Source organism: Medicago sativa, chromosome 4, assembly GCF_051527215.1.
Source record: "Medicago sativa cultivar Bolivia chromosome 4, Bolivia_mono, whole genome shotgun sequence".
Taxonomy (NCBI): domain Eukaryota; kingdom Viridiplantae; phylum Streptophyta; class Magnoliopsida; order Fabales; family Fabaceae; genus Medicago; species Medicago sativa.
The window spans coordinates 37679173-37823351 of NC_140752.1; the positions used below are offsets into that span (position 1 = coordinate 37679173).

Below are 144179 nucleotides of genomic sequence, written 5' to 3' on the forward strand. Positions count from 1 at the left end.
AGCCCGATTTTCGCTAGATTTATTTTATTATTTATTTATGTGTGTTATATGTGCTCTTATGTGATTATTTGCCTCTGTGTGAATTTTTGGTTGGGAATTGTAGAATTCGGTGTTAGAAGGGTATTTTAGTCATTTTAGACTTAGGGGCATTTTGGTCATTTTGAGAGTAGGGGTAATTTTGTAATTTGGTTGAGGATTATTTTTAGTGCTTAGTGAGAGTTGTTATTTTACTAAGTACTAGGGAGTTGTAGTAATTTATTTATTTACCGGTAGGTGACCGTTAGTATTACATTTTACCGTTAAGTGAGTAGTAACATTTTGGGTTAGAATAGAAATGGATTAGGCCCATTAAGATGTTGTGAGTTGAGCCCAATTAAATAGTACCTATATATACTCTTGTTAGTAGAGGAAATAGGTTTCCACCAACATTTTCATTTGAGAAGAGATAGAGATAGAGAAAAATAAGGGTTTGAAGAGGAAGAACAAGATAAAGGGGTTGGAGACTAGAGCTAGAAGAGGAATTCATCATCTAGGAGTTAAATTAAAGCTTGGGTTAGAGATTCCTGGTGCTACAGGTAAGAGGGTTAGGCTTCACTCATAATTTCATAATTTTTCCCTTTACCCATTTTTATGACTCATAATTTCATAATTTTTCCCTTTACCCATTTTTATGAAATTGATGAATTGATTTTAATTTGTGTAAATTTGTGCATGATTGTTGTTGTTATGTTTGAGAACATGATTTGTATGATAATTGTGTTGTTGTTGTTGAATTTGCATGACAAAATGGGTTTATATGTATATAACATGTTCTTGAGTGAAATTGATGATGAATTCATGATTGGGTGTTGTTGTTGATGATGTGAGGTGATGTTGTTGATGAATGGAACCTTGGGTAACCATAATCTTTGAACTTATGATGATTTGTGTTGTTTATTTTTGAAGTTTTATGAAATGGGTCAAATGATGATTTTTGTTGTAAGGATGTTTTGATGCAAGTTTTTCATGATTTTGAGTGTCTTTTCATGTTTAGAAATGTTTAAACAAACCTTGGGATCAAATTTGGGCTTTGGGAAGTCAAAATTGGGGTTTTGGGGTGAAAATGGGAGTTTTCCCGAGAGCTGCCTGTCTTAACTCGCAATGGCGAGTGGATTTACTCGCTGGGCGAGTAGCCCTCTAACAGCATGCCCTGTTTCGCGTTCTTTGGTCTTTTTCGCACGTTTCAGTTTTGAATTGGTTTTCGATGTAAACATGAAAGTTGTAGATAATTTTGTTAGCTTTCCAGAGGCTTTGGTTTGACTTGAAAATGATTTTTGGTTTTTGAGTTATGATGAAAATACTCCAAGGTGGTCTTGGTGAAATTTTACAAAAATTCCGCATAACTACTCTTAAGTTGACCCAAACCTTATGGATTGGTTCCAAACTTCAAACTTATGTTTTATGAGTTCAATTAAGGTGTTTAGTAGTATTTAAACTATGATGTGAGGGATCTAACTTGTTTTGATTTGAAAATGAAAATTCTTCAAAAAAGCGATAAAGCGAGACGAACTTTGTGATTTTTATGAATTCATCGTATTTGGCCGATGAAATGCTTATGTAACCTCTACTGCACGTAAATGTGACTTGTGAGAATACATGGCATAGGCAATTGAGCTTGTTTACTTAGTTTTGACTTAAATGCTCAATTATTTTCAATGTTGTGATTTTTGGAGACGAACTTGGTAGAAAATGATTTTTGAGAGCCAATTGCTTATGAACCCCTTATGAATAGATTAATATGATTATGAGATGATGTATGAATGGTTGTTGAGTGATGAATATGATGTTTGTGATCATATGTTGTATTTGTTCCTTTATTTGGATTGTAAAGAATTATGTGGAAATGTGGCAACTATATGTTGATATGTTGATTGAATTGTGGATGTTGTTGGTGATTGTATATATGTCAAGTGGTGGTGAATTGTTGTCGATGCATATATACCAATTGAATGGAGATGAACATGTTTATGTTATGTTGTTTGTTGAACATGTTAAATGTTGATTGTTGGTGGTGAATTCATACATGCTAATATTGATGGTGATCTTGTTGGTGAATGCATGTATGCAAAATGATGGTGATGGTGAGGTGATTATTGTTTTTGTGAACATATGCATTGAGTCGAGTCATATGTTCATGCGTTCATGACTGGTGGTGGCGGATTTTATATCCAATTGAGGTGATTACGATGTTTTTGTTGCATCGAAGGTGACGACCTTGAGGTGATTTGGTACCACATGCATCTAGAAGAGTCTAGAACATTGCATGCATTTGATTAATTGATGAGTCGTGTCATAATTGAATATGTGACTTGGTGAATTTGTGTAATGGTGAAATTTGGTGAATGTTGTGATTATGTGGATTGGTGTATATGTACATTGGTGGATTTTATTGATGGTTTTGAGTAAATGAATCATACTCTAATTGCATGTCTTACTTGTTTGTGCTTATACACTTGGTGAACCTATTTGATGATAATTAATTTGATAATAATGATGAGGTGAGAATTGTATATGTATATACATAAGATGTGGTGATTTCTTTGATAATGATGATTGCTTGCTTATAACTTTGAAATGATGAATTGTACTTGTTGAGTTAAGTATGCTAAGTGAAGAATAAGGTGAGTAATCCTTCACTGATTGATAATTGATGAACTTATGTCGATGATTTGTTTAGAGATTGGATTTACTTACTATGCCATGTTAATAATGTGATAGCTTGAAATGTAAGTGATGGGGGATAATAATCATGTGAAGCTAGTATTCTAGGAGGGATAGTTATGTATATGTGATATGTATGAATCTTTGAATGCTATGTTTTCATATGTGGATAATGATGATGTAATGCTAACCCTCAATGGTTTACCACCTGCCTTTCCGTATGAACGGGTAGATGGAGTGCAGGATGCTTAGACTATTTGCTTGATGTGGCCGAGGAGCGGAGTTCCTCTTTTTATGTGCAAGTGTCTAGATTAGGGCTCTGATCTAGGATTGTACTTGCATGTTGGATTTTGTTTTGATTATGTCGTTTGGAGTTGAGACATTGATTGTATCTGAGAGATGTATTTATTGTCATGAGATTTGGAGATGTTATTCATATGATTATACATTGTTCCGCTGCTATGTTTATGAAACTTGACAATTTATACATATATATATATCTTGCTTTTGTTTGATGACGTAGCATCTATTTCTAGAATATGTTTGTATATTCGTGCATTTTACCGTTTATTAGAAATAGGGTGTTACAAGTTGGTATCAGAGCCGTGGTCGGTCTTGTCCGGACTAGTATTCGTTGAATTTCATGTTGTATGCGACATGTACGGAAGTAATGTCGGTACTTGTTTTGTTGTTCCATTCTTTTAGGTGGGTTTGAGCGTAGTGGGGGAGTAGCAGTTTGCTTCAGGTTTGTTTGGTCTGGCAAGGGAAGGTATCTTTGGCTGCAGAGGCTCAGTTGGTTGTGGTTTGTGTTAAGGTTCCCGTTGATTTTGAGTTGGATCTTGTGTGTCTTGCGTTGAAGCATATGGATGTGATTTTCGGTATGAATTGGATGTTGACTTTTGGTGTTAACATTAATTGTTTGACCAAGAGTTTAACGTTTTCTAAGCTATTAGCTGAGGAATGTGGGAAGTTCTTGACCGCGGAGCAAGTGAAGAAGTCTTTGGACGGTGAAGCTAGTGTGTTCATGATGTTTGCTTCTTTGAAGGAGAGTAGTGAGAAAGGAGTTGGTGATTTGCCGGTAGTGCAAGAGTTTCCAGAAGTTTTTCCGGACGACATTACCGAGTTACCGCCGGAGCGGGAAGTTGAGTTTGCAATTGATTTGGTACCAGGAACGAGTCCTATTTCGATTGCGCCGTATCGGATGTATGCATCAGAGTTGGGTGAGTTGAAGAAACAGTTAGAAGAGTTGCTCGAGAAACAGTTTATCAGGCCGAGTGTTTCTCCGTGGGGTGCTCCACTGTTGTTGGTTAAGAAGAAGGACGGAAGCATGAGGTTGTGTGTGGATTATCGACAGTTGAACAAGGTGACGATTAAGAATCGGTATCCGCTTCCGAGGATTGATGATTTGATGGATCAGTTGGTTGGTGCAGAAGTGTTCAGCAAGATTGATTTGAGATCAGGATATCATCATATTAGAGTGAAGGCGGAAGATATATTCAAAACCGCGTTCCGAACGAGGTATGGACACTATGAGTATTCTGTGATGCCATTTGGAGTATCTAATGCGCCAGGTGTCTTCATGGAATATATGAATAGGATATTTCATACTTTTCTGGACTGTTTTGTGGTGGAGTTTATCGATGATATTTTGGTGTATTCGAAGTCTCAGGAGGAGCATGCCGAGCATTTGAGGATTGTGTTGGGAGTCTTGAAAGAGAAGAAGTTGTTTGCTAAGTTGTCGAAGTGTGAGTTTTGGCTGCGTGAAGTGAGTTTCCTTGGTCATGTGATTTCTAAGGGTGGTATTGTGGTGGATCCGTCGAAGGTTGATGCATTGTTGCAGTGGGAATCACCTAAGTCTGTTTTTGAAGTGAGAAGCTTTCTTGGTTTGGCAGGTTATTATCGGAGGTTCATTGAGGGATTCGCTAAGTTGGCGTTGCCATTGACGCAGTTGACTCGGAAAGGGCAAGCTTATGTTTGGGATGCTAAGTGTGAGAAGAGTTTCCAAGAGTTGAAGAAGAGGTTGACTTCAGCTCCAGTGTTGATTTTGCCGAATCCGAAGGAATCATTTGTTGTGTATTGTGATGCTTCTAAGATGGGTCTTGGTGGTGTGCTTATGCAGAATCGTCAGGTTGCGGCTTATGCATCGAGGCAGTTGAAAGTGCATGAGAAGAATTATCCGACTCATGATTTGGAATTAGCGGCCGTTGTGTATATGTTGAAGATTTGGAGGCATTATCTGCATGGTTCTAAGTTTGAAGTGTTTAGTGACCACAAGAGTTTGAAGTACTTGTTTGACCAGAAAGAGTTGAATATGAGGCAGAGAAGATGGTTGGAGTATCTTAAGGATTTTGATTTTCAGTTGAGTTATCACCCTGGGAAGACGGATGTTGTTGCTGATGCTTTGAGTAGGAAGTCGTTGCATATGTCTGCTTTGATGGTTAAAGAATTGGAGTTGATTGAGCAGTTTCGAGATTTGAGTTTGGTTAGCGAGTTGACGCCGGATGGTGTGCGGTTAGGGATGTTGAAGCTGACGAGTAATATTTTGGAAGAGATTAAGAATGGCCAGAAGGAAGATTTGGAACGTGTGGATCGAGTGGTGTTGGTTAACCAAGGTAAGGGTGCAGACTTCAGATTGGGTGAGAACGGTGTCTTGATGTTTCGTGACCGTGTTTGTGTACCAGATGTTCTTAAGCTTAAGAGACAGATTTTGGACGAAGGTCACAGAAGTAGTTTGAGTATTCATCCAGGAGCGACTAAGATGTATCAGGATTTGAAAAGGTTGTTTTGGTGGCATGTAATGAAGAAAGAGATCGCGGAATTTGTGTATGCTTGTTTGATTTGTCAAAAGTCTAAGATTGAACATCAGAAACTGTCAGGTTTGATGCAACCGTTGTTCGTGCCAGAGTGGAAGTGGGATAGTATTTCTACGGACTCTGTTGGAGCGTTGCCAAAGACTGTTAAGGGTTTTGATTCAATTTGGGTGATTGTTGATCAGTTGACGAAGTCGGCACATTTTGTTCCTATCAAGATCGGTATGTCTGTGGCGAAGTTGGCTGAGATCTACATTGAGCAGATTGTTAGATTGCATGGTATTCCATCTAGTATTGTGTCGGATCAGGATCCGAGGTTTACTTCTAAGTTTTGGGAGAGTTTCCAAGTTGCTTTGGGAACCAAGTTGAGTTTGAGTTCTGCTTATCATTCCCAAACTGATGGTCAGACGGAGAGGACTATTTAGAGCTTAGAGGAGTTGTTGAGAGCTTGTGTTTTGGAGCAAGGTGTCAGTTGGGTCGAATGTCTACCGTTGATTGAGTTTACTTACAACAACAGTTTTCATTCTAGTATCGGGATGGCATCGTTTGAGGCTTTGTATGGTCGGAGGTGTAGGACGCCGTTATGTTGGTATGAGTCAGGTGAAAGTGTTTTGTTAGGACCGAAAGTTGTGCAAGAGACTACGGAAAAGGTTAAGATGATTCAAGAGAAGATGAAAGTGTCTCAGAGTAGGCAGAAGAGTTATCATGATAAGAGGAGGAAGGACATTGAGTTTCAGGTTTGTGAACATGTGTTTTTGAGAGTGAATCATGTAACCGGTGTTGGTCGTGCTTTGAAGTCTCGGAAGTTGACTCCTCGTTTTGTTGGACCATTTGAGATTGTTGAGAAGGTTAGGGTTGTAGCGTATCGGACTGCGTTACCACCGTCTTTGTCGAATCTTCATGATGTGTTTCATGTGTCTCAGTTGCGGAAGTATGTGTATGATGCGTCTCATGTGATTCAAGTGGATGATTTGGAATTAAGAGATAATTTGACAGTTGAGACTTGGCAAGTTAGGATTGAGGATCGAGAGGTGAAGCGTTTGCGTGGCAAGGAGATTGTTTTGGTTAAAGTGGTTTAGGTTGGACCAACTGGAGAGAGTGCCACGTGGGAATCGGAGAGTAGGATGAGGGTTGCGTATCCAGAGTTGTTTCCTTCAGGTAATTTTCGAGGGCAAAAATTCTTTTTAGTAGGGGAGAGTTGTAACAGCCCGATTTTCGCTAGATTTATTTTATTATTTATTTATAAGTGTTATATGTGCTCTTATGTGATTATTTTCCTCTGTGTGTATTTTTGGTTGGGAATTGTAGAAATCGGTGTTAGAAGGGTATTTTAGTCATTTTGGACTTAGGGGCATTTTGGTCATTTTGAGAGTAGGGGTAATTTTGTAATTTGGTTGGGGATTATTTTTAGTGCTTAGTGAGAGTTGTTATTTTACTAAGTGTTAGGGATTTGTAGTAATTTATTTATTTACCCGTAGGTGACCGTTAGTATTACATTTTACCGTTAAGTGAGTAGTATCATTTTGGGTTATAATAGAAATGGATTAGGTCCATTAAGATGTTGTGAGTTGAGCCCAATTAAATAGGACCTATATATACTCATGTTAGTAGAGGAAATAGGTTTCCACCAACATTTTCATTTGAGAAGAGATAGAGATAGAGAGAAATAAGGGTTTGAAGAGGAAGAACAAGAGAAAGGGGTTGGAGGCTAGAGCTAGAAGAGGAATTCATCATCTAGGAGCTAAATTGAAGCTTGGGTTAGAGATTCTTGGTGCTAGAGGTAAGAGGGTTAGGCTTCACTCATAATTTCATAACTTTTCCCTTTACCCATTTTTATGAAATTGATGAATTGATTTTAATTGGTGTAAATTCGTGCATGATTGTTGTTGTTATGTTTGAGAACATGATTTGTATGATAATTGTGTTGTTGTTGTTGAATTTGCATGACAAAATGGGTTTATATGTATATAACATGTTCTTGAGTGAAATTTATGATGAATTCATGATTGGGTGTTGTTGTTGATGTTGTGATGTGATGTTGTTGATGAATGGAACCTTGGGTAACCATAATCTATGAACTTATGATGATTTGTGTTGTTTATTTTTGAAGTTTGATGAAATGGGTCAAATGATGATTTTTGTTGTAAGGATGTTTTGATGCAAGTTTTACATGATTTTGAGTGTCTTTTCATGTTTAGAAATATTTAAACAAACCTTGGGATCAAATTTGGGCTTTGGGAAGTCAAAATTGGGGTTTTGGGGTGAAAATGGGAGTTTTCCAGAGAGCTGCCTGTCTTAACTCGCAATGGCAAGTGGATTTACTCGCTGGGCGAGTAGCCCTCTAACAGCATGCCCTGTTTCGCGTTCTTGTGTCTTTTTCGCACGTTTCTGTTTTGAATTGGTTTTCGGTGTAAACATGAAAGTTGTAGATAATTTTGTTAGCTTTCCAGAGGCTTTGGTTTGACTTGAAAATGATTTTTGGTTTTTGAGTTACGATGAAAATACTCCAAGGTGGTCTTGGTGAAATTTTACAAAAATTCCGCATAACTACTCTTAAGTCGACCCAAACCTTATGGATTGGTTCCAAACTTCCAACTTATGTTTTATGAGTTCAATTAAGGAGTTTAGTAGTATTTAAACTATGATGTGAGGGATCTAACTTGTTTTGATTTGAAAATGGAAATTCTTCAAAAAAACGATAAAGCGAGACGAACTTTGTGATTTTTATGAATTCATCGTATTTGGCCGATGAAATGCTTATGTAACCTCTACTGCACGTATATGTGACTTGTGAGAATACATGGCATAGGCAATTGAGCTTGTTTACTTGGTTTTGACTTAAATGCTCAATTATTTTCAATGTTGTGATTTTTGGAGACGAACTTGGTAGAAAATGATTTTTGAGAGCCAATTGCTTATGAACCCCTTATGAATAGATTAATATGATTATGAGATGATGTATGAATGGTTGTTGAGTGATGAATATGATGTTTGTGATAATATGTTGTATTTGTTCCTTTATTTGGGTTGTAAAGAATTATGTGGAAATGTGGCAACTATATGTTGATATGTTGATTTAATTGTGGATGTTGTTGGTGATTGTATATATGTCAAGTGGTGGTGAATTGTTGTCGATGCATATATACTAATTGAATGGAGATGAACATGTTTATGTTATGTTGTTTGTTGAACATGTTAAATGTTGATTGTTGGTGGTGAATTCATACATGCTAATATTGATGGTGATCTTGTTGGTGAATGCATGTATGCAAAATGATGGTGATGGTGAGGTGATTATTGTTTGTGTGAACATATGCATTGAGTCGTGTCATATGTTCATGCATTCATGACTGATGGTGGCGGATTTTATATCCAATTGAGGTGATTATGATGTTTTTGTTGCATCGAAGGTGACGACCATGAGGTGATTTGGTACCACATGCATCTAGAAGAGTCTAGGACATTGCATGCATTTGATTAATTGATGAGTCGTGTCATAATTGAATATGTGACTTGGTGAATTTGTGTAATGGTGAAATTTGGTGAATGTTGTGATTATGTGGATTGGTGTATATGTATATTGGTGGATTTTATTGATGGTTGTGAGTAAATGAATCATACTCTAATTGCATGTCTTGCTTGTTTGTGCTTATACACTTGGTGAACCTATTTGATGATAATTAATTTGATAATAATGATGATGTGAGAATTGTATATGTATATACATAAGATGTGGTGATTTCTTTGACAATGATGATTGCTTGCTTATAACTTTGAAATGATGAATTGTACTTGTTAAGTTAAGTATGCTAAGTGAAGAATAAGGTGAGTAATCCTTCATTGATTGATAATTGATGAACTTATGTCGATGATTTGTTTAGAGATTGGATATACTTACTATGCCATGTTAATAATGTGATAGCTTGAAATGTAAGTGATGGGGGATAATAATCATGTGATGCTAGTATTCTAGGAGGGATGGTTATGTATATGTGATATGTATGAATCTTTGAATGCTATGTTTTCATATGTGGATTATGATGATGTAATGCTAACCCTCAGTGGTTTATCACCTGCCTTTCCGTATGGACGGGTAGATGGAGTGCAGGATGCTTAGACTATTTGCTTGATGTGGCCGAGGAGCGGAGTTCCTCTTTTTATGTGCAAGTGTCTAGATTAGGGCTCTGATCTAGGATTGTACTTGCATGTTGGATTTTGTTTTGATTATGTCGTTTGGAGTTGAGACATTGATTGTATCTGAGAGATGTATTTATTGTCATGAGATTTGGAGATGTTATTCACATGATTATACATTGTTCCGCTGCTATGTTTATGAAACTTGACAATTTATACATATATGTCTTGCTTTTGTTTGATGACGTAGCATCTATTTCTAGAATATGTTTGTATATTCACGCGTTTTACCGCTTATTAGAAATAGGGTGTTACAACATGTGGGTCCCTTGCGGCTTGAACCGTTCACATCATGTGAACCCCTTACATTAAAATTTAGAAAGTTTTATATAAATTAACAACATTAAAATTTAGAAAGTTTAGCACGTGCGTTATTATTAGTACTGGATACATTAAAATTTACAAACTTCGAATGAATGTTTTATATAACAACATGCGTTCATACAATGATAATACAACTCATCTTTTCTAAAGTATAATAAATACGTCCTTGAAATCCATAACATCTTGCTGCGGGTACAAACGATGACTTGTTGAAACATCCATTCGGCTACTAGCTTGCCATCCAACCTGTTTATCTGAAACAAATAAGGATTGGGATGAGCATAATGTCTCAGTGAGTTTCACCTAATCCTAGGCTATAGGTAACCTCGGGGGAAACCTACGGTCACCACGTGTCTACAATACAACCTGACGGTTGATTATACGTGTGTGGTCATGCTTTCCTAGACGGTCGTGCATACTAGATCTGTCGTAGGTTCATCCTAACTTGTTATAGGCTTCACCTCTTATACGTGTCATGGCGGTCAAGGGAAATCTAAAACCGCATTGCCAAGAATACGCTCTACGTATCGAGGCCTAATCATAACATAATCATGGCACGATTCTAAACCGGACGATTAAGGGAAACCTAAGATCGTCATCGGTATTACATTCTTTCCTTGTTCTATACATAACTTGTACTTGTCTAATACCATCTCGTGCTCTTGTTCATTAACATAGTCGTACATGAATTCATTCATACATAATCATGATCATAGTCATATCATACATAATTGCATGCAAGTTCATTCATTCATTATGTTAGTGTTGAACAAACATTCATTATCTTGATTCATCTTACGGAGAGCCCCGGGTGGAGTAACCCCGAGTACAATTCAAACATGACCGATGAAAACCTAGCTAAAGCACATCGGACTCCCTCGGTGTCGTGCGGGTCCCTTACGACTTGAATCATTCCCCTTGGAGAACCTCTCGTATCCCCTTGACGTGGATAACAAGAGACACGAACACCTACATCTTGATTACTCAGTGACATGCAGGTCCTTTGCGGCTTGAACCGTTCACATCATGTGAACCCCTTGTATCCCCTGGCGTGGATAGCAAGAGACATGCCACCTACATTATAATAGTCATGGTCTTGTCGTTCATGAAGGTTAAACCTATTCATGTTTGCTTGTTTACCTCGGAACCTTGATCGATCTGATTAGCGGTAAACTCATACTTGTTCAATCTTGTATATACTTAATCATAGTGGAGAGATTAACTAATAAATCCACGGCTTAACATGCTTGCTATATCATTCTAGATCATATGGGAAGAGAATATACTTCGCGTCCTATTCTACACAGGATTCTTGCTTAACTTTCTAGTTCTCGACAAGCTATGTCGAGGCTCCATAATCTTCCCCTTCCTTAGTTCATTGCCACCCCAGCGTATTACTTGTCATCTTATCCTCGTATGTCATGCCTCACCAATCTATCTTAACACTTGCTTCCTAATTCCTTATATAATGGCTTTAAACATTGACACGGAACCATTGGAATGGAGGTATTTATATTTATAAGTAATCCTTGAAAAATGAAACAGAAAATTGCCGCTGTTTGCTCAAAACAATTCAATTTTCATGTCTCTAATCTGTTATTGTCGTCGTGGCGACACATTTCCCGCCGTGGCGACAAGTTGGCAGAATCTGTTTTTCAGCTTGTCGTCGTGGCGACAAATGGCGTACCCGGCAGGCCATGACAGAACAGAACGTGTAAAACAACCATTTTCTTCAAAAACCTCCAATTTCAATGACCCAATGCATATTTTAACTCTAAAAATCATATAGACACTTAAAATAACATTAAGGAGGCAAGGATTAACAAGATTAGTGGACATGGCATGAGAAAGGGGAGAAATCATAAACTAGAATCTCATGTTTTCTTTCATAAGTAATCACCAAACCAAAAGGTAGGTAATCTAATCTAAGAACTCACCTAACAAGACTCTTGTGACAGCTCCAAGTTCCTAGTTCAAGCAAACCAAACCCTAGCTCTTGGATCATCAATCCATTCTTCAAATCAACTTTCTCTTTGACTCTTTGACCATGAGACTACCAAGGTGATCACTTAATTTCCAAGCTTTCAAGCATCATCTTCTATTAACATCATTCAAACCCTAACTTCATGAACTTTTCTTGATGAGGAGAAGGAGGAATCAAACTAGAACCAAGCTTCATATGCTTATGATATCATTAGGGAACATAATATAAACTTTCCATGGAAGAAGAAGTAGTTTAGAGAGGATTGGTGGAGATGAGAAGAGGGAGAGTGGCGTGAGAGAAGAGAGAAGAGAGAGCAATTTTCCAAACTCAAACCCTAGAGAGAGAAAGAACAAAGATTATGAAGATATTTTGGCCCCAATTCATTTAAATATCTCTTTTGTATGCAAATAACATTATGCCCTTGCCTTAAACGTGTTAAATACGACACTGATTCTTAACTCGTACTCGAGTGACATTCCATAATAATATTTCCATCATACCAGTTTTCCTTAAATATTTGTTATCTGACACGTTTAACTGGTAATATTCCGATACTGGCAAGCAGGATATTACACGTTGGGCTAATTCTACAATTTTTCTGCATCAGAATCCTAACTTCAAACACATTTATCGACCTCATTATGAAATTTAACAACCGTCTAAATTTAACAACCATCTAAACTTGAGTTGTAGGATGACAATTATGACTTAAATACTACATACATGTTCATGCAAAATTCGTAAATATTTCTCTTCTTTCATGTAAACCTGCAAAACCAAGCGCATATATATATATATATATATATATATATAAGGGTGTATCAAATGAGAGGACTTGTTAATGTGAGAGGATGAGAGGGTCTTTTATCAGCCATTAGATCAAAATCAAGGGCCAAGATTAAAACTCTTACTGTAGTCACTCTTATCTCATGTTTGATTCTTTTTCCCCTAATTTCATTACTGAGACACGAGTCATGTTCATCCTCTGTACCCATTTCCAATCCAATTTGTCAAAACTTCTCACACCCACGAAACAAAGAAACTAATATTGTTTATCAATTAACAATTTTTCTCGGATGATCGAAAAAACATGAGAAAGGGAATCATAACGATTTGAATCTTGTTGGTAGATCTGACGACGTCTGAAGTGTTCGTCGTCGATGTTTCTGTTCGCCGGAGTTCTTTGGTGGTGACCCTATTCGCCGGTGTATGTCTTCGACGTTCCTGTTCATCGGCGTTCGTCATTTTTGGAAAAAGTGATTTCATGGCTTTGCTTGATTTTAGATCTGACTGAGTTTTTATGTTCTTGAATTTTTTCATTTTACTTTTTAAATTGGATTTTTTTAATGGTAATTTATGGTTATAATAAGAAAGAGAACTAGAAATACAAAAGATTTGTATTAAGGATGAACCAAGTGGAAAAATTGGAATACAGTGAAGTGAAGAAGAGAGAAGAAGAAAACTGAAATCTGGAAAAGGAGTGCCGAGAATGAGGATGGAAAATTTGAGCAAAACTAAGGCACATGAGTCACTACAATAAAAGTTTTAATTTTATCCTTTGATTTTAATCTAATGGTTGACATTTAACCCTCTCACCTCTCATTTTAAAACTCCTCTCATTTGAAACATCCCCATATATGTGTGTGTGTGTGTGTAATTTAGTAACAACCAAAAAAAAATCATTTTATGTTTATTAAATTGCTATTCTAATTTTTAATCATCTAGTGTCTTAGGGTTTGTGTTCCCCTTCATCAATTATAACATCTTTAAAATTAAATATACTAGTTTTACTACTTAAATAATCATGTATATTAACCTATATTCTTCACTAATAATTTCTTATAATTCACATTCTATCAAAAACAGATCCTCTAATATATCCTATATCAAGATCATAAATTAATTAAGGAATCGACCATAGCCAATTGTAGAGTTTGATAAAGGATGATGATTTGCCCCTTTTCCTCTAACTTCCTTGAAACCTTAATTTTATCCTTGCATAAATTCCTTGCTTCTTCCTCACCCATCGGCATTTAAAGCTTCATTTGATTCCAGAATGAATAGCCCTCTTCATATCCTCCATTGCATGTGTGAAACATTGTTTCTATTTGATGAGTTTGTAAACAAGTGAGTGATGAGAGTGGGAGAAAGAGAGAACCCACGATGTAAATGAAAGGAGAGTGAGAGAAATATGTTGAAAGTCGTATTTCTTTTCTTCGTTTAGGTATATATAAATAGATAGTAGGATAAAAGAATTTTAAACCCTTATTATACATGCTTATTCCCTATTTATCCTTTATCATGATATCCAATACCAATTATACCCTCAAAATATATTATAACTGATATAGATAATCCTAAGGAAAATAAGATAAACAAGTTTCACATATTAATTAATTTATGAGATGTTACAACGATAGATGATCCATATTGATAGAATTTTTTTAGACCTCATGTGCATACACCAAACACAGTATTGACCTAGAGAACTGAATTTTTCAATGGTGAAAGTCATGTTGTCATGATGGGCATGCCAAATTTATTGTGGAACTAGATATTTATTTGATTTATTAGATAATATTCCTTATTATTATCTTTCTTCAACTAATTGAGTTGAGGAAGGAATTGTGTGCCTCAGCTATGGCTTCCTTAACTACTCTAGTATAGTGTTAATACAATGTTTTTAAGGTTTTAGCTATTGAGTTAAGAAATGCATGTAAAACAAAGATAAAAGCATAAAGATAAATGGGAAAAATAGCGCAAATAGATTGAGTTTAATTGATTATGTGCATAATGCATTGTATAAGATGAGTAATTATATGCAAAACTATTCTTACTGGCCAAACGACATGGTTTAATGTGTTTAGCCTTGCTTGGCTATTTGCGCATGTAATGTTTAAGTTTTCCCATGTTGATGGGTGTGTGTGGCACCCCACGTTCGGCTGTCAGGTTTCCACTTCGATGTGTGATATGTTTCCAAAGTTCAATGTGTGAAGCCTCACTCCAAATTTCGGAATGTGATTGACTGCAGTCAATATAATAATACAGTCATACAGTCAAATTAACTGCAGCCATTGGATCAAAGCAATGCTTGAGATTCACTCTCACTCAAAAACCACAACACAACAAATCCAATCTGTCAATTTTCTACCTTTCTCCTCCACGGCTCCACCTCTCCAATCCAGCAAGCTGATGATCCATCTTTCCTCCCTTTGTGCCCAACGTATTTGTCGACGGAACTCCGTCCTCACCTATCGGCGAGGCTCATCTCTGATTCATCTTCTTCCACAACTGCCAACTGCGGTATTCGTTCTCAAATCTCGCCGCTAACCCTGGATTTGTGTTCATCAACCCACATCTTACTTTTGTTACTCGATTGCAGCTTTTTTTATGTTCAAATCGTCATCTGTAACTTCCTCATTTCAAAACTGATTTCATTTTTTGGTTGTGTTCATGATTAGGGATTGTATGAAAACATATTAAATGTTTAATTTTATAATTGATGGTGGGTTATGAGTTCTTCTTTTGTGTTTGATTCAGTCCAATAACTCACAAAATCAGTGTTGGTGTCGTTTGGGCTATTACTGTTTCATGAGAGCAGGAAGTAATAAGCTTGGGTAGTGGAGCAAGAAAAAGTTCCAATAGAATTTTGACTGCTCAGTCCATTTTGGGTTGCAGCGGCTCCATCTGCTGCAGTTGTTGGAGAAATCGAAGGGATGGAGGGAGAAGAGAAGGGATTTTTATTATGTGTGTGTTGTTAGAGAGGATGATAGTTAATGACAACCCTTTGATGAACTGAACGGTTTGATTTCTGCCGACTGCAGTGACTGCGTGTTTTCGCGACTGCAGTCAATCGCGGTCCCCAAATTTCATCCTTGCTCATCGCTTCGATTAATTTCACTTTAAACAATGATCATGGGTTAAGTGTCTGATTGTTCAATTATATTGATATTTGACAAAGTTTGATGACTTAAAGACCCACACACCCTTCAGTAGACTCGAGAAAGAATCAATTGAATTTTATTGGTTAAAACCTGAGGGGAACTCGTCTATCTCTAAATCGTGTAGCTGTCATTTCACCCAATATGATAATTATTTTTAAGTGTAGACAATAGTATAGATAGATATTACCTCTAAAAAATACATAGATAGGTAGAATTTTTATTATATTTTTGGCTTTGATAAAATTAATTACAAAATATAAAGAACATTTTTATATTAAAGTCAAAAGAATTTTTATGTGATTTTTTTATATGTCTGCCTAAAAAAAAGGGTCAACATGAATTGTACAATACAAGAATGTTATAAGGAAGAGTCTTTCTCTCCCGCCATTATCGGTGATGCTTGAAAGTTTCTTCACACCTTACTTGTTTTTCGTTTAATTAATAAAAATAAAAATATAACAATAATGAGAGAAAGAAGAGAGTGATTGTAAAACTTAGTGAGAGTGCATACAACACAACAATGGAGAAGTACCTGAGAGAGAACTTTCATGTTGAACCCAAGCGCCCATCAGAAGACGCTCAACGTCGATGGAGAGCCGCCGTCTCCGTTGTCAAGAACCCTCGACGCCGGTTTCGATGGGTTGCAAATCTCGCCCAACGTGCCGACGCAGAACAGAAACGCAAGAAGCTTCAGGTTTCGTTTCTTCTTCCATTATTTATTATTGTTTTGTTTATTGATGATCAAGCTTCAATTTTTTGATCTAATTTATTACATATTCCACACTTCAAACCCGTTTCTGTTTGAGATCAAAATTTGAATAGTTTTAATTCGATTCAGAGTTCAATTTTTCCATCCAATTGTTGTTTTAAATTGTTTGTGATAAGTGTGATAGAATAAGCTCGCCAAATTGGTATCGTTATGGGGGAGTTCGGAGAAATGAGATATATTTTTAGGACATATTAAATTTGATGAAGTGATAAACCCGATCTGAAAAAGTTACATATACAAATGGAAGATTTTAATCTAACCACAAAAATTATTCACTTTAACAATCTCAACATTATAACTTAAGGAGAGTTAAACTTTACTAGTAAAGTAAAAATATAAAGTAATTTTTTTAAGAAAATTATGACTTCCAAAAATTAAGAGATCCACTACTTATAAAAGATAACTAACTAATAAGTTAGCAAATAAATTAGTTGATTTTTTATTTATTATTTTCTTTGCATTGTGACTAATACATACTCAAATAAACACATGAATAGAAAAATGAATGTGGTGACCTAGTTTGAATATGAAATTACACATAATAATAATAATAATAATAATAATAATAATAATAATAATAATAATAATAATAATAATAATAAAACAACATAAATTATGGAGAAGAAAAAGTAATCACATTTTTTTATGAACAACTTTTTTTAAATAGTGTCTTGGACTAAAATTCGAGACTTTATATATAATATAGAATTGGAACACACAATGTGGATTAGTTCCTTAAACTAATACATGAGCCTACCTTTGAGACCTAACCATCATATTTCATCAACTAGGACAATTATTTTACAAGTAAACAAACATTAATAATACATTCAAGTCTGACAATGTAGCAGTAGAACGCACATTATTATTTTGGTTCATTTTACTTGCTACAGAAACATGAGTGTGAGTAGTCTCAGAGTAACTGTCTTCTAACATACTCTGTCACAAAATGTAAGAAATTTTTTTTTTACTTTCTTTGTCCAAAATGTAATAAAAAAGACAAACTTTTATCCTATTTAATCTTGTTTTTTTTTAAATCCATCTTTTCTAAGGTTTTTTTTTGCTTATTCTCGTGAAATTAAATGCAAATTACACTCAATTTTTTCTCTCTTCCATTTTCTTCTTAATCAATAGCCAATGAAAATGTTTTTACATCTTCCTATGAAACTTATTCTAAAGAAAAACACAAAAAACTATATTTCAAATTCTTATGTTTTAGTTTTCTTAATAAGTGTGATTTGATTTTTTATTTTTTTGCTTACAATTTAGGATGTAGGGAGTAGCTTATAGCTACCAAGATCATTTAACCTCACAATTTATCAACTTTAGAGCTTATGTATATAAGCACATATGGACATAGTCTTATATCATCTTATATCATGACATAAATCACATATATCACAATTTCATAATATGATATAAATCACATATATCATAGTATCATAACATACATTATTATTGATTGAATTAAAAGGAAACAACATAATATCTGTTATGAAATTAATCAAAAGTATTGGCAATAGTTGCATTGTATAGAAGAATAGAGAGAAAGAGATAAAGGGAGAATAAGAGAGTATATTGCATTACTTTACAAGTATATCTTTACACTAAAACTTAAGTAATAAGAATGTGGAAGATCAAGGATGGACACCCACTAATATTCATAACAATGTCATTGCATAGGATAATTTTATTAATAAATCATAATTATAGACTTATTGAGTAATTCTAATGTTATTAATGACTTGGATTACTTAAGTGACTCCTTATCTCATTGCTACCACTTAATGAAGTAACTTCACTAACCTACTTTGCCTAACAAAGCTAGCTAATTCCAACGTATTCTCTTGTGGTTACAACTTTCATTTCTACTTCTCTTTGCTAACTAAAACTTCTTATTAATCCATTTTCATTACTAATCGCGTATAGTATAACATTAAGCACTTAATATAGTGTGCTTGTAACATATTTCTTCCACTTGGCATAACCTAACTTTGAGGAATTGAGGTAGCCTTACTTAAACACACATTCTAACACTTAAATACTCCCAAAACTTCAGAACTTTAAACAAAAGGTTTGACGCCCCGTACATCATATGCCTCAAAAATTAGTTTGTGTGGCTCAAACACACTAAAACCCGCAGGGAAAACTCTGTAGTTTTGCTGCATCAGAATCCTAACTTTCAGTGACGAAGCCAGAAAATATTTCTGGGGTGGGCCAGCAAAATTAACTCTAATATATAAACATAAAATTTACGTTGTAATAAACGCTAAGCACAGTTGTTCAATCAAGAAGTAAATTTTATTCCTCTTGGATACAACCAGACACGATCTTAGTTCCTTGGCATGTAGTAGTTATCATTTCTTCAATTCTTGGAACTTTAATAGGTTGAGATGTATAAGTTATTCCTTGTTCATCTCTTTCGCTCCCACAAACTTTCCTCTTAAAAATGATAATTTTTTTACTCTTCATCTTTACTTTTCTATTCTTAAAAAAATCAAATAATTCCATAAGTCAATAACAATCTAAATTAAAGAAATTAAGCATTATTAAAAGTTTATAAAAGGAAGAAAAGAAAGAAACTAACAAGTATAGAGAAAAGCCTTCGTATTTAAACATAAACTACGGTATTCATAAGTTGAAAACATAAACTAAACTTAAATTGAACTGCAGTACAAAAAAGTCTTCGCAGCAAACAAAAACAATTCAATAAACCCTAACAAAGTGGCATGACATATGCATAAGTTGAAAAATACATCTTATATGGTCCTCCAATCATATAATCCTATTCAATTAAACCAATTCAATAAAGAAGATTGCAGTTTTAAAATTCAATTGCCAACAATAACAACAAACAAGAGAATGAGGGAATGAGAAGTTTAGTCATCTAACAGAGGAACGTGAAAGGTTGGGTGGGCCAGTTGGGAAAAGACAAATCAAGGTGAGGATATTTTCAAAATTTCCCTCAAGAAAAAAATTGAATTTTTTTTGGGGGTGGGCCGTGGCCCACCTTGGCCCATACTATCCTCCGCCACTACTAACTTCGAACACATTTACAGACCTCATTATGAATCAAAACCCTATGAAATTGGCACTAAAACTGAATCGAACTGATCTAGATTCTAAAAATTCAACAACTATCTAAATTTGAGTTACATGGTGAGGGTTATGACTTACATACTACATACATGTTCATGCTAATTTTACAACAATTTCTCTTCTTTCATGTAAACCTGCAAAACCAAGCACATAGATTCCAATAACAACCAAAACAAGTCCATTTTAAGTTTATTAAATTTCTATTCTACTTTTGAATCATCTAGTGTCTTAAGGTTTGTGTATTTACAACTCAAATAGTGTCTTAAGGTTTTTGTATTTACAACTCAAATAATCATGTATCTGAACCTATATTCTAAACTACTAATTTATCTTAATTCACATGCAATCAACAACAACTCCTCTAATATATCATATACCAAGACCATAACTTAATTAAGGAACCGACCTTAGCCAGTTGTAGAGTTGGATGAAGGATGATGATTTTCCTCTTTTTTCTCTAACTTCCTTGAAACCCTAATTTTATCCTTGTCAAATTGCTTGCTTCTTCCTCGCCCATCAACATTTAAAGCTTCATTTGATTCCAAACTATATAGCTCTCTTCATGTCCTCCATTGCATGTGTGAAACATAGTTTCTATTTGATGAGTTTGTAAAGAAGTGAGTGATGTGTGGGAGAAAGAGAAAATCCACAAGGTAGATGAAAGGAGAGTGAGGGGATTTTTTTTGAAAGTTTTATTTCTTTTCTTATTTTAGGTATATATAGAAAGATAGGAGGATAAAAGACCTTCAAGCCCTTGTTATACTAGCTTACCCTATTTATCCTTTATCATGATAGTCAATATCAATATTACCGTCAAAACATAATATAACGGATACTATTAATCATAAGGGAAATAAGATAAAAAAAAGTTTCGCTTCTTAATTAGTTTATGAGATGTTACAATGACAGATGATCCATATTGATACGATTATTTTCAGGTCTCAGATACATACGCCATTTTTTCGATCCAAATTTTGTTTTGAATTGTTTACGTAAAGTGTGGCACAATAAGCTCATCAAATTGGTATCATTATAACGGAGGTGGGAGAAATGAGATATATTTTTAGTTGACATATTAAATTTGAAGAAGTGATAAATCCGATCTGAAAAACATATACTTACAATGGAAGATTTTAATATAACCTTGAAAATTATTCACTTTAACAATCTCGGCATTATAACTTAAAGAGAGTTAAATTACTAGTAAGCAAAAATATACAATAATTTTTTAAGAAATTTATGACTCTCAAAAATTAAAAAATCCATTACTTATAAAAGATAGCTAATAAGTTAGCGTATGAACTAGTTGATTATTTATTTATTTATTGCTATTTTTATGGTGACTGACACATACTCAAATAATCACATATATAAAAAGATGAATGCGGCGACCCAGTTCAAATATGAGATTACACATAAAATGTTCTCACAATCAAACCACTATATTAAAACCTTGAAAGAAAAATACTTAACTTTAAAATATAAGTTATTTATTAAATAGGGAACTTTATATATATATATATATATATATATATATATATATATTGAATTATTTTTTTAAACATGTTTAGAATAATAAAAAGTTCGTTTGAAAAAATGAGCTCAAAATTTAATTTCTAAGTCGATATTTTTGGTACTTTATCTTAAAATTTTGTATTTTAAAAACTTTATATTCAATCCATCTCATGTTAAAAAAAATTAAATTTTTGCAAATAAACTTTTTATAATGTTTTAAACATGTTTGAAAAAAAATTATTCAAAAACTGAAGGATAATTAAACAATTTTTGAAAGCAGAAAAGACTAAAGCATACAAAAAGAAAATTTTAGGGACGGACACATACCACTTTTTTATGACGATGAAAAACAAAATTTGATAATTTTTTAAGAGAAAAAAAACTCATTTAACCTAAGTGTTAACTACATTAGCGTGAGTTAGAACTCCTGCAAATTAACGTCCAAAGACAGTTAAATAAAGCAAGAACTAATGTTACAGTCATTAATCTTTGTAGCAAAAATAACTATTCTTCATTAATTATAACTCAGCAAAACAAAATTTCAGGTCAACTCACTTAATAAATTGGTTATACAACCATTATCTCGGTCCAAGCCGTTCAGAATTTGATGCTAACCCAACAAAAAATAAAGAGAAAGAAATTGATTTTTTTTTATACCAAAAAGAAAGAAATTGATGATAACCAAGATAATCATTGTTAGATTCTGTAAAAAAAAAAACGATATTCATTGTTAGATAAATAATGTATTGTTTTTGAAAATTATGATCAATTTTATTTGTGTCTAACTCAAAAAAAAAAAAAAAACGTTATTTATGATCAAATTGAACAATATTGCATGTACAGTACCACATTGAAAAAAGAAACTTGAACAATGTTAAACCTCTGGCACAATAATAACGGTTAATCACTTGAAAATACAACTTATGTATCATGTATGCTTACTACAACGCGAAAAGCATACATGATTGACAACGAGGGTTGGTCCAATTTGACTCGGGACAAACGTTACGCGTGAGGGTGGGTATATATAAATTTGTATGGGAGTTCCACGCTGTCAAGATTTATGATCTCTTGGATGTATGCAAGTATTCGCTCTTTCATCTTATGAGCTAGTTTTGAGAGTGAGATTCAAGCCTATTTTGCACGACCCTAAGGAGTCCTAGAGATCTAAGTCACCTAAATAATTTTTCATATAGCTTTCTAAACGTTGCATGATAAGCATTTATTAATGTCTCCCTAACACACTATGCATATGCTTTAACTATCTTGACCAGGAAAAGATACGAGTTGCTCTTTATGTACAAAAAGCAGCATTGAATTTTATAAACGGTAATCTACATTCAATAGCTTTCATTCATCTTTTCACTCGTTTTATTCTGCTCTCTTCTGTTACACTTTTCTTTTTCTTCTTTCTCATTCAGCTGGAAGCCGAGGAACTGGTGATTACATGCTCTCTAAAGAGATTCAAGAAGCAGGTTTCGGAATCGTGCCTGATGAATTAGCATCCATTGTTAGATCTCATGACACTAAATGTTTAGAACATCATGGTGGAGTTGAAGGATTGGCAAAAGCTGTCCGCGTATCGTTTCAAGGCGGCGTTAGTTCAAGTGACGTAAAACATAGACAAGATATCTATGGTCATAACCGCCACACGGAGAAACCCTCAAGGAGTTTTTGGATGTTTGTTTGGGATGCAATGCAAGATTTGACACTAATCATCCTTATTCTATGTTCTGTAGTATCCATTGGTGTTGGAATCTTAACCGAAGGTTTTCCTAAAGGTATGTATGATGGAGTTGGAATCATACTATGTATTATTTTAGTGGTTTTTGTCACTTCAATAAGTGACTATAAACAATCTTTGCAATTTAAGGATTTGGATAAAGAGAAGAAAAATGTAAGCATTCATGTTACAAGAGATAGTAGACGACAAAAGGTTTCAATTCATGATCTAGTAGTTGGAGATATAGTTCATCTCGCAATCGGAGACATAGTTCCTGCAGATGGATTATATATATCAGGTTTTAGTTTATTGATCGATGAATCAAGTCTATCCGGTGAGAGTGAAGCCGTAAACGTTGATCAACAGAAACCATTTCTTCTATGTGGAACCACAGTTCAAGACGGTTCTGCTAAGATGCTCGTGACTTCGGTTGGTATGAAGACGGAATGGGGAAGATTGATGGAAACTTTGAATGAAGGTGGAGATGATGAGACACCTCTTCAGGTGAAACTAAATGGTGTTGCTACACTAATTGGAAAAATAGGGTTAGGTTTTGCATTGGTAACATTTTTAGTTCTTACTGGTAGGTTTTTGGTTGTGAAAATATCTCACAATAGCATTACTAAATGGGATCTAAATGATGCTTCTATGCTTCTCAATTTCTTTGCTACTGCTGTTATTATAATAGTCGTTGCGGTTCCTGAGGGTTTGCCTTTAGCAGTTACACTAAGTCTTGCGTTCGCGATGAAGAAATTAATGAATGATAAGGCACTTGTTAGACACTTATCTGCATGTGAAACAATGGGTTCTGCTGGTTGTATTTGCACTGATAAAACTGGAACTTTGACGACAAATCAAATGGTTGTTGACAAAATATGGATTTGTGAACAAACTAAGCCGATTAAAAGCGGAAATCGTGATGATGGTAATTTATTGAAGAACTCAATTTCCGAAGAGATATTTGATCTCTTTTTGCAGTCAATATTTCAGAATACTGCCTCAGAGGTTGTGAAAGGTGAAGATGGAAAGAACAAGGTGATGGGAACTCCAACAGAATCAGCATTGCTTGGTTTTGGTTTGATTTTAGGAGGTGATACTAAGTTTTACAATGACAAGTATAAGATAGTTAAGGTTGAACCATTCAATTCAACGCGTAAAAAGATGTCAGTTCTTGTTTCTCTTCCCGATAACAAAACCAAAACTAGAGCATTTTGCAAAGGAGCATCAGAAATAGTGGTGAAAATGTGTGACAAAGTTGTTAACTCAGAAGGTAAAGTTGTTGATTTGAATGAACAACAAAGAAATAGCATCAATGAAGTAATTAATGGTTTTGCTTCTGATGCACTGAGAACACTTTGCATTGCCTTCAAGGATATTGAAGTGTCTTCCGAAGATGGTAACAGCATTCCAGAGGATAAATATACTTTAATTGCTATTATTGGGATCAAGGATCCAGTGAGGCCTGGAGTTAAAGAAGCTGTTAAGACTTGTTTGGATGCTGGAATTACTGTTAGAATGGTGACTGGTGATAATATACACACTGCTAAAGCTATAGCTAGAGAATGTGGTATCTTGACCGATGGATTGGCGATAGAGGGACCAGATTTTCGGAACAAGACTCAGCGAGAAATGGAAGAGATAATACCTAAATTGCAGGTTGTGTTTCTGTTCCATTCTGCATATACTCTATTTAATTTCTAAAGTTCATTGTATTTTCTAAGGTTGAGGGGTAACCTTGGCACAACTGGTAAAGTTGTTGTCATGTGACTGAAAGGTAAGGGGTTCAAGTCTTGGAAATAGCCTCTTGCCTAAAAAACAGGGTAAGGCTGCGTACAATACACCAAATACAATACACCAAATGGTGGGACCTCTTCCCGGACCCTACGTATGCGCAAGCTTAAGTGCACCGGGTTGCCCTTGCCTTTTTATTTTATTTTCTAAGGTTATGGTACGTTTATATAGTAGCTGGTTAATGTTTGTAGGTAATGGCTCGATCTTTGCCACTTGATAAGCATACCTTGGTGAAACATTTGAGGAATGACTTTAATGAAGTTGTGGCAGTAACAGGTGATGGAACCAATGATGCACCAGCTTTGCATGAAGCTGATATTGGATTTGCTATGGGTATTGCTGGAACAGAGGTTTGTCACATGCTTAATCCATATCTCCTAGATGATTAACTATTTTATGTTGTTCCTTTTAAGAATATTGACATAATTGGACCACCCCCACCCTTTACTTTACAACACATTTAGCAATTAGCATCTGATTCTAGTGGGCTTTTTGGTTAAAAAATCGGGTCAGCAGACAATTATTAATTTTAGATAGTATCCAAAATTATAGCTAATGAAGCACATACACGGATACCAAACATACATAACGTTGACAGTTGACACATCGATATAATAATAATTTTAAGAAAATAGTTATATTTTCTTTTAAATCAAAATCAGGACAATTAATTCATCAAACTGATGGGTCCAATCCCATATATTCCGCTTGCAGGGGGTTCATTCAAAGCTAAGGTATAGATCTGTATGAACTTAACCCATCAAAATTGTCATCATGAGGGTCGAACTTAAGACCACCCTCAAAAGTTTCAAGGCAACACCACTAGACCAATCTAAATGGGTTAATTTAAGAAAATAGTTATATACGTTAGTGCCGTGTCGTTATGGTCAATGACACGTGTTGAACACAAGAGATCCTTCAATTCAAAGTACCATTTTTTTAATATTCTACGTAGCATTATTAGTTGAGCATTGTTAACCTTTATCTTGTCCAGGTTGCAAAAGAGAATGCAGATGTGATTGTAATGGATGATAACTTTACCACAATTGTGAATGTTACAAGATGGGGCCGTTCTGTTTACATTAACATACAAAAGTTTGTCCAATTCCAATTAACTGTTAATGTTGTAGCTCTCATGCTCAATTTTGTTTCAGCTTGTGTCTCAGGTACTACATAATATAATTCACCTATAGCATCAAAAACTTGCATGGACACATACACAGACATTGGACATTATATTGACAATAACACTCAATACCAGTAATAATTTAATAAAATAAAATATTTGAATGTAACTACATGCACTGGTGTCGTGTCAGTATTAGATACCAAGACGTGCGACACGCCTTTAACAGGGTCGGTCCAATAATCTTAAAAAGTAAGTGAGGCTTAAAGCAAGTTTTGATATTTGAGGCCTTTTTGGTCTGTATACATGGCCTTTTTGTTAGTAGGCCTAAAGCGAGGGCTTTAGTGACCTTACCCTCGGGCCGACCCTGACTTTAATATGAAGTGTCGGTACTACATAACTAAGTAGTTTGTTCATATTAGATTTTTTTTTTTTTTTTTAGAGACCATATTAGATGATTTTAATCACAATTGGCAATGAATCACAGGCTCAGCTCCACTTACTGCTGTTCAAATGCTTTGGGTAAACATGATTATGGACACATTAGGTGCATTGGCATTGGCTACAGAACCACCACATGATGGGTTAATGAAGAGACCACCTATTGGAAGAAATGCAAAGTTCATCACTGGGGTGATGTGGAGGAATATCATTGGTCAGAGCCTTTATCAAACAATTGTTCTTTTGGTTCTTAAATTTCGTGGGGAAAAGATTCTTAAGCTTAATGGACCTGATGCTACCTCTATTCTTAATACCGTCATATTCAACACCTTTGTCTTTTGCCAGGTATTTCATTTCTTAACTTCTGCTTTGCATTTTCTTATCCAATTGTTGAATATTGAAGTCCAGCAAAATTATGAATATTAAAAAAATAATATTAATCATGGTAAGGTGAAGTCTAATTAGTTTAGACTTTTTGGTTCATGGATTTCTAAACTTAGATCACTAATGTACAATATGAAAAAAACACTGTTCCAATTCCACCTGTGCTGAAAAATTTAACAATTGTAATAGATCATGGATATTTTTCTCAAAACATATTCATTCTTCAATAGAAAATTATTTGATTTTTTCATATTCTACTTTATCTGAAATCTGAAATTGTGTAGCTGTAAATGGGTGTTAAAAGTTTCTTAAACTTGAATTGTTGTCATGCTAAAATAAATTCTCTAGCTTGCTACTTGAATTGTTTTGGTCATCTCTAATTCTCAAGTGGGTCCTTAATTATAGAGAGAAATTCTTCTCCACTTCCATCAATTGAGCAAGCTAGTGTAAATGTCAACCGTTAGATTTGTGATTCTTTTTATGGTAAAGTCTTGGTTCACTTAGTCTTCCCCTGTGGATAAATTTGTTTTTATCATTACTAAGTATTGGAAAAAACTGAGGTCCTACATCGGATAAATAAGACTCATGATAAGAGTTTATAAAGATGAGACACTCATCAACTTATGAATCGGTATTTAAAGGATGTGTTAGGCCCCAAATTTCAACATGATATCAGAGCTTGTCGAATTCAAAGGACATCTACCTATCCACGCACCAAATGTTAGACGTGAAGGGTGTGTATTAGACAAAGTCTCTTTTTATAAAAAAAAATAAAATAAAAATAGTGCTAGACATGAGGGGTGTGTATTAAACAAAGCCTCTTTTTATTAAGTCTAACATTTGAGCAAATCAAATTCAATGGACACCTACCTATCCACGCATCAAATCCAAAAAGAGTGCTAGACGTGAGGGGTGTGTATTAGACAAAGCCTCTTTTTATTAAGGCTAACATTTGAGCAAATATTTCGTAAAAATTTCAAAAAGAAGAGTTATGAATGTCTAATATTACCATTTGCGGACCTCTCAACATTATTGTAATGTGGTAAAGTATTATGGTAACTATTTGGATCGAATGAGATGTACTAAACTTGTTGATCCAAAGGTGAAAAACAAACTTGTGCTTGTGCATCACTAATTTTCATGTGCACATTAAACATGGCCTCTTTTTATTAAGTCAAACATTTGAGCAAATTTTTTGTAAAATTTCCAAAATAAGAGAGTTAACAACCTCTAATAGTGTTACCATTTGTAAATCTCTCAATACAGTTTTGTACATGTAATCTTCATTTCATTCATATTGTTACATCAATTAATATATCTCTATCATTTAACACTGTTTTTCCAATTCCATCTTGAAAATGAATAGGTATTCAACGAGGTAAATAGCCGTGACATGGAAAAGATTAATGTTTTAAAAGGCCTATTGAATAGCTGGATTTTTCTGATGGTAATGGCCTCAACAGTATGCTTTCAAGTCATTATAGTTGAATTTCTTGGTGCTTTTGCTCAAACAGTGCCACTTAGTAGAGACTTATGGTTAACAAGTGTGATGATTGGTGCTGTAAGTTTAGTAGTAGCTGTTGTCCTAAAGTGCATTCCAGTCCCTGTCAAAAATTACGTCGCAACACATCATGATGGTTATGAGCAGCTCCCAACTGGACCAGAGTTGGCATGAATATGATACATGGTTCTCTATGCTAGCTAGCTTCTAGCTACCCTTTTTGTTTCCATTCAGAATTCAGAAAATCTCTTGTTTTTTTAGTCAACACATTAGTTTGGTAGCAAACATATACAAAGAGCCGAATCAATTAATTAGAAACTTTTTAACTGGTGTGTTTTAAGGTAGGGTCTTGTTAACGAGAGTATCTTGGTACTCTTTAAACATTTTAAATTAAGTGATTATTTTTTAAAAATGTCAAAATTTTCAATTTCCAATACACTGATTTCACAAATTAAGTAAATTTATTAACCTAAGTTTTTATTACAAACCTCAAACAAAGAAATGAAACAAACTTAAAAAATGAACAGAGCTCAAACAAGAACAAATATAGTAGTTTTAGGTCCAAAAATAGTAATGGAAAAATGTAAATGACTAGCGAGGAATTTCTCTCTTTTGGCCCTCCAAAATTGCTCAAACTATTCGGTTAATAACTAGGACCTATGAAGCCCCGATACCTGACACGATACGGCGACATGAGAAATTTTTCAAAATTCCCGATACGATACAGCCTCGATACGTTATTAAAAAATTAAATTTAAAACTAATAGTATAAGTGCACAATGTATAAACATAACTAAAAATGATAATAAACAAACATTCACAGTAATGAAAATGATCAAAACAAGTGACAATTACATATTTTTTCCGCACAAATTAGATAAAATATAGTTAGCCGTGTCGTAGTATCGGTGTCGGAGTATAAGTTAGTCGTGTCGGAGCACAAGTTAGCCGTATCCGACACGTATCGGTAATTTTTTCCAAAAAAATAAATATTGATTACCCGATACTTCTTCGATACGCGTATCGGGACGTATCGGTATCGGATGCGCGTCGGACACGATTCTTCACCATTTTTAGAGTATCGGGGTTTCGGAGACTATGACATACATTTTGTGTTGCATAACGCTTCGGTACATAACTACCGAATGTAGTTTTTTCAGTGAGTAATTAGGGGATCAAAAGAGCAACCTTCAATAATGAATAATTTAGTGTATGCCCCCAACAAGGATAGTCCCAAAAGTAAAGAAATAAGGCAACCAATTTGGGTCAATAATATTTTCTTCATCACAAGTATCTATTAACCCTTGGCTTGCTAGTTTCTTCATCACGTGCCTTAAAATTTAACTACCTTCTTACTAACACTCATATATATATATATATATATATATATATATATATATATATATATATATATATATATATATATATTTGCTTTTATGTTAAGCACGCTATACCTTCTCACTAACACTCCCAAGAGTCCCCAACATGACTACTAGTATCCCTTCATTCCATTTGTTATTTCATTTCCACAATTTCACAAGGGTGCAGGTTATGGTGGGAAGGGTTCTTAATTTTCCCATGATGGGAAAAGCTGAATTAACAGGTTATAGCCGGTACCAACCAGTTTCTTCTATTTTACAATTTTCACTCCCACAAAAGTAAATATAATTCTTTTTTGAAGGAAAAAGTAAATATAATTCTATCATCCAGTTATTGTTTTTATTATACTTTTTACACAGATCCTTATTTTATAAATATTTTCAATAAAAAAATCTTATCTTAATGCCGGTGAAATCACGCGGAATTGAACTTGTCCGATTTACACATACCGTTCTTTATCGAAATGAAGGATTTAGTGAAGGAGAAGAAGATAAAAAAAAAAATTTGTCATTTATAATTAACCGTTAAATGAAGTGTTTGTTTGAAATTATGTGAATTCAACGAAATATAATTGATATTTTTTTTTATCACCGATAATAAAGAACATTGATTAATTTTTACAATAATATATAAAAAAATTACTATGATTCTTATAAACAATGAAATGATGTTTTTTCTATAAAATTATATTTTCGAAAATATAAATGTTGACAAATACACCCTCCAGTCACTAATATAAGCAAAAATTGACAATTTGATTCATTCAATTAATGATGTATATAGTCTTTATTATAGACCACATACATCATTTAATGAATGAATCTAAAATGTTAACTTTTGCTTATATTAGTGATCGGAGGGTGTAACTTTTTAGAGGAGTGACATGGACACTCTCTTTCTGACACTCTCTAACACCCACTCTTTTATTGGGTGAAATCAAGGTGGATATCACACATTAAAAATGAATTTCACATAAAGTGACGAGACTCACATGAGTTTCACCCAATAGAAGAATGAACGTTTCTAGCATTTTTCAATTTTTTATTTCATAAAAATGATCGTTAATTTATAAATTTAAGAAACAAAGTATCGGTACACCTCAAAGTTCTTTTAAGGCAAAGTAACTCAAGTGATTGCATTTTTTACATGCGTATAAATGTGTAATAAAAATATTTATATACATGTTGTAACACATAGGTCGAATATTTGCTAAAAATATTTATATACATGTTGTAACACATAGGTCGAATATTTGCTAAAACTCAATCATAGATTTATAATTCCCTGATGTTAAAAATATTTATACACATGTGACATAAATATTTTTTACTTAGATAGGCCGCGGAAAATAAAAAAAAAGAAAGAGATAGTCCATTAGGAATTATATTTGATTAACATATATTGGACAAAAATGGAGGGGCACATTCATAAATGTATTAAAACTAACAAGGTAATTGTTACAAAAGGTACCCAATCTCACATCTAGGCCATCCAATATTTTATGAATATATCAATGGTATATTTGACCTTTTCCCATCATGGGAAAATTAAGAAGCCTTCCCATCATAAACGGCACATTTTTATGATAAGCACTCTGCTAATGCTTTAAGAAGCCTTCCCATCATAAATGACACATTTTTATGATGGGAAGACTTCTTAATTTTCCATTCAATGGTATATGTTAAGCACTCTGCTAATGCTTTAAATACCGGTACTTGAGCAGCATTCGGCGTGTGTTATGTAAAAGCTCCAAACCAAGCTTCTCTGTCAAATATTCGCTCAGTAAAATAAATATTATAGAAGTTCATTTTTTTTAGTCAAGTAGTTCAGTGACTAGAATTCACTTTTTTTTAAGATGAATAAGTGGAATGTCTGAGGTTCGAGCTCCGGCCCCTGCATATAACAATGCATGTCCCTACTAACTGAGTTATGCTCATAGAGACATTATAGAGGTTCATTTTCTCCCTCAAACATTTAATATTTCCCACCTAGCTAGGCATTGGATTATCTTATTCATGAATCAAACGATTGCAAAATATTGTCCCCCGAGGATCACCACTATTTTTTTTTTTTTGAAAGAAGGATCACCACTATTTGTGGTCAATGGTAGCTTTCGTTACATACTACTACCCCTTCCTTATACATAACACCCTTTTACGAAAATTACGAAAATTAAGACGGTGGATATTTATGTTTTCAACATTTATTTATTGTTTATTGAAGAAAAAGATGTATAAGAAATAATTAATGTAATTGAAAATAGCAAAAAACTCTTATAAAAAGGGATAATTTTTTTCAAAAGAACCTTATAATTAGGGACGGAGGTATAACATAAAACGAAATAAGTATATAGTTGTAAAAATAAAAAAAATAAAAAAAATAGTCATGTTACTATCATTGAGAAGAAAAACAAATTGATATGTCATCGAGAAAATGTTATGTAGTCATCAAACTTTGAAAGCAACTACCGTGTCAAAACCAACCAAATAGCAATTGCATGACGGCTTGTGCTTATCCACCATTGGTTTTTGAATTTCTACATTTTTCACCAACATTTTAATACTGTATTGACCTTGGCATTTTTAGATATCATCATCACAAACACCTAGGATTCTTTTTTTTTTTTTTTTTTTTGAAAGAACACCTAGGATTCTTGAAACTTGAATGAAGAAAAAAAGAGGAGAAATAACGCACAGGAGGAACAGTAACTCACACGGACTCCTAAAGATTCCAGTAACTTACGTGTGGGCAGGGTAAAGATCCTCTCCATTTAGAAAATAAATGGAAGTATGTAATTTGGAGAGAGATAGACACATAAAATAGGTAGTGGGTCCTACCATAAAGTGGGTCCCACCATGATTAATTACTTTTGACTTTTTTATGTGTCTTTATCTCTCCAAATGGTAGAAATGGAGAAGATAATAAATGGAGAGGATCTTCACCCGTGTGGGCATCTACCCTTACTTTTAGATCTGTTCATGTCCTCTCTAGTCATCATGAAAGAGAAACTAATGGCCAGAGGAAAAATTATTTATACCAAGAAAATGTTAACTTGTGCCCTTGATATATAAATTAAGAAGGTAAATAAAAAAAGTTTTTTTGAAATTTGTGCATTTAATGTCTTAAAATTGCAAAAATTATACTTTCAATATAAAATTTATTTTTAATTTCTTTTTTAAGTTTCTTAACTTGTGCCCTAAAAGTACAAGTTAACATGACCCTAAAAATAAAATATAAATATATGGTATCACTCACATGGATAGGTGCTAGTTGGTAGGACCCATGTACAAACACAACCTGGCATTATATAAATATATATGGCCCACTTGCAATGTCAGCAACCCCATGTGATGTTATGTTTTGTGGACCCCTCTTTTTTTCCCTCCAATAATGGCAAAATATAGACAAATCCCACTAAATTTTATACACAAATTGAAAGCATAGTTTTCAGACTCGGCTCGGACCGACCGGTCGGACCGTGAACCGGTGGGTCAGCCGGTTCGAGCCAACATTTGGATCGGTCATGCAGTTGACTCGGTCAAAACCGGTCAAAACCGGTGACTCGGCCGAGTCATGGGTCAGACCGGTTCTCTCTCTTTTTTTTTTTTTTTTTGCTTTTTTTTTTTTTTTTGCTTAATTGAAAGTCTGAAACGACGTCGTTTTGCTCGATCAATCTTGACTCCTTTGGAATTAAATGTTATTGATGATAATACTTGTGTTGGAATTATACTTTCTTGGGATCTTTTTGGATTTTTATAACCGGGGCAATCTCTTATTTGAATTTATGTTGGAATTGGAATCATACTTTTTTGGGATCTATTTGGATTACTACCAAGATGTATTTTGAGTTATGACTATGTTTTGAATTTGAGCAATTAGCCTATGAAATTATTATTGTTGGATAGTTTTTATCTTATTTTACAGGGGTCATTATTTTAGTTTTTAAAGTGACCGAGTCACCGATTCAATCCGAGTTTATCCGGTTAAATAACTATATAAATTTAATCTAAGGACCGAGTTATCTAACCGAGTCATCCGAGTGTTTCCGGTTCAGTCATGCGGTTCGACCAACGACTCAGTGGTTCGACCATTGACCCAGTGACCCAGTACCCCCGCCGAGTCGATGACCGAGCCGAGTCTGAAAACTATGATTGAAAGGGAAAATAATTGCAGGAACAAAGAGACAAATTCTCCTTTAAAATCAAAAAGCTCACAATAGTAGTAAGAGGCAAATAGACCAATTTTTAAGTCTGAAAATAATCACTTTTGATTCTTGTTTCTAAAATCTTTTCTGTCTGGTAATATAACTGAAACATAATATTATCAAAGGTAAAATTCTCCTCTTTTTTAACTTTAACTCAACTATTAAGATTAACAACAATTATACTCTTGAATCTCTTCATTTAACTTCTCTTCAGCTAGTCTTTGTAGTTAACTTCTCTTCATTTACTGTTTTACCACTTCATATGTGCATGCTTTTTCTCTAGGTAAATAATGCTCCAGCTGTACAAAGGACTTGAAATTATGGTACCTGTGAAAGGAGCTACTTCCTAATAATAATACCTTTGTGTGTTATTTAATTTTTTTTTTTACCTGTGGGGCAGTAACTACTGAGATATAATAGTAAGAAAAAGAAAGAAAAGAAATGGCCTGCCCCACTTCCTTCACTGAAACTGCTTTTTTACGTATGGATTTTGTATGGTAGTAAGTAGTATAGTATTGATGATTGATGGTGATGGTGTTGGCATCTTTGGTGGTGGAAGTGATTCTCTACATATTTTTGTTGTTGGATTTGTCAAGGTTTCTTTAATCATCTTTGCTTCATTTTCCTGTAATGATTGAACACAACATTACAAAACCGACTTCTAAATTTAATAAAACTATACAACAAACCGTCAATATTAACATAACAGAAAAAACCCTCAAGCCATTTCCTTCATATATGAAAATAATAAGTAGTTCTTAAAATATATAAAAATTTGTTTCATTAACTATTAAAGTATATGAAACTATGTCCATTTTGTCTCTAACATCTTAACAATGGACCATTGTTGTAACAATTTTTCATATAGAGTGTATCTTTGGTATCACAGTGCCACCGAAATACTAAGCATACGCTAAATATGAACCAAATTTATAGAAAGAGACACTAGACTGAGGGTTTATTCTTAACATAAACATCGAAAGTAAATTAATTTTACCTGAACCTCAGGAAAATTAAATGCCGATCGGTCCACCGGTGCCGGCAAACATCCCAATAGTTCCATGGGCAGAAGAAAACCTAAGTCCAAATTCCAAATCAATTAAAATTTCCAAAATTTCAACAAAAATTATAGGTGATGAAATTCATGTGAATGGTAAGATGAAATGTGATGGCAGTACCTTGGTAATTGGCAGTTATTATATGGTTTAAAAGATCCCATATCAAGAGAAGCTGAAGTTGGTAGTAATTTACTAGTGCCAAATTTAGAGCTAGTAGATGCATCTGAATCAATGATCTCTAATGGTCCATTAGAGAAGGGACCTACCAAGTCTCCAGCAGCTTTTGTAGGGGAAGCAAAAGGGCTATCAGGTAGATTATGCTCCAACTCCAAACTGCATTTATTCATAAACCATTTAAATACAAAGCTCCTTTAATTTAAATGAGAATCAAAATTAGAAAAACTTGGTAAAAGAAACCTGAATAAATGCCAGAACTTTTGTTTTTGACATGGACTAAAAAGAGGAACTTGTTGCAAAAAACAGGTTTTTACTATTTCTTTTACCCTATTAGAAGTTTTACTTAAGCTAAATGAAAATAAGTTTTATACCATTCATGCAAATTAAGCTCCTCTTCATGATTTGAGCTTGGCTTGCCATTTTCATTACTTTCACTGTTTCCATTCTCACCATTGACCAACACTTCCTTGCCAACATAACCGTTGACTGATTGTTGACCAGCAGAAACTGAAGCATTACTATGAGCTGAAGAAGAACTTGAACCAATCACTGAAATCAAAATTGTATAAATAATACAAATCAATTTCAGTTCAAAAACAATTGCTTGCAAATTGCAATGAACAACACTTAAAATCGAAGAAAAATAGACAAAAAAAAAAAAATACCCTCTGAGAACTCGGAGCTTCTGCGAAAAGGAAGAACAAGATTCTGATCGAACATGTTAGGAGATTGAGTAGGAGAATGAACTAGACTTCCGGTGGAAAGCGCACGTTGGTGTTGGTTCTTGATGTCAAGAAGTTGCAGCCCCATTAACCTCCTACGTTGAATCTCAAGAGCTTGTTGTTGCAACTCAGCTTGCTCCTTCCTCCTCCACAACATGTCTTCAGTGTTATAGAACATTCTTTCAGCTAAAAAACATTGAAAAGATACATCACATGTTAAGAGGTAGATTTGAGTTTGAGTAAAACATAATCTTTAAAGCATTACTTAACCTACCAAGTTGAAGATCATATTGGTCTCTAGCATCAACAAGTCCAGTTGGAGTGCGACACGGTGAAAAATCTCCCTGCTGCTGAAGCTGCTTCCTATACAAACCACATGAATCATGATGAGCATAGTTCAAAGCACGTTTAAGACTGCAATTTACAACATTGAAAAGGAAAAATATGCTACGAAGCACGACACAAGATAATCGAGCCAAATTAGCCCACTTAAACTGGTACCGGAGATAATCGAGCCTGAGAAGCACACTCTCAAGTCCCAACTCAATACCATCCGGCCAACCCAAGTGGGTTACGGACACGAATTGTTAGTGTCAAACACATATGAGAAGGTGCAATAACTTACTTATCTGGGATTTTACCCTTCTCCTTGTAAGGCTTAACAAGTACTCGAGCCTCGCAAACAAAATGAGGGTTTCCTTTAGACAAAATGTCCTTCACTGTCTCTGGAAAAACAAATGTAACAAAGCCAAACATACGCTTCTGCTGGTATGGAATCCTCACATCTTGAACAGGACCAAATTTGCTTCAAAACAAGTAAAAAAAATATAAAAAAAAAAGTTAATATTTTTTGCATTTACCAACAATGCAGTATTCAGTAAAAACTAAATAAACCTGAAGTATTCGGAAACATCTTCCTCTCTGAAAGTACTATCAGCTGGGAAAGTCAAGTAGATTTGTCTTGAAGCTGGGTTAATCATTCCAGTAGGACTGTACAAAGAAAAATCATTTCTTTCAAGCCTTGATCTTCCAAATTTGTGCAACTCCTCATTCATCATTAGAGCTGCAGCAGCTGCCCTGTAATTATTACATTATTATTATCAAACTTCAGCATCTTTAAAAGCACATGATTGAAATTGAACAGTAATAATACTATATATATAATATACTTTTTTGTGTACCTTTGAGTATCATTTTGATTTTGCTGCTGCTGTAAAAGGAAATTCATGCCTTTTGGTGAGCAAAGGAAAGAGTTAGAAGCCATGAGTTGAGAAGCAGCAGCAGCAGCCAATCTTTGTTGATGAGAAGATTTAGATCTCAAGAGTTCATGATGATGATACTGATCCATCATATTTTCAATCTTGTTAGGAGACCCAACAATTGCAGCAGCAGCAGCAGAAGCATCACCATGAAGAAACCTACAACTAGTACCATTTTTACAATACCCTCTTGCAAAATAAAGACATGGCTTCCACCCTAAACCAGCACTTGGATCCTCAGAACCAGCTAAATAAGAAGCATCATTGACAGAACAACTTCTCCTATGAAGAGAAGAATTACCTCCCCAACCATATGAAGGATCAGAACCATCATTCAAGAAAGAAAGTTGGTCTTGGAGTTGGAAATCATCAATTGGATCTGAACCACCAACAACCAAATCATCATGGTTTTGAAACTGATCAGTCATAGACATAGTAGTAGCTACCCAAGAAGGGTTTGGGATGGTTAGAGAAGGTGGAAGGTTGAAACCACTACTAAGCCTTGAAGAAGTTGATGAATTTTGCCTTGAAAGGAAATTAGGTGAAGGTGATGGAGGAGTTGAAGGTGTTGGTGGAGAGTTATTAGAACAAGGTAGTCCTAACTCTTTTCTAGCTTTGAAAATCACTGAATGAATAAGTGATTCAGGACTTAATGCTAATCTAATCATTTCTTTCTCACCATGCTCTTTACTAAGAAGCAAACCCATGATATTTGATGCATTTTCAGGGTCCATGTTTTTTATCCTTGAAAACACCATCTTAGTTGCTTCATAACCATCCATGATTTGGTTCAAGAAAAGAAAAAAAAACTAGTCTACTCTATCCTTAATAGAAAAACAAAAATATAAATTTTATGTTTCTTTCTCACTCCTATTACAAGTAAAGTTTCTTTCTCAACCACAAATAAACCCTACCTACCAAGTTAAAATGAGTATGTTTCTTTCTTTCACAAATTCCTGCAAAGCATAACAAGAGAAAATAAAGTTAAAGAAGAAGAAAAAGGAGATGGGAAGTAGGAAAGTGAAGTGTTAAAAGTAGTATTCTCGTGTGGTTGATTAATAAGAGAGAAAAAAAGAAAGGAAAAGAGAAAGAGAGAGACATAATAATAGAGAAATGATATTTGTACAACCACTTTTTGACAACTCATTAAACAACCCTCTCTCTCATACTCATATGTATTTTTTATTCTCTCTCTTCTTCTTTCTCTCTTCATTGTTTTTGTCCAATCACAAGAGAAGAAAATTGGTTGTCTTCAAAGTTGTCTAATTTGGGTTGTACAAATATCACTCCTCTAATAATATGATGGTGGTTGAATTTCACTATAAAAAGAAGCAATGAGTACATGTACAATAGCTTGGACAAACCAAAACCAAAACCAAAACCAAAAAACAAAAAAAAAATAAAAAAAATATTTCTCTTTACCATATTTCTTAATCCAATATATGAAATGAAAGGATAAACTCTCTTTCTTTGTTGCTATATTTGAAGACAGTTTCCACTGAAACAAACAAACACAATGGCTTATTTGGTGTATTTATTACTACAAAAGCCAAACCACCGCCTTGTTTTGCAGAAGGAGCAGTAGAAGAACCATTCACTTATACTGCCCCATCTGTGTGTGTTTTTATTTATGGGGTTCTGTTCTTGAAAGTGAAGTTGAAAGCTTAGCCGTTTCTATATCCAATATTTTCTTCTCTCTCCCACTTACTCATATAATCATTAATAATTCAAAATTATTGTAGTGGTTAATTAGACGTTCTAGTATTTTATTAGATGTGTATAAGTATAAGTGTTTTGTTTGAACTAGTATTATTTTTTCTTCATGTTATATTGTTTGTTCAATTAAAAAGATTATTATTCTATGATGATGAGATCATACTATATGGCATAGAGAAATATTTAGAATTCATTTTATTTTTATTTCTTGTGTAATGAAAAATAATAGCAGAAAAAGGATAATTAAAAAAAAAAAAAAAACAACTCAAGTTTTGAAGTGACTCTTATTTCATTGTATGAAAATAAAAAAGAAATATTGATCCAGGTCAACCTTCTATGATGAGATCAGTTTGCACTGGAATAGTAAGAACTCATTCAAATTATTATAACATGTGCAATCAACAAGGAGCAATAAAAAGGGTAAATAAATAAAAAGGACAAAGACAATTCAAATTTTTAAAGTGCAAAACTCATTTTGTTTTTAAGAGAATAAATAACTAATATCTGATAATATATGATCTAGTTCAAACTTCTACAATGATATCAGATCGCATATAGAAAATTTTCAAATTCTTTCGATTTTTTAGTTCTCTTGCAATCAATAATGACCTGCTTTTGTAAGAGAATAAAACATTACGAAACTCAGTTCAAACTTCTATGATGAGATCAGTTGACACAGAGGAATATTAAGAACTTCTTTGATTTTTTATTTCTTGTACATTCAAACAATATATGAATAAAAGGGTATACAAATAAATAGACTCTTTTCAACTCAAGTTTTAAAGTGACTCTTTTCATTGTACGAGAATAAAAAAGTACTGAATTTGATCTAATCCAGACTTTTACGATAAGATCATATCGCACATTTGTTTTTTTTTATTTCTATGCTATCAAGAATAATAGCGATAAAAGGGTAAATAAACAAGTAATACAAGACAACTCAAGTTTTAAAGCGACTCTTTTGTTGCATGAGAATTAAATAAAACTACGAAAATCTAATTCAATCCAGACTTCTATGATGAGATCAGATAGCACATTGCAATATTTAAGACTCTATCAATTTATTATTTCTTGTGCTATCAAGAATAATAGAAATAAAAGGGTAAATACACAAATATGACAAGACAACTCAAATTTTTAAAGTACAAAATGCATTTCATTGTAAGAAAATAAAAAACTAAGGAACCTAATTTGGTACATAGTTATGAAGCACGGATACGGACACGAACACCGGATACAACACGGACACTGACACGCCGACACAGCTAATAATTTGAAAAATAGGACCAAACAACTCAAATTTTAAAGTACAAGAGTCATTATTTCATTTTAAGAGAACTAGACTTTTTACCCGTGCTGCCGCACGGGTCATATCGACTGCAATAGACACAAATAAGTTATATTATATATACACTTACATTGATGTTAAATAAGTCATATTAAAAAATTGAATTATCATTGAACATGATACGATAAAGCTTTTTTTTTGGTCGAGTAGTCTAGTGTTTACAATTTCACCCTCTAACTTGAAGCAATTTTATCATATGTAGCAATTTTATGTTCTCTTAACATTTGGATGAAGAAATTTACCATAGAAAAATAAAATAATAACAATCACATAAACAATTGGTAATTCTTTCAAAAATAAGTATTGAAAACAACTTTGTAAATAAAGCTAGTAGGATCCTAGAAAATTGCTTTCCTCGTGTGTTGCTTAAAATATGTCAAGAACGAAAGAAACTGATTATTTGTGAGAAAGGTAAAACTTGATTATGTTGAAGAATCACTTCCAAATACTAACAAAAAATAAATAATAAATCAATTCTTAAAATAGTTGTGATATAGTGGTGTCCTTGATCTCATGGAACTTGTAAATGAATGATAATAAAAAAATATAAAAAAGACAATAACTTAGGTGTATGAACACTCACATATTTTGAATTTTTCTTCCCTTCAATTCAAGTCAATATATTTATGAGGTCTTAACTTAAGTGCATCATATGACTACCAACAAATTCAAAAGGGCAACCAAAGACACATTTAGATCATATTACACCACTATATAAGACTAATGAAATCAAGTGTACTAAGATGCAATCCAAGTGTACCAATTCAATTCCAAAATGTCACTAAATGACTAATTTGAAAACCAATTTCCTGTACTGCTTAAGCATTCCATAGCAGACCACCAACCTCAATCACTTAATAAGGACCATCACTTTATGCTTTCAATTCCACAATAGCTATGAATTCTTCAAGGCAATTAACATCAGATCATATACTTCAATAATCAGACCCTAAAAATCTCAAGATACCAGCAAAAGTCCTAATGTATGCTGATTCTACGACACCACGATTGCAGAGAAATATTTCACTTATTGTACCACACAACACTTAAGCAGCTTGATCCAATTCCAAGACATATCAACAATCCTAACCACTGCAAAAATCACAGGAGCAGCAGAGCAGAAATTCTAATTGAATATGTGAACCACATAACTTAACCAATAGGATCACAAAGCCTTAATAATCAGTCTTCATTCAAGCTTCAAAATATTCAATTTGGCTACCGCAAAACCATTCAACCTGCAAAAATAGATGGTGAATAACATGTATTTTAAATGAACAGATATGTCATAGAATTGTCAAAAGAAACATAGTGGTGATTTCTGCCGACGTACACTCAATCACAACCAAAAAAACTATTGAAATTATGAGGGACAATATAAAAAGAGAACCCTAGAAAACTTTCGCCAATTCCTATTGAAAATCCAAATTACATATTTCTATTTGTAGATGTCGTGATTCAATTTTTAAAATGAATTTTTAAAATGATAATTTCTATAAATCTAGAACAGAAAAGGATCAAAATGAACATGGAATTTTAAGAAGTTAAAAGAAACAACATAATTTCAACATTGTAATCAAGAGCCGGACAGCTATACTATATGTGATCATGTTGTGTTAGTTAGATCAGCAGCCCTGATGCAAAATTAAAAAACGCATGGAAAACGCAAACAGAGAACACACGTTATTTATTACAAAATTCGACCAATTTGTGCCTAGCACTCAGATTAAAGAGCGGCTACAATACCTATCCACTATTCAAGGTTGTTTACAAAGTATAACAACTATTTAAATACTATGGTCCAGTTTGAGCAACCTGCCCATTTATCAGTAAACTGCGAGTCATACCCACATGTCCATGTTCATTCTACAAAACATGCCCAGAAGTAACAATCTAAAATCTAAATGCATTATTTTGAAATAAGCCAAAGAAGAAAAACAGAATTTGTAATATATTTTAAGCTTACCCTTCTATCTTCCAGGTTAGCAACTCCATCATCAACTTCATCTTCGCTATCACAGTCTGATAACACTTGTTCCAGTGCCATGGGCTTCATCAACACACAACAAAATGAGCAATGGACTCAACAAATCAAATACATTATCTTACTAATCCATATCAAGTGCTAAAGCTAAGACAATATGCAAATTATATGGATTTAATCCATATATCATCTAATTAATCCTGAAGACATCAAAACCAGTAGCACTTCAGTTAATATTGTCCCCATGCACTCTTGTTTGTTAGAGATAAAATAAAATAAAATTTCTAAATGATAATGGTAATTACAAAATGAGGATTAACAGTCTAGTATTAAATCCATAACGGTAATTGCAAAATGAGGATTAACAGTTTAGTATTAAATCCATTTATGGAGATGCCAGATAAATGTTGAACCGAAAAGGCAAGGGTTCTCTACGGTTATCAAATCAAAAGAATTTGTAATTCACTTATAGAAATTAACTTGTACATGAAATAGTCCATACACCAAGCATGTTAGGAAGCACATTAGGTGAATAAAAAATGTCAATGAGATCTAAGACAATTAATTACCTGAACTCTGTGTGAGGGAAAGAACTGCCTCTTCTGCAGGATCATACGAATGGAGAAACAATTTTGACAAAAATGAGCATATCAGGACTTTATAAGATTGAAAACAAAACAAAAAGGGATGGATGTGACTCAATTGTCTCAATCTAATAACATTTTACGGTGATTAGATAATTTAAAAGGTATTCTTAAAAAAAAAGGCATATATATGATGATGCAACACAACAGTAAGAAACTTCAATCACAACATGATAATTTCTAGATGCCGCGATCGATTTTTAAAATGATAATTTCTACATGAAAAATTAAAAGACATTAGAGTAGTGTAACTGAGTAAGTTCCTGAAGACAATGATTACGATGGATAATCTAAAACTCATGTGGCAATGTATACTCATTAAAAAAACAAATGCACATCTACAATGGCAAAATTGTGTACTATATAAGCAAATTTTGGATATCTGCTATAAACATTTACAAAAATAATAAAAATTGGATGGAGCAAATTGAAACAAAGTCCAAGACACAAATGATACTGAAGCAAAAATATTCATAGTCTATAATTTCACATGTTAAATATAATTATTTTATTCATAGAGCAATATAAGTGTTGTGATATATGATATAAAATGTTGAAAGTTGAAAAGAATATGATAGTTTAAGGGGAATGTCGCATACATGATTGGGGGATTGATGGACCGAGCAGCATCATTCTATGTCATCAGAATCGTTCACAGTGGTCTATTGATTCATTTGGGGCTGCAGTGAGATGGCAGCTCAATCGCTTCCTCATTTGATTCCACTTTATGTTGTTAATAGCAATTTTATAAGAAATTCAGAATAAATATATAAAACTTCATCTATAAGTTAGAACACAATGTGAATTAGTCATAGAAAAGAATGACTTTGAATAGAGGAGGGATACATTCGCTGGTGGGCCGGAGACATTGGATAAATGTTGCTTAACGACAACATCTTGTCGCCGGAAAATACATAATTGAATATGGAGAACTAAGTTGACGCAGAGATGGAAGTCTCAATCTAAATCTCAGCTGCAAAAACTGATCAATCTACAACTTTCAAAGATACACTACGGCATGAACTAAAGAGAAAGAAACAGGGGAATTCAAGTCTCAAAATAAAGTCGTGTTTGAGCAGTGTGTATAATAATGGCTTGATTAACATAATTCCAATCCATTAACTCTGATTGAAATTAACTCAAACTAAAATTACTGATGCAAAAATTGTATATGAAGTTTTAAAGTCAAATTTTTTTGAAATAATCAAATCAATGAGTATTTGCCACAAAGTTCAGATTAGGTTTTTTTGTTGAAGGAAAGCTCAGATTAGGTTAGTAAGGCTCATAAAATATGAAGAAGAAAAAAATAAGAATAAAATGCAGATATAATTAAATCAAACAACCTTTGGTTACCTAGATATGAAATTATGGTTTAGAAAAGAGTAATGCAACCGTACGGGGATAGTTCTGCAATAACAAAGAGGCGTCCATGAAGAATAGAGATAAATCAACACCCAAAATTAGAGAAGTGTAAACCAACAAATATAAAAACAAATATCTCCAATCAAAAAGGGAAATGATAAAAAAAAACTCACCCAATATTTGCAATGTTGAACACGTTCTCGAAGATTCAACTCGGCGGAACGGCTTCGATATTGGAATTTGAGTTTTGGAGAATAGTTCTCTCGTTCTCTCTCACTGTGTCTGCCATGACAGTCGCCGCCACCGCCGGAAGCCATCGTCGTCGCCGACAAATCTGTGGTGGAGGAGGATCGGAGCATGTCATCGATGGTCGGTGGGAGGACGAAGGAGAGTATCAGAGCGAAGATTGAAAGGACCGGGGTGGAGGAGGACGACGGTCACCAAATCGGGTAGGTGGAAGAAAGACGGGGATGATGGAATTGGAGATTGAGAGGACCAGGGTGCAGGAAGAGGTCGGAACAGTGAAAGAACATAGAGAGAGAGAGAGAGAGAGAGAGAGAGAGAGAGAGCACGGTTAGTGAGAGAAATTGAGAACAAACTGAGCACGGTTAGTATGCAATATGTTTTTCCAATGTATACGCGCTTTCCAATGCAGTAGGGATATGAGGGAATCTGAAATTCAAATTTCAAATAGTTGGAGCCAAAAAATTAGGTTTAGGGTTTGGCAATTAGGGTTAGCATGTTTGCAACCATTAGATATAAAGGATAAAAAACTACGAAATCTGATGGGTCAAAATTTCTTCTATTTAAAACAGTGGATGGAAGTAAGAGTCATCAACTATATAAGAAAAGAGACAACAAAATACAAAATCACCAACAAAAAACATCAAAATGATTAATTGAGCAAAGAAAATAACATACTAAAATTTCAATTTCAACAAAAGAGAGTATGTTTGTTGAACTTACTTCCACCACGGGTGTAACTTTTTATTTTCTAATTCCCGCTCGCGCCGCCGATGTGCTTTACCCTACTACTTACTGCTACTCTTTTTCTGTTTTCTGTTTTGTTTGCGGCTACTTCTGCTCACACAACAATTAAGGATTCATTCTTATATATAATTTTTTATGGCGGCTAATATTAGAGATTTTAATACCGGGCTCAAGCCCATATAACATTTTTAACTTGTAATATTTATTTTATTTTATTTAATTAAATATTATATACATAAGGAAGAAAGTAATTAGGCTTGCTAGTGAACGGTAGAATTTTGTTGCTAGTATCTATGAAAAAACAACATAAAATATTCTCACTCCATGCTAAATTGTATGACGTTTTATCCATTTCAACATATTAAGAAATATAATTAATATGTAAAAGAGATATTATGAATTGTTTTACAATATTATCCTTAATAAATGGTAGAGAAAGATAAATTAAAGAATTGAAAGAAGCGAGAGTAATAACTAGTTAATAGTATAATAGGAAAAGTTACGTTAATGTTTCATTGATATTGTAAAGCGACATATAATTTGACATTTTCTTTCGGAAACAACATAAAATTTTGGACGGAGGGATTATTAAGTAACTATGTGTTTTATTTTAAATTATAAGTGTAAAAAATAAATTTTAAATAAAATAATAAGGGTAAAATTGAAAGAAAAAAAATGATAAGTTATATAAATTATAAGTTCAATCACTATATGAAAAATCATCTGGAAAGTAAATTTTAACCTCATGAAATAAACTATAAACTCATGTTAAAATGATGTTAATCAAACATAATTTTTTATCATACGGGCATATAAAATATCATTTATAAACTAGTATAAATTAATTTTTTGGCATTGTTAAATGGATCCATTAATATCATAAATCTTTATTAGTTGGATTTTGTTAGCGAGTGCCTCCGCGACACTCTTTAAACATTCCAAATTTAATAAATATTCTTTAAAAAAATTAAATATTACAAGTTTCAATGCATTGAATACACGAATTTTCATAAAATCTTACTATTAAAGATCCTTAAAGAGTGCCCGAGGAAACTCGTTAACCTTTCCCTTATTAGCTCCCAAGTCCCAAACCCCAACAAAGAAAAGAACATCGCTCTCTGCTTATGTTTACTTCAGGAGGTGTGTTATTTAAACAATCATTTTCATGACAACTTTTGGGACAACCATAGATTTACAAAGAAAAATAGACACAGACATAAAACCAAAACAATAAAGAGAAAGTAAAAACATAATGTGAATATAAAGAGAAAGTTGTCATAAAAATTGACATAATTTTTTGGGTTAATTATGTTTCTAGTCCCTATAAAATAGCGACCTTGTAAGTTTAGTCCCTACTTAATTTTAATAGCATTTTTAGTCCCTGTAAAAAAAAAATTTACTTATAATTTTAGTCCCTGCTAAAACAAAGTTTGATTAATTATCCTTAAACTCTTAAATTTTTGAACGATTTTTTTGAGACAAGATTAGAACACTATGAAAGGTTCGTTTACTAAAATTTAGAATTTTCTGACATGAAATGAATTAAATATGAATTTTTTAAAACGACAAAAGTTAAAGATAAAAAGTAATAAAATCTGGATGTAGAAATCAAATTTTGCGATAATTTTTTGCAGACGAACTTTTAGTAATGTTCTAAACATGTCTGCAAAAAATTGTTCAAAAATTTAAGAGTTTAAGCATAAATTAAACAAATTTGAATTGAGTAGGGACTAATACTCAGTGCAGAAAAACAAAATTAGGGACTAAAAATGCTATTAAAATTAAGTAGGGACTAAACTTACAAGGTCGCTATTTTATAGGGACTAGAAACATAATTAACCCTAATTTTTTTTGTTACGTATACTATGCATTGTCTAAGCTCACGAGGACAAAATTGTCATAAATTGGTCGTACATATGTCATTTCTTTTACCGAGTGCCTACCTAACGACAGTACTAGTGCAGTATCTCAAATTCATAGCGTCCGTGGGACCCACTCACCATAACCTTAATTGAGCTAGCATAAGCATATTCATGGAGATTGAAGAACACGACTTCATATTTTGCCTTGATTGGATCATCATGTGTTTTTGGTTAGGCAGATTCAATGCCACTCCGGTCAAACACTCACTCCTTTTCGCTCTTATCTCTTCTTCACCTTGCTGCTGCATGCTACTAGTTCGTCATGAAATACTCACTCCATCCGTTATAAATTAAACGTCATTTTTAGAAATTCACTTTAATTAATGTTATATAAAAAAGAGTAATTGTGGGTTATTTTACAAAAATATTCATTAATGGTATGGATAATATTTTAAGAAATTTAAAAAAGATAAAGTAATAAATAGTAAGGGGTTATAATAGAAAAATTAACATTAATGATTCCTTGTAAAGTAGCATATAATTTAGGATAAACCAAATTTGCTAGAATGACATATAATTTGAAATAGAGGAAGTAATTATTTTAAACTAGTATGGCACGGGAAATAAAAAACTTTTTTAATCAAATGTATAGATTTTATATTATGTTATCTTAAAGTTATAAGTGTGATTATAATTTAAATTTGATATGTAAAAAAATATCATCTTAATTTTGTTAATTTTGTATATATTTTGAAATATCTAAACATTGCACATAACGATTAAAGTATTTGGATTTATATTTATACTAATTATTTGTAGTATAAGATGTACTCATTGTTAAACTTAACATATGTAATATTTTTGCAAAAATACGCCGACGTACTGTATATTATTATTTGTTGACATAATGTATTTTATTAATCATAAAAACTACAAAATTTGTATTTTTTTTTATATAATAGTCAGTGTCAGATAGGCATGGCAAGAAAATCCATACCCGCAGTTACCTGCCCGAACCAAACCCAATTTGACGGGTCTTCCCCGTTTTTACTGGGTTTGAATATGGGTATGAGTTTTTCCCTATTTCAAAACACGGGTATGGGACGGGTAACGGGTATATAGGTACCCACCCCAAACCCAAACCCATACCCGTCCCAAATGTAAAAAATTACTTTATGTTGATATGTCATGTTATTTTGTTTGATAATTGTCATGTTAATAAAAACTACAATTGATATTTAAAGGATCAACTAAATCATTTCATCTAACAAATGTTAATGTGAGCGTGTTGTTCGATAATGTATTACAACATTTCTCTTGGGGATGCAAAAAAACTTCTCTTTTTTATTTAAAAAAATTATTCAATGCGGGGACAGAGATGGGGCGGGGATACCCGAACTCGTCGGGGACGGGGATGAGATTCAATTTCTCATCCCCGTTGGGTATGGGTAGAATAACAGGTAAGTATATGAGAATCGGGTATGGGGACGGTAAAACCCGTCCGCCCCCCCTCCCATTTCCATGCCTAGTGTCAGATGTATACACCTAGTCTGTGAATGCAAACGTTAAATTTTTTACGGGTGTGTATAAATATAGTTTGGGCTACAGAAACGCCGATTGTTATTTGTTTTTAGTTTTTACAAAACCAATGGTCTAATGTAAATATTGTGTTTTAGGGTAACAACGATATAAAAAAAAGTTCCATGTATTGTTATACCTGAAAAGTGCATCAATTAAAAGTCAATGGCAGGAGGATCTGTTTATATAGAAATTGCATGGCCTGTAATGACCAGTACGCCTTACAAAGAAATGAAAAAAAAACAACTTCCAAACAATACACAACTTTAGTTTTCTAAATTATAGCAACAACAATTCTAAAACATAACCAATGATCATACTTTTTGAAAAACTTCACGATACACAACATTTGTGGTCTCCTTGCAAACATTATTATCTTCATCCAAGATGAGCAGCTTCAAACCTTTTCTAGAAGTAACTCGAGAGACAGCGGCATAGAGTGGTCCATGCGTGAACACGAACTTAAGAAGATAAACTCCCACCCGAGATAAAGATTGACCCTGACTTTTATTTATTGTCATTGCAAAACAAAGCGTCAATGGAAATTGCATGCGCCTGAATTCGAAGGGTAGTCCTGGATCACTCGGAATAAGATTCATCCTGGGAATGAATACCCTAGTACCGTCCCTTTTCCTGTAATTAGGGTAGCAGCTATCGTGCTCTTTCCTAGATGTGTAACTGTCAGCCTCGCACCATTACACAATCCATTGGCCTGATCGATGTTTCTCTCCAGAGCTCTTAATACCATTAAGAAATTCCGTTGTTAACCACTCGCTTTGGACATCAGAATTTTCACTCGATCGACAAACAAAATCAGAGCTTAAATACTCTTTCTCTTCACCTGGAATCAGTGACATCATATATTCATTAACATGTTCAACTGAATCAAGCGTTGGTGCGAGTATTCCCCTTTCTTGGAAAAATAACGGGTCACCAAGATTATCATTCAAATCGGGATACTCGTGCTAAGCACGGGAAATTAACATACTTTTTTATATTTTTTTACTCAAGGAATTAACGTTAATGTTTAATAAAATATTATTTAAAATTGAAAATTAATTTACATAAAGTTTGTGAGTATTTAAGTTATTTGATATATAAATCAATATAAATTTAAAGTAACTTTAAATAAATTATATAGTTTTTTTTGACAAAAAATATAACTTAATATTAATAGTTTTGGTAAAAAAATATAATATTATATAGTTGTATCAAGATCTTTTCTTTTACAATTTTTTTTTGAGGGAATATTTTCTTTTACAAATATAAAGTATATATATAGTTTACAACTATATTTTATTTTAAATTGGTATTTTTATCCTAACTAATAAATTGTTTTTGGGGTTGAGTAGTTCAAATGATTTGAGTTAAGGAATAAGGAGTTAGAGGTACTGGGTCAAACTCAAACGAAGGAGTAATATTAATTTAACAACTAATTACTAACATTTGTCATTAAAAAAAAGGGCAATTGTTTTGATCTCTCCAACATGATGATATTTGCCCCAAGAATATATTACATTGACATTTAAAAAAAAATATATATTTACTATTGTCAAATTCATCTTTTGAAAATGGATTTTTTTATAAGATCTATGGTAGCCTGTGTTCCTATTATGATTGGCAAGTATTTAAAGATATAGATACCATTTCAAACCTATACCGAATGTAGAAATATATTAATATGTAACATGCAAATCTCTAAATATTATCTCTACTTTTGAGATATTTTTGAACTTTTAATCACTGTAATCATTACCCTAATTTAAAATTGACTAATTACTTTGTGAAGAGGTTCGTTTGATATAAAATATGGTGTTGTGTGTTTTCCTACCTCAAATGGATTAGATTAATAAAAAATGGTGGATATGAATTTCTAGTAGTAGGTTCGGGTTTGGGAAAATGTTTAGGTTGGGGACGGGTTCAGGTTTGAGGATGAAATTTCTCCACAACTTTTTTGCACTTCAATAGATTTATTTTCAAGCTCAACTACCTTATTGTCTCATCCGTTTCAACACTTCTTTTACCTCGTGTTCTATAATACGATGATAGTAGTTATAGTTTATATCTGACTCTCTAATATCTATCTTTTCTTTCTTTCTTGTCCTTTAGCAAGAATATATATAAACTTTTCTCCCTCATTGGTGTGTAAGGATTGGTATAACCCATCAAAAGCTTGTGTTCTTGTTGCGTTTAATGCCTTCTTTGCCCCTTTCTTAGCTCTCTTATAATTTTCCTAAATATTTGTACGTGTACACCTATACCACACTTTAAAACATCCCCTTTTGATTCTCATTTTAATTTAAAAATGTTAGTGCCACCATGATTCTTTACTCCTAGTTAGGTCCAAAACCTATTAGTTTTTCTATTGTCTTTTTTGTTACTTTTCTAATCTCATATGTCATCTTGTTCCACTTATCATTTTCGCTTCTATGTAGCTTGACGCAACCTTCCTTTAAAATCTTTTGTTGGAAAACACTTTGTTTTTCATCCTTTAAATGCCACCATTTGATCCTTGTATCCCAACTGTGGCATCTCCTCTTCTCTCTTCTCTTAACCCTTGCATCTATAACCAATACTATATGTTGGATAGTCAAACTCTCTCCAGGTAAAACCTTAAGTTCATCAAATCTTATTGTCATAATTACTAATAAGAAATCACTACAAGAAAAACTGCATTTTGCGACTTTTAAAATTGCATTTTGCGACTGTTAGAAGGGTCGCAAATGTACATTTGCGACTGTTCCCCAACAGTCACATTTGTTGGGGTCGCAACTGTCTTTTGCGACCCTTCATAGAACAGTCACACCAACTGCCGCAGAAGGTGTTGCGACCCTTCATCAACAGTCGCAAATGTTATGTTTTTTTAAAAAAAAAGGGACTTGCGACCCTTCACCAACAGTTGCAAATGTTAAGTTTTTTTAAAAAAAAAGGAGCTTGCGACCTTTCACAAACAGTCGCAAATGTTGAGTTTTTAAAAAAAAAAAAAATTGAATGGGGCAGTTTTTATCTGACAGGAACCTTAAAAAACAACTCATATCAGCTCATGAAATGTTATTCTTTGTTAGTATACCATAACGCTACAAAATGGTTTTGCACTCAATAACACACGCAAATGTTCATTCCTTGCATGAAAAACTTAAGAGTTTACATGTTATATCAATTGAATACACATCAACAAAACATCTTGATCACTAAATTGAATACACATTCAACATAAAGGAAAAAGGTTCAGTCACATGATAGCCATTAATCTAAATCTATCGGTTAAGATTAATTGTTCTCATCTCTACAAATAACCAAGTGTGTGTGTGTGCGCGCGCGTGTTTGCTTCCCAATTTCAAAGAATAATATGAACCACCCAGACTTCTCACTAAACTGCTCACCCAAAAAACAGCAAAAACAGGCCGTCCACACCCGAAAACAGCAGATCACAGCAACCTGCCAACACAGAAACAGCTGCTGACAGCAGCATACACACGGCTAACAACCGCACCAAAACAGCCAAAACCACCCGAACCAGCCAAAAAAAACAGACCTGCAACCAAATAGATACCAACAGCGTATTGAAAGCTGCTAACAACATATTGCAACCAATGTTATAGTATTACTCTGCTACTCACTTGTGCAGATTGGAAGAAGTTACTATGTGGATGAGTATGAAGTTGATAAATGTTACAAAATGTCTAAATGGAAAAAATAAACAGTGAGATATATACAACACATTCATTAGGGCTTGCCAAATGACAATAACTTAATCACATTGTATACAAAAGAACTACCTTATATTCATTTTTTGTCAATGAAGGGACCACCTGGAAGAAGTTACTATGTGGATATGGGTCGTTTAGAGCTTACCTAAAGAAAGTATGTGCATGCAATTGCTCAGTTAAAGTTTTACTATATATATATATATATATATATAGGGTTATGTTACAAGACACCTTCATAAAAAGTAGTGTGGTGTCTTTTATCAAGTCACACCTCAAGGTGTGATTTTCACTTTTTTAGTTATAACTTTGATAAAAGACACCTTCATAAAAAGTAGTTGGTGTCTTTTAACAAATGCTCATAGAGTAACTTGATAAAAGACACCTTCACAAAAGGTGTCTTCTATCATAACCCATATATATATATATATATATATATATATATATATATATATATATATATATAACAGGGAAACAAGACATTATGAGGACTCATGAGCTATAGTGTGAGACAACTTACAAAAATGAGCAAACTATAAGCTAACACGGTAAACTGGAGTAACAGAAGAGGGAGAGCCATGTTCATATTTTCATAGGCTATCACTAAAATAACTTGTGACCACACAAACAAACTAGACTTTACTGCTTTAGGTGAGGTAAATCATGGTTGAATCACCTCATAGACACTTGTGTTCAGTCAATGGGAAAGCTCTATAACATGTATATAGTGTGTGGACAGCCTATGTTGGACAACACAAAAATAATTGAATTTGTCACCACAAGCATTCATACAAATGAAAGTCATGATGTTTCCTTTCAGTAATGTAACTTCATATGAAAGGAAAATTTGGAAGATAAACAATAACCCATAAGTGGCTTGACTGATCCAATGTCCATCTTGCGAAAAAAAACACAATAGATGCAGCTATTATAGACGGAAAGAGATTTAATAAACCATAGTTCGTTAGTGTTAATTGGAGAACTTACGAGGCAATTAGCATGGAACTTGCAAGTGATGCCTAGCAGTTGAAGTTTCTGTCTTCCGGTGTAATTTTTGGAGAGAAACCAATCTATGAGATATACAGTGAGATAAAAAGTGTTTGCTTGCAGTTTTTATTCCTTAGAAACCTGAAAACAAAGTTCAACACAAGTTAATTCGATGAAGTTGATCTTGAAGACCTTCAAAATCTAGAAATACAAAAGGTTCAAGTGACGTACCTAGAGCCTTATTGTTAGAGACTTGGCTACCTGCCTACTAGTTTCTGAGGTTCACCATTTGGAATAGGTACATTCTTAACCTGTAACATGGACGTATCACAAGGGTTAAACTTGTTCCAAAACACAATATGCAATAATTGGTGCATTTGTCTAGAAAGTTAGAAACCACCAAATTCATGAATAAGAAATTATAGAGTTCGTGAATAATTCACTTAGTTGCTGCAAAAGTAATTAACATTGAAAAAGGAACATATTTTTTAATGGTATCTCCTACTTAGTTGCTGCAAAGTTCACTTAGCTCTTTCTTTGACAAGGTAATTGTGATCATTGAAGAGGTGGACCCTTAATATACATTTCAAATACCTAAATGTGTCTACCCTTGTTATCTTCAACTTCTTAACGACATATCAGAACATCCTAAAGTGCAAAAGACATTGATATCCAAAACAGAACATACATAATGTATTGTTGTTATTCAAAGACAAGAATAAAAATCAGACATCACACACACCCACACCCACACACACACACACACACACACACAAACACATCACCTCAACTGATTACTAAAACCACATGTATATGAAACCACAACAACTACGAAAACATTCCAGTGAGACAGTCACAGTTATGTATACAAAAACTCAGCCCTGATACCTTTCTCAATTATAATTGCTGAAGAACAAAAGCAGTGAATGTTCATTTGTTTGAAATTTCATATCTGGTAAAACGACGTGCTGACAATTTCACAAACCTAATTTACAAACAGTGGCTGAAAATGACTAAGTGCTGGAAAACAGAGTCATAAAAACAAGACCATACTAAGCTTTTTATCTTTTATTATATAAAATAGCATATAGATAAGAAATTATTATATGATAAACATTCATATGAAGCCTATAATACACGTGAGACCAAACAAAGATAAGCAATAAAAATAACAAGGCTTTCTATACTATGAAAGACAACTATTAAGTACTAATATCACATACTCTCACGCCAATGATTTCATAGGATCACTACACCTTTACCACATACCATGTGAGCAGGCATCATATCTTAAGATTAGAGGAGGAGATGATAGCTTTCACAAAGAGGATTAGTTATTTCAATTTTAAGGTAATCTTTGGGTCATTATATACAGTATACCATGTTTTTAAGTTTATTATCTTTGTAAACAAAAACTTATTATTTAACAATCCTACAAGCACGCATCTTCATCATAAAAGCTTCATGTGAATTTCTAGAAGGTCTTTTAGCTACAAGAATGCAACAAGTAACATCATATTATGAAAAATTAAAAGCCTAAAACCTATAAATTTGTAATTGGTGTAATAGCTCATTTGACTTCAAGAAATCATTTTCCAATCATACAAAAGATGGCAGCAAATGATTCTCTAACTATATAACAATTTTCTGAAATTTATACCTTTTGCCCGCAAGTTGACACTAATACTATTAAGCGAACTTTTGTCTACCAAGTCCTTATGAACAAGTGTTTCCTAAAAGTTGAAATTTAAATAACAAACAGTTTTCTTCCAAAGTTATCTCACCTTTTCAGAAAATTAAATGCAATGAGCACATTAACCTTACGTAATCTTCATGAATGCCAAATTATATTTTATTTCTATATGTACTACATTCACGATAGAATATAATGGCATCGTTAACCTATGAAGCACGGATACGGACAAGGACACCAGACAACACACAGACACTTCTAATAATTTGAGAAAATAACATAATTCAGTGTAATTATAAGTGTCGGTGTCGTGTCGGTGTCGGATGCCACACGTGTACGACACCGGGACACGCCTTATCCAAGGAGTGTCCGTGCTTCATAGTAGTTAACACCCCACTACTCGGTTGGGTCCAAATTAAAGTTCTTCCTCATTTTAATTCATTGAAAAATTAAAAGCAGGTACCACAAGATATTGACAACTAATCAATATAAGGATATTTATAAATAAATAAAAAATTGATACAAATAATTTGGTCAAATAGGTAACTATAAGATCCACCTGCACAAAGCCAATACCTTTGCAATGCCCAATGTCATCAAGAGGCGTCTGGACCAGCTCAACTTGACCAAATGCTTCAAACACCTAAACAAGCAAACATGAAAAAAGAGTAAAGAAACTAATTAGAAGCAAAGATGGAAAAGTACCGTCATTCCAGACTTTCAAATAATTAAAAGGAGCATAAAAGCACTCAGTCCAGGAACTTATCTCATTCCACTCTCCACAATGCATCATACGATAGGGATCCATTTCTGACTACGCCTCTTTCTAAATCTTGTGCAGCTGCATTCAAAAGCATTCAATGAAAGAAAATGAACCAACGTTATGGCAATAAGGAATTTTTTGTATTCAACCAGGTTGCTCTAAGCCCTGATATTCATGAACATTAGGCTTGAGTAAGCTGGGTTCTCCAACTCACCACATAAAATAGTAAATTTGCAATTAGTTTTATATTAGTCAAATGAATCACTCATTAGAGAGGAAAAAAAAAAGTCTATTGGAGAAGGATTCTGACTACAGGGTTACATTCTGATTCAAACCCTACATTTGTTGTTTTCGTCTCATGGTTTGACAGTAGGATTGGATAAACTCAAGATCATAAATATTCTGACTGTTCATACATTCAATTTCTAAGTGTGTGTATTTGGAATAGGTTTTACGCACTAATTTTAATAGTATAAAAATTTAGTGTTGCAAACCAAAACAAAACTAATTCCAAACCAAAACAATCGGTGCTATCTTACGAGTAGGGTGTAAGGATTAAACAAATCGGTGCATATTTCAGGTCATCGGTTTGCTTCAAATCTACATATCGGAACCAAAACCGACCGATGCTTAATCATTAGGTTTATCTTTGTCCTTATGTTTACTAGTTTGTTTACAGCATTACTATATTGACTTTCATTTCAGCCATCATTTTAAGAAAAGTTCATGGCACTCCAAATGACATTCGTAATAACAGACATTACTAATTTCTTCTATTATTCAACAGTTAATGCACAACCCTAACCAAATTACCAAATAATTTACAACCATTTTGCTATAAATTACTACAAAACATGCACTTATACAGGGTTAAATACTTTCCTCCAAATTCATGTTTAATAATAAGAAAGAAATGAATAAATTAAAAAAAAATAGAGATTTATATATACCTTTCTTGATCAGCAGTATCCCAAATCTGAGCTTTAACAACCTTATCATCAACGTGAATGCTTCTAGTAGCGAATTCAACACCAATGGTGGATTTAGATTCGAGGCTGAATTCGTTTTTTGTGAATCTAGAAAGAAGATTTGATTTACCAACACCTGAATCACCAATCAATACCACTTTGAATAGATAATCGTAATCATGTTAGGATTTGGGGGTTTTGGGGGTTAGGTTTTGTGAATCTGAGCATCGATTGTTGGAGGTTTTGGGGGTTAGGTTTTGTGAATCTCATGTTAGGTTTTGGGGGTTTGGTTTTGTCATTTTTGTCATTCTGAGATTGAGTGAGTGAGATTGAGTGAGAGTGAGATGAAGATTTGATAGTGTTTTGTTTTTGGTAGAAAGATTTGGGGGTTTTGGGAAAGTGAGAAAGGGGGGAATGAACGTCAAAAAAAAAAGAAAGGGGGGGAATGAAATTTTGGTCAAGCGGGCAGTGAAAATTATAACGCGCCTTGTAATTAATTATCAAAGAAAACTTGCGACGGTTCACAAAACAGCCGCAACAACTGTTGCAAAAATGCACTTTGAGGCAGTTGCAAGTTAAGGGTCGCAGATGAAGTGTCGCAATTTCCCTATTTTCTTGTAGTGAATACATCTCCTAGTAAAAAATATAATTTATATAACTTAATATTTCTTTGAAATATCTTAATTTTGAAATGAGATATATTAACAATGGTGGTGAAACACTCCTAGTACAAGGTGTACTAAAGGAGCCACCCCGGAAAACAAATATTCATACAGAGAATAAACAAGTATGTGGATCAATCGATCCCCGAACAAAATAAAGGGTCCGACCACCACCTGTGAGTACCGTACACAAAAACAGTGTTATGAGCCTTTAACCACCATAAAGAGTGGAATTTTTCCTTGTCTAACAGCTGATCAATAGATGTCTCAATGTCATTAAATAACCTGTTATTACGTTCGTTCCACACAAGCCAGACACAAAGCAGCCAAATCAATTGAAGAAACGACTGTCGTGCCTTTGAGTAACCTATGTAATGAATAAACTGATAAAAGTGGTCACTACTATTTGGAGGATCTACTCCTGATATGCCAATCCAAGACCTGATATGATGCCAAAGAGAACTAAAGACATCACAATGAAAAAACAAGTGAGATGTCGTCTCAACCATTCCGCAACCCGAAACGCAAGTATTGGTTGTACCCTGTAAGGAACCGCGCCTTTGCAGGTTAGTCTTAGTCAGTAACCTTTCCTTCAACAAACGCCAGGCAACAATAGACACCTTCAAGGGGACCTTATTATGCCACACCAGTTCGTCCATTGCAACAATTGTTGGAGAAACCGGAGTTGTCAGACACTTATAAGCACCCTTCACTGTGTAACCATCACGGGTATCCGAGTCCCATTGCCACCTGTCGAAAACACTAGACTGAACAGAAACATTAGCAAGTAAAAGCCTATACTCCTCTAACATCTCTTCCTTCCATGCCCACAGTCTTCTACGCCAACTCCACGACTCCCCACCACCCCCAACCGCGCCTATACAAACCAGCCACCGTGCTGAATTTGTTCGTCGTTAACTCAAAAAGGCGAGCAAACCGGTTGCAAAAAGGGACATCGCCTAACCACCTGTCAAACCAAAACAAAGTATCCGAGTCATCCCCTATCACTTTCGACACCCTACCTGCGAACCAGCCCCCATCATCCTCCCCTACTCCATCTCAAATCTTTGCTACCTCCCTCCACCAAGAAGAGACACTCGGGCCCCCGACCTCCAACCTCCCTGCCTCCTCACCATATCTCGCCACCAACACCCGGTACCAAAAACCACCTCTATCTACCAACAACCTCCAATACCATTTACCTAACAAAGCCAAATTAAATTCCCTCAACTGCCTCACCCCCAACCCTCCAAACTCCTTTTGAACACAAACAGAGCTCCAAGCAATCCAGGAAATTTTCCTGTTATCCTCACTCCCTCCCCAATTTTTTTTTAAAAAATAGATTCAATGAGAGAAATTATACATGACGGAGCTTTGAAGAAGGAAAGAGCATAGATAGGAATCGATGACATGACAGACTTAAGAAGAATCAACCGACCCCCGAAGGAAAGGAAACGACTTTGCCACCCCAACAATCTAGCTTTTATAGTAGACACCACCGGTTCCCAAAAAACTAACTTTCGAGGATCACCCCAATAGAAAGACCAGGATACAAGAACGGAATTTTTCCCACTTTACAATTCAAAATAGATGATGCCTCTGTCAACCAAGAGTCACCAATATTAACACCCACCAGCAAACTCTTATGAAAATTCACTTTTAAGCTAGACATGTCTGCAAACAAGTTCAACACCGCCCTTAAGGCTCTCACATTTGCCCAACTTTTTTCACCTAACCACAACGTATCATCCGCAAACTGTAAATGAGATACCACCACTGAACCAGAATCTCCAACCCCATACCCCTTGAACAAGTTACTATCCACCGCCGATTTCATCATTACATTCAGTCCTTCGGCTGCCAATAAAAAAAGAAAAGGAGATAAAGGATCCCCTTGACGCAGCCCCCTATGAATATTGAATTCCTCTGTAGGACTACCATTTACAAGGATTGAAGCAGTTGCCGTACTTATGCATTCTTTGATCCATTTCCTCCATAACACCGGGAACGCCATTTTTTGCATAACCACGTCCAAGTACCCCCAGTCAACCGAATCGTATGTTTTCTCAAAATCAACTTTAAAGAGCATTAATTCCTTTTTTGATTTTTTCGCCTCATCGACCACCTCATTTGCTATTAAAATACCATCAAGAATCTGCCTATCTTTCACAAAAGCTGACTGAGTCTCAGATATTACTCCACCAAAGATCATTCTCAATCTATTAGCTAGCACTTTAGACAAAATTTTATATAAACTCCCAACCAAGGAAATAGGTCGGAAGTCATTCAGTCTCTGCGGGCAATCAACTTTAGGAATTAGAGATATAAAAGTAGAGTTTATACATCTTGTCAACTTTCCATTCCGGTGAAAATATGAAATGAAACGCATAATGTCGCCTTTTAATAAATCCCAAAAATCCTTGATGAATCCCAGATTAACTCCATCTGGTCCGAGACTTTTGTAACTATCACAGTCCCAAACAACAACTTTTACTTCACCCTCTGAAAAAGGTTTTATCAAACTACTTCCTTTCGCGTACGACAAATTTTTAAACACAAGGTTTCCGACCCCCGACCGTAAAATACTAGAAGCCGCAAAATGTTCTTTAAAATGAGTATAAATTGCGCTTCTAATAGGCTGCACACCTTCAACCATGTTACCATTAACCGACAGTGATACTATGGCATTCCGTCTTCTTCTACTTGCAAGAACCGACTAGAAATACTTAGAATTAGCATCTCCCTCCTTCAACCAATGTAACCGAGATTGTTGCCAGCTGATACTAGAACTAACTCTGGACTAAGAATGTATATCATGAGTTAAGCCCCTCATCTCTTCAATTTCTTCGACAGGCAACCCACCTTCCTCCCCTTATTCATCCAACTCGGAGAGTCTAATTTTTAAACCATCAATCTTGCCTGGAATATTTTTAACATGACCGGAATGCCAATCTTTCAACGCTAACTTGATCAGTCTTAATTTTTCACGAACAACATAACCGCCCCATCCCTCAACATGAAAAGAATTCCATTTGTCTTGCACAAAAATTTTGTAACCCGGCATATCTTGCCAACACTTTAACATTCTCAACGGACGCGGTCCCCAATTTTCTTCATCCACGGATAACTGTAACGGGCAATGGTCTGAAAGACCTCGAAGAAGGGCTACCTGAAAACAATTAGGCCATTGCAAACCCCAATCTTCCGACAACAAGAAGCGGTCTATCCTGCTCATAGAAGTGTCATCCCCTTTGTACCACGTATACCGACGCCCACACAAAGGCAAGTTAATAAGCCCATTTTCATCAATAAAACGACTAAAATGTTGCATATCCAAAGACATGACGCTACCCCTACTTGACTGTCTTTCCTCCACACTACGGACAACATTAAAATCGCCGCAGACACAAACCTTTTCACCACTTAACAATTGCAATCTCGCTGACAGAGAAACCCATAACTCATGTTTGGCTCGTAAATCACAAGGAGCATAAATATTAAACATATAGAACACTTCATTTGTCCGGATAAATCTACCATGGATTTGGAGCACATGGTCCTTACTAACAGAAGACCAAACCTCCACTTCATCAGTATCCCACATCGTTCAAAAAAATATAGAACCATTTAAAAACATAAGAAAATCTAAAAAATGCACCTAAATTTTATTCTATTTTCTTTCGTTCAAAGATTTAGTTCACCATTTTTAATTTCAGGTTTATAGTCCCCCAAGGGAGGAGGATATGTTACAGGAATGTGTTATATTACTTTGCAGTGTTTTTTTGCAGTTTAATGTTACAAATTCTTGGAGGCGGCAGCTGGATCCTTGTGCATGTTACACAGTTCGTGGTGCTTACCAGCTTCTGACTTCTCAGGACACCCCTCAGGTTGATCGGGAGGTGGATTTGATTTGGCATAAGCAAGTTCCTCTGAAAGTGTCTATTTTTGCTTGGAGGTTGTTGCGGAATCGGTTGCCTATGAGGTCAAATCTCTTGGATCGCGGCATTATTTCAGATGTTGATGCGGGCTGTCTGGCAGGGTGTGATCATTTGGAGACTTCACAACTTTTATTCTTAACTTGCGGTTTTTACGGCTTGTTATGGCATGCGGTGTGGTCTTCGCTTGGTGTGTTGGGACCAGACCATCACAATATTTCAGATCACTTGTATCAGTTTACTCATTCGGCGGGTGGTTTTCGTGCAAGGTACTCTTTTTTGCGGTTAGTTTGGCTTCTCTGTGCTTGGACTATATGGAATGATCGTAATAATAGACTGTTTAACAATGTTGAAAAATTCATAGCTCAGTTGTTAGATAAAGTAAAACATTATTCGTTATGGTGGCTTAAAGCTAGTAACACTAACTTTGTTTTTTGCGTTACTTCGTGATGGTCAAACCCTTTGTTATGTTTGGGCATTGGCTAATTGTTTTGTAACTTTGACAGGTTGTAATTATTAGGGGTTTTCTAGGCACACCTTGTGCTTGGGAGATGTCCTAAACTTGTTAATATATACCATTTTTTATTGTTAAAAAAAGGTTTATAGTCCCCCCGAATGTAATATTGGTATACGTTTTTCTCCACTCCAAAATTTAGGCTTTAAAAGCGGTGTTGTGACAAAAAAAATTGTTGAGGAGATGCAACAATTTTAACACGAATTATTACTAATAAATTATGCAAATCAAATTGTAAATGGGGTTAGGTTAGATTTAAAGACATATTCTTTTCAAACAATCAAAGAGAAGTGTTTTTTTTAAGTAAATTACTCTCCCCTTCCTCTAATGATAATGATGTTACAACCATCTCTTCTCATGTTTCAAAACTTACGTAACCCTCCATTCAAAGATGTTGAATTATATATTTTGATTCGAACTTATATTTTTTTGTTATTTCTTTTAACATTGTTAAATTATTTTTTATTTTACGAAAATGGCATGTTTATTGTTCAATTCATCTATCGGTTTTCTTATCCATCAAAAGAGTAGTGATCTATTGCTCTTAATTCCAAAGCTTCGAAGCAGGTCTCTGTATAATCCTCCCAACATTTCGAAACTCCAACGCAAACACAACAACAATAGCAAAGTGACTATCTTTTCATCACAACTTGTTAAAAATTAAGAGAATCTATGATCTTAACAAAGTGAACTACATCACTTTTACTGTTCTACACACATACTAGCGAGGTGTGTTTCCGTTTCACATCTTTGCCAGATTTTCCTTGGGTGCCAAGCTTTGATGATCTCAACGTGGGGCCACACAGGTTGTGTTAGGCGTGCGAGCTACATGAATTGGCACTGAATATGATGCTGCTTTGATTAAAGTTGCATGGAAAGTGCATTGGATTAGTATTGCACTTTTCTTTGTGGTCAATCAGCTTGAACAATCAGCTTGAATTGTGGTGACAGTGTGTAGTTTTTTCCCCAAAGGGTCTGTAATATATGTTTTTAGATCCTGACAATGACTTTGTTTGTCTTTTTCTGTTTGTTTCATTCCTTATTTGGGTTTGCAAGTTGTGTTGGCTGTGTTATAACTGTCAAAATCAAGTTTGAATTTAAATTTAAATTTAAATTGATAGATAGCTAACGGACAAGGGTTTATTTATTAAAGGCTTAAATATGTTATTCGTCCCTGCAAATAGGGGTCGCTTAAAATTTCATCCCTGCAATCGCTAATCCTTTTTTTTTGCCCCTGCAAAGTTTAATCAGTTAAAAATTCGTCCCTTGACCAAGTTAATGACTGCCACGTCATCAAATTAACAAAATGGCATGGGAATTGACAAAAATACCCCTGGCTTATTTTTTTTTGTTTTTTTTCCTTCAAAAAAAATTCAGTTTTTTCCCGAATTTTTTTTACGATTTTTTCCCGAAAATTTTCAGTTTTAATTTTAACAGTTTTTTTCCGAATTTTTTTTTGACTTTTAATTATTTTTTCAGATTTTTTTAATTTAAAAAAGAATTTTCAAAATTTTGAAAAAAAACAAATTTGAAGGAAAAAAAAAAATTAGCCCAGGGGTATTTTCGTCAATTCCCATGCCATTATGGTAATTTTGATGACGTGGCAGTCATTAACTGGGTCAAGGGACGTATTTTTAACTGATTAAACTTTGCAGGGGCAAAAAAAAAGGATTAGCGATTGCAGGGACGAAATTTTAAGCGACCCATATTTGCAGGGACGAATAACATATTTAAGCCTTTATTAAAATTATTTATTGTTTATTGTTTATGTCTATTTACTTTAATAAATAATTTAGTTAATATTTATGTGTTGATGTGTTGATTTCCTGGTTTGCCCCTGGGTCAGTAGTATATATTCTTTGCATCAACTTCCTTAGTTGCTCATGTCCCATTTGTCTTTTGGTGTGTTGTTTGGGTTTTGTTGGAGTTCTGTTTTCCTTTGTGGGTGTTGTCGTCTTCATGGAGGGTGCTTTTGATTTGCTGTCTTCGGTTGTGCCCGGGAAAGAGTCTTGGAGGTTCAAGGTTCGAGTTGCTAGGATGTGGGAGGTTCCGGCATTCCTTAAACCTGATCAGACAAACTCTCTCGAGATGGTGCTTATTGATGAGAAGGTATTGTTTTTTAGGTGATGTAACGTCGGTAGTTTGATTTTCAAAATTATTGTATATGCTTTTCAGTCATATTTGTGCTGGGCTGTTTAAATAGATTTTGTAGTTTTGTGATGGTTTGAGGGCGTGCCAGTTGAGCTGTTGTTTTGCATTTCATTAATTGATTGGGCTGTTTACGTAGGGTTGCAAGATTCATGCAAGTGTCAGGAAACAGCTACTCTATGTGTTCCAGCAAAAGTTGCAGGAAGGGAATGTTTACAAAATGTCCTATTTTACAGTTGCTCCTTGTGTTGGATCATACCGCAGCACGCTCCATCCGTATAAGTTGCTTTTCAGATGAGGACGAAGGTGCAGGTGACTGAGAGTTCAGTTATTCCAAGGCTTGGATTGTGTACCTCGAAGATTTCGGATGTCTGTGATCATACTGTAGATTATGATCATTTGGTTGGTAAGTGGGCGTTTAAAACTGTTAGTGTCGGGGAATGATGTTTACTTCGGATGTCCAATGTGGTTTATGAAGCTTTGTTAATTTCGTGTAGATGTGATTGGTGTCATGACTGGCATTTCAGCTGTGAGAGAGTATGTTCACGATGGAAAAGTAACTAAGATGATTGTGATCGAGTTGACTGATGACAGGTTGTTTTCGGTATGTTTTTTTATTGTGTATATTGTGTATGTAGCTGTTTGTGGAAATGAAATTTTTCAGGTATTTTCTGGTTACTTATTGCGTATTTGGTTGTTCCTATCACTTATTACATGCCTTTGTGTCGCCAGCGGCAAGATTGAGTGCGCATTGTTTGGTTTATATGTTGATAATCTACTTAAACTCATGGGAAAGGCTGTTAGCGGGATGCCCGTTGTTGTGCTGCAGTTTGTCAAGGTGAAGATATTTCAAGGTAGGTTTGTATTGGTGTGTTATTGATTGCCCGTTCCTGTGTTCCGTAGTAGTTTTGGTGGTAATTTGGTTGCTATTTGTAGACAAAGCTTCCTTGCAGAACGTGTTGAATGCAACAAAAGTCCTTATCAATCCTGACATTGAAGAGGTTGTTAAGTTCAAGGAGGGGTATGTTGTGCGTATGGGTTTTACTTTGGTCAGAAAATTGCATTGTTATATCTCATTTTTGTTCATAGTTATGTATTGCGTAGTTGTCTAATGGTTGTTGTATTGTATGTGATTCAGTATTGCTGTCCATGGGATTGAGCAGACTGCTCCAGTGCCAGTCATTGGTCTAAGAGTAAGACCATCGCTTGAGGATAATTTTTTGGTTGCTGGACATAGGGCCACGTTGTCTGAATTGAACGAGGTTGTTGACGATGGGACATACGTTGTTGGTGTGATTGTTGATGGTTTGGTTGAAGGCGATGATTGGTGGTACCCTGCTTGCAGATGCCATAGAGGTGTGACACCTGATTCTGGTGCTTATTACTGTAAGGGATGTGTTAAACATGTCTTCCACGTTGTGCCAAGGTAAAATTATTGAAATGTCATGTATTTGGGGTAGTAGTGGACCATTTCTTATGTATTTGTGTTTTGTGGAATTTGTCAGGTATAAGGTAAAGCTTCGTGTTGGTGATGGTGATGGGAGTGTTGTGTTTGTGGTGTTTGATGGTGATATGCATAATTTGTTGGGGAAGCAATGTAGTGACTTGGTGTCTGCTGCGAAGGTATACTTAAAGAACCCCTTCTTTGCGTATTTATTATGTATTTGTGTCCTTTTGCACCAACTGTGAGGCGTGAGACAACATATTTTGTTATTTGTGTTTTGCAGGCGGAGAATGCTGGATTTTATCCTCCGGAGCTCCTGGCCTTAACCGGGAAGTATCTTCTCTTTAAGGTGGATAAATCATCTGCTGCGAGTGTTCTCTTTGATGGTTCGTATAGGGTTAGAAGAATTTGTTCTGATCCTGCTGTTATCGAAGCTTTTACGTTGCAAGGAGCTAGGTGTTCAGATGAGCAGGTTGTTCGAAGTCATTATTACAGTGATTTGAACATGTTTGCTGTTATTGCAGTTGAGTTCAATGTGGTGTTGTTAAATTATATTTACTGTTTTGGTTGATAGGTCACTGGTGGTTCCACCTGCTTCGGTGGTGTTGGGGCAGATGTGGTTGCTGATGCCTTGGAGTCTAAGGATGGTGATGTTGAATGTGTTGAAGAAACTCAGGCAGACGAATTTGCTTCTGGTGTGCTTAAGAGCCCTATGCCTCCTTGCGTTGGTGCAGATACCGATAGGGCTCCCTGCATTGCTAAGGATGTTATGCCGGGTTGTGTGTTTGGTTGCCTGACACACTTTATATGTATGCTCTGCTGACTTCTATATGTTGTTGTAGAAGAGTGATGTTGCAGGTGGTTCTGTTGATCTCACTGTCAGTTTGGGTGATGATGGCCATCACCTCCCAAGCGATCTTGCACCGGTGTATGAAGTTTTGCAGGACATGTTCCCTCCCAATTCGGTCAATTGCAACATGAATGAAGCATTCTCTGAAGTTGTTGGTGCTGGGGTGGGTGGTGTCGATGATGCGTTGGAGTCTGAAGATGGTGATGATGATTGCATTGAAGAGACTCAGGCAGAGGAGTTTGCGACTGGTGTGCTTAAGATTTTTACATCTCCTTGTGTTGGTTGTGTTGGTGCTGATATGGATGGTTCTCCTCTTCTTACTAAGGTTATTGTGCAGTATTATGTGTTTTGTTTTTTGTGATAGACTCTGTGTATTCTATGCTTATTGCTATTTATTGTTGCAGAAGAGTGATGTTGTGGGAAGTTCTGTTGATCTCCCTATCAGTTTAGGTGACGATGGCCATCATATTCCAAGTGATCTTGCACCTGTGTATGAGGATTTGCAGGACATGTTCCCTTCTAATTCAGTCAAGCGCAATTTGAATGAAGCATTCTCTGAAGCTGCTACGCAGAAGCTTTCGTTGTCCAGCAAGAGCTTTAGGATCCAGGCTGAATAATAATGCCTGTGTGGGTTGTCGTAGTTGCTGCCTTTGTAGGAAGTGAAGATGTACGGTCCGAGATTATGAATGTACCACCTACGTCTGTTCAAATATACTAAGGATCTTCCTGTGTGCTGGGAGACTGTTGTGTCATGTGACTAAGTGTTGCATTGTGTTTGCTTGGTGTTTATGTATTATGTATGGATTATGTACTTTTCTTTGCACTCTGTTTGTATTTTGGAACTGGATTGTACCTCAAGGAATTCGGGTATTGTACTACTATGTTCACCACATGTTATTCATGTTGGTTGGTAAGAATATATGCTGCTAATGTCTAGACCTGTCTAATGTTATCCTTGTGGGACTCTTGGCGATTCTATGTTTTTGTGGATGCTTGTGGCGTGTGCGGCGAACTAGCAGGTGTATAAGTTGTATTATATTGTATTGGTGTTGTCTGCAAGGTTGTTAACAGTCATTTGTACATTAATATGTTCGTATGGGCCTGTGTATATTGACTTAAGGTATGAGAAAAGGAGTCTGTTGATAATAAATGTGTATGTACAATCATAATTTTCGGTTATCTGGTGTTGAGTGGTGAAGATCCACTCAAGTACGTGAGGGAGGTATTTGGATGAATAATGGTATTGGGGATGTTATGGTACTAATGAGGTGGTGTAGAATTAGGTTTTATTTTGATTGTCAAGTGGTTGTAAAATGTTCCGTAGACCATGTAGTGTGTGTGTGTGTGTGTGTGACCGAGCATTTTGAGAGGCAACAGAGAGTTATTGCCAAGGTTTTTTTTGGAGGATCTTGTGGGATTGCAGTGTGCCAATGTGAACAAAATTGTATTTTTTTGTTTCAGCATGTCAAAAATCTGTGCTCATTTATTCAGTTTTTTAGGATTTTTGAGCGGACAATTTATTTATTAGTAATCTGTGCTCATTTATTTAGTTTTTTAGGATTTTTGAGCAAAAAATATATTTATTAGTTAGTCAGAGTCCCCTTATGCTATGGTATTTTAGAGCCTACAAAAATTGACTTTTTTCGGATTTTATGATACCATGACTTTTGTCATTGTGTGTTGCACTATTTTGTGTGGTCATTTGGGAGTAAACCATTATTCAACTTATCTTTCTTATTCCTGCTCTATTATTGATATGGGTTTATTCTATTTTTTTTTTTGAAGAGATATTCTATTTCTTTTTGTTATCCTCTTATTGCAATTCTCTAGAAGTCCATGATACTTGGATTCTTGGTGAGGTTCTATCTTCTATGTGTTTCTCTATTACATAATAATAGCTTTCGTGCATGATGCCTGAGATTATGAACTCCTTTCATGTGCTGGAAATTGTTGTGTTCTTGCAATTTTGCGTGTCAAATTGTTAAGACTTCGGTTTCCTGTTCCAGTATCATTTTGTGTTATAATACCTCTTGATTTTGGGGTTGAGTAGTGTAGGGGGCCTATAATTATTGATGAGGATGAAATGTATTGTAGCTGCATGATAAAATGCCCAAAAGGTAAAATATTGTGTTTGGTTCAATACTTTTACCAGATGTCATAGAGAAACTTGAAACATATATGTAGCAATTTGACTACTACATCTAGATCCATATTTTTCTGTTTGCCTTGCAGTTGTATTATACATAAAAGAATCATATTGATGGTAGTGGGGCGTTGGGTTTAGTATGAGAATGTGTGTTTATTAGAGAAACTACATCCCAATTAGGTTCTTTAGATTTTTCTTTAAAACTATAACAGTGTTGTTTTTCTGCTTGAAACTATTTTATTTTCTTTCATCTTTGTGTTAGAGAGTTTATTTATTGTACGGTGCGTGGCTTTCTATAATGAAGATTAATATCTCCTTTCTTTTCTCATGAAATTTAACAAGTGACTTGCTAATTGTAGAGTGTGTGATGCCAGAATCCACCATTCCTCTTACACGAGTGTGGTTTGGGTAAAATTGAAAGTTCCTCTAATTTGTTTGTATGCTCCTGTTATTTCTAAAGGGTCATTGGACTTTTGATGCTTCCACTATGTAGATTCATTACTTTCTCACACTTTTGGCATATTCCACGTGCGTGGTTAACTAATTTTAACTTCAATGTATGTTTGCTTTCCTTCTATGTATCTTAGGGGCGCTTCAATCAAATGGCAGAAAGGGGGAATGCTGAATTGGGTTACTTAATCTGCATAGATTTTCTGTTCTCGATCGTGGGTTATGGCCTATGGCGACTACGTGCAAAGATGGTTAGTTCTTCGATGGCAGTTGGTCGTGTTTTGCTTGGATGGTGAATTGTTGTGTGTTGGTGTGAAATTGGAGAGGTACACTTAATTTAATATCATTATGGAACAGTTTATTAACTAAGAACAACATCATGTTTGTTATACAGTTTTGTGGTGTTTAAAATTCTTTGTTATTGATTGGTGATGAGTTGTAGATTTGTAAATTTGTAGATAGATTAGCATGTTTAATATAATTGCTTGTGTCTGTCCCTTTGTGAATTACTGGAATCTTTTAATATATCTATGTGTTTACCATCTGATGTTATAGCTCACACATTGTTTGTCTGAGGCTGTTGGTTGTCAGAGTTACCTCCTATGCTGTTTGTTTTTTGTTTGATCGAAATAATATTTTTAAATGTTCTGCTTTTTAAATGGACCACTTTCCCTCCACACCAGGCTATTCCCTTTATATATATATATATATATATATATATATATATATATATATATATATATATATGTCACATAGCCCTCATATCATATTCATGAGTGGCAGATCACTTCCCAAGTTTGTTTGGTGTTTTGCTCTGGTTTTCTTTCTTCTGTTTCATGATTTGAGGATGGGAAGACTTGATGATTTTGTTGGGGACCAGTCAATAACAAAGTTTAATGATTTCTGTTCATCGGTTGAGGAAGGATTGTCCATTGCCCTTGCCTGCTACATTGGAGTTGAAGAGGGTGTTGATATGTGGTTTCTTAAGAATGATTCTATCTATAATCCCAAGTTTAGGCTGAATATAATAGTTGGTAACAACGAGAAACAGGCTACCTTCAATCTTCGTGATGGTGTGGCCGCAATGGTCGCAATGGATACCTGTGATGTCTTGATGCCCATGGTAGGATGTGTGAATGCAGATTGTGTACATGTGGATTTCTTTATTTTTTTTTATTTTTTTCTTTAATGTTGTGGTTGCTAACATGAGGTGTGGAATTTTTTTTGCTAGAATGTTGGGGCTTCAATGTATCCTTATGAGTTGGATGATTTGGTTGGGGAGATCTTTCTTTTCAAAGTGAACAAACGCATGAGGGAGGGTCTTGACTCGGGCATGGCCTATGATGTTGAAGATATTTTTGTTGATCCCTGTTTGATCGATATGTGGTTAGATGGCAATGAAGGAGTATACGGCAACGCTGATAGAGAAGTTGTCGATGAGGAGGTTAGACGTTGGCTTAAGAAAAGGTATAGGGAACCTCTTGCAGTTGATGATGGTATGGAACCACTTATTCGGTTGATATATGGCAGTGCTGCAGATGATGAATGATTTCGTATTTGGTGCATAATCTATTTTGCTCATGAAGTTGTGCTTGGGATGCCTGTGTCTGTGTAGGCTATATATTTTGGTGTTTTAAGTGTTAATTATTAAGTTTGAGGTGAACTGGACCATGTTTATAGATCCACCCTTCATTAGGTAGGATCTCTAAGATTAGAGTAAGTTAGAGTACCCATGTTTATGTGTTGGTTTGACCTGGTGGGTTCAGTTACTTCCTGTTGTGGTTGTTAAGCTGTATCATTGTATTTGTGAGATATATAGTTCTGCATTTAATTGGGTCGAGTTTATTACTGATTGCAGTTGTATTGTTTCGTGAAATGTGTGTTAGAGCATGGTATCAAATGTATCCGAGTTGGACTTAAGTGAACTTTATGTATTGTAACTACCTTCAATAATAATGATATATGTACCCTGAATTAATTTGTAGTAAAGGGGTATTTTGTTTTTGGTGTGTGATTAACTGCCAGTGTGATCTATATCACTGCAATGTGCAAGGAAGTGTCATGCGTGTTTGGTGGTTGTCTTTTCCTGCCACAAATGGACAAAAACGAATCACAATATGGGAAGGCTTTCTTCTTTTGTTGACCATGCATGTGGTGGGATTGTGTAAAGGTCCTTTCCTTTGTGTCATGACCCTACGTGCATTGCATTAAATGATATTTGTTGCCTTTTTTATATATATACAGATAGTTGTGGTGGTGCAAGTTTCCAAGTTAAGCAGTCCTGCCACTCACATACATCCTGCTTGTCTGTTGTTTCTTTTTATTTTTTAGTTCTGATTTAGACTATTTTTTTTGGAGCTGGTGTGAGGGGTCATCTCTGTCTGTGTAACGTCAGTGTTTGACCTTCATCATTTGGTATTTTCACAAGTTAAGTGGACTTGACAATTACCTTTGGTATGCATGGTCCATTTGAGGCCGAAATATTTGCACATAAATTATCATTTTTCATGCTTACCAACCACGTACATGTTGGTGTAATATTTTGGTTGTTAAAATTTTATTTATTTAATCTAATTTATTGTACAGACAATATGGTTGAATGTGCTCATATATTAAAAATTCTAAATTTATATTCAACTGGTTGTTTTTTGAATATAGATATTTTTATTTAATTGCCCATAATTATAATTATGGTAGTAATTATAAATATGTTTAGATCTTATTCGTCAAAGTTTTCAATGGAATACAATCGAATTTTCTTCGCACGGAATGAGCTGTTTATTAGAGAACGATACTAATTTTTTATTGTCTAAAGTTAATACATAATGTATCTTATTCATAAATCATCGGTGAGATGACGTTAGTTTTTTCACGACCATGAACGTTGTTTACATTAAATAGATAGATTGTTAATTCATGTACTCAAGAAGGCGTGCTATCGATATGTCTCAGTGTAAGATTGTACTGTAAAAGTTTCGGGTTTTGTGAACTTTGGCCAATGTTATTGCTCGTGTCTGTAACGTTTGATTTTGCCGTCTATTACACGATGTTACATCACAATGTGATCAAGTTGATACACCTAACTAAGCACTTTGTATATCTTACTGAGATTGCTGAGATTTGGTGAATGAATGCGAGATATAACTCAATGTCCCCAACACGCCAGTTATTATCGATTCGCAGATTGATGTTGGTTTGTATTGGACCCCTTGGTTTTTTTTTGCTTACTTCTTTGATAGATTTCTATAGTGGTGTCCATACATGTTGGTATTGTGCTATGATATATGTTAAAGGCACTCCTGGACAATATATACTCATGTGTTTTGTGCTATGAATTAAAAGTAATTAACAGTTAATTATTATTAATAATATTAATAATTTACTGATTAGTGAACAAAATATATGATTGAGTGAGGTAATTTTCAAGGTTCAGCGATTGAGTTGGACTGCTTATTGCTTACTTATGCATGCATGTGGGGTCTACTCAAGAGTTTTGTTTATTTTATTTTTGGATGTGATTTGAATCTTTTTGAATGCCATGCTTTCCCTCCATTGTCCTATACTAGCTTTGCATATATATATATATATATGTACGTGGTTGGCTGGTCTTTTGCCAGTGTGCATGCTTGGAGATTTTGGTGGTTACTTTTGCTTCCATAATTCATGCAATGGGGGAATTGTTCGAATTTGTGGGGAAGAATGGCATAACGAGGTTAGGGTGTTCATGTTGTTATCGGTTGCTACTTAGGTGTTGTGGGGGGGGGGGGGGGGGGGGTGGACATGTGGTTTCCACAGGATGAATCAAAAGGATCCCCTAGGTTTGTGATTGACATTGTATGCGTGTCTGATCAGATGATTTGTTTATCTGTATTTAATGTTATAATCTGATCCGTTGTGTTGTAGGTTTCGACTTGAGGTTAGTGTGGGTGATCTTGTGTCTGAAGTTGTGTTTGTCCTTTTGGATGATGTTGTTAGAAAGGCTGTCTCTGAGACTTGCAAGCTGCTCCTTACAATGGTCTGGGATGTGTTACGTTGAAGTGGTTTGCAATTATTTGGATTTGTTGTTATATGATGGTACTATATCTTATGTATCTTACATGTTTTCTATTTGTTCTTTTTCAGGAGGAGGGGTCTACTTTGTATCCTAACGAAGTTGACGATATGTTTGGTGATCCGCTTTTGTTCAAGGTTATGAAAAGGAAGAAGGATGATGCCAATAAGGCTATGGAATACGAGGTCATTGGGGTTATGAACCACCCTTCGCTGATGGGGATTTTCAATGATCCTAACCACCCCGCATATGGTGGTTCTCGGACTGGTGGGTCTGCTGACAGCCAGGTTCAGGTTGCTGATGTCGGTGGGTGCACAGGTTCTCCACCTGATATATGTGGTGCCAAACCATCAAGGGTGAGTGGCGAATGTGTGGTTAGTCTACATGGGGCCAAGGTTAGCGGCGTCGAGAGGAGTCGTGATGTGGTATATCTTGGCTATGAAGACGTTGATGCTCCTCATTTATCTAAGGCAATGCGAGTTGTTGAGGATTAGTTTGTGATAGGGATATGGCACGTATTGCTGATGATGTTTGTGTGCTTTGGTTGTGTTTTATGTTCATGCTTAGTTTGTCTGCTCGTGGCCAGTTTGAATAATAATTGCAGAATATCTCCATGCATACGGTTGTGTTCAAAGGCAAATGTTCATTGTTGTACTATCACTATTTAACATTAATATTAAATGTTGATTCCAATTTGTTGGGGTACTGGTTTTCTTATAGAATGCTGATTCATTGTTGTCCTGCTAAGGTTTGCTAACAGAACAATGGTTGCATGATTGCAGTGAATTTATATTGTCCCTTTTAATTTCCTTTTTTTAAAAAAAGAGGTCTAATTTTTTCCTTGAAAGTACACCAGTTTAAAGAGCAATTTTCAACTAATTGCAAACCATATAAAAAATATTTAGACACACATGCATAATGAAAAGAATTATAGGAAGAGTAGATTAGTCACGTCATTGTTTACTTATCTCTTTAAATATGTGCCCCTTAGCCATTGTTAAGGGTGTTTGCGATCATATTAGACTTTCTTCGAATTAAATTTCATTTGGTTTAAAATTGATTATGTTCAAAGTGAACCTTAATGAAGAGTATGTGAACAGCAATGATTTTTTAAGAGGTGATTTACAGTGCTTCGTTTTGTTTGGCGCAATACATTTATTTAAAGTCATTCATCATCTTTAGGCACTCTTATTGTACATACCCTTTTTAACTACTTTTAGAAAAGTTGCTAATCAAAGTATGGTTGATGGGGCTTGGCCACGTGTAGGCTGGTGGGTATCATTCAGAATCATGCAGTGGATATTGTTGAATTTAAGTATTTTGCATTGCATGTTGATCATGTTGCATGGATTGGTGGTTTGATTTGTCTTGATATTTCAATCTGGTCCTACTTTGCGTCATTTGCAAGCATGCAGATTGTTATATCATGTATGGGGATCAGCCTTACATGAACATGCAGCGCATGTGTGGGTGTATGATAATGGGATTGCGTTATTTTATAGCTATAATATCATGATAGTGGGATTGTGTGTGGCCCACAGGTTGAGTTCAAATTGGCAACATTGTTTATATTTTATTTGTTTTATTTATTTGATTTGATTTATTACTTATTCGTTTAAATTTGTTAAATTTTTTTAGTTTCATTTAGTTATATTGTATCTACATTTTATTTGATGTAAATAGGCAATTTAGTCTCTCTTTAGTGTCGAGTAGTCACAATAGTTTTTTGGTATACCAATGTTCGGAGTTAGTACATTTTTATGCCTTTTTTCTGGGTAAAATAAAAGTTGATAGTAACATGTTAGCTGTGCTGTTTTGTTGGTCCTTCGAGAGACTTACTTATAGTTGTTTAGATTATTGAACGTGCTTACTTATCGTCATTCTAGACCATATGTGAGAAGAGTTTTTGATATTATTAAAGAATATTTGAAGCGTCGCGGATTGTTACAAATACAAATATGGTCAACCAAGACCTTTTTTGTAATTTCGCTACATTGAAAAACTATCATTACTATTTGTTACATGTTTTCTGATCAAGGTTGTTATTAATCCTTCATGTTGATACTTCCTTTTATTTTATCGTTTGCAAAATTTATAGTTTATATAGGCCATGTAGTTTATTATAGTTTATTTATGTAGTTTATTTGTTGTAGTTTATTTGAGTTTATTCATTAAAATGTTAAGTTTTATCACTTTGTTACGTGGTTCCGTGCCTCACACTAACACAATCCTCAGTTTGTATTTTTCTGTTTCTATATATATATATATATATATATATATAGGGGGCATATCAAGTGAGAATGATATTTGTTGGTGAGAATGGTAGGAATAAATTGTAGCCATCAGATTAAAATGGAAAGGCTGAGATTAAAAGATGGGTTAAGTGGAATGCTGTACCCAATCCCCAAATTATCATTCACGCGTTCTCTTCCTGCCTCTTATTCTCTCTTCATGTGTGTGACTCTTCTTCCCCTCACCTTCCACCACCAATTCCGACGACTCACCTTCCACCACCAAGGAGGATGTCGTCGCCGCTTTCCCCTCCTCCACCAGTTCCGCCGTCTATTCTTTCCCTCTGCCGCCGTCACTATTCTTCTTTCTTAACACTTCTTCTTCTTCTCTCATCTCTGTGTCACATATCTCTATGTATTGGGTTGAAATTGATTGAAATTGAAACAAAAAAGAACAGATCCATTAATGTGATTGTAAGCAGAATGGCACAAGATAAGGTCAGAACTCAGAATACAAAATTAAACAAGAAATTTCCAGATTTATTAATTTGTTCCTTTCCAAAAAAACATAATAATTGAGAAAACAAATTTGTGTTGTAATTCGAGTTTTGGGGCTGTGTTGAATAGAGAAAGGAATGGAATTGTGTTGTGATTAGAGGAAGAAGATGAGTGGTTATGGGGAAGAATTTGAGGGGAGAAGAGAACACGTGAAGGTAGTTTGGAGATTGGGTACAACATTCCACTTAACCCATCTTTTAATCTCAGCCTTTCCATTTTAATCTGATGGCTACAATTTATTCCTACCATTCTCACCTACAAATATCATTCTCACTTGATATGCCCCCTATATATATATATATATATATACGTTACATGCTACTTTGCATGTTTCATTCGCATGAGCATACAAGAGCTATCGTCCATTTGCCCCGTTGAGAAGAAACTTGAGGTTAACCACATATCCACTGAAAGATGTCTCTGCCTGTGACCAGTTTGCTATCCCTTGCACCTGGACGGATTGACTGGAAGGTGAGTGTGAGGATTGTTCGTGTCTGGACCGAGGAGAGCAGTTTAATTCCCGGTAAAACAATCTCCAATGAGTTGATCCTTCTTGATCGTAATGTAAGTGTGATCTTTAATAATGTTTAATAAGTTTTTGTGCTCTGTCGGTTATGTCATGGTCTAAGTGTATGTTGCATGCATCTTCTTGCAGGGCGACAAGGTTCAGGCCACCGTACCTGTTCATTGTGTTGAGCGTTTTCGCCATGTCCTCCAGGAGAACCGTGCTGTTGTTCTTACTTATTTTTAGGTTTGCAACAGTGTTGGTGCTTCCTTGGCAACCTATAATCGGACGAAGATAACCTTTATGCGGGCTATGCGAGTTACACTTGGTGAAAACTATTTGATCCATAGGTATGGTTTCACTTTGCTTAACTCGAGATAGGTCAAGAAGCATGCTTGCAAGTACAACTACTTAATTGGTGAGTTTGGCCCTTTATTTCTGTAGATTAGTTTTTTACGTTTTTTGTTTGTCACCTTTTACATGCATTGAGTATTGATGTGTAGATGTTATGGGGCTCTTGACTGGATTGCACTATAAGTGTGTTCTGGATGAATCAATTGATTGCATGGTTACTGTTGTAAAGTTTGAGTTGACTGATCACAGGTGGCGATTTCTGTACATGATTTGGTACTTATTCATTGTAGAGTTGTGTGGGAATATTTTTTTTATGGTGTAGTTGTGTTGTTGACATTGTTAGGGGGAGACTTGAGTGTTCATTGAAGGGTCGATACGTTGATTTGTTCAAGCGGTTGCTGGATGATTCATATGAAGGGTTACCTGTGGTTGTCATTCAGTTTGGGTCGGTGCGCAGTGACAAAGGTTGTTACCTTCGTCTTTGTCCAGATATTTATTTCATTGCTTTGTTCTGATTGTTTTTGCGGTTGACGTCGGTTGATTTTTTCGTCCTAGGGTGCATTGTTGTTGGTTCTGTTGAGAAGATCACAAGGGTCTTGATTGACCCCCCTGTGGCTGAGGTTTTGCTTTTCAAAGAAAGGTATGTTGCACTGTTTCGCTTTGCGCTTTACATCTTTAGGATGGTGTGGAAAGTGTGCGGTGTTTTTTTTACTATGTTGTGGATAAGTTGTTTTAATTTGTGCGGGTTGATTTCATCCGGATGACTTCGACATCTTGATAATGTTAGGTCTCCGAGTGTGTTCATTCCGGATCAGAATGAGTTTAATGGCATTGTTCCAAGCAAAACTGTGTCTGAGCTTTTAGAGACGGTGGAGAATGGTTTGTTCGTGGTTTGTGCTAAGATTGTTGGCTGTCTTCACTCTGATAAATGGTGGTTTCCTATATATGATTGTGGTAGGTTGATGAAGGCATTGGCTGGACAATATCGTTGTGTTCATTGCCATCGGACATCTTTCAAAGTCACCACCAAGTAAGTGATTATTTGGTTTCTTTGGTTTTCATGTAACTTGAAGCCTGATGGCTGCATACATATTGGCATTAAAAACGTTCATAGTTGTAGGCTGAGGGTGGTTGTCGACGACGAGAGCGGGATTGCAAACTTTGAGATGTTTGATTACTTGCTTCAGGGTATCCTTGCCATGAAATATAAGCAAGAGGTATGTGTGATGCATGATTAATGAACTTTTTAATTCAATTTGCTTGTGTGCTGGTTTTAGTGTATATTTTCTTCGATTTGTAGGGTCTTAGATTCGCCTTGAGCCAGGCAGGGTTGCAAATGCTCATGGAAAACAAGGTTCTGTTTATCGTTAAAAAGGTTCCTGATTCAATCAATATGAACCAGGACGCTTTTGAAGTTGTGCGTTTGGGTGATAATGATGAGGTTGTAGAACTCTTTCATGCTTACGGGAAAAATTACACTCCGACTAAGGTATGATATTATCTCAATTGTGTTAATTGTGTTTGTGTTGTCTAATTAATAATTAATATAGATTTATCGAGTTGCTTTCAAACTTTCTTGCATGTTTCAGTGCGTGTTTAAACCTGCATTTGATGTTGGGGAACCTGCTCATCAAGTGCGCAATGACTCCTAGAAGCTGGATGCCCCTGCTCTTGAAAAGGGCAAGAATGTCGTTGACTTTGGATCAGGGAGTGCTTGTGAGGATGGTGGAATGGGTGTTGATAAGGTGTAATATTATCTCAATTGGTTTATATGTGTTTGTGTTGTTTATGTATATTGGATTTATTGAGCTGCTTTTAATCTGTGTTATACGTTTCAGTTGGTGTTTAAACCTGCATTTGACGAGGGTGAACCTTCTCTTCAAATGCGCGATGACTGCCACCAACTGGATGCCACTGCTCTTGAGAAGGGCAAGACTGCTGTTAACTTGGGATCAGGAAGTGCTTCTGAGGATGATGGAATGGATGTGCCAACCACTTCCGTTGAACCTGTGGCAGAAGGGGGGGGGGGTGTTGGTGTGCCTCCCGTTCAGACTCCCACTCTTGCATTGGATGTTGCTGCTGAACTAATTGTGTGATATATGTGGCTGTTAGCTTGGTCGTAGGTGTTCTTAGTGTCTGTATTCTGCTGCTATGGATTGTTGGTGTGGTGTACGTTGTACTGTTTTATCTGTTTTTATGTTTACGTTTTAAAATGATGGTAACCATGACCACTGTATGCATGTGTTATGGGCCATAAATAATAGTTGATGTGTTGTTGGTTGTTATGTCTGCAGCAAATTATGGGTTGTAATGTGGCTTGGTCAATGTGTGGGAGACTGTCAGCTCCAATTGTAACATTTGTGTTACCATGTTATATTGTTGGAATGAATAATGTATGTTGTGCTGGTGTGTTATTTCCCGAATATATGCTGATTTTTAGGATTGTAATGTGATATATTTCGTTCGCACTCATTTGTTTGACTGCATCACGTTCTATGGAGAGATTGTAAGCTGGTTCTATGATTGTTGTCTGCCGTAGGTAGATTAGGATTTTCAAGGTGATTGGATTTTGGCTTTGTCTATTCCAGCAAAAATGTATATGTTACGCAGTCAGGTTTCGGTTGCCTGGTGTGTATCTGAGTTAATGGTCCTGATGCAATGCATCCATTCGTAGAATTTGGGGTAGTGTGGATTGTGGTGATGGCTATGTCAAAGTAGGCGGAGGCGTTGTTGGTCTTGGCTTGGTTTCAATGGAAATTTATGAAGAAGAAAAGATGTCACAACAGGGTGCAAACTGTTGTTATAGCAATGAGGATATTGATGATAATGGAATAGATGTGTCATGGCTAGATGAAGTTTTTATGTCATTAGATGATAATCTCGATCAAACAAGCCTACCTAATTGGTAAATAATTAGCTTCAATATAGTGTATATATATTACTCAATATTAATACTTAATATTAATTAGAGTATTACTTTGTGTTTCTTCAAAAAATAATAGATATTTGTGCTTGAGGTTTGAATTTCTAAGAACTTAGTTGTGTATAGAAAAAATGACTCTGAGACTTAAGTAATTTTATATTACAGGTACAGTGTATTAATATATTTGTATAAGTTTATAGAAACCAGTTCTTCTTTTTTCACTAAAATAAAATGGAAATGCGATTAAGAGCCTGCATTTTATCGATGTAAAAGGACACAGAGCATGATCAATGTTAATGTAACAAGGTATGTCTAATTATGCTTTGTTGTGATATACATGAATTAGATTTCACCTTGTGGCGAACATGTGGTGGGAGTGGGATGATCGTTCCTTGCTCTTGCCGCGATGATTGTAGTGTCTGCAGTGTAAATGAGTTGTTGCTTGCGCATCTTGTGCACGTAGTTTGATTGGTGCGGAGAATCTATGTGCGATGGATGGATTAGCTTCTTTGGTTCTGGTAGTTATGTACTGTATGTTATGAATCCAATATATCGATGAGTCCCTCAAAATTCGACAACCATATTCGTGGTGTCAGTCCGTTCGATGTAGATCTATCGCGTGTAATTATATGTGTAAGTCGCCTTCGACAACGTTTAATAATTTTGTTTACAATGATACATGGTTATCAATCTCACATTTTCTTAATTCTCCTATTTGATCATCCATCCTTCCGTATAAACTGTGTGCCATTGTTGTTTGATTATGTTTATTTCAAGCTGCCTGTGATTAGTCACTGTCATCCAATATGTTGGATTACATACAATATTTTATTATGTTGTGTCACAATCACTCAGCTTTGGCCTAATTGTCTATTAAGAAGACATATATGAGGCTATTGGCATGTCAATAGTTGCTTCCTATGTGTGCTTTATGGTTCTACTTTAATTATATTATATTAACTATATATAAACTTTAAATACTTTTATTGTGTCGTACATCGATTGAGATGTGCATGTGTATACATGTATACCTTTCTTACTCTATATTTATCTTTTATCCCCTTTCTTCATGGGTTACATGTTTTTTTGTTTTTTTATGGTCCTTCATTATCTGAGGCTTTCATGTGTTAGTACCTATGGCTGGTGTTTGTGACAATTCCTCTACTTTAACTATATTATATATTATATATATACTTTAAATGTGTTGTAGATCGCCTGAGATATGCATGCGTATACATGTATACCTATCTTACTTTATATTTATCCTTTATACATGAGTTACATGTTTTTTGTTTTTTTATGGTTTTTCATTATCTGAGGCTTTCGTGTGTTAGTACCTGTGGTTGGTGTTTGTAACAATTCCATTGTGGCCCCCATTTGCATATATTTTGTTGACTGACCTATGCTTCGCTAGCAGGTGTGTTTTTTTAAATGGTTTCAGAGATAAAGTGTGATTGAATTAGACATTGGTTTGTATTGATTTAGACTTCCCCGGTAAACGACGGCTATTGGTGCCTTTTTGTAATTTAATTCGCCAACTTGGCATTGCTGATGTTGACTACTCTGGGATCGTTAGCTATAAATTGAGAAGATTGCATGCCTGCCACTGATATGTTCAAGTTCACGCATGTGTTTTTTCCTTGCGGCACAACAGGTTGTAGTTGAAGGTACGTGATGCATTTAGTGGTTCTTTCGGTCGTTGTATGCGTACTGTGATGGATAAATTGATTGAGACTTTGCTTTTATGTAGCTCATACCTCCATATATTCATTGTGATTTTTGTTCAGTTGCGTTAATGGCGGGTGGTTATGGTCCCGATCGGGCTAAAACATATAGACAGCGGAGGCTCGAGAGAAGGCAAAAATTAAATGTGACCAGGAGACGATCACAGTCGCACCGTTCGTCTGGACAAAGCCGTGAGTTTAGTGCACCTATTTGTTTGTGTTGTATGCTGTGTAGAGTTTATTTATATTTATTTATTTGTCTCTGAGTTTTGTGTGGTTTTCGTATGCAGATGTGAGCCAAGGACAGCGTATTGGTTTTACACTTGACCTTAATAGACAGTCTACACAGAATGCATCGTTAGGTTAGATTGTGTGGTTTATTTCGTAAATTATCGTTGTGTTGGATTCATTGATAATTTGACATCATGTTATTATTCCTTGATTACTGTATGTAATGCGACATTGCCTCCTGAAGATCACAATGGAACTGAAATTGTCGACGTATACGAACCCATGGCCGAATTGCTCCTATTGAGTGAGAATCAAGGTAATTAGGATTGTGAGGAGTAGATATTTATTAACCATATTGAGATTTTTAGTGATGTATTGGTTTTTTTGAATCATTTTTGCTGCAGAATACCTGGATATTGGTGACATGACTACGGTTTATCAGGATTGTGGTGCTTTAGTCTGGTATGGGGAACGTACTGAGAAGTTCCAGAAGGCACTACTGCCGAAGGTTTCGATATGTTGTATGAAGGGAAAAATATCTATTCCTTTACTGATAGAGCCCCCTCGGTTGCTTCAGAATTTATTTAATAGGGTTGATCCTCCAAGTTCGGCATTTATATCTAATATTCGATCCTATAACAATATGTTCTCCTTTACTTCCATGGGTGTTCATGTCGAATCTAGGGGGAATGATGGACGTGGTCCACCTCAGTTTGCTATTTCGGGGCAAAATTATCATCGCATTGGGAGTTTGCTTCCACAAGAGGGGCATCGACCTAAGTTCTGTCAACTATATATATATGATACTGAAAATGAATTATCGAATAGGCTTTCGCATTTCAGGTATTGTATTAAATAATTGTGTCTGGTTTGTTGTTTTACGCCACTTATTACGGACACTACTATTATTTCTCTATTGTAATTTTTAGTGAGCAATCAGATGGATGTGGTCTTGATTCATCACTGGTGGCTGATATTTTGAATGTAATGGACCAGCATAATGTGTTGGTGAAGAGCTTCCGAATGGTACGTGACTTTAAACGATCGAACGAAGATGTACCGGTTCGGTTGCGGTTGTTTCGCCATAGATCGCATGATTCTCGGACTTATAATGTCCCTGAGATTGGGGAGGTTGCGGCATTGATTGTGGGTGACTTTGACAGTTCCGAAGATGGTCGTGATATCGTTGTTCGAGAAAAGGATGGTTGTCTTCACCGTATCCATGAGACTCATTCCAAGTATAATCCGTTGCAATATCCGTTATTGTTTCCATATGGGGAGGATCAGTATGAAGAGCATATTAAGTTGAACAGGATGACTCAAACAGGATCGGTAAAGAAGCGTGTGCGCGTTAGTTTGCGTGAGTTCGTCGCATTTCAAATACAGGAGAGGACGACTGAAGATTCTATTCTTCTGCAGGGCAGAAGACTTTTTCAGCAATTTGTCGTGGATTTGTATTCAATGATTGAGTCTCAGCGGCTATCTTATGTTAGAAATAATCAGGATTCAATCCGTTCTGGGTTTTTAACGGGTGTGGAGGAGGCTGTTGGCAGAGGTGATTTTGAGGCCTCCTCTGTTGGGACAAGGGTGGTGTTGCCGTCTTCGTTTACAGGTGGAAGGAGGTATATGTTCAATAATTGCCAGGATGCAATGGCTATTTGCAAGAAGTATGGATATCCTGACCTATTCCTTACTGTGACATGCAATCCCAAATGGGTCGAGATCCAACGTCATTTATCAAAGTCTGGTAATTATGCTGCATTCAGGCCAGATATATGTTGCAGGGTGTTTCATGTTAAGCTCCAGGAAATGATGGCTGACTTCAGGAAGGGGCAGTTTTTTGGGAGAGTAATAGCCAGTAAGTTCATCGTTTATGTTTTTATTTATTATATTTTATTTATTTATCTATTTATTTATTTTGTTACCAGTTAACACTCTTGCCTTTTTGTGATAATGTTGGGAGGTTGACATATGTATGTGTTATTTGCCTTAGGTTTGTACACCATCGAGTTTCAGAAGAGGGGTTTGCCCCATGCTCATATTTTGCTATGGCTTGACTAGCGTGATAAACTCAAGACCCCAGAAGCAATTGATTCTGTTATTTGCGCTGAGTTGTCCGACGAGAGGAAATTTCCGAAATTGTATGTTGCAGTGACCAATTTCATGATTCATGGACCATGTGGATTTGCCAATCTTAGTTCACCATGCATCAAGGATCGTCGCTGTACAAAGTTTTATCCAAAGAAATTCTGTCCCAGGACTACATTCGATGAAAGTGGATATCCTGTGTATCGGCGTCGAGACCTGGGGGTTACTATCTCCAAGAAAGATATTGTATTGGACAATCGGAATGTCGTTCCGTATAACCCGACACTGATTATGAAGTATCAGGCCCATGTCAACATTGAATTGTGCAATAGGTCAAATTGCATAAAGTATCTCTTCAAATATATCACCAAAGGTGTTGACAGGGTGACTGCCAGTTTACAGGTTGGTGATGACGAATGCATTGATGAGATTCAGCAATACTATGATTGTAGATATTTATCCCCCTCTGAGTCTATATGGAGGATTTTTGCCTTCGATATTCATGATAGGTGGCCCCCTGTGCAACGGTTGACTTTTCATTTATGTGATCAACAAAGGGTCTTATTCAAGGATACATCTGATCTGGGTGGTGTCTTGGCACGAAATAAGGGTAAAAACACAATGTTCCTTGCATGGATGGAGGCAAATAAAGAGTACCCATCTGGTCGTGGTCTCACATATCCTTTTTTCCCAACGTTGTTCACATATGATTCGGGCAAGCGTGCGTGGCATCCACGTAAAAGTGGTCATTCCATTGGCAGACTGACGTTTGTCCCACAAAGCAATCGTGAGCTATACTATATGCGGTTACTACTAAACGTTCAAGTTGGTTGTACCAGTTTTGAAGATATACAGACTGTTGATGGCATTGTGTACGACTCTTATCGTGGGGCTTGCGGTGCACTGGGATTGTTGGCCAATGATCGGGAGTTTGTGGATGCTATACATGAGATGTCTATTTTCGCTTCTGGAGCCTACATCCGTAAAGTGTTCACGAATTACTTGATATGTTCATCTCTTAGTGATCCCTTGCATGTATGGGAACAAACGTGGGAAACACTATCAGAGGGGATTTTATACAATAGACGACGAATTCTTAATTCTCCAGGTATATATGTTTGGCTTTAAGTAAATCAATTTTGTTTAACTAGATTTGTTTAATTAATTAGTTTAATAGTTTATTGTATAATGGGTTTAGATGAAAACTAAATAACCTCATGGATGTGGATTACTTGCAGATATGATCATATCAGATGATGAGCTAAAACAACTTTGCTTGGTCGAGATAGACACACTCCTGAGACGGAATGGAAAAAGCTTGGAGGATTATGATTGTATGCCGCAGATAGATTCACCTGTTGTTGAGGCCTTCAATAATGTGTTGTTGGCGAATGAATTGTCATATGGCACAGGTGACATGTTATCCCAGCATAATGAATTGTATGCTACATTGACTCCCGAGCAGTTATTTGCATATAATCAGATTGTGGATGCCGTAGAGAGGGATTTGGGTCGTATGTTCTTTGTTGATGGTTTTGGCGGTACTAGTAAAACATATCTCTGAAATGCATTGTCATTTCGGTTTCGTTCAGAGGGTAAGATTGTCTTGAATGTTGCATCTAGCGGGATTGCATCCATATTACTTCCGGGTGGGAAGACAACTCATTCTCAGTTTGCTATCCCTATGGTTTTGACAGAGGAGTCGTGTTGTATGATTGAGAAAGGAAGCAAGAAGGCCAAATTATTGGCCATGACAAGTTTGATTATCTGGGATGAAGCCCCGATGGTTAATAGGCTAGCGATCGAGGCTTTTAGCAGAACTATGCAAGATATCATGTACAATGTCGTTGAAAATTCGCTTGGTATGCCGTTTGGGGGAAAAACACTGGTCTTAGGTGGTGATTTTCGCCAGATTCTGCCGGTTGTCCCAAAGGGCGGACGTGCCGACGTGGTCCATGCAACAATCAATTCTTCACATTTGTGGCGTGGCTGCAAAGTATTGAAGCTGACCAAAAATATGAGGTTGGAATCACCGGCAGATCCTACCGAGAAGGAGTCGATGAGACAGTTTGCACAGTAGATTCTTGACATAGGGGACGGTAAGGTCGGTGATATGAGTGACGGTGAAGGAATGGTTGAAATTCCTGAGGATCTTCGGGTTGGAAATTCAGGCAATGGTATACGGGATATTGTTGACTCAACTTATCCAAATTTGTTGATAAACATGCAAAACGAGGGATTTTTCAAAGATCATGCCATATTGGCCCCAACTCTAGAGCTGGTTGAAAAAGTTAACGACTATGTAATTGACTTGATGCCTGGGGAATGCAAGGAGTACTTGAGCTGCGATACATTTTGTAAATGTGATGAGGATGTTGGTATTGACAAACGATGGGTCACAACTGAATTTTTGAATGATATTAAGTGTTCAGGGTTGCCCAACCACGTATTGCGCTTAAAGTTGGGTGTTCCATTCATGCTGCTTAGGAACATTGATGTCTCTTCTGGTCTTTGTAATGGCACCAGACTGATTATACAATCATTGGGGAAGAATGTGATTGGTGCTCAAATTGTTACTGGACCACATAGTGGAGAATTAGTGTATATCACTCGAATGAACCTAATTCCATCTGATGCCAATGTTTCAATCACCTTCCAACGGCGCCAATTTCCTTTGATTTTGTGTTTTTCCATGACAATCAATAAAAGCCAAGGACAAACTCTGTCGAATGTTGGGCTTTATCTTCCTAGACCTGTTTTTACGCATGGTCAGTTGTATGTTGCATTGTCAAGAGTAAAATCTCGGCGTGGGTTGAAGATGTTGATAACTGATGACTGTGGCCAACCTTCGACGATGAATGTCGTCTACCACAAGGTCTTTCAGAAGATATAGGCTGCTTTCGATTTCATCTGTGAGGTTGATGACAAAAGTTTTCTCTGGTGTGTGTTTCATTCTACTTTATCATGCTTTATTACTAATAATGTTGTTCGTCTATTCTGTTGTTGATTGTTTACTATTAGTGTTTAGGTGTGGGTTGAATGTGTTTTTCGAGATGTAATCTGTATGTTCCAGGGATAATCCCAGATTCTCTGTATATTAATGTGATCCTTGAATATCTATGTTGTTGTATCTATATCTAAATGCATTTAATGGAATTATCTCGGTATTAAATTGCCTAAATGGTTTCTAATATATACGATATTTTGGGGTCAATTAAAACAGTGCAATTATATATTAGGCAATACAAGATGCATAATATCATATAAGGGTAGCAATTACAATTACACATAGTGGTAATCCACGCGTAACAGTTGACATTAAATTAGATATAGTACAAAGGGTAAATATAAAGTTTACTACATACTACTTCAGATCATCTTCCTTGACAGGCAGTTGAACCCCGGACTTTTATTCTGGAAGATGCTTACATATAACACGTACCGCAGAAACAACAACAGTACCCCACCTTGCATGGGCTGCTGATCTTCGATCACAACGATCGAAACTACATCTTATTTAATAGTAAGTAGTACGTAATGCAGGTTACTGACCTAATCTAGATCTCTGTCAAGGCAGATGGTAATGATCCATGCAATGGCTAAGAGTGGGAGGATGATAATTATAATAATGGTCACTAGATCCGCTCCTATTTCTTCGATATTGATGATGCTAACAATGATGTAGATGACTATAAATATGGTGAAGCAGATTAGGAAAGCTTTACCCATTTTGTAATGTTATGTGTTTATGAGTAGGTAGTTTTTTTTTTTTTTTTTGGAATGGTGTGAGTATTATTGCATTATGTAGTGTATTTATAGAATCTGATTTGCATAGTATTTTTCACTTTTTTTCATTGGTACTGTTGGCAATGTTACCTTTTTTCTTCGCTGGATGGGCCACTAGCCACTGTTGTTGCCCACTTGGTCAAAAGCAATTGTTGTGTTGGCAGTATGTTTGCAGGCTTTACTACTTTTGTGTGGCTAGCCGTTGCATATTTGGGAAAAGATAATGTAAAGTAGCATCATATTAGCTAATTTTGGTGTGGTCTATGAAAATAGCCTCATTGTTTCTATTGCGAGTCCTTCAGTGAATTGTCTCTTTGCACTGTCTTCTTCTGTTTTTTTTTTTTTGAGAAAACTGTCTTCTTCTGTTGTTTTATTCTTTTGGTGTTTTATTATATTTTAGGAATGATAGCCAGATGTTATTAAGATTTCAATGCAGGGGTCTTCCGGGTTTAGACCATAAATATATATCAAATCCTTCTTATACGCTTTTCCATGTTCGACTTTTATTTTACTTTGTTTAAACCATAAACATGCATTATTTTGTATGCTCGAATTATTTGTTAAATTTTTTAAAGGCCCGGAGTTAGGATTTATTCAGTAAAATAGTAGACAGTAAATGATTTTTTTTTCTTTCACAAAGGATGCTATAAACTAGATTATTGTCGATCAACATTACACCTCGATTACACGTTTGAGGTATGAGAATTGAGGCAAATACATTAAATGTTTTTCTGCAGCGAACACTACGAGTAAAATATTCACACTCCACTAATTAATAAATTAGAATAAACCAAAATAACTTTGTAGTTACTTTTCCAATTTATGTTTGACTTCACCCCCTTCATGGACAATCACCTCTTCCGGGTTTGGCATGTCCTTCTTTAAACCCAAACCATGGATTTTATCCAAGGTGAGTGTGTACAACGTCTAACTCACCTATACTGAAATTGACATGTACTTTGGTTTTTCGCTGGATTCCATGTTTCCATCAGATCCCAAATCCTGCGATAAATGTAATAATGCACAGTTAATTAAAATTGTAAGTATCTTTTATGAACATTAATGCATGCATAAAAGATAACATTAGGCCACACAACACCAACCGAAAAGAGATAACAATTGAACATGAGTATTGATGGCAAAATATAGATTGAAAGTATTGCAGTCATATACTTGGTTGATTTTGAAAAGAAAAGAACAAAAAAAGTGGTTTCACAGCAATTAAATTTACGTGACTGACATTCATGATGATATTATGTGTTTGTTACAGATTGGCTGAATTCTCACAAGAACCATGGTGAAGGCCTAAGGTCAGTTGCAAGGTAGGATTATTTTTTGTTAATTCACTCAAGGCCATTGGATCCAAAAATGTATGTCAGTTTATAAAAAAGGTCCAGGTGCATTGAACAGGTAGGCCACCAAACCACTTCAGGAGCATCATTACCGAAAATAGAAAGTAAAAATAAGCATTGCAATTTATTTACTGAACAATATGGCCAAGACTGTATGCAATTTGATAGGACTTGACATTAAATCAATTCACATGACCACAATAACATCATGATATCATTGCAATAATGCACTCCAACCACAATCACAAACATGATACTACTGCCATTGAATAATCCGTTGCAACAATTGAATTTTCTTGCACACCAATATTTCTTTATTTTTTTCCCTGTCTCTTCCTTCCTCTTTCTCTCTCTCACGGTCTTCTCCCATGTATTTAAACCACTGCCTTCCTATCTCATTCACTCATCCCCATCATGACAAAATTCCTTCATACATTTTGCTAGCCAATTAAGTTTATGCTTCTTTTTCCTTAATGTTGTACTGCAGTAAGTTTTCATGATGTTTGGTAAATTTACATAAACATACTATACATTGACAGCTACATCTATTTTATCCCTAACTACAATTTTTGCTCACAATAATACACCACATAAAAAAAACAAGAACAGGAGATCCCAATCCAACAGATATCTATATTTATAAATGCGGTGTTAGTTTGGATATCAGGCACTCTTGAATTAACAACAACATGACCGACCCAATGGAGGGTGGAGACGAGCAGTACCCAGTAGGAGGTTTTACAACAATTCACATGGTAAATCAGGTAAAGATCGTGCCTGCCTCTAAACCTAATGATATGTTAGTGTTCCTCAATGAGGGAAAATGGGGTAGTGTATGAATGACATGTAATTAACTTTGTATTTTGTTGTGTTGAATATCCCAGTCTTACGGCGAAGTGGATCCAGATTTTTTGAAATCTCATGGGAAAGGTCTAGGCAACAAATGGAAGTTCAAACGACCAGATGGAAATTGTAAGATGGTTGACTTTGAAGGACATGCTCCATATCCAATTCTAACTTTGGGTTGGCCTGAACTAAGAGAGTTTTATAAATTGAAACTTGAGAACGAGACTATGCACATTGGATATTATGGGGAAGGCGTGTTTGAGTTGCTGGCGACAGAATACAAGGACAATTCCGAAGAATATCCAACTTTCCATAGCAGATGTAACAACAAAAGAACAACCATATGTTTTGATTTGAAGCTAAGAGGCATATCTGCTCAAAGGAGCAAATTGGTTAAGTTTCATTTAACTATTTCATTACTCTGTCATGTAAAATATGATTTGATTTGTCAATGTTTATGTTAATGTTAATGACCTCACCAATGACATTCGATGCTAAAACTTTTGTAGAAGCTGAGTGGTAGATTTGAAGACTATGTTAGAGGGTATCAAATGGGACAGGTGACACTGTGCAGTGACAATCTTTATTTTACGTTGTTCGACGTTTTTTGCAAGGAAAGCCCAAGTAATTCAACAAAGATAGGTGTTCGTTGGAAAGAATTTTGCGAATGCAACAACTTCAGAGAGGGTGACGTGCTAAGGTTTCGATACGTCTACGTTGGTCGACGATCTATATTTCATGTATTTAAGGTTTGAAGAAATTACAAGACTATTTCAATATGTTGTACTAGTAATTATGTAATCAAACAATCTTCGACTTTAACCCATGCGTATGCGCATGAAGACCATTTCCTTTTTTATTCATCTTTAGCCAAGTTGTTTTATTGGATTTGGGTGGTCTGAAACTAATCTTGTGTTTGTACATTGACTTGATAACCAACCACATGATCCATATAACACTGCAATGGTTACGGTAGCTTCCTATATGGCTTGCTTTATTGTTAAATTGAAGGTGGATTATTCACCATATGGACCCATTGTTTGAGGGAAGTTGAGAAAATATGAAGGGAGATTGTAGGGTGCAAGATGGACGAGGGGGGAGTTGTAGTGAGTTATGTGGCTTCCTTATAAAATCAGTACTACTATTCCTATCAACTATATTTTTTTTTATCAAAAATCGACTATATTTTTGTCTATGCTGATGACTATTCCTATGAATATATATATATATATATATATATATATATATATATATATATATATATAGTTGATTAATGATGACCAATACTACTACTATTTGTGTATTTCAACTTGATGCGTAAGGACATGTTAACTAATTTGGAAGAAAATTTCATCAGATAAAAAAACAGTTACATTTTAGAATTGAAGTGCTCAAGGAATGTACTTACAATTGTTGCATGCCAATATATCCATACAGCAACCATAGGAGGCATCAACCAAAAGAAGACCGCATGATCCATGATGAGCAACACAACTTTTAGGTTTACAGATTAGCAGTAAAATTGTTTCCATAGTTGGCGATGAACTGAAATTGATATGCTAAGACTCTCCACGATAACTTGCTTTGATATTCAAATTCCCAAGTACACTGCCATAATTCAGGTTTAGGAAGATATATACACGATAAAATGCACTAATGCAGAATAACAAATTCAATTTATTGTCATTTATATATTTTAATCATGTAGGCTAACCATCTAATGTCAGCCATGATATGTGTTGATTATTATTGTCATAGTATTATTCCTCAGTTCATCTTTTCTTATACAAAAGTGCATGATCACTATACTAAAAAACAACAACGAAGAATATGATCATTGTATATAATTTAGCTACTTAAGAGGTCAGGAATATAGGCGTAACTTATTAGTAATCAACACATACCAATTATTTTCCAGGTTTAGTGGCGCCTCCTTCCCGGCTACTTTTCGAGCCATGACTACTTCCACAAAAAACACGCACTCGCTTGAACTTTTGATGGTCTTACCTCACTATTTGTCTCCATTATATATGATCCCTGCATACCTGCCATCAGTTTCACAAAAACTAATTTACAAATGCATTTATTTAAAATATGTAAATATTTTTAGCTCAACGTGGTTGAAAATGATACAATGTGATTGTTGTATTATGAAAGTACTTGAATTAGATTGTCCAAGTCAAAAAACTCTTTGGCACGGCAAGGACATGGACATGTACCCGAATTGCTATAAAAAGTCTACTTTATTTGCTCATTACAAGATTCATGTAAGTTATTAAATAATATCGTTTCTATGCAGTCACTGGTTCTGCTTATCATGTTTTTCCAATTTCGATATACTTCTATTATATGAATACAACCATCAAGTTTACTGGATATGCGTATCATGTTATGTGTATCATGTATTTTCCAATTTCAATATACTGGTTTCAAATTCAAATATAACACAATCAAAAGGAATAGAAACCTAACACACAAAAAAAAAAAAAAATTTATTTTTTTCCCTTTTATAAAGTAAATTACTTAATTTTGAAAATTAAGAAGACGTATGGAACACGAGATTTCGCAAAAAAAGAATATGAATAAAGCAAACAACATAGGACATGCGAAATTGTATTGAAAGAAAGATCTAAAAAAAAAATTGAATACCTATGATAATGCGATTCTTGAAAGAAAGTGTTAAGGAGAGGTAGATAATGAAGGACAATGAACTCGATTAATGCAGCAATCACGGATTGCTCAAAAAATTCCATTAAACAATATGACCCATTTTTCAGATATGCTCTTTTCGTGATTTATTGAGATACAATGATGGAGAAGGTTAAGCAAATGAAGAAATTGTGGTTTGGTTGGTTAAACAAGGTCGATTTGGTGGTGATTCAGGGGAGAAAAGGGTGTCGGCGGGGGCGGGGGCGGCGGCTAGGGAGAGCCTTCCGTTTCAGTGTTTGAGATGGGGTGAATGACATATGCGTAAAAAATATAGCTTCTATGTAATTTTGTTGTTCCTTTTTTTTTTCATGAATAGTTCTTACTTATTTGTTTTCTTCTATGTTCTAACCTAAATTTATATTACAAAATAATTAGGATTAGAAAATATTATTGAAGTATGTCATTTTCACATATTGTTTCAAGAGAATGTAATTGTTATTCTAGAAGAACTACTCAATTGATTTATCGAAGACACTTACAACTTTCGTAGTTTCAGTTTTTATTCAATGTGTTGTGGTGGTATCGTATGGTCTGTGGGCGTCAGTAATTCCTTACGTAAGTCGTCGTGTAGTATGTGGTCGACTATTAAATCCACCCACCCGTCCGAGGACGACTGTATATTCTTCCACCCATCTGTGGCCGACTGTGATTCCACCTGTGCGTCGTACGGACAACACACTAAAAATTATGGTCAATCCAAACGAGGGTTAATTCCATAAAATAATGAACTTGCAAGCAAATTTTTAAACTAACTTATTATGGAGGAACCTTTCATAATATTTTAAACAGATGTATAAAATTTCATTAGAAGGGTTGAAAGTTTTTGCACAGTTAAACAAAGTTACTTTAATACATACTAAAGTTGCGTGTTCAAGGAAAAAATTTAGGGACCACAGTATTTTACTTTTTTATGAATACTAAACGAGAAATGGCCCATATTTTATGGAAACAAACATTTGTATAACTCAGGTGAATGAACATGCAATAGGATAAGAATTATCGTGGATTACACATTTGAAATATGAGAATTGATGAGAGAATATTTAAGAGACTGTTTTTCAAATTTCGGTGTCATTCACTTTGTATCCGTGTAATGCGCACATTGTTCAGCATGTAGTCTGTCGTCGCCTGTAACGCATGTAACATTAATTTGTAATCATGTGTCATGTAGCGTATGGACGACGTGCAGTCAAATGTTGACCGTTTTCCACCCGTGCGTCGCACGGGCAGCACACTAGTATATTAACATGGAATGCGATGAAGGTTGACGGGACAAGCGCTCCACAATAGAACGAGGAGGATGGAAGATATGACTGTGAAAAAAGAATAGACAAATAATGTCATTTTAGTAAAATAAAAAACTATTTCACAAGGTTAAACGAAATTTACCAGAAAAATATAAATTCGGATAAAAATATATAATTCCATATCTTAGAAAGGAGAATTGTGTATGTTTTGAAACATGAGAGGAAGGGGGTTTTAATATCATTATCTTTAAAGGGAGGGGGAATAATTTACTCATTTATTTTTTTTATTAAAGTCAAAGATTAGTATTAGCGAATTGGGATTTCTTCGATCCAATTCGTATTTGACTATTACTTTTCCCACCCCACCCGTTTCTCACACGCCCTTTAAATTTTACAAAAATGCCTATGATTAATTTGGATTTTGAAATCCGAAATGATTTTTCACTAATTCAGATTTTATGATCCAAAATATGCTTATGTATAATCAGCAATCAGAATCTCCCATTTCAGGAATTTTGAATTTTGCTTTTAAAAACAACCAAAAAACAAGTAAAAAAATGCTAAAAACCTATCAAATAAAATCATAAAAATATAAAAATACCACCAAAAAATTCTAAAAATCAAATAAAGCTAATGCAAATTTTTTCGGATTTTTTTGAGAATATGAAAAATAAAAAATGAAAAATGGGTCTAAACGATGAAATTTTGGATTTTGAAGGGTGGAGTCCCATAAGAAGTTTCTTCTAAGGGAGTCTTGATCCTTGATTTTTACTTCTGATTTTCTGTGAAAGTTTTGGAGTAATCGGATCAAGTAGCCCGAATATCGTTTTTTTTACTGGGAATAGCTAACAATGACCTAAAACAGGAGGATGATAGTTAGGAAGATTAATATGGTCCTTAAAATAACTATCCATGTTATAAGCATGTTCAGAATTGGTGCTGATACAGTTCATATTATATAGGCTTAATTGCACTTTTGCCCCCTATATTTTGTCAATTGTGCGATTTTGCACCCCATTGTTTCAAACGAGCGATTTTGCACCCTATATTTTGCCAATTGTGCGATTTTGCACCTCATTGTTTCAAACGAGCGATTTTGCACCCCATAGTTTTCCCCTTTTCTGATTTTGCACCCCAAAAAATCATAAAAATATTCAATTTTTTTCCAAAAAATTTAAAAAATTAGAAAAAAATCAAAAAAATATAGTAATTGTTTTTAAAATCAGAAAAAAAATCATATATCCAGATTTTAAAAAAAGGTCAGATTTTTTTAAAAAAATTTGGAAAAAAGTTTAATCTTTAAAAATCTGGATACAAATTTTTAAAAAAAGACAGATTTTTTTAAAAAAATTCTGGAAAAAAAATTTAATTTTTAAAAATCTGGATACAAATTTTAAAAAAAGGTCAGATTTTTTTAAAATTAAATTTTCAAAATACAAAAAAATCTGGATTTTTAAAAATTAAATTTAAAATTTGTAAATTTTCAAAAAGTAAATTTTGTATATTTGTAAATTTGGAAAAAAATCTGACCTTTTAAAAATCTGGATACAAAAAAGTAAGTTTTAAAAAAATATGACCTTTTTTTAAAATTTCTATCCAGATTTTTAAAAATTAAAATTTTTTCCAGAATTTTTTTAAAAAAATCTGACCTTTTTTAAAAATTTTGAAAATTTACTTTTTTTGTATTTTGAAAATTAAATTCCAGAATTTTTTAAAAAAAATTATATTTTCTGATTTTTAATTTTTTTTGGAAAAAAACTGAATATTTTTATGATTTTTTGGGGTGCAAAATCAGAAAGGGGGAAAACTATGGGGTGCAAAATCGCTCGTTTGAAACAATGGGGTGCAAAATCGCACAATTGGCAAAATATAGGGTGCAAAATCGCTCGTTTGAAACAATGGGGTGCAAAATCGCACAATTGGCAAAATATAGGGGGCAAAAGTGCAATTAAGCCTATTATATAATCCAAACTGTTTTTTCCCTTGAAATAGGTTTTTAACTATTTTTTGAGGTTTTCGGATTATAAAATCTGAATATAACAAAAGAAAAACTCAATTCGGATTTTAAAATCCGAAAATCACAGGGACATTTTTGAAAAATTTATAGGGCGCGCGAGAATGACATAGGGTGGGAAAAGTAATAGTCTTTCATATTTGGGTTAACTAATGCATGTTGGGCTAAAATATGAGAAGGACTGGGCCTATACTGCAATATTCATTGCTTTTAGATAATTGCTCTTTAGATCCCCGTGTTGCTGCGAGACATACAGATATCTTTCAATGATTTCTTTTTTGCCTATTGGAAAATATCTTCCAATGATGTACTTTCCTGCTTTGAGTAACATAGGGGATCTAAAGAGAAACCATCTTGCTTTTTCTGCAGATGTGTTTAAAAAAGGCTTGAACAAAACCATTCTTCCTTCTAAATAAATAGTCTCAGCAATGCTTGCATACTAAGCATATTCAAAAGAAAAAGCAATGGTTTCATACTAGGTAGGATGATAAAGCTGATTGTTCAAAACCAATTTCAATGATAATCAATCAAAAACAACATTCATTAACAAAATCATCGTGAGATGCATTGCTTAAGTTTCAACTATTGCCTAAGTTGCTGCCGCCACCACGAACGTTTCATTGTGTTTGACGACAGCTACTAAACCCCATTTTCCTTGTTGGGTAAGATTCACATCACAGTTTGCTTTGAGAAAACCTTTTGGATGCTTAATCTATCTTTCATGTTTCTGAGTGCTTTTTTTGTTACTTACGGAAGTTGTATTGTATATATGATGAATTGAATTCCCACTCTTTTTTGTTTGTACATTACTTCACTATGTATCAATTTTGACATAATAAATAATGAAACTCTGAAAGACAACCATTACAATAACATTTGTGTTTCCTGATAGTCAAAGCTTGTCGGTAACCACAGGATACTGTAAAAAATGTAGAATTCCTCAAAGCATTCCGACGAGCACAGGGGCGCCAAAATCCAAGGCTGCAACGGATCCAAGGAGTGAAAAGCACAGAAAATATGAGGAAACTTTGATCTTCATTTCTTGATCAATTGAAAAATGAAAATTACAATTACAAATTGTACTTTTATATTTAGAGCTTCTATGAAAAGAAAAAATCTACTCACTCAACTATAACTAATTCTGACCGAAATCGATAACAGAAAACTAACTCACAAACTGGATAACTAAAGCCAGTTATACCGATAACTACACAGGCAAGTATAAACTTAATAAAATACAATAAGTGCCTTCGCTGAAGTTTGCCTGAATAACAGAGTTCAACATTTAAATACCAAGACAACTTTGTTGGAGGAATTCTGGCATGAATCCAGTACCAATAGACACAACCAACTAAAATTCAAAATATTATTAAAATAGCTCTCATGCAATTTCTGATATCATTTTAATATTATTTTAATATATCTTGAACTTTTGATTGGTTGTATCTTTAGACTTTGCGTTCGTGCAACAAATACTCACTTAAATGACCATAAACTTTTGGTGAGGTGGGTATGAAGCAGCAAAAAGATACTCAGAGTTACATTAAGCAATTGTGAAAATCATCTGCAAAACCCACAAGAGACGAGGATTCTAAGGCTGCTGACCAAGAAGAGATGGCCGGTAAAACACATGGCTCTGTGCAATCTTAATACGGTCTCGAGGATCGTTCATGGTCTCATCTCGTAATGCTTGAAGTATAGCCTGTACTGGAGATTCCCTGAAGATAAGAGGTCCACAAATCAAAACCACAGAAAAAGTTAGTTACATAACTGGATTTAGTGTTGAATTATTGTTTGATGATGCTTGAAGAATAAACATTTGATTTCAATAATATTTCCTATTGGCGCAGGAGCTCAAAAGTTAGGTAGGATTATAGAAGTCTTCTTTGAAGTGACACTGACATGTCTTAAATTTATCTGATCCCAAAGTCTGCTGAACGGTTTTTCGAAGGTATTAACCACTTTGGGTCTTGTGTAAGCCCACACAAATCTGTCTTTAGTTAAAAGGTGCATTTTAACTACGGACAAAACTGTGGTCTACACAAGACCTAAAGAATACGATATCACAGAACAGCGGTTCAACAGACTCGGGGTTGGAACAAAATTCATAAAAGGATTGCTGGAGGGTGTGAATTAATCACTTGAGCCGCTAAAGCTCAGGTTCATCTGTTTTCTCATTCAAAGAGAGGAGTGCAAAAATAAAAACAATAGAGAAGCGAAAATTATTACCTTAATATTAGTATTTTATATAACATCTTCAAGATGGGACAAAGCTCGACAGGGGCAACATGCTTGTTTTCATCAGGATCTAAGACATTTAAGCTGGACAGACTCAGTAGCTCATAGAATGCTTTAACAGCAGAGACTCCCTACAAGATGGAAGGCAAAATATAAATTAACTATAAGCAGCCAAGTAGAAACTTGAATGAAATATATTTGTCTGAAACGAACAAAATATTTACCTGAATCATCCCCTTGCCCTTGATGCTGTCACCCATTTCAAGGCTCAATTCTCCTTTGGCCAACTTTTGTCCATACCATGCATTACGACCTTTCAACAAGGTTACATAAGTATCAGCCAAGAGAGGGCCTGCAAGTTTCTCTGGTTCTTCTGCCAATAGATGAGTGATAAAAATCATCTCTGATGTGCAGTGGGCAAAGTAGACTGATTTGCTGGTGGCACTTTCATTCGTCAAAGCAGCTACCATCCCTGTTAAATCGATCATCATAAATAAAAAAGTTACAAGATTTGAAAATGTGAACATTTAACTGCACTATAAGAGGGAAAGAATTCAAAGAAAAGAACATCAAAGCACACATAAATAACATCAAGAGGCACTGTCTGACTCAGACATTAAAGTATATTTCAAACTCTCAACTAATATTAAATCTATTTAATATTCAAAAAATGAGAGTATCAGAATCATAAAAAGTCAAGTTAGTACGAACCAATCATTGAAGCTAGGAAAATAAACACAAGGTAAAAATAATTACTCCTTTTGAATGGTAGAAAAACTTGTTGGCTGAAATAATCATCATTCTTTTCATACATATTTTATATGAAGAAATGAGAAGCCATCTGAACAATTCTAACTAGACTAAATCGAGAATTATTGAGCTCCTTTCTAACAAATGGTATTGATATTTTTTTAATAAATGAAAAATCAGCCTTATCACACTAGGTGGGATCGGCTACATGGATCAAATGACAGTATAATGCTGTCACAAATCATATTTTTATCCACTATCCAAATCACTGACCTTTAAGTCTTTCTTGATAGTTTCTCCTATAATTCTTCTTGATATTCCTTTACCTCTAATGGTTGAGTTACCCCCCCGGGGATGAGTAGCTCACTTGGTTGAGGGATTAAAGGAGGTAAGGAGTAAAAGTTCACGATTAGAATCCCGGCATGGAAGAAAAATACTAACATAATAAAGAATCTAAAAATCTCCTCCACAAAAACCCAAATCATCTAAGTCGAGATTCAATCATCTTTTCTACAATAGGTGCTACTCCAACTCTCTCTAACGCAATCATTTCTGGCCCTATCTCGTCTAGTTCTTCCATACATATAAGGATTCACTGAACCAATAACTCCCTACTCATCGCCAACCCATAATCTCTAACAACCCAAAATGAAATTTTAAACAATGAAATAAGTGTCGTTCTTTTAAGCTAGGCATGTAGAAATTCTCTAAATACTTCACCCCTCTAATCTTTTAGCCCTCCCAAATAATATCTGGCAAAACAAAATATAATAAGCTAGATTTGTACATATGTTTAAAAACAGCAAATAATTGTAAGTGTATAAACAACAATTGAATGTAGGTGTCCTCTTAAATGAAATTTCAACTGCAATTATATCAAATAAGACAGGTTCTATGAGTCAATCGATTATCAAGAACAATGCAAAATTATCTTCGTTCGCTCTCTTGCTAAAAAAGTATGCTCTTATGAGCTTCTTCTTAGCTGTTCTTTATAATTTAACAATGTCAACTATATTTTACCTGCTCCAATTGCATATACATTCTTTAATCCACCCATAACTTCATGAGTAACAAGATCAACATTGTCCCACACTATAAAGTGCGCCTGCCTCAAAAACTTTGCCAATGGTTTCCTCCATTTTTCTGCTCCACATATTCGAGCATTTGCATATTCTTTGTTGTAAATCTCGGAGGCAATGTTAGGACCTCCAAGATAGAGAATATTTTCAATGGGGACTCCAGCTGCAAAGCATAATATCAAAAAACAATGAGAACCAGAAACTAAAATCAAATCAAGGGCTAAGTCAGAACTATGAAGTCATGTTATAAGATGACTAACTCAGCAGTCAGCACTAAACATGCATTCAAATGCTCGAGGGAATGTACAGATTGAAAAACAATAAATTTCATTGTGTGGTTATCTCGAGCAACGTAGACCACAACATAAAGAAACTAATGAAACAAAACATAAATCGATCTTACTTGCTCGACTGATCATTAGAGTAGGTGTTATGATCCGCGGCTCAGGAACCAATTCAGCCTCCACACCCTTGGCCAAAGAAATGATAACAGGAACTGTGATTCTCTCTTTCCAATACTTACTAATTTCTTCAAACACCTCACGGGTTTCTGTCGATGGCAAGCCGTTAATCACAATGTCAGCATCCCATACAGCTTCCTGCAAATTCGTCACAACCTTCAAAGGGCAAACAGGTGTATCAACCATATTCAAACAAAACCCATCTTTCAAAATCTCATCTGCATGAAGAACCCTATCACCTAATCTCCCCTCGACATATTTCAAATACGCACAACGCCTAATCAACCTCCTCAACACATCCTCCCTCGAATTAATCACTTCAAACAAATGCGTAGCCGTGGCTCTATCAACAGCTCTTCCTGGTCTTCTCCATATCCTAATCAAAACCTTGTCTCTAAAACTACCATAAGCCTCTTGTAACATAGCTGTAAACACACTACCCCAAGCACCACCTCCAACACAAACTATTCTCAATGGATCATCATCAACTTTCCCCATTAGGGTTCTAAGCTCATCAAGCTTCTCTTCAAAATTACCATTTACACTTTGAAGAGAACCATTTGAGTATCCATGATGGTTCATCTTTGATCCCAACCAATGACACCACACCAACAAATTAATCTTGCTTTCAAGTTTGAATTATCAGAATTTGAATACCCAAAAACCACAATCTTCCAAAAACATGAAATTTTAACTAAAAATAACAAACCCCATTAATACAAACTAAGAAAGAAAGGGAAATGAAGAAGGTTCTAAACATGCATTGAAGAGAAAAAGTATCAAATTTTACAAATCTAAAACAACAATGGAGAGAGGAAGAAGTAACATATGTAAGCGTGAATTACAAAGCGTGTCAAAAACAACTTTGGAATTAACAGCAACAAGCAAAAAATAAAATAAAAAACAGAAGAAACAGTATGGGTGGGTGTGTTGTCGGTATGTCCAAGCGTACTGATGTTTAAGTCGTGACTATAACGGAACTAGTACTACTGATTTCACGCTGTTACTTACGGATTTGGATATAACGCGGTTGCTGTTTAGGTGCAGTAGTTGTTCTGCACCATCCGATCTGAAGCGAACGGTCAAGATCTGACACTGTGTGAAATTGGAACAGTTATATTAAAGATTGATGGTTGAGATTTGCTATTGTGGCAAACTGTGTGAATTTGCTACCGTCAGTTACTTACCGGTAAGGGTGGGAACAGGCCAGGCCGTCCGACAGGGGCCTATGACCTAGCCTATTTAAAGCCTAGCTCGGCCCAGCTCGTTTATTAACAAGGTCAGACTTAAGCTTTTTATAAAGCCTATTTAATTAAATAGGTCAGGCTAAGGCTTACAAAAAAGCCTATTAAGCCCGTCGGGCCGGCCTATTAAGCTTTTTATGTATAATATATCTTCCATTATTGATATCGTTGAAGTTTTTTTCTCATAAACTCAAGTCTTCATATGATTGGTTATTTAGTAGTAGATATATTGGTGTGATTAGACCTTTGTAAGATTTCATTATTTAGTAGCACATATATTCATGTGCTTTAGGCCTTCGTAAATTTTGGCCTATTTAGTAGTAGGTTTACATGTGTTGCTAGACTTTAGTGTAAAATAGGCTTTTAAATAGGCTTTCGGGCTTCATCAAGCCTTTAAATAGGCCAGGCCAGGCCTCAAAATTGAGCCTATGACGGGTAATAGGTCAGGCTCAGGCCTATACTTTTTGAAGTAGGTCAGGCTTGGGCCTTGCAAAGCCCGGACCGGCCTAGCCTATTTCCACCCCTACTTACCGGCCATGCAAGCATATAAAAAAAAAGTTAAGTTTTTTTTTTGGTGGTGGCCAGGGTTCGAACCCCCCTCCGAACCCCGGACCTTGCATATTTTATGCAGTGTCCCTACCAACTGAGCTAAGCTCGCGAGGACTAAGTTTAATAAGTAATTGATTCTTATAAAATTATGAAATTTTGTTTTTTGTCCTTAATATTATTTTTGGAATTATTTATCCTCATAAAATTTTCCCTTAGCAGCATATTAATCCTGCTATTAGATTAGATGCAACTAACGACTTTTTTTTTGTGTGTCCAGGGTTCGTATCACAGACCTTGCATATTTATGCATTGTCCTTACCAACTGACAGTGGCGGAGCTCTTAAAGAGCCCATGGGAGCAGTGGCTCCCCCACTAAAAATAAAATTAAAATAAAATTACATAGGTAGATACCATAATACATCTCATATTTAAAGAAAATTACTAGACCCTCTCTCATTTGGCTCCCCCTGATTAAGTAAAATTGTATATAGCTTTTATGTTAGTATTTTTCGCTCCCCCTAATATTTTAGGTAAGATCCGCCACTGCCAACTGATCTAAGCTCACGGGGACAGATGCAACTAACGACTAATGAAGTGGCAATGTCACATGTGATTAGTTTTTTTTTTTTTTTTATAGATCGATATAGATAAATAAGTTACCGATTAGGATTTCAATATTTTACCCAAAATTGAAACAAGAAGAACCTAAATTACCTTATTTTCCACCAAAATTTAAACTAAAGTCCCTAAAAAAAAATCTAATGTTCTTCTATTCTGCCCACCGACCTTCTCTTCCTCCTTTAGCTGCAATTTCTCCTTCATCAACACTGATTTTTGTGACTCATTTGTTTTCCTTCCACTTCATAGCTTCATACACCACTCATGACCACTTTTCTGATTTTGATGACATATATGATTCTTCTTGTTTTATATTTCGTTTCTTTCTTTTTCCTTTTCTATATTTAGTTTCTCGTTTAGTTTACTGAGAAATTTTAGGGTTTCTTCATGCTTTTGTACCTTCTGCAACGATTTCTAGTTGCATCGCATGTTTTATCGATTTAGGATTTCTTCATCTCGCGATTTGGAATTTCTAGGTTTTCAATCGTTCTCACGTTTTCTGGGGTTTCTTTCACATTTAATTTGTTCTATTTCTTTAAGCTTTCCTTCCTTAAAAGAAGAAAAAAAAATAGTTATTGAAATTCTAGTTCTGTTCTACGCGATGTCCTCGACAATATAGCACAACAATCAACATACATAAATAAATTAAAGCGCAATAAAGAAGAACGGGATATGGTAACTCAGATCGGTGCAATGTCACCTACATCTGGGGGGCATCCACCCAAGAAAGGAAATCCACTCTTAATAGTATCAGTTCCCAGTCTTATGTGAACAAACATTGTTCACTGCCTCTTCACCTAATACTGTAACACCCCGTTTTTTTCGATAGGATTATTTATTTATTTATTGTGTTTAATGGCTTGTTTGTGTGTTTGATTTGATATCAGTGGATTTTTTTTAGACTATAGGGGTATTTTGGTCATTTTAGGACTAAGAGTATTTTGGTTATTTTAGAATGAAGGATATTTTAGTAATTTGGTGAGGTGAGTTATTTTAGTGGAGTTAGTAGTAACTTGGGGTAATTAATTAAGATGGTGGTGTATGAGTATTTAATGTGAGGTTTTAATGAAGTAATTTTGTAATAACATTTTAATGAGTGGAGAAAAGTTACTAGGCCCATTAAGAGAGAGGGAAACCTAACCGAGTTCTGCTCTTTACCAAAACGATTTTGCTCATTCCCAAATGAAAAGACCAAATACCCTTACACATGTTAACTCATGCTAATGCAAATGGTAATGTAAGTTAGCACTAGAGGTGTTCAAATCTAAACCGATCCAAAATAAAACCGCAATCCGATCCAAAAAACCGAAAACTGCAAAAAAACCGAATATTTTTGGATGTGTTTGGATGTTGTTTTGGAAAAACCGCTATGATCGGATAGGTTTTCGGATTGCCTTTTCAAAACCGAACCGAACCAAACCGAACGGTAAAAGTAAATTTTTATACTTATTTATTATTTTATTAGTATTATATATTGCTTTAATATATTGCTTATTGATATTTAATCTTATATATTGCATTAATTTAAACTACTACCTCCGTCCCTAATTATAAGACCCATTTGAGAAAAAAATTTGTCCCTTTTTATAAGACCTCTTTGGTATTTCCAAGTACATTAATTATTTCTTTACCAACATACCTTTATTTATTTTTCATCTTTTTCCTCAATCAACAGTAAATATTATATTGAAAACATAAATTAACTATCCCTCTCTTAAGGATAAAATTGTAAAAACAATAGTAATTATATACAAATTTAATATTGCAACCAACTTTCTTAATCTCCGTAATTTTTGCAAAAGGTTCCTATAATTAGGGACGGAGGTAGTATATTATTACTACTTAATCTATTTCAAATATAATCAATCATTTTCATTGTGTAATGTTAACTTTTTTAATAAATTTGTGTCATATTTTGTATCAAAGCTATTATTTTATTGTGTATGAGTAATATTAATAAAAAAAATTACATGTTACACTTTGGATATCCAAAAACCGATCCAAATTAAACTGTATATATTTGGATTGGATCGGTTCAGATTTTTTTTAACATAATCATCCAAACCGAACCGAACCGCACATGATTTTTATTTTGGATCGGTTGATTTTTTACCTCAAAACCAATCAAAATCGGACCGCGAACACCCCTAGTTAACACACGCTGGTTATGTGCGCACCAGTACAGACTGGCAGTAGCTACTGCCTTGTTCCCTGTTTAGCTTCGTTCGTTCATACATAGGAACAACCATTCATTCATTCACCCAAAACTCATAATTTAGAACACATGCATTCATTCATTCATAATTTAGATACGCAATATTAATGAAAAATAACGTAAATGTCATAAATAAGCGCAACCGCGCAAATGTAAATATAGCACAACCAAAATGTCAGGAAAATATTACAAATATCCAAAAAGTCATAAAATAAGGCACTACTTACTGCACTAGACCTCCTTTGTGGAACCGGATGCTGGTCAAACACGCTATAATCGGTCCGGAGGCCCTCCAAAATGCTGAAGAAGAGTGGATTTGAAACAACCTCTGAAATTTGCATCGCATGCTCCACTTTGCCTCTGATGCTGCTAATGACCTGCAATGGATTGAGAGGATGTCAGGCCCACTCATGGTCAATAAGAATATCCTGCTAGACAGGTCTCAGAAAGACAAGGTCAGGCTCTGGAGCAGTGTTGACGATAAGAGGATGGGATACACGGTAGAACCACCTAATGTACCTATCTGAATGATTCCAAGGCTCGTTGTCTGGGACCTGGTCACCCCTTTACTGCTGGGCAACGACATGCAGAGCAAACACCAAGAAGGCAGTAGCCACATCTGCTGGGGCAAGATGCATAATCGTAGTAGGAGGTCGGGGAATGGTCTGAACATATCCGTACTACCTTAGAACCCGCTCGGGCAAGTGATGCACTACCTTTTGTTTGCCTGCCATGATCCATCCAGAGTACCATCACACGTCCTGAAAAGGCGTCACGTCTCGTCGGCGCTCGTACGACCTCTAGGTGACATGACTATACTCTATCGAATCCAACAAGCCTCTGAAGTGTGAAGCTTCAGCAAACCCCCTTTTAGGTTTCCATCTACCCACATACGGGTTAGCCCGTTCGAAATCTTCATATCTCTTCCTCATAACGACATGTCTGATGTGAGCTATAACTCGTCCCTGCAAACACAAAAAGACAAATTTATATCAGCACACAATTATCATACAAAAAACAATACATTTACGATTAACTTAAAAAATTAGAAAATAATATATTACCACAAGCAAGGTCATGTAACCACCAACGGCGCCAACATGTGAGCTGGAGGTAAGATTCAGCTGCTCATACAAGAAAGCAAGTCCCATCCCTCCCCATGACCACGTGCCTATGTCATCCAAATCCCGAATCGCAAGCATCCACAACATATTAATGGTTTTGTTGTTCTTGCCGACAAAAAGGGTACATCCAAGCAAGAGCAACAAAAATGCCTTGACACAGGCATGCCTAATACGACTCATCTCCTGCTCCCGCTCCTCCTCCGATAAATCCTCCCCCAGCAAATGGTTACACCTATTCAATAGGTGCTCATAACGCTCTTTTCAGGGCCTTGTAAGTGACAAAGGCACCTGAATTATTACTCACTTGCTCCACCTCTTCCTCCACCGGAAACAATAAGTGATTCACCAACAGCTCTACACCATGGTTAGGATCTAAATCATCCTCTTGAATCAGTCGTCCAGCAACGGGGATACCTAGCAGACAAGCCACATCATCTAGTGTGATGGTCATCTCCCCAACAGGCAGATGGAAGCTGCTGGTCGCCTGATGCCATCTCTCAGCCATAGCACAAACTAACCCATGGGTGATGTTGTCGTACCCAGTCAGAAGGAGGGGCCTTAGACCGGATCTATCCACCAGTTCCCAGAACCAAGGGTTATCATCTACCGGCAACGGAAGGTACAAGGTAGAAAGCTTAAGTTTCCTTCCGTGCGAGACGACAGTCATCTTACGATCTGCTTGCAGCTGAAATACAAAAAAAAATTAAATAAGTAAAGTAAACATGAAATAATAAACGAGAAATATTCTACGCAAAAAATAAATCAATACTTAAATATGTAAATAAACATGACATATTCTACGTAATTATTCTTAAATTAAATAAACATAAAATGTTATACGTAAAATAAACTTGACATAATAATAAATTATAAATATTCTATGTAAAATAAACTTGACATAATAATAAACTATAAATATTCTACGTTAAAAATAAATAAATTATACTTAAATACGTAAAAAATAAATCAATTATACTACTTAAATATGTAAAATAAGCATGACATATTCTACGTAATTATACTTAAATTAAATAAACATAACATATTCTACGTAAAATAAACTTGATATAATAGTAAAATATCATTAAATTAAATAAAGCAATAATACTTACTGTTTTATCATTCCAAAGCTTGTATGTCATGTGTTTACCGAAGTCCGGTAAAAGAGACAACTCGTAAGGCCCCCCTGGAAAGCCCCCATCCTCATCCTCCATACCAAGCTCTGCATGCTGTTGAGGATGCTGCTCAGGCTGCTACTGCTGAGGAGGCTCGACATATTACTGCTGCTGAGGTGGCTCGACATACTGCTGTTGAGGAGGCTGCTCAGGCTGATACCCCTCGTGAGACTAAGCATGATACCCCTGGTGATGCTCATACCCCTCCTGATACTGATAATCCGGCTGAAATTCAGGATACTCCTGATAATGCTGCTTCTGATAATGATGTGTCAGGTCCACCATCTGGGATGGACCCGTCTGTGACGTCGATCCCCCCACAACATCAACCGTAGCAAGTCTCGTGCCCCCCACTCTCCCTCGACCTCGACCGTCCGGAGGCTGTAGTGCTTGCTTCTCCCTCCGTTCACTACTAGTAGGGGCAGGCCTCCCTAACCTAAGTCTGTCAGTTCTCTCCGGCTCAAACATATCTGGACAAAAAGCAAAAAAAATCTTTAACACATTTTCACATAATTTCGACAGCAACACATGTGTCATCTTTAATAATACAACACTATAATGTCGACAATGTCATTTGAATCCATAAACTACCACATTGCAGTCAAATTAACTATAGTCAACATTAACAAACATAATTGTAATTAATTATATCATTAACAATCCAAAAAAAACAAAAAAATATCATTGAGACATTGTACCCTAAACAACATCTAAAAAACAATTCCTAAGTTAAATCATCACTTACAATCATAATCTTTAACATGCAAGCAAAATTTTAAAAAACCTAAAATTGTTCAATTTCTTCAAAAATTCGAAAATTTCAACCAAAATCATGCAAAGAAGTATGATAATAATCACTTACTTGATGTTGTGGACGAATTTGACTTTGAATGGCGCAAGAATGATGAATTTCGAATTTGGGGGTGGAATTTTCGTGTTTGGAGAAGTTGGAAATGAGGGTTGCTGTGTTGCTGATAAATGACTTAAGTAACGTAGCGTGAGTTAACTCACGTTGCGTGAGTTAAGTCACACTAACATCATAACTGGCGTGAGTTAACTCACGCTACGTGAGTTAACTCACGCTACGTGAGTTAACTTACGTAAGGGTAAAAAGGGAATTTCACTTGGGAATGAGCAAAATAGTTTGGGTAAAGAGCAGTTTTCAACCTAACCCATCAGTGAGACTATATAAGGATAACTCTAGTAAGAAATTAGGGTTGAGCATTCATTTCACAAACTTCACAAAAGGTAGCTAGTGATAGAATATAGAGAGAAAAGAGAAAGAAAGAAGAAGGGGATTCAAGAGGGGGAGCAAGCTAGGAAGGCAAGATAGAAGAGGATATTGAAGCTCTAGCTTAAGCTTTTAGGAGATTGAGGTAAGGGGGATAGGTTTGATTCTCATAATAAACTATAATCACTTTTCTAGTGTTTGGTTCATGTTTGTTGTACTTAATTTACGAAATTAATAGTTATGAGAGTTAATTTTCGTGCTTAGAATTAAGTGATAATTACAGGTATGTTGAAAATTGTGAAATTAAGTTGTTTATGTGTTTAAACTTATGTTTGATGTTTTGGAATAAGTTGTTTTGAGAATTTAGCTTAATTATATGTTTGATTGTTGTTGATGTTATTAGGTATGTATGTATGTTGAAATTTATGCAAGTGAATATGTTAAATGTGATGTTTGGATTAAGTTGTGGTTTGTTTGTGGATTTGTGAGAAATGAGTCATAATCATGAAAGTGGTGTTTTGATGAATTGGGCTATGTAATTGTGTTGGTAAAGTTATTATTATGATGAGATGATTATGACATTGGGTTGTTGTTATTAACTTGCTTGGTGTGGAATTGAATTAGTGAAAAGAGATTTTAAGGTAAAAGTTGTTTTATGAGATTAATTAAGTTAAAAAGATGTTTTGGTGTGTGTTAGGTGTTTATGATGGGGTGTTTGACCTATGAAATTATTTTTGAAAGGTTAGAAGATGTTGGGGGTTGAATTAGGGGTTTTGAAAGTGATTATTTAGTGCAATTCGCATTTGAAAAACTGTTTTCTGCATAGTCTGATGCTACCAAAATCATGAGGCGATTTTTACGAATCGTGAGGCGATTTCGACAGCAACAACTAAATATCATTCTGGGCATAAAATCATACCATGATTTGTAGGATCATGTCATGATTTTGTGAAACCATATTCTTCATATTTCACTATTTTTAACCCCTCTTGGTCATCTAGAATTGTGTAGGGTTGCTATAACATTAAAGTAAGACTTGTAGAATTAATAATTATGTGTAGAGGAATGTAAGGACTAGTAATGAACTTGTGATTTAACCATAGTTGGATTTTGAATTAATTATGATCTTGATAAATGATAGATGAGGAATATTTGATGATGTAACATGATAGCTTGCAAATGACTTATGTCCATGATAATGCGATGAATAATATTTGATTAGTAGTTGATATGCACATGATGTATAGATTAACTTGGTGAACATGTTTAATCGCCTTTAAATGCAAATTGTTCTAAATGAATGAATATTAGTGATGGATTAAACTTGGTTTTAAATTGGAATTGATTATATGTTGTGAAATGGTGAAAAATAGACGGACTTTGACAATGATGGTTTGTGCTAAGTTAACTTGCAAAAGATTGTTGGCTACTATTTAGATGATGTTTTGTGATTGTTTTAATAATGAAATGTATTAATTTGGAGTAATTGATTGTTCGTCTAAAATGCTATAATTGCTAAGTGATAAAATTTTACTTCTTTGTTGTGGTGAATGTTTGATGATGATTTAATGATGATTTTGGGGAAGATGACTTATTGATGTATGGATGTAAATACTTGATGATGCAAATGGTGGGTTATCGGTGAATATATTATATGATGGTGAGAATTATATAATATTGAGTTGTGAATTATGCATTGTCGAGTCTTTACTTGAAAATCCATGCATTCATAGTCATGTTGAGTCTTTTGCTAATATTATCTCCGAAATCTAAAATGGTACCACATGCATGTAGAGATGTGTCTAGAACATTACATGCATATGAGTCTATGTGAAATGCCTCATACTTGATGATGTGAATTAGGTGATTATGTGAATATGTGGGGAGATATGTACATGATTATGTTTGTTATTTGGAGATACTTGTACACCTATGATGGTGATACCATCTTGGTGATTTTATTTGATGATGATTTATTTTGGTGATAGTGATAAAGTGTGAATCATATATACTTGACTTGATGATTTCTTTGATGATGATAATTTTCTTGTTTATATTCTCAAGACGATGATTGTGTTTATTTGAAATAATTATGTGAGAATATTGTATGAACATGTGTATTTGAAGATGTGAAAGGTGATGATGTATTATTTGACCAGGTGAAATGGGACAATGAATTATGTGACAGTACATCTAATTGAAATGATAATATTTGTTGATGAGTTTTGTTATGTTAAGATGTGAATGACGTTATTTTGATGATATGTCAACTTGAAGTTGTTAATTGTTGTTGAATTGAATAGTTAACTATGAGAATGATGTGATGATCTCTTAATGTTGGGAATACTTACTTGAAATATTGTGGTTGATATAAGAATGAAGTGATATGTTATGATTGAATTGAAGATGATATTCATATGAGGTTAGTATTATAGAAATGATGAGCATGTATATATGTGATACTTGAAACCTAGAATGCTATATTTGTGCTTATATCTTTTTATGTGAATATTATCTAACCCCCTAATGGTCGTTTGGTTGACCACCTCTCCATTTGTAAAAATGGTGTAGATGCGCAGGTTTTGAGGACGTTCGTGGAGACGTGAGTACCCGAGGCTTGCATGGCGCATTCCTCGTTTTCTTTTGATTTGAGTCTAGTATAGGCTCTGATTAGGATTGTCGGGATTCTATGTTTGTTTATCTTTGAGATTACGTTGAGACTTTGTTATTCATGTATTTCTGAGATTTGAGACTTGAGATAGGTTGTTGAAATTTTGTTATTCTTGCACTATGAGATTGGTTACATGTTACTGAGATATTTGTGATGAATTTTTATTCCGCTGCAAGTTTTATGAAAATCGAATTATGCATAATTTGAGAAAAAAGATGACATAACATCTTGAACTCTTTGATTAAATGATTTATTTGTATTAAATATTGCTTGTGGGGTTCAAGGGTGTTATAAATACTACCCGTGTATTTCTATCTAGGATTCCCCCTAAATATGATAAACCTCTCTCACTTTCTCTCAATCACTATCTCAGTGACTGACTCAATCACAATTAAATAAAATAGGAGAACAACTCCAATACACAAACCAACTCTTGCTAGATGCACAAGAAGGGTATACAAAGAACAAATTACAACTCAACTAACACAAACCATCTATATGCTTTGAGAATCAATAACAACACTAAAGTGGTGTACAAATAAAATACAGAGACGAAACTCTAATACTCAATTCTTCTAATCCAGATTTTGGAAGTTGTAGCAAAGGTTTAGTCTCCTTATATAGACATTCATCTGCATGGGATTTTTCTTCAATGAGCTAAACAATTAAGTTGTCCATAATTATATTTTCAACAACAATTTCTAGAAGCACAAAATATATTTGAAACAAATCTTTTATATTTTCGGCACCAATCTTCTAGAAACACATGATATAATTGCATCAAATCTTCCTTCCACGAAATATATTTGCATCAAATCTTCCTTCTAGAAACATACGATACATAAATATATTTGTCCCAAATCTATTTTGGAAATAACTTCAAACAGACAACAACTTAAATCGACACAGGAATACTTCTAGAAACACGCTTCTTGGAGCACAAGTAATATGACATAAGCTTCTGGAAAATACATGAGAAACAGTACTCCCAAGAATGCGAAATACGGTACATCACCTTGACTCCAGATGTCGTACTACATGCTAGAACATCAGGTACAACATCTTGCCAAAACAAACTGTTTTACCAAAATGAAGCCAATCAACATTCAAAAACACAACAATTATCTTGTTTTCTTCCACGATTTGGTTTAATTTGAAGTGTTTATTTCATTCCAATATCTGACTCATTCGTTAGTAATCTACATGTACTACAAGTGTCTTCACTTTAATAGCCACATAATTTAATGATCACATGTGCCACTGCGACCTCATCAATAGTCGTTAAAAGGTTCAAAAATTAATTACATGTGATAATGCTACTTCATCAGTCGTTAGTGGCACTTAACATCAGAGATTAAATGTGTAATAAAAATTTGGGTTAATAGTGCTTTACCTCCTGTAATATAGTTAATTTCCAAGTTTGCCACCAACACCTTTTTTTTTTTGGATTCGGTCCTTGAAAAGTAAAGATTTTTCAGATTTGCCCCCTGACCCATGTGCCTCACTAGAATCTCCTACGTGGCGCTGAAATGGATTTTCTTTAATTTTTTTTTGTTAGCCATGTGTATTAATGATTATCCACATCAAATTTCATTAAAAAAACAAAAAAATATGACAATTAATTTTCGAAAATAAAAAAAACAAAGTAATTAGAAAAAAATAAATTTTTTAATTTAAGATAAAAAATTATAAAAAAATCTCAAATTTAAGATATTTCAAAATTTTCAAAAAAATTATAAAAACTTACGAAAAAGATTCTAAAAATTCCAAATATAAATTAAAATTATAAACAAATAAAAAAAATATAATATTATCTGATTTTTTTTCTTGAAAATTAAGTTTCAGATTTTTTTGTTAAATATCTTCCTAATTTCGAAAAAAATATGATTTTTTTTATTTTTTAAATTTCGAAAAAGATTTCATGAAACTTCAGGAATAAAATTTTTAAAAAAAATCTGAATTCTTTTCTAAATTGAATTTTTTGAAAAGAAACTGAAATTAAGATTTTGATTTGAATTAAAAAAATTTATATTCAGATTTTAAAAATTTCGAAAAATCTGAATTCTAGAACATTATTTCAAGGTTTTATAAAAAATTTCGAAAAAAAAAATCTGAATTTTTTCTAAATTTAAAATTTCTGAAAAAATCTAAAGTTAATTTTCAAAATTTTATTTTAATATTTTAATTAGAATTTTAAAAAATTTATTTCCAGAATTTTTAAATATCTTCTTTTTTTTTTGAACAAAAGCAAACTTATGTCATTTCATTGATAATCAAAGAGTACAAGTCAGAGGGTACATCATGAAAAATAAAGGGGTTAGGATGAGATAAGGAAGCTCTAGCTAACGTATGAGCAACCTTATTTGCTTGCCTCCTAACATGACTAACAACAAAGCTATTATGAGATAGCAAAAGATCTCATAATATCTTCTTAAATTCGAAAAGAAATCAGAACTTGTTTCTATTTTTTAAAAATTTTAAAAAAATATTCTGATTTTTTTCAATTTTTGAAAAAAAATCTGATTTTTTTTTCTTTTGATTTTTTGGTTTTTTTAAAATTTTGAAAATGAATTTTCAGATTTTCTAAATTGTTTTTAAAAAAGAGTTTGGTTTTTTTTTTTTTATAAATTTTACTCCTTTTAATTTTTTAACTATAAATGACGTGTAAACTGTTTTTTACGCGTGGCAAGAAAAAAAAGCCACCTAAGTGCCACATCTGAGATTCTTCTGAGTCAATCGGCTTAAGGAGCAATCGTGAAGAATATTTATTTTTCAAGGACCAAATCCAATTTTTTTTTTTTTACAGCAGACAAACCCGAAAGTGCCCTATATTACAGGGGGTTAAAACACTATTAACCCTAAAAAATTTACAGGGATAAAAATTACGAAAATATTTTTGACGGACCAAAAAGGAAATTTAGTAATTTTATAGGGACCAATTATTTATTAAACAAAAAAAGGTAAGTTCTTTGGTATATCCCAGTTGAAACAATATATCTCTGACGTGGACCCTCATTTACCATGTCAGATTTGAGTACATATATAAATCATTGATTGGATGCAATCTTGATATGACGATCTAAATCTTAACATCTAAATTTTATATGTTAGGATATGATGGTTCTGATGTGTTGATTGTATCTAACTGGATGCAATGATGACTAAATCTAATCCAATTCCTCATTTACTACGCATCTCTCACTAATGTTGGAATTGGATTGAATGCGGTTAGCATCTCAGGATTTTCCAATGAAGATCAATTCTTCAGATTTAACGACCTATTATTTAGTATAAAATTTTGAAGTTGAAATATGATAGAAAGGCCTCAAGCTTGCCGACTATAGGACCAGACCATTTTTTGACTGCAGGATAACTCAGTCCCTTAATATTATGGTAGATGCTCGTTACGAAATGATTGTTTTTCCTATTTGTGAGTTGATACAACAAAAATCCCAACTCACGACTAAAATCCCGTGGCTTTAAATCCTACTTTCCTCTCTTTGTCAAACCCACCACCATCATGATATGAAAATGAATTCTTTAAGCATTTGGAAATTTGGAAAGATACAAGTGACAATCGACTCAATCCACGAACAATTTGGGACTTAGGGTGAATAGTTGGGCCATTATGAATGTGTCTTTTATATAACCTGTAACTTGATTTGTTGCTTAGAAAATCACCACATCATGAGCATATCAAATCACCAATTCAATCCTTATCCATCATATTAGCATGGTTACATAATCAGTTACAAATTATCATGCTTTAATTCATCGTTTAACCAAAGTTCGTCTATTTTCACCATTTCACATTATTCAATCAAATGCAAATAAAAACTAAGTTTAATCCATCACTAATCCTCAATTATACTCCAATTAACTAAGTTTAGGTGTTTGGGCCCAAAGGTATACTTAAAACATTGAAAAATGGCAACAACAAAAAAAGAGTTTTCCCAACATAGGGCAGGGCGCGTGGTCATGCCAACTGGCCGCACGGTCGTGCAGACCAAGTGCGAACCAGGCGCACGGTCTGTGCTCCCACGCCGCACGGTCATGCAGACTTGACAGAACATGATTTTCTGATATTTCGTTTTCGCGTTTTCGCGCATAAAATTCCGATTTCCAAACTGTTTTCGACTCCGTTTCCACCAATTTCATCCCAATCACCTAAACCACTCAAGTTCTACTTTAAAACATCATCTTCAACTTAAAACATCTCAAGTTCAACTGTCAAAACAAAGCTTATTTCACATAATCACTTAAAACAACTTTTAGCTTAAAAACCCGTCAATTCAATCCCACCTAAAATCATTTCATAACCATCAACATATTCATACTCTTATCTACAACTTCATCAATCAAAATATAAGTTCCAATCCATCAATTCACCAAAATCATGATCAGACGCATTTTTCACATAAACCTCAAAACTTCATAATTTCAACCAAACATCATCACCACATCAACTTATCATAATTCATCAACATTCAAACATACCCAATGATTGAACAAGTGATTAAAACATGTTTTGAGCAATAGTCATCAACAACTTCATAGCCTTGCTCCTCTTGAATCTCCTTCTTCTTTCTTTCTCTTCTTTTTATCTCTCTATTTCTCTCTCTAGCCACCTTTTGGTAAAACTTATGAAATGAATGCAAAACCCTAATTCACCACTAGTATTATCCTTAGAATTCTGCTCTTTACCCAACACATTTTGAAATAAAATAAAATCACTCAAGTTCTACTTTAAAACATCATCTTCAACTTAAAACATCTCAAGTTCAACTACCAAAACAAAGCTTATTTCACATAATCACTTAAAACAACTTTTAGCTTAAAAACCCATCAATTCAATCCCACCTAAAATCATTTCATAACCATCAACATATTCATACTCTTATCTACAACTTCATCAATCAAAATATAAGTTTAAATGCATCAATTCACCAAAATCATGATCAGACGCATTTTTCACATAAACCTCAAAACTTCGTAATTTCAACCAAACATCACCACCACATCAACTTATCATAATTCAGCAACATTCAAACATACCCAATGATTGAACAAGTGATTAAAACATGTTTTGAGCAATAGTCATCAACAACTTCATAGCCTTGCTCCTCTTTAATCTCCTTTTTCTTTCTTTCTCTTCTTTTTATATCTCTATTTCTCTCTCTAGCCACATTTTGGTAAAACTTATGAAATGAATGCAAAACCCTAATTCACCACTAGTATTATCCTTAGAATTATGCTCTTTACCCAACACATTTTGCTCGCGTCCAACTGAAATACCGAAAATACCCCTGCATGAGTTAACTCATGCAGGTGTTAAATCTGCACAACTTAACTCACGCTGCATGCTATTTTAAAGACAAACATAAATTAGTCTTTTTCGAGTTTATTTATTCAATACGCAATCATAAAATAAATGCAAATATAATCAAAAATAAAGGAACACAAGTAATAGATATAAAATCTCATTTTATTAATATAATGATACATTTATTCAATACACAACTTTAGATGACAAAATAATAAAATAAATGCAAATATAAATAAAAAGAATGGAACAAAAATAATACATAAAACATCTCATTTTATTAATATGATTGATACATTTACAATAATTGATACATTTTATTCGAATTTGTTGGGTATTTGTGCTGGCTGCATTATTGCTAAAACAAATATCCTTGTTCTGTAAGTTGGAACCAAAGTTCCAACATGTGGTTAGACAACTCTGTAAGATGTTGGGTACAATGTTCCAACATCCTGGCACGATTCAGGGTGCCTGGGTTCGTACCTAAATGTACGCGCGCCCTTTATTGTTTAAGGAAACAATATTTCCTTTACTTATTGATCAAGCAACATGCATATCATCTAAGAATCAGCTGTGGAATATTTCTAAAGTAGATATTTTATTTTAGGAAATATTTGTTATTATTTGGAATGCTCCTATAAATGTTTCGACGTTTTAGGACTTTCCAGAATTGTTTCAGATTTTTGTTTTGCAGATTAGCTGAACCGATCTGGAAAGTGCTTAAGCCCAATGATTTATTTAGCCCAATCTGCTTCAGTATAAAAGGAAGACTTCAAGACCTAATTGCTCATTCAAGCCGTCATTCTAAAAGTTAGATTTTTAGTGTTTGAGTCTTCATGTATTATGCTCTTGTATCGTTTGTAATGCAAGTTTAGAATCTCTTACTGTGTGTTCTTTCTTGTATCGCCTGTGATACTTGTTTAGGATTGGGTGTGTGAGTTTGATACTCTTATGCACTAGACCGAAGTTGTGAAACAAGGTTCTAGTTGATTGTGTTGGAAGGTAACTTCTACTTTTGTTTTGGTTGAGGTCTGATAAGGCCACTGGGGCAGTGACTGACCATTAGGATAGTGAGATGGGATCTCAGATCTAGGAGTTCCTAGGTTGAAGTCTAGACGGGTAGGTCCTAGGTCATATAGTGTAAACGAGGAGTTTGATGAGAGCTATTGAATAAGGACTACACTAATGGATTTCCTTCCTGGCTTGGTAGCCCCCAGACGTAGGCGTGTTGTGCCGAACTGGGTCAACAAACTCACCGTGTTCTTTACTTTCCTGTCATTTATTTTTCTTGTTTTTACTTCTGTTTATCACGTGATGCTGGAACATTAAACGGAACATTGCAAACGTTAAAACATCTGACAGAACATATTAAAACAAGTACGCTAGAATTTCAATTGGCATCAGAGCAGGCACCCTGCCTGTTTTAGGGTGAGCTCCAGGGAGTTCTATTCTAGCATCATGGACAAGGAATGTAGATTTGTAAAGAGGCCCCCTCTGTTGGATGGCTCAAACTATGACTACTGGAAATCACGCATGAGTTCTTTTCTCAAATCCATTGACAGCAAAACCTGGAAGGCAGTTCTGAAAGGTTGGGAACATCCTGTGACACTTGATGCTATGGGAACAGGACTAATGTATTGAAACCAGAAGAAGAATGGACTGCTGCAGAAGATGAACTGGCACTTGGAAACTCCAAAACATTGAATGCTCTGTTCAATGGTGTAGACAAGAACATGTTCAGATTGATCAAGCAATGCACTGTGACTAAGGATGCTTGGGAGATTCTCAAAACTGCACATGAAGGCACAACTAAGGTTAAAAGTGCTAAAATCCAATTTCTTGCTACCAAATTTGAGAATCTAAAAATGTTAGAAGATGAGAGCGTTCAAGATTATCACTTGAATATTCTAGACATTGTTAATGCTTTTGACTCACTTGGAGAAAAGATCTCTGAAGAAAAGCTTGTGAGAAAAATCCTTAGATCACTACCCAAGAGGTTTGACATGAAGGTAACTGCTATTGAGGAAGCTCATGATATCTCAGGTATGAAAGTTGATGAACTTATAGGCTCACTTCAAAATTTTGAACTAGTTTTTAACAACAAACTGAGAAGAAAGGTAAAAGTGTGACACTCATTTCAAATACTGAGAATGATGAATCACTAGGAGATGTTGTGAGTAAGGAAGACTTGTCAGAAAATCTTGTCATGCTGGGAAGACAATTTAACAAAATTCTAGAGCAAGTAAACAAGAGATCCAGACCAAATGGGCAGAACATCAGATTCAACAATGATCAACAAACCAGTAATGAGAAGATTGTTAGACCTGATGAGAAGAACAATCAATATAAGGGAGTTCAATGTCATGAATGTGAAGGATATGGTCACATCGGACCAGAATGTGCAACTTTCCTCAAGAAACAAAAGAAAAGTTTAGCTGTTACTTGGACTGATGATGATGAATCAGAAAGAGATGTGGAAAATGAATCTATCAAACATGTTGCTGCTTTGACTGGAAGAGTTCTTTCTGAGGACGAATCTTGTAATGAAGACTTAGTTTATGATGAGTTAACGGTCTCTTATAAAAAACTGAATGACAGAAACACAGACATCTGTAAACAACTTGAAGAACAGAAAAACATCAAAAATGAATTGGAGAAAGAAAACACTGAACATTTAGCAAAAATTTCAGAACTCAATAATGAGGTCATTCAGCTGAATTCTCAACTTGATCATGTTACGAAACAAGTAAAAATGATGACTGTAACGCCCTATTTCTATTGACCTCATTATAATTGAAGCTATTGTAACGCCCTATTTCTATTGAAGCGATAAAACACGCAAATAATACATAAATTCAAGAAATAGACGCTACGTCTCAACAAAATTTACAAAATCATCATGAATATATAAAATATCTCAACAGTCACAGCGGATACAAATCATATATCTCCAACATATACATGCCATGGTCAAAATACATCATCATATAACATCCTCCAAGTCCCGACAAGTGGGAAAGTATCAACTAAATAAAATAAAATCCAACAACATCTTATAGACACGACCACCTAATCAGAGCCTAAACCTACGACTCCAAACGATAACAGAGATAGCTCCCGCTATCCAAGCACTCACCAAAAACAACTACTCCTGCACAGCGTCTACCCATCCATACAGACAGATAGGCGGTCAAAACCACTAAAGGTTAACTTTACATTAATCATAATTAATAAATAATAATTGACATAAATGAATCAATTCAACTTTCAAATATTTTGCATGAACAATAAATTCTCATATACATTCATGCAATCACTCCATGCATCACAAGCAACACTCCTCACACAATTATCACCAACAAACATCATTCACATATCACAACAAGATCTCATCTCTATATGCAATGCGCCTATACTTGACACATATATGCACGTGGTACCATACAACAACATTAGATGCCAACCGCACATCTATGTAAGAGTACACCTTTTCTTACAACAACTATGTATAAGTACACCTCCTTTTACATTTCAACATACGACTCACATGATATGATGCATGGACATACAACAACGACCCGAAAATGCATAACTTCAACATAACAACTATCAACGACAATGTAAAAGTACGCATCCAATTACATTGACCATCTCAACAACAATTGCATTATCAAGTATTCATGTCCACACATTCAACAAATCACAATTCAAATAAGAGCATCAATATGGATCAACATAGATCAACATCAACTACAAAATATCACAACAATTCCATATACTCCTCATAAATCAAGTAAAATGGAGCAACACAACATTTCATGATAAATATCATATTCAACCTTCAATAGTCATCCACATATCCTCAATTAATCATGTTAAACCATTCACGGAAGATTTATAGGGTAGTTGCTTCAAAGGAACCATTTTCAACAAAGTTCGTCTATCTTACTACCATTTTAAAAATAATTGAAGCTATTGAACCAAAACCTAGTAGACAAGATCCAATGCCTCAACTAAGTATACCTTTAGGCCACATATAAGTGCAGCAGAGTATACCTTGGCGTTTCACCGGCTAAACACGACGAAATCATGAAATTCACAAAGTTCTCACTTTATCACTTTTACAAAAGAATCTCATTTTCAAAGCAAAACATGTTAAGACTTGATGAAATCAATCACAACCATTTTTAGAAATCATATAGATAGCATACAAACTTAACCCTACTTCAATTCCACAAGAAAAACGAGTTTCCGGAAAATCGACGTTTGGACCATTTTTCAAAAGTTAAGTGAAATTCACAAAATCAAGTCCAATTCGATTCAAATGAAGTTCCAGTAGGTTTATGTGTGTAAACAGAGGTTAAACAAGTCAAAAGAAACATTTTAGAAAGCTCGGATTGGTCCCCAAGTGCACGAAACGAAAAATAAAAAATGGCTGAACAGGGGGTAGCACGCTTAAGCGACCGCCGCTCGCTTAAGCGTCCAAGTCATAGAAGCTACTGTGACTGCACGCTTTCAGCATGCTGGCAGCACGTTTGCTGCTCGCTTAAGTGTGGTGAGCACGCTTAAGCGTCCCCTATCAGTCTGTCAAAAATCAGTTATGGGTTCCAACCCTTTTTCATCGAAAATCCCAATTTTGATCATTCCAAACACCAAAACTTAATCCCAAAGATGTTTACAGGTCGCATACACTTCAAAACACTTAAACATGCATAAGTTTTGAGATTAAAACATCAACACAACAAAATTCATCAATTCACTAAACTTCCATAACTTTCAACAACAACAACAATTCTCATCACCAATTCACCAATTCATGATACCCAATGCATCAATTCATTAACAACACATTTAACAACGACAACAATAACAACATCTAATCATGAATTCATCCACAATTCAACAACCACAACTTTATTCATCATCAATTTCACAAAAAAACACATCATGTTCATATATACCCATTTTGACATACAAATTCAACAACAACAACACAATTAACATTCAATTCATGTACATAATCATGTCATCAAAATTAAGCACAAATTTCTACAACCAAATTCAAATTAACCACTTAATTAAAGAATTAGGGAAGAACTACAACTATTAATTATGATTAAAGTCCAACCCCCTTACCTTAATTCTTCACAATCACCAATTAAGGCTTCACTTTAGCTCCCAAAGACTTGAATCTCTAGCCTCCTCTAGCTCTCTCTAGATCTCCCTCTTCAAACCCTTATCTTCTCTTTCTCTCTCTACCTCTTTTTTCAAAATGAAAAATGATGGTAAACCCTATTTTCCTCTAACACCAGAGTTTATATAGGTTCTACTTAATTGGGCTCAACTCACAATGCCTTAATGGGCCTAACCCATTACTAATCTAATTCAAAATGTTACTACTCGCTTAACTGTAAAATGTAATAATAACGGTCACCCACCGGTAATAAAATAATTCACTACAACTTCCTATCACTTAGTAAAATAATAAGGCTCTTACTAAGCACTAAAAATAATCCTCATCAAAATACTAAATTACCCCTACTCACAAAATGACCAAAATACCCCTGAGAACAAAATGACCAAAATCCCTTCTAACACCGAATTCTACAACTCCCAACCAAAAATACACACATAGGCAATTAATCACATAAGAGCACATATAACACACATAAATAAATAATAAAATAAATATAACGAAAAATCGAGCTGTTACAATGACCACTGGGACCAATGTTCTGGATGAGATTCTAGAAGGGCAAATTCAGGGTAAACCAAATGGGATAGGATTCACCTTTAAACACTCAGATCAGAGTCAGCAAACCATGACTTTTGCCCAGGCCCTAGTAGAGTATGGGATATCTAGGAAGAAGAGACCTGTAAAGAATATAAAGTTTGTAGCTTCCACTGGAACAAATGATCCAACATCAAGCAAAGGTGTGTTGCAACATACTAAGAAACATAACGTTCCTAAAAATGAAAAGGTATCTCTTGCCAGGATATGTCATTTTTGCAAGAAAAAGGGGCACATAAGGCCTTTCTGCTATAGGTTATATGGACTGCCACAACAGCTTCATCAGAAAGCACATAATCCTAGAGTGATAACTGTCAAGAAAGTTTGGAACCTAAAACTTTTATTGTAGGGTTGATGGCTCACATCTCTCTGAAAACCCCTTCAAAGGAAAGATGGTATTTTGACAGTGGATGCTCTAGACACATGACTGGATCTAAAGATCTTCTTGATGCTGGGAAATCTTGTACCAACAGCTATGTTGTATTTGGAAATCAGACAAGAGGTAAGATCCTTGGTTCAGGAAAGCTGATTAGGCCTGAGTCACCAAAACTTGATAATGTTCTATGGGTAAAAGGTCTAACCACTAATCTGATTAGTATAAGTCAACTGTGTGATCAAGGGATGAGTGTGAACTTCAGCAAATCTGCTTGTTGTGTGACTGATAAGAAAGGGGAAGTAACAATTAGAAGCATCAAATCTGAAGGTAATTGTTACTTGTGGATTCCACCTTACAAAGATCAGACTAAGAAACCGACTGGATTTAATCCAATTTTGATTCCAGGAAAAAATAATCATGTGGTTCAATCTACTGCTGAGTTTAAGAACACAACAACTGAAAACAGACTCTCAAAACTTGTGATGTTGAAGGAGAAGTCAACAAAATGTTATGATGAACAAGATGTTCCAACTTTATGTTGTACCAACTTGGACGTAATTTTTGTTTTAAAGGATACTACTCAGTATAGTTGGATAAATGCCTTTATCATCAAATTCTTTCTTGGTTGGTCTCTTGAGAGGAATATAACAACTTGTAAAAATATTGGGTCCAAAGAAAAATTAACAATTTTTCATTTAAGAATCATGGACAACAAGCTTTGTGTAGATTTGAACAGCAAATTAGAAATTATGCTACAAAAGGTGTGTCAGTTATATGAGGGCAAGTTTGTTTCCTCAGTGTACGTCAATCTAAGGCAAGTTTCTCCAACCTCCCTAATACTACCTACCACACGTAATAACTTCCCCTTTATCATTCCCTTGTCTTTCTCTTCATCAAACTTCAGAAACATCTTTAGTATTCTCCTCCTTCTTTTGCGACTCTCCCTTGCTCACTTGGCTATCAGTTTTTGGCAGAACAACCAAATCACCATGATTTTCAAAAATACTCCTCAAACCATCAAAGAGAATGTTGTCTCTGAATCTCTTGAAACAAGTTCTTCCATTCCCAAGGTGATTGAATCTATTACAGAAGACACCTCTGGAATAACTAAAAAGAGAACTACTATGAAGAAGTTCACTAAGACAAAGAAGTTAAAAAGGGGCGAATCTAAGTTTGCATTAAGCATGACCAATTTGTACGAGAAAGAGAACCCTTTCATATCCACTGTTGTTGAACCAAGTGTTGAGGTCTCCGTGGAAAAACTCAAGATTATAGATGTTAAAGCAAATCTCAAGATTGCCACTGATGTTGGAACCTCTACTGATGAGAAAGGTAATCATGATGAAACCCTAACTGTTCAAGTATCTGAATCTTGCAAAAACCTAGGTTTAGAAGATTTGAATGCTGCAATTGAGAGTACTGAGAATATGAACTGTGATGAGAGTACAAGCAGATATCCTGAACAACTGTCTCCTGAGAAAACTGGTGACCATAATGATATTTTGCCAAATGTTGAAACATCCGTGAACCAACTAGAAAAACAACATAATGATGCTGGATCTCCTGATAAAGATGTATCTGTAGATACTGCTGTGAACTCTTCTTCTAAAGAAGAGAAACAGACTGAGGCAGAGCAGACTGAAGTGGAATCTGAACCTGAGGAGGATGAATCTAGTAAGAAAAATGTTGTGGAGGTTGATGAGATCAATTCTGATGACTTTCCATTGGGAAAGAAGTATGGAGGACGTGTTTCCAAGAGGCTGAGAAGTAACACAGGGAAAGGTGTAACAACTGAAATAGAAATTCCAAAGAAAAGTAATGAGGCTGTGAATGTAACTCCCAAAACCAGAACTAAGACTGCTGGCATTGGACCCAAGAAAGGATGGAGCAAGGTGAAGGTCAAAACCACTACTGGTAGGACAAGAAAGAGGAAGGTTGTTTCCTCTAGTGAATCTGATTATGATGTTGAACAGGATGTGACGCACATCATCCCCTCAGCCTTGAAGAAATCTGCTGGTAAGAAGGCTCAAAGAACTGTTGAAAATGTGCATATTGATAAGGTGTCATTTCACTTACCTGAGAATGTACAAAGATGGAAATTTATTTTCCATAGGAGATTAGCATTAGAAAGAGAATTAGGGAAGGAAGCTGTAAGAGTTCTTGGTAATTGCTATGAGAAATTAGTAAAAGTGTTCTTGGTGAATATTCCTGGAGACTGTGATAACCCTCTGAGTCAAGAGTACCAGAAAGTATATGTTAGAGGAGAATAGGTCCACTTCTCTCCCAACATTATCAACAAATTTTTAGGAATTGATGAACAAGATGTTGCAGGGCCAAAGGTGACAGAGAATCAGATTTGCAAGGAAATCACTGCAAATCAAGTGAAAGTTTGGCCCAAGAAGGGTAAGATTTCTTCTGGAAAGCTCTCAGTAAAGTATGTCATCCTCAACCGAATAGGAGCAGTAAATTGGGTCCCAACCACACACTCCTCAAATATTGCTACAGGTTTGGGAAAGTTTATCTATTTTGTAGGCACTAAGACTAAAATGAACATTGGACAATACATCTTTGAACAAACTTTCAAGCATGAAAAGACTGATGCTGTGAAGTGTCCCATAGCATTCCCTACCCTGCTGTGTGGAATTATGCTGGAACAACAACCTAGGCTTATAACTGCTGCTGATATTCCTGAGAAAAGGGAGTCTCCCCTCACCCTGCACCCCAAACTGTTTAGTACTGACCATATTCCAGACAATGTTGGAACATCTGGAAAAGCATCTGGTACTAGGAAAATGACAAAACATGAAATTATGAAGGCCCTCAAGGATACCTGTGTACTGCTAGATAAAAAGAAAACTCAATTTGAACTGATGATTCACTCGCTGGAAGGTGAAAATACAGTTGCAGAAGAACAGGTGGAAGATGAAGAAGCAGATGATGCAGATAATGGCAATGAAGACAACAAGGAAGACTCAGATAGCAGTTCTGGAACAGCTGAATGATTTTTGTTGTTTTTCCTTTGTGGGCAATGTCCCGAATACTTTGTGCACCTGTGTGTGCCTATTTTGGTTTGTAATACCTTAATACTCTGCATTTCATTCTTATTGGTATTCTACTAGTACTATCTGCTGCTATGAATTTGTCTTTTTCCCTTCTGGTTGTTCTTGGTGATTCTGCATTTTCTTTCCTTTCTACTGTTTGGCACAATTTGTGGCTAAAAAGGGGGGGGGGGGGGAAATTGGTATATTTATACTCCTTATGTCTTTATGTATATGTGCTCTTCTGCATATATCTATATGCCTGTTTGTGTATGCCTGAATGATATGACTGTTATTCACGTGGTTGCATTTATTTTTTTAACTATGTCAGGTTATGTGTAGATGTTGGCCCTCATGTTGCAACATCTTGATGATTTTAAAGATAATCTGAGAATCAGGTTATATGTACATGTTCCTTGCTAATATTCTCTGGAATGTTGGAAAGTGTCTATAGAAGACTGTGTAGATGTTAGCACTTGTGCTACAACATCTCTATGATGCTTTTGAGAATCTAATCTTCTCAGATGATGTACATGTTCCCTACAACTGCTAAATAAAAGGTTGGAACATGTCTGTGAGACCTTGTGTAGATGTTTGCACTTAAGTTGCAACATCTTGATGAAATTTTGAGAATCTATTTTTCTTGGAATTCTTAGTGTACATGTTCCCTGCTACCTCTTTATATTATGGAACATGTCTGTGTGTATGACTTGGTTTGTGTGACCTTTGATAGGTCTGCTAGCATGTATCTGCTGATAGGATTGCTAGTTTGTGAATATTCCTTGAATGTCTTATGCCCAGATCCTGAAGTTTTTATGTCTATGCATTAGGAGTTTTTGTCTGTTCAAAATATCTGTATGCATGTATTCAGGGGGAGTAATGGAATATTCCTGTAAGTAGTCACTCATAAGATCTTATATTCAGGGGGAGTGATACTTCTACGTGTGCTTGTGCTAAGTCCAAGCTGGGTGAAGGATGTTGATTCAGAAGTTTAGACATCTGTGTCTGTCACTTGTAAGTATGAGAATTTATTTTTCCTTTACTTCTATATGCTGTTGTTGACAGTACTCTGAAGACATCCAAGACTGTCACATGTAAGTGTAGGAATTAATTTTTCTGTGCTTCTATGGTTGGTTGGTGACAGTACTCTGTAGGTATGGGAAATTTATTTTTTCCCTTGCCTCTATGTGTGGCAGGTACTCTTGTCTGACATTCTGAAGGATGTTGGAACATCATATATCTGTAGCACTGGAACTTAGTTTTCCTCTGCTTTTGAGAGAACTTGCATCTCTCTGCATCTCTGTGGGAATTTGTTTTCCCTGAATTTAGCATAGGAATTTATTTTTCCTCTGCTCTTGTGGTGAAGGATGTTGGAACATCCTATGTACAAGAACTTATGTTCCCTAGTTGTAGCTTAGGAATTTATTTTTCCTTTGCTCTTGAGACTATGCTATTGATCTGATCCGTTGTTGCATGTCTCTGATCTAGTGTAATACCTCTACCAGCTGAAGTTATGATTGAAGACTCGTGAGGTATTCTATGTATGCACACTCTTGCTATATCTAGAGTGATACTACCTGCTACTTCTTCTTCTTGAATATGTGTTCGTGATGACTTGAGGAAGTGTATCTAAGGTATCTCTTTAGATTTTGTGTGCTAGTTGTTTCTTCATATGTATGGGTTCATGCTCTTTGAGAAATGGTCTTCTGTATCCCTCTGTTTTATAAGTATTGGCCTTAATTTGTTTTAGCCAAAAATTTGCCAAAGGGGGAGATTGTTGGGTATTTGTGTTGGCTGCATTATTGCTAAAACAAATATCCTTGTTCTGTAAGTTGGAACCAAAGTTCCAACATGTGGTTAGGCAACTCTGTAAGATGTTGGATACAGTGTTCCAACATCCTGGCACGATTCAGTGTGCCTGGGTTCATGCTTAAATGTACGCGCACCCTTTATTGTTTAATGAAACAATATTTCCTTTACTTATTGATCAAGCAACGCGCATATCATCTAAGAATCAGTTGGGGAATATTTCTAAAGTAGATATTTTATTTTAGGAAATATTTGTTATTATTTCCTATAAATGTTCCGACGTTTTAGGACTTTCCAGAATTGTTTCTGATTCTTGTTTTGCAGATTAGCTGAATTGATCTGCAAAGTGCTGAAGCCCAATGATTTATTTAGCCCAAGCTGCTTCAATATAAAAGGAAGACTTCAAGACCTAATTGCTCATTCAAGTTGTCATTCTAAAAGTTAGATTTTTAGGGTTTGAGTCTTCATGTATTCTGCTCTTGTATCGTTTGTGATGCAAGTTTAGAATCTCTTACTATGTGTTCTTTCTTGTATCGCCTGTGATACTTGTTTAGGACTGAGTGTGTGAGTTTGATACTCTTGTGCACTAGACCGAAGTTGTGAAACAAGGTTCTAGTTGATTGTGTTGGAAGGTAACTTCTACTTTTGTTTTGATTGAGGTCTGATAAGGTCACTGGGGCAGTGACTGACCATTAGGATAGTGAGATGGGATCTCAGATCTTGGAGTTCCTAGGTTGAAGTCTAGACGGGTAGGTCCTAGGTCATATAGTGTAAACGAGAATTTTGTTGAGAGCTATTGAATAAGGACTACACTAGTGGATTTCCTTCCTGACTTGGTAGCCCCCAGACGTAGGCATGTTGTGCCGAACTGGGTCAACAAACTCACTGTGTTCTTTACTTTCCTGTCATTTATTTTTCTTGTTTTTACTTATGTTTATCACGTGATGTTTGAACATTAAACAGAACATTGCAAACGTTAAAACATCTGACAGAACATATTAAAACAAGTACGCTAGAATTTCAGAATTTACTAAATCTGCTTCTTTGGGGTAAAAAGAGACCAACATTGGGGTAACAAGTGACCAATTTGCTTGGGTTAAAAAGAGACCAACCCTTAGGGTAAATTTAAATCTGGTTCTTTTTATACCCCAAGAAGATTCTTTTTACCCACGGTAAAAAGTTTTTAGGGGTAAAAAGAAGCAGATTTAGTTTTACCCCAAGGGTTGACCTCTTTTTGCCCCAAGTCGACTGGCCTCTTTTTACCCCTCGATTGACATCTTTTTACCCCTCGATTGGCCTCTTTTTACCCCAAAAGGGTAAAAAGACAAAGACTAAAAAAAAGAAAAAGAAGGAGATTTATAGGGGGAGAGAGTGAGGAGGAGAGAACGTGAGATGGTGTGAGGAAATGGGGAAGTTTGGAGGGGTATTTATAGGTGGGAATGTTAATATAGTTTATAACTGTAACAACCCGATTTTCGCTAGAATTATTTTAATTATTTATTATGTGTGTTTATATGTGCTTATATGTGATTGTCTCTGTGTGTATTTTATCCGGGATTAGTAGATTTTGGCTTAAAAAGGGTATTTTAGTCATTTTACGATGATGATTATTTTTAGTAGTATTTCGAGTGGGAATAATTATTTTTACTAAGTTACTAGTGAGTGAGGTAATTAAATAAGAGACGGTAACTATTCGTTATTTTTACTCGTAAGTGAGTAGAAACTTGGTGAATTCGTTAGTGAGAACTTTAAGTCCATTAAGACAATTGAGAGTTGAGCCCATTTATGTAGAGCCTATATAAACTCTAGTCTTAAGAGAAATTAGGTCTTTACACTCATTTTCACAAATATGGAGAAGGTAGAGAGAGAAAGAGTTAGAGAAAGGAGAAAAGGGTTTTGAGAGAAGAAAGGAGAAAAGGGTTTTGAGAGAAGAAGAGCTTGGAGAGGAAGAAGAGGGTAAAGATTTGAGGAGCAAAAGTGACATCACGGCTAGAGTTGTGCTTACTTGAGGTAAGGGGGATGGTGCGCATTCATAATTTAAGTTATAATCACTTTTTCTACTTAATTTCATAAGTGCTTATTTGTGAAATGTGATCTTTGTGAATTTTAATGATGATTTTCGTGCTCCCACTTTGATGCTAAGATTGGATATGTGAAATTGATGCTAAATAAGTTGTTGTGGTTGAAATTACATGCTTAAGATGTATTGATATGGGTACTTTGTTGTTTTTGCTCAATTTGATGAAATATGATGTTGTTGTTGTTGAATTGTGAATGAACTCATGATTATATGTGATGAATGTTGTTGGGTGTTGTTGATAATGTCAATTAATGGATTAAATGTTGATAAGTTGAGTTATTGTTGTTGATTGTGTTGATTTTGAAAGAGATGAAGTGTTGTGTTGTTGAAATTTGATGTGTACTTTGAAAATAAATTGATTTTATTCTTAAGCTATTTTAAGGGTTGTCAGAAGAGCTTATTTGATGTGTTTGAGCCTTGGGACATTACTTTAATAGTTTTAGGATAAATGAGGATTTAAATAAGCACTTTTGGGGTGATTTTGAAGGAAACCCGAGGCGAAACAAACCAAATTCGTACTTTTCGCAGTTGCCGCCGCTTGAACTGGGGCGCTAGGCGCCTAGTTCTAGAGAGCCAGCGCTTGAGCTGGTGCTCTTGCACCTTCTTGGCGCCCAGCGCTCCGAGCTCTCTTGTGTTTCATTTTTCACCATTTTCCATTTTGAATTGGCTTTAGGTGTGAACATGAAAGTTATGGGTTGAGATGTTAGTTTTCTAATGGAGTTGGTTTGACTTCCATATGATTTTTAGAACTTGAGATATGATTAAATTACTACACATAGGTCATGTGGCCTTTAGTGAAACTTGATCATAACTTTTTCTACGAACCTTGAAACTTTCTTAAAATTTATATTGAGTTTAAGAAAGTCTTTAGAATGAATAAATGAGTATGTATTTGTGGAGTTGAGATATTGAATGATGTATGTCTAATGTTGTGAAATTAATGTGTAAATTAAAGTCGTGAATATTTTGAGTTACACATGATGATGCATACTTGATATACATTCTTTGGGGCCGACGTGTAGGGGTCCTATGCACTTGTTTAAGTGTGTTATTGCTCTGTTTTCAATAATATACTTGCTGGAACAGGATTTGCTTGCTCTCACTTTGGATTTCTTAAATGATAAGAAACTTGAATTGAGACGAAATTGGTTTTTGGAAATAATTGGAAAATGGACTTTTTGTGAACAAAGGTGATTAAATGATTGGTCTACAGTTCTAATGAACTTAGATGAAGCATGTAGGTTTGGTGCATAGTCATAATAACATGAAACTTGGTTTTGGATAAAAATGCGGAATAGACGGAACTTAGAATTTTCACAAATGAACTTTGATGAAACTTTGAACTAAGACTTGATAGTTTGTAAGTGGTCTATGTTCATGAATATATGATAAATTAGGACTGAATTGAAGGTTTACATACTTGAAATAAGATGTCTTGTTTTGAAAATGTCAAAATGATCATTTTTGTAAAATGAGACGTACTTGGCGTGATTTTGTGATTTCTTGGAATTGGCCTAGGATACTCATATGTCTAAGTTACTATGAACATATGTGAGTAGTGCATATGCTTTGTTGAGGCAATTGAACATGTATGCTTAGTTTTGGTTGAATTTCTAGAATTGTTTTAAAGTTGTGAACAATAGAGGGACTTTGTTGACTTGTGTCCTAATGGTATGATGACTTAAGGAATGTCTTGTAATCATGTTTATACGATTAAAGTAGAATTAAAATGAGGGTGATTTGATGATTGTTGTGTTTAATTCCTTAGTGTTGACTTTTGTTCAAGGCGTTGACTTTCTTTGAAAGTGTTGACTTTTGATGACTATGCTAATGATGTTGAATTTGATGACGGTGTTTTATGTCGTTGTTTATGTCGATGAATTATAACATGATAAATATTTTATTAATTGTTGATGTGTTGAACTCATACATGCTAAATGTTGATTGTTGGTGATGAATTCATACATGCTAATTTTGATGTGATTGGTGATGAATGCATGTATATACACATAGCCGTTGATTGGATATTTTACATCCATATAACCGTTGATCGAATAATTTGTATTCATATAGCCGTTGATTGAATATTGTACATCCATATAGACGTTGATTGAATATTTTACATCCATATAGCCGTTGATTGAATACTTTGTATTCATATAGCCGTTGATTGAATATTGTACATCCATATGGTCGTTGATTGGATATTTTACATCCATATAGTCGTTGATCGAATACTTTGTATTCATATAGCCGTTGATTGGATATTGTACATCCACATAGCCGTTGGTGCTGATTTGGTAGCACATGCATCTAGAGAAGAGTCTAGAACAATGCATGCATAAGAGTCTAAAGTAATGTCTCATATTCGATGTTGTGATTTGGTGAATTATTTGTTGATGTGATTGGTGATGATTGGAACCACATGCATATAGAAGTCGTGTCTAGGCGCATTGCATGAGTTAGCATGAGTCCTAATTTCTTATGTGTTTGGTGATTGATGTGATTGGTAAATTGTATACTTGTGATAATGTGAACTTATATGTGTTGATGAATAATGTTGAAGATGAATTATTATTTTGCTTAATCATTTGAAGTTTAAATTGATGAACACCTCATTTGAATTATTTATGAATTGTGGACAAACCCCCTTAGTGGTCGTTTGGTTGACCGCCTCACTATATTTAAATATGGTGCAGGAGGCGTGCATGATTACCTTATCTTTGCTTGGTGAGTTGCTGGAGGCTAGCTTTGGAGCTACCTCGTCTACCATTTTTGGGGTCTTAGTATAGGGCTCTGATTTAGGATGTTTGTCTTTATTTTATTTGGTGTTGACTATGTTCTTGATATTTTTACTCATATTTTGAGATTGGAGATTTATTTGGCGATGTATTTTTGATGTTTATGACATGGCTATTTGAAGATGTATGCTAATTATCCGCTGCGACGTTTTTGAGAAGATTTTAGTATGCATGTTTTTGAGAACTATTGAAGACGTGACGTCTGTTTCTTGAATATTTGTATTATTCGCGTGTTTTATCGCTTTAATAAAAGTAGGGCGTTACAAGCTGGTATCAGAGCCATGTCAGTCTTGTCCGGACCAGAACCGGGTGAATTTCCTATTTGTATGCGAATGGTATTGAGTTACCTTCGATATTTATTCTGTTGTTGTTGTTCTTACCTGTTGGTTGCTTTTTTTCCGCTGTATGTGACATGTACGGAAGTTTTGTCGGTACTTGTTCCGGTGTTCCATTCTTTTAGGTGGCTTTAAGCATAGTGGGGGAGAAGCAGGTTGCTTCAGTTGTGTTGGTCTGGCAAGGGGAGGTACCTTTGGATGCAGAGGCTCAGTTGGTTGTGGTTGTTGTTTGTGCTAATTGTCCCGTTAACTTTGGTAATGTTGATTTTGAGATGGATCTCGTGTGTCTTCCGTTGAAGCATATGGAAGTTATTTTCGGTATGGACTGGATGCTATCTTTTGGTGTGAACATTAATTGTCTAACAAAAAGTATAACGTTCTCTAAGAAAGTAGATGAGGTGGGTGAGAAGTTCTTGACTGCGGAGCAAGTGAAGAAGTCTTTGGACGGTGGAGCTAGTGTGTTGATGATGTTTGCTTCATTGAAGGAAATTAGTGAGAAGGGAGTTAGCGATTTTCCGGTATTGCAAGAGTTTCCAGAAGAATTCCCATACGACATTACCGACTTACCTCCGGAGAGAGAATTGGAGTTTGCAATTGATGTAGTGTTAGGAATGAGTCCTATTTCGATTGCGCCGTACCGGTTGTCTACATCAGAGTTGAGTGAGTTGAAGAAGCAGTTAGAAGAGTTTCTCGAGAAGCAGTTCATTAGGCTGAGTATTTCGTCGTGGGGTGTTCCAGTGTTGTTAGTTAAGAAGAAGGATGGCATCATGTGTGTGCATTATCGGCAGTTGAACAAGGTAATGATTAAGAATCGGTATCCACCCCCAAGGATTGATGCTCTGATGGATCAGTTGGTTGGTGCGGAAGGGTTCAACAAGATTGATTTAAGGTTAGGATATCACCAGATAAGAGTGAAGGCGGAAGATATATCCAAAATTGCATTCCGAATGAGATATGGACACTATGAATATTCTGTGATGCCATTTGGGGTGACTAATGCACCGAGTGTCTTCATCGAATATATGAATGGAATATTCTGTAACAGCCCGATTTTTCGATTAGATTTATTTTTATTATTCTTAATTGTGTTATATGTGCTCTTGTGTGATTATTTGCCTCTGTGTGTATTTTTGGTTGGGAATTGTAAAATTCGGTGTTAGAAGGGTATTTTAGTCATTTTGGACTTAGGGGCATTTTGGTCATTTTGAGAACAGGGGTAATTTTATAATTTTTGCTGAAGGTTATTTTTAGTGCTTAGTGAGAGTTATTATTTTACTAAGTGTTGGAGAGTGGGATAATTATTTAGTTTACCATTAAGTGACCGTTAGTGTTATATTTTACCGTTAAGTGAGTAGTAACATTTTGGGGTTAGGATAGAAATGGGTTAGGCCCATTAAGACATTGTGAGTTGAGCCCAATTGAGTAGAGCTTATATAAACACTAGTTGGTAGTGAAATTGGGGCTTTACCAACATTTCATTTCATTTTCAATTAAGATAGAGAGAAATAAGGGTTTGAAGAGGAAGAACAAGAGAAAGGGGTTAGAGGCTAGAGCTAGAAGAGGAATTCATCATCTAGGAGCTAAATTGAGTCTTGGGTTAGAGATTCTTGGTGCTAGAGGTAAGAGGGTTAGACTTCACTCATAATTTCATAACTTTTCCCTTTTACCCATTTTTATGAAATTGATGAATGGATTTTAATTGTGAAATTCGTGCTTATGTTGTGATGCAATGTTTGGGTATGTAAATTGAATGTTAATTGAGTTGTTGATGATGAAATTGCAAGCTTAAATCATGTACATATGTATGCTTTGTGTTTCACCCAAAAATCGTTGATATGAGATGTTGTTGTTGATGAATTGTGATGAATTCATGATTAGTTGTTGTTGTTGATGTTGTGAGGTGTTGTTATTGATGCATGGAACCTTGGGTTATCATAATCTTTGAGCTTGTGATGATTTGTGTTGTTATTTTTGAAGTTTTATGAAATGGGTCAAATGATGAATTTTGTGGGAAGAATGTTTTGATGCAAATTTTATATGGATTTGAGTGTCTTTTCATGTTTAGAAATGTTTGGACAAACCTTGGAATCAAATTTGGGCATTGGGGAGTCAAAATTGGGGTTTTGGGGTGAAAATGGCTCTTTTTCCCGAAACTACTGTCACAACTCGCCACCGCGCTCGCGAGGCGAGTTGGACGCGAGCAAGGGGAGGCTCCCTGGAGCTTACTTGCCTCGCGAGTAAAGTTACTCGCAATGGCGAGTTACACAGGGCTGCATCCCCTGTTTCGCGTTCTTTCATCTTTTTCCCTCGTTTCTGTTTTGTTTTGGTTTTTGGTGTAAACATGATAGTTGTAGATAATTTTGTTAGCTTTCCAGAGGCTTTGGTTTGACTTGAAAATGATTTTTGGTTTTTGAGTTATGATGAAAATACTCCAAGGTGGTCTTGATGAAGTTTTACGAAAAATCCGCATAACTATTTCTAAGTCGACCCAAACCTTATGGGTTGTTTCCTAACTTCAAACTTGAGTTTTATGAGTTCAATTAATACATTTTAGAGTATTTAACTTATGGTGTGAAGGTTCTATCTTGGTTTTGTTTTATAAATGTATGGTTTTGTAAATTGCTACCAAGAGACGAACTTGGTGAATCTCATGATTCCGTTATAATTGGCCGATGAAATGCTTATGTAACCTCTACTGCACGCACAAGTGACTTGTGAGAATACATGGCATAGGCAATTGAACTTGTTTACCTTGTTTTGGCTTAAATGCTCAATTATTTTTAATGTTGTGATTTTTGGAGAAGAACTTGGTAGAAAATGATTTTTGAGAGTCAATTGCTTATGAACCCTTTTATGAATAGATTAATATGATTATGAGATGATGTATGAATGGTTGTTGAGTGATGAATATGATGTTTGTGATCATATGTTGTATTTGTTCCTTTATTTGGATTGTAAGGAATTATGTGGAAATGTGGCAACTATATGTTAATTTATGTGGAGATGATTGGTGGTGTATATATGTGACAACTATATGTTGATTGAATTGTGGATGTTGTTGGTGATTGTATATATGTCAAGTGGTGGTGAATTGTTGTCGATGGTGATGAACATGTTTATGTTATGTTGTTTGTTGAACATGTTAAATGTTGATTGTTGGTGGTGAATTCACACATGCTAATATTGATGGTGATCTTGTTGGTGAATGCATGTATGCAAACTGATGGTGATGGTGAGGTGATTATTGTTTGTGTGAACATATGCATTGAGTCGAGTCATATGTTCATGCATTCATGACTGATGGTAGCGGATTTTATATCTAATTGAGGTGATTACGATGTTTTTGTTGCATCGAAGGTGACGACCTTGAGGTGATTTGGTACCGCATGCATCTAGAAAAGTCTAGAACATTGCATGCATTTGAATAATTGATGAGTTGTGTCATAATTGAATATGTGACTTGGTGAATTTGTGCATTGGTGGATTTTGATGAATGTTGTGATTGTGTGGATTAGTGTATATGTACATTTGTGAATTTTGTTGATGATTGTGATTAATCGAATTATGCTCTAATTGCATGTCTTACTTGTTTGTGCTTATACACTTGGTGAACCTATTTGATGATAATTAATTTGATAATAATGATGAGGTGAGAATTGTATATGTATATACATAAGATGTGATGATTTCTTTGATAATGATGATTGCTTGCTTATAACTTTGAAATGATGAACAATACTTGTTGAGTTAAGTATGCTAAGTGAAGAATAAGGTGAGTAATCCTTCATTGATTGATAATTGATGAACTCATGTCGATGATTTGTTTAGAGATTGGATATACTTGCTATGCCATGTTAATAATGTGATAGCTTGAAATGTAAGTGATGGGGGATAATAATCATGTGATGCTAGTGTTCTAGGAGGGATGGTTATGTATATGTGATACGTGTATGATACACTTGTTGATACGAACTTGGAATGATGATATTGAATGATATGAGTGTTGTGAATACTTGTGAACACATGTATGATTTGTTGTCCTTCGTTCTTGAATATATCTTCATTTCCAATATTCTTGTTAAATCTTATATGGATTATGATGATGTAATGCTAATCCTCAGTGGTTTACCACCTACCTTTCCGTATGGACGGGTAGATGGAGTGCAGGGTGCTTAGATTGTGTGCTTGATGTTGCCGAGGAGCGGATTTCCTCCTTTTTATAAGCAAGTATCTAGATTAGGGCTCTGATCTAGGGTAGTACTCGCATGTTGGATCTTATTTTGATTATGTTGTTGGAGTTGAGACATTGTTTGTATCTGAGAGATGTATTTATTCTCATTGATGTGGAGATGTTACTCATATGGTTTATATATGTTCCGCTGCTATGTTTATGAAACTTGACAATTTATACATGAATGTTGCTTTTGTTTTGATGAAGTAGCATCTATTTCTAGAATATATTTGTATATTCGTGCGTTTTATCGCTTATTAGAAGTAGGTTGTTACAAGTTGGTATCAGATCCGTGGTCGGTCTTGTCCAGACCAAAACCCGTTAAATTTCCTGTTTGTATGCGACATGTACGGATGTACTGTCGGTACTTGTTGTGTTGTTTCGTTCTTTTAGGTGGGTTTGAGCGTGGTGGGGGAGTAGCAGGTTGCTTCTAGTGTGTTAGTCTGGCAAGGGAAGGTATCTTGGGCTGCGGAGGCTCAGTTGGTTGTGATTTGTGTTAAGGTTCCTATTGATTTTGAGTTGGATCTTGTGTGTCTTCTGTTGAAGCATATGGACGTGATTTTTGGTATGGATTGGATGTTGACTTTTGGTGTTAACATTAATTATTTGACCAAGAGTATAACGTTTTCTAAGCCGGTAGCTGATGAAGGTAGAAGGTTCTTAACCGCGGAACAAGTGAAGAAGTCTTTGGATGGTGAAGCTAGTGTGTTCATGATGTTTGCTTCTTTGAAGGAAAGTGGAGAGAAAAGAGTTGGTGATTTGCCGGTAGTGCAAGAGTTTCTAGAAGTTTTTCCGGACGACATTACCGAGTTACCGCCGGAGAGGGAAGTTGAGTTTGCAATTGATTTAGTACCAGGAACAAGTCATATTTCAATTGCGCCGTATAGGATGTCTGCATCAGAGTTGGGTGAATTGAAGAAGCAGTTGGAAGAATTGCTTGAGAAGCAGTTTATCAGGCCGAGTGTTTCTCCGTGGGGTGCTCCTGTGTTGTTGATTAAGAAGAAGGATGGAAGCATGAGGTTGTGTGTGGATTATCGGCAGTTGAATAAGGTGACGATTAAGAATCGGTATCCACTTCCGAGGATTGATGATTTGATGGATCAGCTGGTTGGTGCGGAAGTGTTCAGCAAGATTGATTTGAGATCAGGATATCATCAGATTAGAGTCAGGGCGAAGATATATCCAAAACTGCGTTCCGAACAAGGTATGGACACTATGAGTATTCTGTGATGCCATTTGGAGTATCTAATGCGCCAGGTGTTTTCATGGAATATATGAATAGAATATTTCACCCTTTTCTGGACCGTTTTGTGTTGGGGTTTATAGATGATATTTTGGTGTATTTGAAGTCTGAGGAGGAGCATGCCGTGCATTTGAGGATTGTGTTGGGAGTTTTGAAGGAGAAGAAGTTGTTTGCTAAGTTGTCGAAGTGTTAATTTTGGTTGCGGGAAGTGAGTTTCCTTGGTCATGTGATTTCTAAAGGTGGTATTGCGGTGGATCCGTTGAAGGTTGATGCAGTGTTGCAGTGGGAATCACCTAAGTCTGTTTTTGAAGTGAGAAGCTTTCTTGGTTTGGCAGGTTATTATCGGAGGTTCATTGAGGGATTCTCTAAGTTGGCGTTGCCATTGATGCAGTTGACTCGGAAAGGACAAGCTTATGTTTGGGATGCTAAGTGTGAGAAGAGTTTCCAATAGTTGAAGAAGAGGTTGACTTCAGCTCCAGTGTTGATTTTGCCGAATCCGAAGGAATCTTTTGTTGTGTATTATGATGCTTCTAAGCTGGGTCTTGGTGGTGTGCTTATGCAGAATCGTCAGGTTGTGGCTTATGCTTCGAGGCAGTTGAAAGTGCATGAGAAGAATAATCCGACTCATGATTTGGAATTGGCGGGAGTGGTGTATGTGTTGAAGATTTGGAGCCATTATCTGTATGGTTCTAAGTTTGAGGTATTTAGTGATCATAAGAGTTTGAAGTATATGTTTCACCAGAAGGAGTTGAATATGAGGCAAAGAAGATGGTTGGAGTATCTTAAGGATTTCAACTTTCAGTTGAGTTATCACCCTGGGAAGGTGAATGTTGTTGCTGATGCTTTGAGTAGAAAGACGTTGCATATGTCTGCTTTGAAGGTGAAGGTGTAACACCCCGTTCTCCCAACAGTCGTAATATTAATTATAATAATCAGAGTAAATCATACAACGGGGAGTCACACTGCTTTTCAAAAATTCATAAATAGAAAATAACTATTTATTTAAACCATCATTTAAAATATCTTAAAAACTGCAGCGGAATAATTTTTTCGAAAATATAATTCAACCAAATCCAACATCAATGAAATTCTTGGCACAAAGGCCTCAACATAATAAACATTATTCTCAACAATGATAAACTCCAACAACAAAGTCTTTTCAAAACATGATACATAAAAGAATGAAAGAAACATTCGCGACGATCCCCATCCTAATATGTATCAGAGCCCTAGACACAAGAGCCAACCAACCTACAAACCTTCATTACCTGCAAGTTACCCATACGAAGGGCAACATTTTCAAGCAGGAGGGGTGAGAAACACATTCAATAATAGTAATATATAATCCATCAAATTAATGAAACAACAACATCTCACAGCAGGCATCATTAAGAATGTATATAAACGTATACATATAGCACAACATAATCATCTTCAACAACAATAAACAACAATAACAACAACTTCGTTATAAACAACGACACCGACAACTCGACAATGCGACAACGACAACAACAACTTGACAATGCAATAACGACAACAATAATGCATCATGCATGTGGTACCAATCTACGCGTGTTGATTGCTAAGCATTCCGGGGCATAAGCCCCCAACAGTTTGGATGGTTAAAGCATCCCAGGGCACAAGCCCCCAACAGATGAATGATAAACATTTCAGGGCATAAGCCCCCAACGGTTTGAATGATGAACATTCCAAGGCATAAGCCCCCAACAGAACATGAGTATGCATATGGACTCGACTTATGTATATCAACATACAACTTCAACAACGACTACCAACAACAACATATGTGCCTACAATAATTATGACACACTCCCCAACTTCGACATTAGACGATACAACAACGTCAACAACGGAAATCAACAACATAAGCCAAATACCCATAAAACACCTCAACTAAATCCCTAACACTTAAGTTTGAAGTTGGGAAACCAACCATAAGTTTTTGGACTAACTTGGGATTAGTTATACTAAGTTTTCTTAAAGTTTTCTGAAGACCCACCTGGACTATTTTTATCATAACCCAAAATCTACACATCTTTTCCACTCCAACCCAAGGCCATTATAAAGCTAACTTAATTATCTACAAATTTCATGTTTACACCGAAATCTAATTCAACACGGAAACAGGTGAAAAAGACACAAGAACGCAAAAATCGAAGTTCTGACAGCACACAACGAAAGCACAACAATCAGACACCCATGAGGGGCTGCCTTGCTGCGCTCAAGCGTGGAAAACTGCTCTCAGGCGTGGAAAGGCTGTTGAGACAAAATCCTTATTTGATGTTTTAAAGATTACAAACATATTATATTTATTTAATCTTGTTATCTACTAATTCATTTTGTGAGAATTTGTTTCATGAGAACAATCTGAGAACGTTCTGGCAAATACGATGAAAATGAAACAGTACATCAAAAGTGAACAAGTCTGCACAGCAAGAAAGCATGGCAAAATAGCATTTAATAAATGTCTCTTGGGCCTTAGGAAAAGGGTTCGACCCATTTGGATCCAAGAAGCCCATTAAAGAATAAATGCACATGGCTTAAAGCATGACATCACTAAAGCAAAGAACAATGACATCATCTGCATTGGGCAACAAGTTATACAGCTCATAACAGCTGGTTATCTCATGTGCAAGCAAACAACAGTGCTGTAAAAGCCAGGCAGTTCATACAGAACATTCTGAGAACGTTCTGGCTATTTTAAATAAGAAAAGAGAAATCAATTGAGTCTTTGGACAGCTATCAAAAACGTGTCCAACAGCTCTATTTTCTCCCTTGATCACCAAGACACTCCTCACCTATAAATACAAGGGACTTTGAAGGTTATAAGCAAGAGTTTTGAAAGCTAATATCTCTCTAAGTGAAAATCATCACTACAAACAAAGCTCTTCGCAAACAAAGCAAATTCCAAGCTCTCTCACTATATCACTTGGATCTTCTCTTTTGAATTTGCTATTGTAAAACTCAAACTAAGAGTTGAGTATTTATTTGATCCACACAAATCTCATTATACAAAGTGTGTTGTATTCTTCTCAAGTCTATTGGGCTTAATAGTTTGAGGTAGAAAATTCCAACCTTTCTTTTACTAGTGCGCAAAGAATTGTAGAAGCCTGCTGAGGTTGATAATACAGGTGTAACAGACTGATCTGGTGTGATCAAGATCTTATAGTGCTAGTCAGAAGTTTCTGTTAGCAAGAAAACTATAGTGGATAATCTCACACGAGGTGTGGGGACTGGAAGTAGCCGGGTTTGGTGAACCAGGATAACTCTCCTGTGTTATTCTTCTTTCTCTCTCTCTTTATTTAAAGTTACACAACACACACACTTTATCACACTTACATTAATCTCCAGAACATTCTGGTCCAAGATAAAACAATTACTTAAATATTTGACTAAGGTTTAAAATCAGCATATAATATTGTTTTATCATTCTGTCATCATTCTCCAGAACATTCTGGTCTTTGTTAAAATAAACTTATATTTTAACTTAACATCATTTTTCTCATATTTCTTATAATCATTCTTTAGAACATTCTGTTTTGATTAAATTGTTATATACTCTAAACTTGTTGAACTAACGTACACCAAGAACATTCTTGAGTATATAAATCTAAACTTAACTTTCAGGAATAATTTTTAAAAGGTTCACAATTCAAACCCCCCCCCCCCCCTTTCTTGTGACGTTTATTGCTACTTCAATTGGCATCAGAGCCCGGGCTCTACAAAAACACCTAACAAGTGTTGGAGGAAAAGATTCTGGAAGAAGGCAATGTCAAAAGAAAAGTATATACCAGAAGGTCTATCATGCACAAGACCACCATTCTTCAATGGAAAGAACGATTCTTTCTGGAAAGGAAAAATGGAACTATTCCTCAGATCCCAAGATGTGGATATGTGGAAAATAATCACAAATGGGAATCATGTACCCATGACAACTGATGCAACAACAAAGGTGGAAACAATTACACCAGAAGCATCATGGTCAAAAGAAGATAAAGAAAAAATACTCCTAAATTCTAAAGCTCGACTCTTTCTATCATGCGCACTAAGCATGGAAGAAAGTGAAAGAGTTGATGAATGTGATACTGCAAAAAAGGTTTGGGACACTCTAAAAATCCATCATGAAGGAACTAGTCACGTAACAGAAACAAGAATAGACATCGGTGTAAGAAAATTTGAAATCTTTGAAATGAATGAAGATGAGAACATTGATGAAATGTACTCCAGATTCACATCCATTGTGAATGAATTAAGATCACTTGGAAAAACTTATACCACTCATGATCGGATAAGAAAAATATTAAGATGTCTTCCAAGTACATGGAGACCCATGGTAACTGCAATCACACAAGCTAAAGACTTAAACTCTTTAGCCCTTGAAGATCTCATTGGATCATTAAAGGCTCATGGGACGTTACTTCAAGATGATAGACCATCAAGGAAAGGAAAGATGGTTGCTCTCAAAGCGTCTCAAATCGAACAAGAAGATGCCATTACACAAAGCGAAGGAATCAAAGAATCCAATGAAGAAGAAAACATCCAAGGAGAAGCAGAAGATGAACTAGCTCTCATCACAAAGAAGATTCAAAGAATGATGAGAAGAAGAGATCAGATAAAGAAATACTTTCCTAACAAGAAAGAAAACTCAAAAGGAGAAATTGACAAAAGTAAAGTAACCTGCTTCGGATGCAACAAACTAGGGCATTACAAAAATGAATGTCCATTAAACAAAAAGACTCAGAAGAAATCTCCCTACTCAAAATCGATGTTTACATGGGATGATCTTGAAGAACCAAAAGATGAAGACACTGAAGCCAACATGGTTCTAATGGGGAATTCAGAAAACGAAGAGGTAATTCTTTTTGACCAACCTCAAGTATACAAAGAGTTAGAAAATAAATTTGATAGTCTTCTATTTGATTCAAACTTTTTAACAAACAAATGTCACTCTTTACAAAAAGAAATTTCTAATTTAAAGGAAGAAAAATAAATGCTTCAAACTTTGAATAATGATCAAAAGAAAACTATTCAAAGTCTACAAGATTCTTATTTTCAAGCAACTGAAAAAATAAAAGCCTTTGGAAAAACCAAACTTCCTGAAAACTCTAGGAATGAAAATATTGTTCTTAAAAGAGAAGTCAAAGAACTTAGAAATGATCTTTCACAATTTATAAAATCAACAGACACATTTCAAAAAATTGTAGGTTCACAAATGGCAGAATTTGACAAATCTGGTTTAGGTTTTAATCAAATTTATGAAAAGTGTCTTATACCACAAAAATTAAAATGTTCATTCTGTAAGAAACAAGGACATCATGAATCTATTTGTTTTTATAAAAAGAGAAAACAAGAAATGAAAGCAGATCAGACTATCTCAGAACATTCTCAAGAACATTCTTCTTCATTAAAAAGAAAAGAATGCTCATATTGCAAAAGATTAGGTCATCTAGAAGTAAACTGTTTTCTCAAGATTAAACACCTTGAGATTTATGAAGCTAACCAAAAAGGACCCACATCTTCATGGGTACCTAAGGAACCACTAACTCAAAATGCAGGGATCCTCACAAGATGCAAGAACAAAGCCATGGTACTTGGACAGTGGCTGTTCTAGACACATGACTGGGGATAAACAATGCTTCATCTCCTTCGTAAAAAAGGAAGGAGGTCTAGTAACCTTTGGAAATAATGACAAAGGACAAATTAAAGGTAAAAGTATTATTGGTAAGAAAGACTCTGCAAAAATTGAGGATGTTCAATATGTTGAAGGTTTAAAACATAATCTATTAAGCATAAGTCAATTATGTGATAGTGGATTTGAAGTTGTTTTTAAACCTAACATATGTATAGTAAAACATACATCCTCAGATAAGATTTTCTTTACTGCATCTAGAAAGAAAAACCTATATGCTTTATACTTAGATGATATTCCAGCTGAAACCTGTTTTATGACTCTTTAAAAAGATAAATGGATTTGGCACAAAAGAGCTGGACATATAAGTATGAAAACTATTTCAAAAATATCTAAACTGGATCTTGTAAGAGGACTTCCAAAAATTGATTTTGAAAAAGATAGGATATGCGAAGCTTTTACAAAAGGTAAACAAGTTAAAAGCAGTTTTAAAACAAATGATTTTATTTCAACCAAAAGACCTCTTGAACTACTTCACATAGATCTATTTGGTCCTGTTAGAACCGCCAGTTTAAGTGGAAAACAATATGGTTTTGTTATTGTTGATGATTTTTCCAGATATACTTGGGTTCTATTTTTAAAACATAAAGATGAAGCATTTGAAGCATT

At 35.1% G+C, this 144179-nt stretch overlaps 8 protein-coding genes, 2 long non-coding RNA genes and 2 pseudogenes across 14 annotated transcripts; 5 read left to right on the plus strand and 7 right to left on the minus strand.

Annotated features, from left to right (window-relative positions):
- Positions 1-16429: 16429 nt before the first annotated feature.
- LOC146929193 (putative calcium-transporting ATPase 11, plasma membrane-type) lies at positions 16430-28645 on the plus strand. The gene is made up of 7 exons (XM_085701234.1): positions 16430-16650; positions 22614-22668; positions 22761-24718; positions 25045-25203; positions 25848-26019; positions 26467-26765; positions 28171-28645. The coding sequence occupies exons 1-7, from the start codon at positions 16477-16479 to the stop codon at positions 28477-28479; spliced, it is 3126 nt and encodes a 1041-aa protein (XP_085557360.1). The 5' UTR covers positions 16430-16476; the 3' UTR covers positions 28480-28645.
- A 5281-nt stretch (positions 28646-33926) lies between these two features.
- LOC146929194 (zinc finger CCCH domain-containing protein 22-like) lies at positions 33927-38751 on the minus strand. Of its 3 annotated transcripts, XM_085701237.1 has the most exons (11): positions 38528-38751; positions 37028-38061; positions 36741-36923; positions 36472-36651; positions 36121-36209; positions 35790-36032; positions 35496-35673; positions 35068-35280; positions 34887-34966; positions 34502-34514; positions 34378-34462 (listed from the first exon to the last, which is right to left on the minus strand). In XM_085701237.1, the coding sequence occupies exons 2-9, from the start codon at positions 37885-37887 to the stop codon at positions 34903-34905; spliced, it is 2010 nt and encodes a 669-aa protein (XP_085557363.1). In that variant the 5' UTR covers positions 37888-38061; positions 38528-38751; the 3' UTR covers positions 34378-34462; positions 34502-34514; positions 34887-34902. The 3 variants fall into 3 exon arrangements, with proteins under 3 accessions (XP_085557361.1, XP_085557362.1, XP_085557363.1); XM_085701235.1 differs by having other exon boundaries at positions 33927-34514; XM_085701236.1 differs by lacking the exon at positions 38528-38751 and having other exon boundaries at positions 33927-34514; positions 37028-38206.
- A 1992-nt stretch (positions 38752-40743) lies between these two features.
- LOC146929195 (uncharacterized) lies at positions 40744-45037 on the minus strand. Its single transcript, XR_015005972.1, has 4 exons — positions 44333-45037; positions 42723-44204; positions 42136-42219; positions 40744-41407 (listed from the first exon to the last, which is right to left on the minus strand). It is a non-coding gene; the product is annotated as an uncharacterized LOC146929195 (long non-coding RNA).
- A 6640-nt stretch (positions 45038-51677) lies between these two features.
- On the minus strand, positions 51678-57169 carry LOC146929196 (uncharacterized). 3 transcript variants are annotated; one of them, XR_015005975.1, is made up of 5 exons: positions 56690-57169; positions 55536-55817; positions 53515-53594; positions 53284-53424; positions 51678-52124 (listed from the first exon to the last, which is right to left on the minus strand). It is a non-coding gene; the product is annotated as an uncharacterized LOC146929196 (long non-coding RNA). The 3 variants fall into 3 exon arrangements; XR_015005974.1 differs by lacking the exons at positions 55536-55817; positions 56690-57169 and adding an exon at positions 54944-55009; XR_015005973.1 differs by lacking the exons at positions 55536-55817; positions 56690-57169 and adding an exon at positions 54172-54416.
- Positions 57170-57503: 334 nt separating this feature from the next.
- On the minus strand, positions 57504-60025 carry LOC146929197 (uncharacterized). The gene is made up of 2 exons (XM_085707238.1): positions 58888-60025; positions 57504-58246 (listed from the first exon to the last, which is right to left on the minus strand). Exons 1-2 carry the CDS (start codon positions 60023-60025, stop codon positions 57504-57506), a joined length of 1881 nt encoding a protein of 626 aa, XP_085563364.1.
- Positions 60026-60241: 216 nt separating this feature from the next.
- LOC146929198 (uncharacterized) lies at positions 60242-60973 on the minus strand. The gene has a single exon (XM_085707239.1). It carries the CDS (start codon positions 60971-60973, stop codon positions 60242-60244), a length of 732 nt encoding a protein of 243 aa, XP_085563365.1.
- Positions 60974-61112: 139 nt separating this feature from the next.
- On the plus strand, positions 61113-61817 carry LOC146929199 (uncharacterized). The gene is made up of 2 exons (XM_085707241.1): positions 61113-61573; positions 61811-61817. Exons 1-2 carry the CDS (start codon positions 61113-61115, stop codon positions 61815-61817), a joined length of 468 nt encoding a protein of 155 aa, XP_085563367.1.
- A 1960-nt stretch (positions 61818-63777) lies between these two features.
- Positions 63778-66877, plus strand: LOC146929200 (replication protein A 70 kDa DNA-binding subunit B-like; annotated as a pseudogene).
- Positions 66878-69718: 2841 nt separating this feature from the next.
- LOC146929201 (uncharacterized) lies at positions 69719-86414 on the plus strand (annotated as a pseudogene).
- A 2169-nt stretch (positions 86415-88583) lies between these two features.
- On the plus strand, positions 88584-90327 carry LOC146929202 (uncharacterized). Its single transcript, XM_085708222.1, has 3 exons — positions 88584-89423; positions 89544-89897; positions 90015-90327. Exons 1-3 carry the CDS (start codon positions 89349-89351, stop codon positions 90258-90260), a joined length of 675 nt encoding a protein of 224 aa, XP_085564348.1. The 5' UTR covers positions 88584-89348; the 3' UTR covers positions 90261-90327.
- Positions 90328-96491: 6164 nt separating this feature from the next.
- On the minus strand, positions 96492-100876 carry LOC146929203 (glycerol-3-phosphate dehydrogenase [NAD(+)] GPDHC1, cytosolic-like). The gene is made up of 5 exons (XM_085701238.1): positions 99946-100876; positions 99484-99705; positions 97938-98185; positions 97705-97844; positions 96492-97193 (listed from the first exon to the last, which is right to left on the minus strand). Exons 1-5 carry the CDS (start codon positions 100583-100585, stop codon positions 97067-97069), a joined length of 1377 nt encoding a protein of 458 aa, XP_085557364.1. The 5' UTR covers positions 100586-100876; the 3' UTR covers positions 96492-97066.
- A 4553-nt stretch (positions 100877-105429) lies between these two features.
- Positions 105430-106420, minus strand: LOC146929204 (protein MAINTENANCE OF MERISTEMS-like). The gene is made up of 3 exons (XM_085707242.1): positions 106058-106420; positions 105694-105963; positions 105430-105594 (listed from the first exon to the last, which is right to left on the minus strand). The coding sequence occupies exons 1-3, from the start codon at positions 106418-106420 to the stop codon at positions 105430-105432; spliced, it is 798 nt and encodes a 265-aa protein (XP_085563368.1).
- Between the last annotated feature and the right edge of the window lie 37759 nt (positions 106421-144179).

Excerpts from the sequence above, each read along its gene's own strand:
- LOC146929193 (XM_085701234.1), top strand. The coding sequence starts at position 16,477 with ATGGAGAAGTACCTGAGAGAGAACTTTCATGTTGAACCCAAGCGCCCA. Across the intron at positions 22,669-22,760 it reads AGCATTGAATTTTATAAACG|CTGGAAGCCGAGGAACTGGT; the intron begins GTAATCTACATT and ends TTTCTCATTCAG. Across the intron at positions 24,719-25,044 it reads AGATAATACCTAAATTGCAG|GTAATGGCTCGATCTTTGCC; the intron begins GTTGTGTTTCTG and ends TAATGTTTGTAG.
- LOC146929203 (XM_085701238.1), bottom strand. The coding sequence starts at position 100,585 with ATGAACCATCATGGATACTCAAATGGTTCTCTTCAAAGTGTAAATGGT. Across the intron at positions 99,706-99,945 it reads TCTAATGATCAGTCGAGCAA|CTGGAGTCCCCATTGAAAAT; the intron begins GTAAGATCGATT and ends TATGCTTTGCAG. Across the intron at positions 97,845-97,937 it reads AGGGCAAGGGGATGATTCAG|GGAGTCTCTGCTGTTAAAGC; the intron begins GTAAATATTTTG and ends TCCATCTTGTAG.
- LOC146929197 (XM_085707238.1), bottom strand. The coding sequence starts at position 60,025 with ATGGTTGAAGGTGTGCAGCCTATTAGAAGCGCAATTTATACTCATTTT. Across the intron at positions 58,247-58,887 it reads TATTGGGGTGATCCTCGAAA|GCGCGGTTGGGGGTGGTGGG; the intron begins GTTAGTTTTTTG and ends TGGTTTGTATAG.
- LOC146929194 (XM_085701235.1), bottom strand. The coding sequence starts at position 37,887 with ATGGATGGTTATGAAGCAACTAAGATGGTGTTTTCAAGGATAAAAAAC. Across the intron at positions 35,674-35,789 it reads AAGCTCCGAGTTCTCAGAGG|TGATTGGTTCAAGTTCTTCT; the intron begins GTATTTTTTTTT and ends TTTTGATTTCAG. Across the intron at positions 35,281-35,495 it reads GAGCTTAATTTGCATGAATG|TTTGGAGTTGGAGCATAATC; the intron begins GTATAAAACTTA and ends GAATAAATGCAG.
- LOC146929198 (XM_085707239.1), bottom strand. The coding sequence starts at position 60,973 with ATGTGGGATACTGATGAAGTGGAGGTTTGGTCTTCTGTTAGTAAGGAC.
- LOC146929199 (XM_085707241.1), top strand. The coding sequence starts at position 61,113 with ATGTTACAGGAATGTGTTATATTACTTTGCAGTGTTTTTTTGCAGTTT.
- LOC146929204 (XM_085707242.1), bottom strand. The coding sequence starts at position 106,420 with ATGACTGTCGTCTCGCACGGAAGGAAACTTAAGCTTTCTACCTTGTAC. Across the intron at positions 105,964-106,057 it reads TGGAGGAAGAGGTGGAGCAA|GATTTATCGGAGGAGGAGCG; the intron begins GTGAGTAATAAT and ends TTGCTGGGGGAG. Across the intron at positions 105,595-105,693 it reads GTTACATGACCTTGCTTGTG|GGACGAGTTATAGCTCACAT; the intron begins GTAATATATTAT and ends TTGTGTTTGCAG.
- LOC146929202 (XM_085708222.1), top strand. The coding sequence starts at position 89,349 with ATGACCGACCCAATGGAGGGTGGAGACGAGCAGTACCCAGTAGGAGGT. Across the intron at positions 89,424-89,543 it reads CAATTCACATGGTAAATCAG|TCTTACGGCGAAGTGGATCC; the intron begins GTAAAGATCGTG and ends TGAATATCCCAG. Across the intron at positions 89,898-90,014 it reads CTGCTCAAAGGAGCAAATTG|AAGCTGAGTGGTAGATTTGA; the intron begins GTTAAGTTTCAT and ends AAACTTTTGTAG.